The sequence below is a fragment of the Haliotis rubra genome, unplaced genomic scaffold, assembly GCF_003918875.1.
Source record: "Haliotis rubra isolate DU_JTF1 unplaced genomic scaffold, ASM391887v1 Scf150, whole genome shotgun sequence".
NCBI classification, from domain to species: Eukaryota; Metazoa; Mollusca; class Gastropoda; order Lepetellida; family Haliotidae; genus Haliotis; species Haliotis rubra.
Window position 1 is genome coordinate 1,368,916 of NW_025765448.1, and position 109,341 is coordinate 1,478,256.

The following is a 109,341-nucleotide window of genomic DNA, read 5'->3' on the forward strand; positions in this document are numbered from 1 at the left end:
AGGGAGAAAACAAAGGGAGATTACCCTTGTAGAAAGGTGGACAGAGTTTCGAGACTGGGTTCGGAGACAGCGGGGCAAGAACAGGGTGGTGTCAATATCTATCAAACCAAATGACAAGTCACGTGTCATAAGTAAGTTTTTCTCGTCTTGGCATCATATGTTAAAGTGAGTGAGTTATTAAGATAGTATTTAATTTAACATCGGCAACATTTCAGACAGCCGAAAGAACTTGATGGTTTAGTAACAAAAATGTCAGCAAAGGAAACTGAGATCGTTATATACCTCTATGAAAAAAACTAATCATATGAGCATCACCATGATGTTTTGCACCAGAACTGTGTCACTAATATTGTGAGCAGGATACATACCAGAAAACCCTTTTGGCACCTCTAACGACCTAAATGGGTTCCTGGGGATATATTGTAGTTTAAGTAGTAGTAGTAGTAGTAGTAGTAGTAGTAGTAGTAGTAGCCCATTTCTGGTGTCCCCCGCCGTGAGTAGTGCTGGAATAGCTAGTAGTAGTAGTAGTCAGTAGTAGTAGTAGTAGTAGTAGTAGTAGTGGTGTTGTGGTGTGTTGTGGTGGTGGTAGTGGTAGTAGTAGTAGTTGTGGTTGTCGTGATGGTGGTAGGAATAATAATAATAATAACATACCTATCTTGGAATGCAATTTCGAGACAAGTTCCAGAATGCCCAAATTCAAGACAAACAACGGGCCGAGTATAAATCTCGCTTAAAGAAAATCTGGAGTTCAGAGCTCAATGCTCGAAACAAGGTCAAAGCCACCAATACTTTTTCTGTGCCAGTCCTTTCCTATTCATTTGGAGTAGTTGATTGGAGAAAACAAGAAATACAGAGTCTTGACCGCCTGGCCAGAAGGATCATGTCTGATAACAGAGCTCACCAGCATCATTCCTCTCTTAATCGTTTATATATGCCAATCGATTCTTGAGGTCAGGGTTTGATTAATGTGGGGGCTCTTCATGATAGAATTTTATTGTGTACTTTTGCACATATTTATTTATCGGATGATCCTCTGGTGATGCATGTCAAGACTCATGAGAAAGCAAGGAATTCCACAGCTATTTTAAGCGTGCCAAGGTTGTTTGACAGAATCTGAAATTTGAAGTTGATTTTGTTGATGGCGATGTCCTGCTGGACGGTACATCCATGGGAGTAAACCAGGTGAAGTTATTCACCAAGTCTGCTCAGAGTCGGTCATTTGTGAAAAAGCTTTCTGAGAAACCATTGCATCGTGTGTACATGCAGTGCGTGGAACAGAATAGCAGTCTGACCGACTTCTTTGCCTGGATGAAGTCGGCTGGTCTTAAATGTGAAACTGAGGGCTTTCTTTTTGCTGCTCAGGACCAGTCACTTCCCACTCGTAATCGCCAAAATGTGATTCTTAAAGAAAATATTAACATGAAATGCCGACTGTGTAATAAAATTAAAGAGACTGTCCAACACATTGTCACTGGCTGCCCTTCCTTGGCACAAACAGCATATCTGAAACGACATGATGGCATGGCTCGCTGCTTCACTATCGTCTTCGCCATTCCTGTGACTTTGACTCCGAGGTCCATCCATGGTACGATCCTGAACATGTCCAGGGCGTCATGGAAAATGATGCTTTCAAACTTCTGTGGAATAGGCCCATATACAGCCTCAGAAGAATTCCAGCCAACAAACCTGATCTTGTCCTTTTGATAAAGCCAATGAATTTATTTATATCATTGAATTTTCTGTCCCTTTTGACAGCAACGTGATTGGCAAGATTCAGGAAAAGCATGATAAATACCTCGCCTTTGAAATGTCTCGCTTGCATCCCAAATACACTGTCGTCAGGCTCCCCATTGTTCTCGGTGCCCTTGGTTGGTACCTCCTGATCTCTTGACGCAGATCAGGAGAGTGCCCGGGTTCTCCACCGGGAGCACAGCCCTTCTGACACTCTGGATAATGCAGAAGGCTGCAGTGTTGGGGAGCCTTCATATTCTCCTGAAAGTTCTTGGCGGGTTCCACTAGGCGGTGTTTTCGCTGTCTGGGCTGCGTGTAGAGGGGGCGAGGGCCTTGAGCTGATGATGAGCCTTACCAGCCTGACTGTGCCAGGATCACCCGAACCCTCTCTGCTGCATTCATAATCTGTAAAACATAATAGTAGTAGTAGTAGTAGTAGTAGAAGCAGCAGCAATAGTATAAGAAGCAGTTGTTATAGCAGTACCAGTGGTAGAAGAAATAGTAGAAGATGTAGTAGCAGTTTAGTAAAATGTAGTAGCAGTAGTAGTAGTAGTAGTAGTAGTAGTAGTAGTACTAATCTCGCGCGACCATTTAAAAGGACAGTTTTGAAACAATAAAATATCTTTAATATTTGTACAAGTACCCCTCATTATAAATAAGAATGGCAGAATAGGAAACAGCATAATTATTATCATCATATAGTTATGAAATTATGTAGAGAAAATTAAATCCGAACTACGAAAACAATGAAGGCTGCTAGCGTTTTGTTCGGCAAATTCGTATTGTCAAATCCAGTCTTCAAGTGTATACCCCCTTTCGCCCAACAGTATATAGCTGTAGTATTGCTAACATGAACATTAAGCCTATCTATAACTCACACACCACATTTGGTACTATTTGCATATAGCTTCAGAACTAAATATGAGTTCTCCTTGAATGCAGATCGCATCGTTGTGGCAGATGAAACCATGGAAGAAATCAAGGTGGTTGAGACAGATATATCCATTGAGAATGACAACTCGAGGCACAAGGTGCCCCGACCAAGGGCAGCCAAAGGCAAGCGTACACCACACGTACCCAATGCCCAGTCTCACACAGAGGAACAAAAGGACATTGCTAATCTGTCCTCAGAAGACGTCACTGCAAAGAAGAGGATCAGACCAAAAGCAGCTAAAGGACCGAGGACAAGGCCGCAGGAGATCCTCCCCGGAGTTGTTACTGAGGACGACGACTCCGTTGCTGAATGCAGCGTCATCAAGCACAAGACCACCATTGACAATGATGTTCCTCCTTCCAAAAGCCTCTTCAGAAGGATTCGCCCAAAGGCTGCAAAGGGCAAGCGCAAAGTTGGATCGCGTGATGAGAAAAGGCGGAACACTTGAGGCACAGCGCTCAACCCAGGAGTGCCTGGATGCGTGGATGAAGAGGAAGCTGTGTGAGGAGGGAGTGGAGTAGAGGACTCGGGGATGATCGGGAGTGGGATGGAATGGATCAGGTAGAGATTCAGGATGAAGGAAACAAAGGCGCAAGAAAACTCCAACCCCTGATGTATGTCTACCGGCATTATGATCCTGTTCCCCGTCAATAATAACTGATTCCGACCCTGTCCGACTCACTTGGAATGATGTGCTGTACATGGATGTGGTCACAGATGTATATTCACACAATGGAGGTGTTCTAGATAGAGACTAGAAGTGTGCTTCGCCACAGATGTATATTGACACAATGGAGGTGTTCTAGATAGAGACTAGAAGTGTGCTTCGCCACAGATGTATATTGACACAATGGAGGTGTTCTAGATAGAGACTAGAAGTGTGCTTCTGCCACAGATGTATATTCACACAGTGAAGGTGCTCTAGATAGAGACTAGAAGTGTTCTTCGTCACAGATAGATACTGACACCATGGAGGTGTTCTACATGGAGACTAGAAGTGTTCTTCACCAGAGATAGATATTGACACAATGGAGGTGTTCCAGATAGAGACTAGAACTGTTCTTCACCAGAGATATGATATTAACACAATGAAGGTGTTCTAGATAGAGACTAGAAGTGTTCTTCTCAACAAAGTGATGTTGACACAATGATTGAAGGTGTTCTAGATATAGACTAGAAGTGTTCTTCGTCACAGATAGATACTGACACCATGGAGGTGTTCTACATGGAGACTAGAAGTGTTCTTCACTAGAGATTGATATTGACACAATGGAGGTGTTCTAGATAGAGACTAGAAGTGTTCTTAGCCACTTATTGATATTGGCACAATAAAGGTGTTCTAGATAGAGACTAGAAGTGTTCTTCGTCACAGATAGATACTGACACCATGGAGGTGTTCTAGATGGAGACTAGAATTGTTCTTCGCAACAAAGTGATATTGACCCAATGGAGGTGTTCTAGATAGAGACTAGAAGTGTTCTTCGCAACAAAGTGATGTAGACACAATGTACACAGATAGATACTGACACCATGGAGGTGTTCTAGATAGAGACTAGAAGTGTTCTTCGCAACAAAGTGATGTAGACACAATGTACACAGATAGATACTGACACCATGGAGGTGTTGTAGATAGAGATTAAAAGTGTTCTTCGCAACAAAGTGATGTAGACACAATGTGCACAGATAGATACTGACACCATGGAGGTGTTCTAGATAGAGACTAGAAGTGTTCTTCGCAACAAAGTGATGTAGACACAATGTACACAGATAGATACTCACACCATGGAGATGTTCTACATGGAGACTAGAAGTGTTCTTCTCACCAGAGATAGATATTGACACAATGGAGGTGTTCTAGATAGAGACTAGAAGTGTTCTTCGCCACAGATAGATATTGACACAATGGAGGTGTTCTAGATAGAGACTAGAAGTGTTCTTCGCCACAGATAGATGTTGACACAATGGAGGTGTTCTAGATAGAGACTAGAAGTGTTCTTCACTACAGATAGATATTGACACAATGGAGGTGTTCTAGATAGAGACTAGAAGTGTTCTTAGCCACTTATTGATATTGGCACAATAGAGGTGTTTTGGATAGAGACTATTGGTGTTCTTCAACACAGCTGGAGATGAACCTTGACACAGTAAGAGTGTTCGAGACAAAGACTCTGAGTTTGTCTATAGATTCAGTGTTAAGGCGCCATTTCATTCAGCGTTGACTTTGGGGATTTTCTGATTTGATAGATACATTTATCTGAGCATTAATGTAAACACCCGAGTTTAGCATGCTATGTACAGAGTGTTTTTATCTAAATACCTGAATATATTTCAGGAAATGATGTTAAAATATTTTTTGCGTTCAATTTAATTCATTAATTGTATTGTTATGAAAATACCCAAAAAGTTAGGAAAAATGCTAAAACAGTATTATTATATTCATTTGTTTTTGTTAATTGTATTGTTATATGAATAAAATTGCAAAATACTTCATGTTCGATCAATTATGTTTCGTTATCACATCGGCGATACATACAAACATACGGTAGGCGAGGTTTCCGTATATATGCCGGGTTTCCCTTTAAGTAAGTAGACAGATCACAGCATGGTTTCCAGGTTGTGTGTAACACTAAAGGCTTTGTCACACCACGACGATTTAGCAGCGTATGGCGACGTATGAAAAAATGGCGAATACGTTGGCGTACGTCGAATGAGTTATGGGTAATTTTCTATACGTTAAACGCACGCAGAAGCCCGCTGGCATACGTCGTATTGCGAGGCCGTCGGAGATTTTTGTGCATTCACAAAATGTTTGACATATGCCAACGTATGGCCCATACGTCCTAGGCATTTGTGGGGTATAAGTTGTTGGCAGGTTATGCGATCGTTAACACACGTTCACACACGTTAACACACACGTTCACACAACACGTTAACACACGTTCACATACACGTTCACTTGTAAGTTGCTCATGAGTCGAAATAATGTCTAGCGTACCAAAAATTTATTTCTAACCTATGAGTAACGTGCTTTGAACGTGTGTGTTACTTTTATCGACTTATCTCCAACGCACATTGACGTATGTAAACGTATATGACGTGTTCCGACGACCACAGAACGTACTGAACGTGTTTCTAACTTACAGCTACCGTATGATGGCGCATTGGCAGCGTACTTCGAAGGTTTCTTCGGAATGATGTTGATGTTGATAGGGTGATGTGGATACTGTGACAGTGATGTTGATACTGCAATTTCTAGTGCGGTTATGACTTGAATCGTAGAGCGGCAGTCTCCTTATAGGCGACGACACGTTATCGTCGGCGATACGCTGCCGCGCGCTGTTCGACTATTGTTGGGCGTAAGTTGTGAACGCCGGCAACACGTTAAGCATTCGTTGGTATAAGTTATCTGTAAGTTACTAATACGTTATGTATACGTCCAACTCGTTATGAATAAGCTATGTATACGTCCAACTCGTTATGAATAAGCTATGTATACGCCCAACATTGAAAAAAACCATCGATAGTTCAGTGTGTACCAGCGTTTTAGACAGATTTTGATACGTCGACATTCACTGGCTAAGTCGTCAAGGTGTGAAAGACCTATAAGAGTATTCCCCAAAACAGGAGTTAAATGCTGGAACACGACAGTAAATTGGATCTCTGGAGGGTTCTCAGTTGAGTTGTCAGACAGTATGTGGACAAAACATGCTCCACGTCTTTAAATGATCCAATTTTTGGACAAGAACATAACTTCCTTTTATCATCATCAGCGAGTGAGTGAGTGAGTGGGTTCTGACTTTGCTTTGAACAATATTCCAGTTATTTCATCAGCGGTGAGTGAGTGAGAAATATTTTAAGCCCTTTCAAAATAGCAGTGGATAATCGAGCCGGGCTCTGGACGTGACGAGCTAGGGCTCCTTTCACGAAGCAACCTTTACTAAGGTTAACCTTAACTCCCGTTCTTCAAAATTGCACTAACGTTACCTTAGTGACTTACGATCAACTTAGTGCTTTGTGAAAGGAAGCCCTGGTAGACAGTGCTTTCCCTGGAGAGTGCAAGGTCGGGGCGCTGGGTCAAGATATTAAGTCGGGAAACTGAGGAATTTAAGCTCATGTCGACTAGTACCAATAAAACCTACTCTTCATTAGTCTTCAAGCATGTAAACGTTAAGAAGCGTGTGTTGCTTTGAGGCGAACCCAGATTATACAGTTATTTATTTCAGGGGCCCATTTATGTTCGCTATGTCGGTTCTAGGACTTACAATGAAAATGTCAGCGAGCGAGGAAACGCAATCCAGTATTGTCGCTCCGTGCTACAGTCAGTCTTGTGTGGGGGTGGAGTGAGGGATCCAGTTGGGTTTACGCTGCTTTTCGAAATAGTTTAACAGTATCAGTGCGGGGGGACACCAGAAATGGACTTAACACATTCTACTCGGGCAGGGAATCGAATCTGGGTATTCGGCGTGGAAGATGGTTGTGGGGCGGGAGTTGACAATTCCTACCAAGACAATAATCAATAATATCAAAAGATATAATGTTTCATGAAAATATGCACAATACTAGTATAAAATGTCAAAATTATAAAGCCTAAAATGAATTTAGTGAATTATTCTAATAACTGAATAGTCCAAGATGACTCCGCAGACAGGTCACATCCGCCTATGCAGTTGTAGGTAGACGGGTGTGTAGTGGGCGTGGCTAAAATGGGACTCAGAATGATGTCAGCATATGTAACATTATTGTGACGTCATCAATGGCGTGACGTCATAATCACCGGGTTATTGAAAGCGCAAGGCGTGTTTTTCATCGCTAGATTCTTTCACCCTATGGATAACGTTTAAAGATTACTTAATGGGCTGTAGCCAGTCCCTCCTCACGAAGACCCCCAGGAGGGGAGGGGGAGGGGGAGGGAGAAAAACAAAGGGAGATGACCCTTGTAGAAAGATGGACAGAGTTTCGAGACTGGGTTCGGAGACAGCGGGGCAAGAACAGGGTGGTGTCAATATCTATCAAACCAAATGACAAGTCACGTGTCATAAGTAAGTCTTTCTCATCTTGGCATCATATGTTAAAGTGAGTAAGTTGTTAAGTTAATGTGTAATTTAATATCGGCAACATTTCAGACAGCCGAAAGAATTTGATTGTTCAGTAACAAAAATGTCAACAAAGGAAACTGAGATCGTTATATACATGTACCTCTATAAAAAACTAATCATACGAACATCTTATCATAGAGGTCTGTACCAGAACTGTGTCACTAATATTGTGAGCAGGATACATACCAGCTGCAGACAACCCTTTTGTCATCACTAACGAGCAAAATGGGTTCCTGGGGATATACTGTAGTATAACTAGTAGTAGTAGTAGTAGTATTAGTAGTAGTAGTAGACGTAGTAGCAGCAGCAGCAGCAGCAGCAGCAGTAGTAGTAGTAGTAGTAGTAGTAGTAGTAGTAGTAGTAGTAGTAGTAGTTGTTGTTGTTGTTGGTGGTAGGAATAGTAGTACGTAGTGGCAGTAGTAGTAGTAGTAGTAGCGGCAGCAATAGTATAAGAAGTAGTTGTTATAGCAGTACAAGTGATAAAAAGACATAGTAGTAGTAGAAGATGTAGCGGCAACAGTAGAAGTAGCTGTAATAACAGCATCAGTGCTAGTAGACGTAGTAGTTGACGTAGTAGTAGACATAGTAGACGTAGTAGTAGTAGTAGTAGTAGTAGTAGTAGTAGTAGTAGTAGTGGTGATACTAAACTTGCGCGACCATTTAAAGGCAAGTTTTTTTAACCATAAAATATATTTCATATTATTACAAGTACCCCTCATTATACATAAGAATGACAGAATAGGAAACAATATAATTATTATTATCATCATATAGTTATGAAATTAGGTAGAGAGAAAATGAAATCCGGACTACGAAAATCAATGAAGCCTTCTAGTTTTGTTATCAAATTCGTATTGTCAAATCCAGTCTTCAAGTGTATACTCACTTTCGCCCGACAGTATATAGCTGCAATATTGCTAACAGGAACATTAATTAAAGCCTATCTATAACTCACACACCACATTTGGTACTATTTGCATATCGCTTCAGAAATAAATATGAGTTCTCATTGAATGCAGATCGCATCGTTGTGGCAGGTGAAACCGTTGAAGAAATCCAAGCGTGGTTGAGACAAATATATTCATTGAGAATGACAACTCAAGACACAAGATGCCCCGACCCAGGGCAGCCAAAGGCAAGCGTACGCCACACGTACCCAATGCTCAATCTAAGACAGAGGAACAAAAGGACATTGCTAATCTGTCCTCAGAAGACGTCACTGCAAAGAAGAGGATCAGACCAAAAGCAGCTAAAGGACCGAGGACAAGGCCACAGGAGATCCTCCCCGGAGTTGTAGCTGAAGACGACGACTCTGTTGCTGAATGCAGCGTCATCAAGCACAAAACCACCATCGAAAACGATGTTCCTCCTTCTAAAAGCCTCTTCAGAAGGATTCGCCCAAATGCTGCAAAGGGCAAGCGCAAAGTTGGATCCCGTGACGAGAAGAGCGGGTCACTTGAGGCACAGAGCTCAACCCAGGAGTGCCTGGATGCGTGGATGAAGAGGAAGCTGTGTGAGGAGGGGAGTGAGTAGAGGACGCGGGGGATGATCGGGAGAAGGTAGGGATGGATTAGGTGGTGATTCAGGGTGAATGAGACAAAGGCGCAAGAAAACTCCAACCGCCTGATGTATGTCTACCGGCATAATGATCCTGTCCCACTGTACAGCTAACTGATCCCGACCCACGTGGAATGGTGTGTTGTACCCCAAGACTATGCTGATGATCACATGGAAGTGTCCACAGATAGATATTGGCACAATGGAGGTGTTCTAGATAGAGACTAGAAGTGTTCTTCGCCACAGATAGATATTGACACAATGGAGGTGTTCTAGATAGGGACTAGAAGTGTTCTTCGCCACAGATAGATGTTGATACAATGGAGGTGTTCTAGATAGAGACTAGAAGTGTTCTTCGCCACAGATGTATATTGACACAATGGAGGTTTCTAGATAGAGACACTTCAACAGATGTATATTGACACAATGGAGGTGTTCTAGATAGAGACAAGAAGTGTTCTTCGCCACAGATAGATATTGACACAATGGAGGTGTTCTAGATAGGGACTAGAAGTGTTCTTCGCCACAGATAGATGTTGATACAATGGAGGTGTTCTAGATAGGGACTAGAAGTGTTCTTCGCCACAGATGTATATTGGCACAATGGAGGTGTTCTAGATAGAGACTAGAAGTGTTCTTCGCCACAGATGTATATTGACACAATGGAGGTGTTCTAGATAGAGACTAGAAGTGTTCTTCATACAGATGTATATTCACAGATGTATATTGGCACAATGGAGAGGTAGAGACTAGTGAGTGTTCTTCGCCACAGATGTCTAGAGATAGAGACTAGAAGTGTTCTTCGCCACAGATGTATATTGACACAACATGTATATTCACACAATTGAGGTGTTCTAGATAGAGACTAGAAGTGTTCTTCGCCACAGATGTATATTGACACAGAAGTGTGCTTCATGGAGGTGTTCTAGATAGAGACTAGAAGTGTTCTTCGCCACAGATAGATATTGATACAATGGAGGTGTTCTAGATAGAGACTAGAAGTGTTCTTCGCCACAGATGTAGACACAATGGATTTCTAGATAGAGACACACAGATGTATATTGAGGAGGTGTTCTAGATAGAGACTAGAAGTGTTCTTCGCCACAGATAGATATTACAATGGAGGTGTTCTAGATAGAGACTCGACGTTTTCTTCGCCATAGATTGATATCAACAAAATGGAGGTGTTCTAGATAGAGACCAGAAGTGCTCCTAATTATAAATTTTTGTTGTTCACACGGTGGAGATGTTCGAGATGGAGACTAGTGTATATTAAGACACAGTAAGAGTCTTCGAGACAAAGACTCTGAGTGTGTCTATAGATTCAGTGTTAAAGGCGCCATTTCAGTCAGTGTTGACCTTGGGGATTTTCTGATTGGATAGATATATTTATCTTGCTATGTATACAGTGTTATGATGTAAATACCTAAAAATGTTTGAGGAAATGGTGTTAAAAATAGTTTTGTATTCAATTTAATTCGTTAATTGTATTGTTATGAAAATGCCAAAAAAGTTAGGAAAATGCTAAAACAATACTTTTATGTTCATGTTTTTGTTAATTGTATTGTTATGTGAATAAAATTCCAAATATTTCATGTTTGATTAATTATGTTTCGTTATCACAGCGGCCAAAGATACAGCTCCGGTAGGCGAGGTTTCCGTATTAAAGCGTATATAGAGTTCCTCTGTAGTGAATCGACAGATCACAAAATATTTTCCAGGTTTTGTTCAAAACTTTTGGAGCATTTCAGCTTACAAAACAAGAGTGAGTGAGTTTTGTTTTACACCTCACTCAGCAATATTCCAGCTATATGTCGGCTGTCTGTAAATCATCGAGTCTGGACCAGACAATCCAGTTATCAACAACACGAGCATCGATCGATCTACGTAATTGGGATACGATGACATGTGTCAACCAAGTCAGCGAGCCTGACCACCCAATCCCGTTAGCCGCCTCTTACGACAAGCATGGGACACTGAAGATCAATTCTAACCCGGATCTTCACGGGTCTTATAAAACACGAGTTATCATAGGTTTGTGTAGGTGGAGTGAGTGAGGGGGTCGAGTTTTACGTTGCTGTTGGAAATAGTTTAGCAGTATCAGGGACAGGGAAACATATTACAGAAAATGAAATCCGATCGACTGAAGCCAGTGAAGTTGATTGTAGATCAACTAAAACATTAAAAACTATATAGCAGCACCATATTTGCCTATTTTGTTACAAGAAATCTAGAATCGAAATCATCCCCGTAAATTATTTGGACCCGAAACGGTGAAAAGGGAAATAGTTAATCAGTTGCCAAAATATATTTCTCAAATTCGGCCTCGAACCTGCATTGACAGAACACCCTGAAAGTTTATGAGAAACCTTTATTCCGTTGTTGTACAGTCAGTCACAAGTGCTCTCCCTTAGATAACGAACTCGCTCTCACCTTGTCCATCCGTATTTCAATATGTTTGTTATCTCCAACCTAAAGCCCCAGTCGAGGAGGACGGTCGAAAATTATAAGTAGAAGTGGAAAAACAAAATTCAAGTGCTTATTTCACGTGTAGTGTAACTTATTTTATAAAATTATGATCCAGACCTTAAACCTAACAGGCCGTGGGCACATAGCTAGAATATTTTCAAGTTGATCTGAACTTTCACCAGGTGAAAATGGAACCTTGATCGGGTCACAGCAGGGAATAAACGTCTCATTGGACAAGAATGAAATATTTTCGAACTGATCAGTGTCAATGACAGAGAGCGTGAGTGAGTGAATGAGATTAGTTTCTGTTAGGACTATTCCAGAAATATCATGGCGGGGGACGCCAGAAATGGGCTTCACATATTGCACCCATGTGGGGAATCGGTGTGACGAGCGAACGCTTTAACCATTATTCTACCCTACCGATTCTGTGTGGGTGGAAGTTGGTTATGGGACGGAAGTTGACAATAACTACTAGGATTCCCCACGATGGTGATGTATGACAAAGAGACAAGAATCGGGAATATCAACAGATTATATATTTCATGAAAATATGCTCAATATTATATGAAGATGTCAAACAATTCAGCCTAAAACTCGGTTAATTCATTATTCTAATAACCCACCATCATCTACGACCTCGGTCAGCTACACAACGACTCCACCGACAAGTCGCGTCCGCCGATGCAGTTGAAAGTAGGCAGGTGTGTAGTGACAAGTCATCTGTCATAAGTAAGTCTTTCTCGTCTTGGCATCAAAAGTTACAGTGAGTGAGTTATTAAGTTAATATTTAATTTAACATAGACGTCAGAAATAGATTTTTCAATGACAAAAATGTCAACATAGGAAAGTGAGATCGTTATAGAAAAACTAATCATATGAACATCAATGAGATGTAAGATATATTGTAGTATACTATACATGTACTAGGTATAATCGTAGGTGTAGAAGTAGTGGTGGTGGTGGTGGTAGCAGCAATAGCAGAAGAAGTAGTTGGTAGAAGAAATGTTATTATTAATAGTGGTAGCAGCATCAGCATCAGCAGTAGTAGTAGTAGTTGTTGTAGTAGCAGCAGTAGTAGTAGTAGTAGTAGTAGTAGTAGTAGTTGTAGTAGTAGAAGCAGTAGTAGTAGTAGTAGTAGTTGTAGTAGCAGTAGTAGTAGTAGTAGTGATACCAGTGGTAGTGATAGTTTCTTTAACCATAAAATGCCTTTCATATTTGTGTGAGTACCCCTCATTATAAATACGAATGACAGAATAGGAAACACTATGTATACTATTCACACTTTGAGAAGGATCAAATCATGGATTCAGCAGAAAACTATGATGTGGGGTCAAATTTGGTTGAAATATCTAAGCTTGCTGTAAGCATGGATCCTAGGTTTCAGTATGTCATTTCATCTTGTGTATGCCAAACCTGCTACTGATAGGTGTTGTGTACTTGTCAATGCCTCGTTCGATGATTTGCAAAATGGATGAATGGTGCCATGAAAACCATTACAATACAATTTCAAATTATAAATCTACGTTTAAGTAAAGTTGTGAAGTTTTGTGATCTTTTAGCAAAGAGTGAGTAGTATATATTTTCGTTGTTGAAGTATACAGACGAAAAGCAACGAGGCCTGCTAACTGTTTGTCACCTCCAGTCTTCACGGTATGCTCTTTTCCCGACAGTATAGCTGCAATCTTGCTAACAGGCCTATTTACAGCTCACACACCACATTTGGTACTATTTGCATATCACTTCAGAACTAAATATGAGTTCTCCTTGAATGCAGATCGCATCGTTGTGGCAGATGAAACCATGGAAGAAATCAAGGTGGTTGAGACAGATATATCCATTGAGAATGACAACTCGAGGCACAAGGTGCCCCGACCAAGGGCAGCCAAAGGCAAGCGTACACCACACGTACCCAATGCCCAGTCTCACACAGAGGAACAAAAGGACATTGCTAATCTGTCCTCAGAAGACGGCACTGCAAAGAAGAGGATCAGACCAAAAGCAGCTAAAGGACCAAGGACAAGGACACAGGAGATCCTCCCCGGAGTTGTAGCTGAGGACGACGACTCTGTAGCTGAATGCAGCGTCATCAAACACAAGACCACCATTGACAACGATGTTCCTCCTTCTAAAAGCTCTTCAGAAGGATTCGCCCAAAAGGCTGCAAAGGGCAAGCGAAAAAAAGTTGGATCACGTGACAAGAAGAGCGGGTCACTTGAGGCACAGCGCTCAACCAAGGAGTGCCTGGATGCGTGGATGAAGAGGAAGCTGTGTGAAGTGGGAGAGTAGAGGGCGGGGGTGATCGGCGGGGAGATAGAGGGATCAGGTGGAGATTGAGGATGAAGGAGATAAGGGCGTAAGATAACTCCAATCTCCTTATGTATCTGATCCCGACACAGGTGGAATGGTGTTTTGTACACCAGCACTATTTTGATGATCACATGGATTGATATTGACACAGTGGAGGTGTTCCACACACAATGGAGGTGTTCTAGATAGAGACTAGAAGTGGTTTTCGCCACAAATATATATTGACACAATGGAGGTGTTCGAGATAGAGACTATAAGTGTTCTTCGCCACACATGGCTATTGACACAATGGAGGTGTTCTAGATAGAGACTATAAGTGTTCTTCGCCACAGATTGATATTGACACAATGAAGGTGTTTACACACAATGGAGGTGTTCTAGATAGAGACTATAAGTGTTCTTCGCCACAGATTGATATTGACACAATGGAGGTGTTCTACACACAATGAAGGTGTTCTACACACAATGGAGGTGTTCTAGATAGATAAAGGGCCTTGGGAATTTTCTGATTTGTAAGACGTATTATTGTAAGCCCCCTGTTATAAACATCCGAGTTTAGCATGCTATGTACACAGTGTTACGATCTAAATGTCTAAAAATATTTGAGGAAATAATGTTAAAAATAGTTTTGTATTCAGTCGTTTTCGTTATTTAGATTGTGATTAAAATACATAAAAAGTCAGGAAATAATACTAAAACATGTTTCACTTTCTTGTTTTCTTTCGTTAATTGTATTACTGTGTAAATAAAATTCCAAACATTTTATGTCCGATCAATTGTCTTTCGTTCTCACGTCGGCGAAAGATAAAGTGCCGGTAGGTGAGTGAGTCGACAGATGCATTGTTTCCAGGTTGTGTACAAAGCAGTATTTTTTTAATGAGTTAAGCTGTGGAATACGAAAGCCAAGTTGATCTTTAGAGGTTTCTGTTTGCTGATATTGAAAGCTGAATTGTCAGACAAAACATGGACTATACTTGCTCCACGTCTTCCAATAACACATCTTTGTATAAGAGCCGGGCACTCGACGTGACGAGCTAGTAGACAGTGACTTTCCCTGGAGAGCGCCAGGTCGGGTGTTGGGCACGTCGTGGGAAGACGTAATACCTTGCCTGACGCATTGAGGGGATGAATTAAACATGGATGGTTTGCGTGGCGTCAGTGTAACAAGACAGGTGTCTTTGGGGAAACTGCAGCATGGTATCTCAGTGGACAATATTAAGATTCTGAAGCATTTGTTTACAAACATGTATAAATTCGCTTATCCTGAACGTGACTTTTCACCTCTGCGTGATGACCATTAGCTTTGACCACCATGTCAGACAATCCCATGAATATCCGTATTTTATTCGTGGTTTACTTGGGTTGTTAAGAGGTGTTTCTTGTTTTACGCCGCACTCCGATAGTCCAGTTATATAACACAGTGGCCTTTTAATAGTATTCCCAGAAATTATTGAGAAAGTTGTTTCGGCAAATATCTAATACATGTATATAAAATATAGAAGTTTTACTTAAATGATCATTTTGAGATATGATTCTCTTACAGTCTAAGTGTCTTGTCAGTACCTTGTGATACCTCCTTGTTCTGCAGTACACGACATAATGCGCCTAGGTACACTGCCGATAAAAGTTTGTAGGAAATGACAGCGTATCCCAATATTCGACCACTTCTTTCTTCATAGCCTCAAGTCCTTTTTATTTATCATGCTCGTATCTTCATACAGTGTTCAGGCCGTAGGAAGGAAGTGCCCATTTAAGATGTCAACATATCATTCCTTCGCCACATTTCCAGTGAAAACACACAACAGCGTCACTGTAAGTGATGATATCCCACCCCACATCGTGACATGTGAAATTTCGGTCTATGTTTTGGGCGTTGGTAGATAGGTTTCACGGTATATTTTGTCCAAATTTTCACACAGTTCGAAAAGCCAAACAATTTTCATCAGAAAAGAAAACATTATCCAAATTTTGGTTTTCGCGAGCCCTACACCAGTTTTAAAAACGTCTTTCTTTCTGTGCATCTTTCGTCAATGGTGAGGGAATTCAGCGCTTTTCACCCAGTCTTTGTAATTGTTGTCTAAGGGTTTCATTACATACCTGAGGGACTTCCTCTACTAACCGTCTCATTTCTGATATCCTCAACGCTTTTCATTTTTCCCCTACTCACAATCTGACCAAGTCGCCAGCGATCAGTAGAACTGAACTTCCTTGGCCTCCCTGCCCTGTTTTGTGCTCAGTCCCAACTCCTGACTTAATATTCTTCAATGTTCTGTATACTGTAGACAGAGGAATGCCATGTCTACCAGGTAACTCTTTTGCATTAGTCACACCCCTTTCAAAATCATCTAGAACCAGCTTTCTTTTCTCTTCTGCTGTCAAATCTGCCATGTCAACAAAGGAAGCCGTCTCACCAGGGAGATAACTCTTGGTGTAGGAAAGTTCATGCTTAAGCCACAAGAGTTGCCTCCCATATTGAGTACCTTACAACATAATGTACAAAGTAACACCTATTTAAAAATTCTATTATCAGTTTTAGGTAACAACGATTTTTTCAATAATTTCTGGAGAAAACTGTATGTCGGTTCGCTGGGCGTGAGTGGAGTGAGTCAGGGGGCTGGTTTTTTACATTGCTAATGAAAACATGGAGCGATATAAGATCGAGGGAAGACTACAAATCGGTTTCACACCTTGTACTCGTGTGGGGAATCGAACCTGGGACCAGCAAGCGCTTTAACCACAAGGCTACTTCAGCGCTTCTGTGTGAGTGGGACCCATGAGGATGACGTTTGACAACAGACAAGAATCAGGAATGTCAAAAGACATACATTTCATGAAACTGTGCGTAGCACTTCTTCTAAATATTAAACATTTTAAGCTATTCGAATAACCCGCCACCATTTCCAAATTTGATAAGCTCCAAAATGACTCCGCCGATGCAGTTATAGATACATCAGCGTGTAGTGGGCGTGGCTTAACTGGACTCAGATGTCAGCATATGTAACAATATGGTGACGTCATCAATGGCGTGACGTCATAATCACCGGGTTATTGAAAGCGCAATACGTGTTATAGATCGCTAGATACTTTCACCCTATGGATAACGTTTAAAGATTACTTAATGGGCTGTAACCAGTCCCTCCTCACGAAAACCCCCAGGAGGGGAGGGGGAGGGAGAAAACAAAGGGAGATGACCCTTGTAGAAAGATGGACAGAGTTTCGAGACTGGGTTCGGAGACAGCGGGGCAAGAACAGGGTGGTGTCAATATCTATCAAACCAAATGACAAGTCACGTGTCATAAGTAAGTCTTTCTCATTTTGGTATCATATGTTACAGTAAGTGGTTTATGAAGTCAACATTTGATTTAACATCGGCAACTTTTAAAAAAATGTCAACAAAGGAAGGTGAAATAATTATATACCGCAAAGAAAAAGCTAATCATATGAACATCAATCTCAACACTAAGATCTGTTTTGTTTCTTTGTTACTTTATGCTCCACTTTGTAATATCCCAGCTACACTCTTTGTGAAGGAAGTTTGACAATAGTTGTGCACCAGAATATCGAGTGATTGATCATGATACGGTGCCAGGAATTCCTTTTTGTAACCTCTTACGACCAACATGGGTACCTGAGGATATACTGTATATAGTGGCAGCAGCAGTAGTAGCAGTAGTACAAGTAGTAGAAGTAGCAGCACTATCAGTGGCAGTAAGTACGTGCGTTTATGGACCATTAAAGGGAATTCAGAAAAAAAACTTTCACATTTTTACACGGATTCTTCTTTATAGGTAGGCTCGAAAGAGAAACAGTATAGGAAACAGTATAGTAGTAGAAGATGTTGTAGGAATAATAGTAGTAGTAGTAGTAGTAGTAGTAGTAGTAGTAGTACCATTTAAAGGCCAGTTCTTAAAACCATAAAATATATTTAATATTTTTACAAGTAGCTGTAGAAGACTTATTAAAAACTGAACACGGCAGAAAATCTGAAACAATATATTTATTATCATCATCGTTAGGGAAATATATTACAAAAAATTAAATCCGATCGACTGAAAGCAGTGAAGTTGATTTGAGGTCAAGTAAAACATTAAAGACTACATAGCACCATATTTGCCAGTGTTTTCGAAGAAATCGTGGCGACCCCACCGTCCCCAGTAAGAAAGAAAGTATTTCCGTCATCAAGTGTGATTTCCCAGTAGTGATGCCATATGTTCTGACAAATTACACAGAAATATCGTATGTGTACTAGTATATTGAAAAACATCCAATAATCACGTTTACCCAATATAGACAAGGAGTATCCAAGGCCAGGTAGTCATGATGTTTGTCAAATCGATTCCCCAATTACTTCAGTAATTAAATCGTTGCAAAAGAAGTTAATGTGATTATTTAACTAAAGTGTTTCTCAACGCCTCTGACGATGTCATCCTAAAAGATGTCATTGCATAAATTATATAAAAACATTAAATCGTTGGGACTTTGACCCTCAAATGCCCATCACAGCCTTTTGGTACAGTTCCATAACTTCATGTGCTTGTAAGCTATTAATCCTGGACAGGATAAGACCCCAGTCACCCATGCATGTCGGAATTTACAAGTGTTTGTTATTTTACGCCGCACTCATTCATTTTATAAACCGCCAGCTTCCCTGATTCAGACTCGTTTATTTTCTGATAATAGTTGCGCCTTAAAACAACATTCATTCACTTACATCCATCGCGACGTTTTATGGGCGTTGGGATAGCCCCGTGGTTAATGCATTGATTCGAATCTCTTACTGGTACAATGGGTGATTGCCAGTTTCCCCGACATGAATAAACTGACGAGCGAAATAAAGTATGCAGTTTTCTGGTGGTTATACTAATACAAACAGGATGGTAATTAGATACCGGTATCAATGTTGTGTATTGGACTCATTTGGTATCATTCACATTTCGCTTTAGAATTTAATAGGAATTTTACAAATTATTGTTTCAATTTCAGACCAGCAAACATTAAATATGGAACAAATCGGCTCCGTATCCTCGTCGGATACAGATGCCATCGTTGTGGTAGATGAAACCGTTGAAGAAATCAAGGTGGTTGAGACAAATATCTCCATTGAGAATGACAACTCAAGACACAAGATGCCCCTAACCAGGGCAGCCAAAGGCAAGCGTACGCCACACGTACCCAATGCTCAATCTCAGACAGAGGAACAAAAGGACATTGCTAATCTGTCCTCAGAAGACGTCACTGCAAAGAAGAGGATCAGACCAAAAGCAGCTAAAGGACCGAGGACGAGGCCACAGGAGATCCTCCCCGGAGTTGTAGCTGAAGACGACGACTCTGTTGCTGAATGCAGCGTCATCAAGCACAAAACCACCATCGAAAACGATGTTCCTCCTTCTAAAAGCCTCTTCAGAAGGATTCGCCCAAATGCTGCAAAGGGCAAGCGCAAAGTTGGATCCCGTGACGAGAAGAGCGGGTCACTTGAGGCACAGCGCTCGACCCACGAGTGCCTGGATGCGTGGATGAAGAGGAAGCTGTATGAGGAGAGGAGAGAGTAGAGGACGCTGGGGATGATCGGGAGGGGGCTGGGATGAATGAGGTGGAGATTCAGGAGAAAGGACTATTCTGATGATAACATGGAAGTTTCTAGATAAAGAGTTCACAGCATATAGGTATTGGCACAATGGGGGTGTTCTACGCACAATGGAGGTGTTCTAGACAGAGACTAGAAGTGTGCTTCACCACAGATAGATGTTGACACAGTGCAGGTGCTCTAGATAGAGACTAGAAGTGTTCTTCGCCACAGATGTATATTGACACAATGGAGGTGTTCTAGATAAGACTAGAAGTGTGCTTCACCACAGATTGATGTTGAAACCATAGAAGTGTTTTAGATAGAGACTAGAAGTGTTTTTCGCCACAGATAGATATTGACACAATGGAGGTGTTCTAGATAGAGACTAGAAGTGTTCTTCGCCACGGATGTCTATTTCACACCGTAGAGGTGTTCTAGATAGAGAATAGAAGTGTTCATCACTAAAGGTTCTATTTCGGTCAGTGTTGACCTTGGACGTTTTTGAAGATGTTGTATTATAAGCTTCCTGTAATAAGTATCCGAGCTAAGCATTCTGTATACGGTGTTATGATATAAATACCTAAATATGTTTGAAGAATGTTAAGAAATATTGTTTAATCGTATTGTCATGTAAAAAGAATTATAAATACTTCATGTTCGATCAATTATATTTCGTTATCACATTGATGATCTCCATGCAAAAAACTATTTGTGCAAATAATGTTAAAAACATCTTTTGAATCCAATTCTGTTTCGTTAATTTTATCGTTATTTGAATAAACTTCCAAACTACAGTTCACTGAATTGTTTTCCTTATCACGTCGGGGATATAGAAGCGGGTGCCTCAGCAGTAAAAGACGAAAGATCACAATATGGTTTCAAAGTTGTGTTCAAAATTTTGGGGAACGTTTTCAACACTAAGGCATTTAATCCATCAAAATAGAGTTAAAACTCTGAAATATGAGAATGAATTTGACCTTTCGAATTGCCATCCATACTGAAAGATGAATTGTCAGATACAGTTACGTTGAGTAATTCACGAACAAAACAGGCACCACGTCTTCACATTACCAGTATTTGGACAGGAGTGTAACTTCCATACATCTTTGAACAGTGTTCCAGTTATTTCACCACCAGTGAGTAGGGGCGCGGTGGGCGAGCTGGCTAAGGCGACAGGCTAGTGATCCAGCGAGGTTGAGGTGCCGGGATCGAACTCACCTGTGACCGGGTGTAAAAACCTTGGAGTCAACTTTGTGTGCAGACTCTTTCAGTGCTGTCGCAACCCCTAGTGTACAGTACACAACCCTGTGCACTTAAAAGAACCTACGAATCCGTTGGTATATGGTCAGATTGTAGCCACATGAATACGTGCAAACACCTAGTTGCGGGTACAGCAATGTGCAGTGAACTTGGACAAAGTACTGTGACTATGTGTCCCAGTCCACCCAGCTGTAAATGGGTACCTCGAAAGGATGGGAAAGTCACATTAACTCGGTGCGTCTAGTGCAAGAGTTGTATGCTCTCCCAGGGAGTTGAGATTGATAATACGATGTGCCGTTGAGACTGGGGAAAACAAAGCGCCTGTGAACAGCCTAGCTGGAACTCGGCGCTGTATAAATAGATTATATTAATAATAATAATAATAAATGAACATGTTTGTGGAACAGAATAGCAATCCCACCGACTCCTTCGTCTGGATGAAGTCGGCTGGTCTCAAATGTGAAACTGAGGGCTTCCTTTTTGCTGCTCAGGACCAGTCACTTCCCACTCGCAATCGCCTAAATGTGATTCTTAAAGAGAATATTAACATGAAATGTCGACTTTGCAATGAATTCACAGAGACTGTCAAACACCTTCTCAGTGGATGCCCTTCCTTGGCACAAACAGCATATCTTAAGAGACATGATGGCATGGCTCGTTGCTTTTACTACCGTCTTCGCCATTCCTGTGGCTTCGACTCCCAGGTCCATCCATGGTACGACCCTGAACATGTCCAGGGCGTCATGGAAAATAATGCTTTCAAACTTCTGTGGAACGGGCCCATATACAGCCTCAGAAGAATTCCTGCCAACAAACCTGATCTTGTCCTTTTTGATAAAGCCAATGAATTTATTTATATCATTGAATTTTCTGTCCCTTTTGACAGCAATGTGATTGACAAGATTCAGGAAAAGCATGATAAATATGCGGACCTCGCCTTTGAAATGTCTCGCTTGCATCCCAAGTACACTGTCGTCAGGCTCCCCATTGTCTCGGTGCCCTTGGTTTGGTACCTCCTGATTTCTTGGCGCAGATCAGGAGAGTGCCCGGGTTCTCCACCGGGAGCACAAGCCCTTCTGACACTCTGCGTAATGCAGAAGGCTGCAGTGTTTAGGAGCCTTCATATTCTCCGGAAAGTTCTTGGTGGGTACGACTAGGCAGAGTTTCCTGGGAGAAGTCCCATTCGGGCTGCGTGTAGAGGGGGCTAGGGCCCTAAGCTGATGATGAACTTTACAGGCCTGACTGTGCAAGGATCACCCGAACCCTCTCTGCTGCATTTTCATCTTTAATCTGTAAAACATAAATGAACATTATGTTACGCCGTGTGAACACTGTACTACTCAAACAACAGTGGCTGGCATCAAACACTGCCTTGTTACACCAGCGGATGATCGAGTCTGGCTCTTAAACGTGTAAGATTGAGCCTCTCCTGGAGACCCCTTTAGCCTACAAGCAGAAACACACACATGCATGTCATTGTAAAAGTTCAATTATTTTGAACGCAACCTTACCCCCTTTTCACGGCATCACCTCGGCGTGATGGGCATCAGCCTTGACCACAATCAGATGTTCGCATCTTAACCACGGGTTAACTGGTTTGTTGAGAGTTTGACCTTTTACGTCCACCTCCAGTAATCCTGTCATATGATGCATTAAAGGCACAATGTCACACATTTTCGACAATATTTTGGCCTATATTTTATATATTGGGGCATATGTACTTTTGCTTCCTATTGACGCAATGAAAGACTCATTATCCCTTACGACTTGCCTGAAAGCGATAATTGAAACTTCGAGACGAACAGCTTCCACAGAACACTTGCCATATAAGGAATGTAAACAGTTGCTCCGTACATCGAAAACTGTCGCACGCGGAGTTGTCAGTGTATGCCGAACTTGTTCCAATCACAAGTTGCATTATAGGATGTTCGTACAGAGCGCTCCAAGGGACATAACATCTTACCTCGCACATAAATGTCGCTTTCTGATTGGCTGAGCGCTCTTCTATTATTTTCAATGTACCCCGCTTACAAGCCAGTAACATTTCAATGTACCCCGCTGTCAATGGCAACTCATTTGGTACTTCGTGGTAGTAATTCTTTAACTCGAATTACATTGAATCACGTATGATGTACGGAAATTACCGATGTTTTGCGAATGCAAATAGATGGAAGGGAGATAACTCTAAATCTGTTTTTCTTGTCAGCAAAATCTAGCCATGGCTACAAAACGATTTGTACCCGTGCTTCAAACAAAATTCAAAATTAACATAAAAGTGTTCGGTAAGATGAATATGTTGTTCACTGGTCCCTCGGGGCCCATGGGTTGATGTACCCTTCGTGCTCAGGGAACATAAACAAACATCGTGGGTACATCAACCCATGTCCCCCTCGTGACCAGTGAACAACTTATAATGGAGTTCGCTTGAAATAATGTTCGGTCGGTAGAGGGCGCGAGTGTCGATTTAAAACAACGTTGCATGAATTCATTGGAACTTTTTAATTTAATATTGTAATCATTATACGTAATTTTGCATTGGAATAAATTATATGGTAGCTTACCAGAGGGCTGATAATTGGTATCATTGAGAGAAATGCATTATGTGGTGTGACATTGTGCCTTTAAAATTCGAATGTGGGCAGGACAAAACTGTTACTGACATTATGCGTCATGACTCATACTGTTGCGGTTCTATGAAAAGCAATCAAAAAGTCAACGAGCTTAGCCACTCGTTCCACCATTGTCTCTCCGTGCTACAATCATAACTTTGTGCGGGTGGTAGGGGGTTGCAATTCTTACCAGGAATCCCAAGGGGTATTGAAAAATCAAACGGGAATCAGGAATATCAAAAGATATTTATTTCATGAAAGACTGAACAGCAGTAATAGGGGACAGGAGTGCTGTCGACATCACAAGGTAAAGAAAGCTAGACCGCTGACTCAGCACTAATTATTTCGCCAAGCAGATCACTGAATCTTTACTTTCATACGTGGTGTTTCATGTTGAATTGAGTTCCGAGCGAGTTTTCTTTCACCGTATGAAAGTAACGATACGTATACATTACACAAAAGAATTTACGAAAGTTATACTAAGAAACATTCGGATGCTTCGTAACTTCTTTTCTATACGTATATGTCCCGTCAGATTCCTCGTTTGCCACATGATCTTGCGCACTGCGCTTATCTCGAACTACGGATGACTCGTCAGACTGCGGCTAGTACCTAGATGACTTCGATTTAACGACGTTCACTGTATGACCATCTTGACTTTCAACATCAGCAAAAAACAAAGAAATAGACCATCTTCACAAATAGGTAGGAGCGGGATGGGGATTGGGTTTCAAACACGTACACAAGCGCAAAGGGCACCGGGTGGCATCGCAGTTAAAGCATTTACTTGACGAGCGAACGCTTTAACCACAGGGCTACCCCACTGCTCCGCGAAGACCAGTAGATCCTGGCTCAGGGGCGTCATTCTGGCCACTTACACCATAAGGTCAGCTATCCCGGTCAGTAACGTAAATAATATAAATGACTTCATCCGGGAAGGTCGTGTTATATCTCATCTGACCTCCAGGGTCGGAGTTCAAGGGATCGGGTTACACTGATTCCAACATGTTATAAGTTCTGTTTTAACAACAACATTTTAAAATACGTACAACTATGAAAATACAGCGGCCAGTACGGATCCAGTTTGGATCAGAATAAGGCAGTTCAAGGACGGAAATACCACCAGAATAGTAAGACAATATCACAGGATGTTCTTGAAACATCGAAAACCTTAACTGTTAATACACTTCGTGAGCGCCTCCGTATATACTGACCAACATAAGTCACGCAACGAAGCATCATTTGGACGTATCGGAACTTCATGGAGGGAACCAACTTAATCATAATTATTTGAAAAGTTATTATTCCCTGTAACAGCATTTACATCGATGTTCGAGTCTGATTAGAAGCGAGGCGATAAAGGGCCAATAATCGAGGAGGGGAGGCGTCTTAAACCAAATACTCCGGTCCCCCAAAGCCTGGGGAGAATCTTTCGTTTTCATGCTTTGAAAGAAACAACACTTTACACACAGAGACAATTTCGGAATGATTGGGCAACGATCCTCAAAATACCAGTGCAGTGCACGGGACGTTAAGAGGAGATTAGGCTTCGCTGAATGTTTACTAGTATGTCATACACATAAGACATAATCATTGATTATGTCAGTCATACAAGGTCTTAAACATGGCATTGTGTATTCATAGACATACAATGTCATAACACTATCTTTTAGTCATAAGAACTATCTCTTAGAAAATAACTTCAGCTCATTAAATTGATCTCTGTACGCAGGAGAATACTAATTACATATTGCAACGTATTTGACTCCGTTATAATATATACAATGAATAATCACCTATACATCGTAACACCCGTCAGCGTATATACAGCGATATATACTGCAAAATAACGGTATGTTTGACAGGCGCTATAACAAACCGTAATAAGGGCCTGTAAGTCTCGCGAGGCGCTACTTGAGGGACTAAGCTGGTTTCCCGACCCCTTTGAGAGCGCCAATTGCAACTTGCGATAAGCGAAACAGCACCCAGCTTACTTCCGGTGACAAGCGTATATTCTTAACCAGTTTTGGTTCCAAATTGCGCAACCGCCAAATATGACTTTACTAGACCGGACCAAGTGTACAACCATGCTTGGCTGTCACAGTTGTTGACAGTCGTAATAATTGGCTAATTATGGGGATGGTTAGAACGGAAATTTGTTATTCCTGCTAGGAGCCAATATGTGCCACAGTTCCTTACTGTCAACTGACAACCATGAGACCATTCGAAAAATTATAAAACGTTGTTTGTCACCGGAAGTACTAAGGTCTCGCGAAGTACCGTGACCTACTTACGGGCTCTATTCTGAAATAAGCGACACATGTATTCCACAGTTATGATATTTACAGCATTAACACGTGATGGTTATGGAACACTTAAATTACCACGACACCTCTAAACGTAACTTTACAGAAGTATGGTGAACGTTGGTTCTTACAAATATTCACACGCAGTATATTGAAAATGGGGAAACTTGACAGGAAATCTCCCGGAGCAGACTCTCAATCAGATTAACATCATTGCACGAATTTGTCTGCATAGCTGTACTATACATATGTAAGTAAATAAATGGGTAAAGTTCAAACCCATGCTTATAAGTATATACAGGAATACACAGGTAAATATTTTATCAAAAGAATGTACATATTTGGTGTTAGATATTACTACAGAAAGAATTGGTCTTCTACAACCCATGCTTGTTGTATAAGGCGATAAACTGGAACGGCTGGTTATGCATGTCATCGTATCCCAACTGCGTAGATCGATGCTCATGATATCAATCACTGGATTGTCTGGTCCAGACATTATTAGTTACAGACCGCCGTCATTTAGCTGGAAAATGGTTGAGTAGGGCGTAACAAATAAACAAACATACATACAAACAGACAGAACCGAACATGATGACTCGTCATCTTTGTCATACTACGTTGTACGACAATCAAAACACAAAGCGTTAGTGTAAAGTGTTTCTTTCGTAGCACGTCAACAGTAGACAGGGTAAACGGCACTTAGCATTTAAGACACGGGGATATTAGCAACAGAAAGAAGGTAAAACAAACCTAAAGATAATGTTCAATGTGTTCATGAAAATAAAATTATATATAGAGGAGGATACCAGAAAGAAACTCGCCTGCAAAAATGTCTTTAGAAAAAATATAATTATTCAAATTCTCTTTTCAGAGAACAAATTGTGTCCCAGGCAGATATTACAACAGTCTGTCTCTTGTAACTAACATCCCGAGTTCATTCTCCACATCGCACCACTACCAGCATATAAAACGTTACGTTCCCAGCTGTGTGACATCAGCGGTGCTTGTCCAAAACAAATTCTTAAAGAGTTGCTAGTACACTGAATTGCACTTGGGCTGGTGAACTGTTGCAAAGAATTCATCACATTCATGTCAGTCGTCATGATGTGTTAACATTATGCTATTCTAACACGGTGAATTAACATTTCGACGTTCACCAATACTAACGTTTAGGAATATGTGTTGATAAAAATATACTGTCAAGATATTATAAGTTCCCCTGAAACGGTTGTAAACTAATAACTATGCACTGGACGTTTAGTCCCCAGCGTTGGCAAATTGTTAACACCGTTAAACTGAATTCAGTAAAACCCCTCTAATACGGACACCCATTTTCCGGCTGATTACCTTAGGTAGGTTTACAGATATATCACTCTCTAACAAAGGGGCGAAGGGTTAGCATAGTAGTTCAAGCGTTCGCTCGCGATGCTTAAGGTGAGGGTTCGATTCCCCACCTGGATCCAAAATTAAGGCAGTGTTTCGTATCTCGGTTATGATATAAATGGAATATTTATATTTTTATAAAAGTCCTCCTCTATCACTCACGCTAACAAACACTCGTTATTCCGTACATTTGTTAAAGAGAAACGTAACCGAAAATGGTATTGTCCGAATTAAAAGAGGTTCACTGTATGATATAATGCTTTCTGTACCAAGTTGTCATTTTAAAAAATGCTGACAAAAAATGTCCCCATTTTAAGTATAAAATGCTGAATATTGTATTAGGACTGTTAAATATCTCAGGTTATATAAAATAGTTTTCTGGCAAGAATTGATTGTAAACAACAAGAATAGTGAACTCTTACAGTCTCTACTTTGGTTGCAGGAATACATTTACAGCTGTCATCTATATAAATAGTCGGTAACTATGGCAACGGGCTTAGAAAACCAACCAACACAAACTTTTATATTAGAACCTACAACTTCACGACTTCAACACAAAGACGCCAATTCTTTACACATAAACCAACACTCACATTCTCTGACCATTCTCAGATAACAGATACTATAACATACATATTTGTCTACGACTTATTACCATATTTTCCATCACTAGCACTGAGACCACCAATTTGTGGCAACAACCATATACTACGGGGTCTGTTTTAGCAAAAACTGAATCCACCCCGGGTATCAACTATATAGAGTTATATATTTGTAGATTATATACACGTATGTAGCTGTATAAGGGTCTGGCATTAAGAGGACAACTTTGCCATATACATGCCATAGAGGCCCCTACACGCTATAACACGTACGTGTATAAGGAAGTGACAAGATAGTGATGATTTGTCTCCTTTGGTTGTACTGACTATTACGTTGCTCCTTAAAACAGTCGTTTAAAACAATTTTATTTTTTAAAATTTAGAAAATATAGTTCAGTAGCCCTTATATCTTGAAATACTTAAAAGGTAGCTTTTGTGAAAAAATAGGCAGTTCATATCTGTATAAACTCTTGTCATTTCCATATCACACATACAGGAGAAGAGTACATTTAACTATCCATAATGAGGGCCCTAAGACCGATCGTTGCCCTTATCATGGATGATTATCTGACAACAATATGTCTGTACACAATACTGAGTCAAAGTATGTACAGGTATCACAGTGGAGAGCAAAAAGTTGCGATGGAAACAAAGGGTCAAAGTTCATCTAGAATGTCAAGGACGCTGTAGTTTTGACGTCCATTCAGAGAAGTGTCGGAGGTCAGTCCTCCTTCTTGGGAATGGTGTTCTTCTTCCCGAGGATTCCCATCAGTTCCTTGCTCATGTAGTAGGGCTTGTCTGCCGAGCCGTCGTGACGTTCGAGATCTTCCACTAGAATAATGATAAAAATAATAATGATAATGCACTATGATGATGCTGATGTTGATATAATAATGATAGTATTCCTATGATCTAGATGATGATGATGATGATGATGATGATGATGATGACGATCATGATGATATGTATTTTTCTGTTTATAAAAATGGTGATAATAATGATAGTATTCCTATGATCTAGATGATGATGATGATGATGACGACGATCATGATATGTATAGATGGTGATAATAATGATAGTATTCCTATGATCTAGATGATGATGATGACGACGATCATGATGATATGTATAGATGGTGATAATAATGATAGTATTCCTATGATCTAGATGATGATGATGACGACGATCATGATGATATGTATAGATGGTGATAATAATGATAGTATTCCTATGTGATCTAGATGATGATGATGACGACGATCATGATATAGATCCTATGATCTAGATGATGATGATGATGATGATGATGACGATCATGATATGATGATGTATTCCTATGATCTATGATCTAGATGATGATGATGATGACGATGATGATGACGATCATGGTATAGATGGTGATAATAATGATAGTATTCCTATGATCTGATGATGATGATTCATGATCTGTTTCCTATAGTATTACTATAAATTTCATGATGATGATGATACGACGACGACGGTGATGAGTGAGTGATTCATAATGATATTAATTTGGTAGGAAAGCTCCAAGTAATGCAGGTCTTGGGCGATGACTGACGTTACAATACACAGATGATGATGATGATGATGATGACGATCATGATGGTATGGATGGTGATAATAATGATAGTATTCTGATCTAGATGATGATGATGATGGTGATGATACGATCATGATGTATTATGTATTTTCTGTTTTAAAGATGGTGATAATAATGATGGTATTACTGTAAATTTCATGATGATGATGATGATGATGATGACGACGACGACGGTGATGTGAGTGATTCATGTTTAATGTCACTTTTAACAGCATTGCAGGTATGTTCGCCATGTGTCATATTAATTTGGTAGGAAAGCTCCAAGTAATGCAGGTCTTGGGCGTACTGACGTTACAATACACAGATCCACCATTGAACTGGCTTGTTTATTCTTAAGTTTAGAATCACACACATCCTTGACGTTCTATTCAACCATAAAGACGGACTATATTTTCTTGAAAAATATCTTGTAACTATTAGTTCAAAAGATTTATGGAAATGTTTGACAAAACTTGTAATGTACATGATTTTAATGTTAATTCGTATAGATACACCCAAATTAGCTGCGTTTTGTAGTTCCTGTGTGACTGAACTAGAAGATGAATTCCATATTACATTAGTATGACCTCTTTACAATGAGTATCGAGTCAGATATATAGTATTTACCCGAATACTGTCGTAATGACCCTAATGTTCAAATATTTATTGAATTGATGAGAACAAGTGATAAGAATAGACTTTCTTGCATCTTTCTTAAAAAAGTGTTTGTACTTCGTCGATCGAAACGAAGAATCTCTGTGAACACATATAATGGTATCGATTGACGTAATAAGATCATTATTTTTAGTGTGGCACATGTTTTTGTCTAATTGTTTTACACATGTTGTACTGTTGGCCTCATGGCCATCTAAACGTAAACAATGGCGATGAATCACGAAAACGGCAACATATGGCGAGGTAGAACTGACATATCGATATGACTCACGGAAACACAGGAAGAGTGTGTCCACGGCCATGCCGTAAACGCTGAAGAAGCAGGAGGCGATGACGTAGCTGCCAATGATGACGACCTGCGAAGAAAGAGTGTCAGCATTGTAACATACGTAAAGGGAGAATGAGGTTTCAGCAAGAATCCAGGCACACATTAAAAACATCAATGTAGACACCATGCAGTTTATTGAGTAACCGTAGCCCTAGATACAAAAAGACGGAATGGTGAAATATAATCATCTATGACTAACACATCGGACATAACAAAGTCAGATATCACCAGTAATCGGATATAAACACGTCAGATATCACCAGTAATCGGATATAAACAAGTCAGTTATCACCAGTAATTGGATATAAACAAGTCAGATATCACCAGTAATCGGATATAAACAAGTCAGATATCACCAGTAATCAGATATAAACAATCATATATCACCAGTAATCGGATATACACAAGTCAGATATCAACAGTATTCAGATATAAACAAATCAGATATCACCAGTAATCGGATATAAACAAGTCAGATATCACCAGTAATATGATATAAACAGGTCACATATCACCAGTAATATGATTTATCCAGTCAGATATCACCAGTAATCAGATACAAACACGTCAGATATCACCAGTAATTGGATACAAACAAGTCAGATATCACCAGTAATTGGATACAAACAAGTCAGATATCACCAGTAATTGGATATAAACAAGTAATCAGATATGAACAAGTCAGGTTCAATGGCAATCCGATAAAAACAAGTCAGATATCACCAGTAATAAGATATAACCAAGTCAGATATCAACTAATAATCGGATATAAAGAAGTCGAATATTTGCAGTAATCGGATATAAACAAGTTAGATATAACGGTAATTGGATACAAATTAGTTAGCTATCACCCAATAATCGGATATAAAGAAGTCGGATATCACCAGTAATCGGATATAAAAAGTCAGGTATAACAGTAATCGGATATATTTAAGTCAAATATCACCAGTAATTGGATATTAACCAGGTCAGATATCCCCAGTAATCGGATACAAACAAGTCAGATATCACCAGTAATTGGATATAAACAAGTAATCGGATATAAACAAGTCAGATATCACCATTAATATGATATAACCAGTCAGATATCACCAGTACTAGGATTTAAACAATCAGATATCACCAGTAATAGGATTTAAACAGTCATATATCACCAGTAATAGGATATAAACAGGTCAGATATCACCAGTAATAGGATATACACAGGTCATATATCACCAGTAATAGGATATTAACAAGTCAGATATCACAATTAATAGGATATAAACAAGTCAGATATCACCAGTAATGGGATATTAACAAGTCAGATATCACCTGTAATAGGATATAACCAAGTCATATATTACCTGTAATAGGATATAAACAAGTCAGATATCACCAGTAATAGGATATTAACAAGTCAGATATCACCTGTAATAGGATATAACCAAGTCAGATATCACCTGTAGTCCAATGTAACCAGTAACCAAGATGTTACAAAATATGAACGATCGGAAGTTGTCGAACGTATCAAATATCACCTGCGCGTAAAACAACATTCAGTGACTAAGGTGATAGAACCATAAAAGGACTCACCACAATAGGAACAACATAAAAGTTGAGGTTAGGCGTGTACTTGGCTAAGTACGGTATCCTCCCGTCGAAGAAAAAGAACGACCCAGCTCCTGCAGAACAACATGTTACATGTATTGATGTATCGCCCCTCCCCCACGTAAGTACAACAGAGATCCTATACGGTATCACTGTATCAATTCTAGCAACAGCTTGTTGCTGAAATATACAGCGCTCTAAGGAATACACACAGACTACCGCACACAAAATCATTACAAACCGCCAAGTGAACTGGAATTAATTCGTGGATGTTGAAAAAATTAATCCTGTCACAGAAATATACCAATTAAGTTGTTGTATAGTTGTTTACAGATCTGAAGAAAAAAAGTGTTCCATATGTTTGTTGTATTGTTAAAACTGTTTTGATGAAATGGGTTTTTTCAGGCTGTCTGTATTCATTCTGCTTCCCATTTCCCACCCTGAATTTTCATTCCGACGTGAAATAAAAATAGTTTTCTTTTTCAATTTATGCCCTGATTTGAAAAATAAAATCTTATCCTTTCACACTCATAAAAAGCAGGTCAGTATATATGTCTGAATGTATTTGAAAATGTTTCCGAAGCAAAGCGACTTGACGTAAATAATGAATAAGTTTAAATACTATTATTGATCTAAATAGAAATACTGTTATAGCTTTTACAATTATTATAAAACATGTTACATAATAGTAAAAAAGTTGGGTTTTCTTCTTTTATCCTCGCCCACGCTCCCGTGTTGAGATTGGAGATGAGAAACACATAATATTTAAAAATGGCCTCAAAGTATTCCTACTTTCTTTGTACTCACCCACAAGTCCCACGATTACCAGTTTCCCGATAAATAGCAGGAAATCCGTCACCTTGTCTATAACGACAACCCTGAAAAGGAGAACAATTTTCAATAAGGACACGTAACACTGGTCGCCTTTCCAGCATTTTTGGGGGAACGTCTTAATCGTGAAAATACACAAAGGGACATAACTCCCACCAATGATCCGAACGACTGGGAAACTGTGCTGACTTCACTGGGTTTAACGTTCTTCATTATGTCATTTGATCCCAAAGAACGCAAACAGAATTGCCAAAAGAATCGATGAAGGTATCGGAGTGATTTTCTGTACTAGAAGCGTCGACTGCTAAAACACATTTTCTGAGGAAAGGCCACAGTGGGTCGTCAACCGCTATGGTGAACAACGAGTATGGTGCAGTACAGGAACCATTATCAGGGCAGTCATAGGATTCTGGCACACGAAAGGGACGCAACTCCTTACAGGGGACTGTAGATTCTTAAGCAACAGTCAGAATACTGTACCTGTTTGGGTATCCATGTAAGTAAGGCATGGCATATCAGTGGGCCTAGCACTATAAAAACGGCTTTAGTACTAGTACAAACAGCCACGCCCAAACGTAAACAAACAACTAAACAAACACACACATACACGCGCGCATACATGCATACACACAAACGCGGTATCTAAGGGCAATAATTTTACAAGCGACGTGAATGCACATTTGCTACCGTTTTAAATCACGCATTCACCTGGGTTAGAGAAACAAATCCCTTACCTGACGACGTTTCGAAGGATGAGGAAAAACGCGTCTTTTGCTGCCATGCAGAAATTCTTGCCATAGATGGCGGTCTGAAACAGGGAAAACATACGTAAACACTGCCCGGGGCCTTTGTCATCTCTTGCACACATGACATGTCTGTACATCCTATCACAGTCCCCAGTACACATGTACGTACACTGTAAGTGAATACTCGTTCACCTAAACCTGCCCCCCGTTGTACCCCACGTTGCTGTTCTTCCTTAACCTGATTCCCTTAAGGCCGCACATCTTTACATTATGCCCACTACTGATCCTAGCCAAACTGTACATGTATATTTCATTTCATCACCTGGTGCCCGCCAAGCCTTCATGTTTCCGATAGTATTTCCTATACCGATCTGTTTAAACAATAAAACATGTTTGTCTTGTTCACGTGTATATTGATAGGCTATTAATCCTGCAAAGTATTAATTAACAAATTACCACATTTAACAAAACCTTGTCATATTTAATTTGGTTGAAATCTAAAAACAATCAAACACGGTTGTGTCGAAGTTACGGTTGTCTCATGTCGAAGTTGTCCCTGTGTATTCCCAGTTAAGTTTAAACAAATTCGGTTGTGTCGAACATCTGATAACTCGAAATATTTGCGTAGGTTCCTTCAACTTTGACACAGCTGTGTTTGAGTTTTCGAAAATCGACAAATCCGAGATGCGCTTGATCATATTCATTTACATATGTAAAACGAAGACAACAAAAGCAGTTATTTTAATTTCCCCCGTCAAAGAAGTATTTGCTACGTCACACACAAGTTCCAGCGGATACACAACTGATTATGTATCACAAAGTCTTACGATGATGTAGGCATTCTTGTTGATGAATTTGATGAACTTCTCCAGACACCAGAAGCAGCACTTCAGACATCTGTAGGCAAACAGACAGTATTAATCAGCGGGGATGAGAATGTATTAATGAGATACTATCTAATCTGATACTTTATAAATCAGCAACTATAAGACACCTGAAGAAAACAGACCTTATTACTAAGTAACTATCAGATTTCTTTACATAACAGACACTATTACTCATGAGCTGCAAGACATCTGCAGACAGAAGACAGCATAACTACGTCATTATCATATATATACTCATGGAGACGAAAAAGGGAACACATGAAAGTACAAGTTTTCCTTTATTTCCAGAATTTCACTCACAGTGCAATACATACCTTGTGAAGAAACATGGAAAAGAATAAAGGAACACTCGTACTTTCACGTGTTCCCTTTTTCGTTTTCATGAGTATATGCAGACAGCAGACAGTATAATTACGTCACTTTCACGTGTTCCCTTTTTCGTTTTCATGAGTATATGCAGACAGCAGACAGTATAATTACGTCACTTTCAGATATCTGTAGACAACAGAGACTTTTGTTCAAGAGGTATCAGATGTCCTAAACTCACGTCAAGAAGAATTTGGCCACAGGGTTCTCACTGCCCTTGAGCTTGTGGTCCAGATACTCCAGGAACACCCGGATCATCTGGACGATCGCGATGATCAGGGCGCCGAACGCCAGGGTGCCCAGGTGATACCTGGAAGTCGACAAGGGTTTATAGATATCATACATCAACGTTATAGGTTTATACTTTTGTTGTTCTTATTTAACCCTACAACCAGCACAGTTCCATTTATGAGGATCGGGTCTGGACGAGACAATCCAGTGATTGAAATCATGAAAATGGATCTACGCAATTGGGGTGCGATTTCGTGCTTCAGCGTGCGTGTCCACCCGATCCTATTAGTCGCCTCTTATGACAAGCATGGTTGGTGAAGACAAATTCTAGCTCGGATCTTCATGGGTGTCCTAGAGGTTGAAACGTATAGGCAGCTGGAGACAAATTCTTCAAGGGTTTGTATATAATCGAGTCTGGACCAGACAATCCGGTGAACGATATCATGAGCAACGATCTAGGCAATTGGTATACGATGACACGTGTCAAGCCAGCGAGCCTGACCACCCGATCCCGTTAGTCGCCTCTTATAATTACGACAAGCATGGGTTACTGAAGACCAATCCTAACCCGGGGCTCAAGTACAACATCGCCGAGGTTCACGGTCTAAAACACCATTTAATTTAACATGAAACCTCTTTTGTAATTAATTATTTGCTTCTTAATATATTATATAACCCGCCCAGAAACTGTCAGGAGAACCTATAAAGAAATATACATGTATGCCCCACAACGACAGGAAAGGAAATCAGCATTAAAATTTTGAGCGATCGAATAAAACATCTGTTTCATTTTGGAACTTTTCCTTAATCAAGATGGGTTTTGAAAAGAACAGCACTGGTCCAAGCACTTACGCAGACGCGCCGGACTTTAAACTCAGTATGTCCCTTTGTTATTCACACCTGTACATCCTCAGTGTACCTACCTGAAGCAACGCCAGAAGGAGCTGACCAATGGGAAGGTCGGAATGTCCTTGCTCTTGTCCCACGCCCAGTAGTACGAGGCGAACGCTCCGGCCAGCGTCATCTGACCCAGGGCCACCGCGAAGTTGACCATCCAAAACAGCATGAAGATGTTGTAGATTTGGAGGTAGATAGTGAAGCTGAAGTACGACATGACGCTTTTTATTGTCATAGATGAATGTTGATGTACGCCGCTTTCAGAAATATTAGGGTAAAACATCATGACGTATGACACAAAGAGGTTAGGATCTTATGGTTGTATGGGGAATCGAACCTGTAACGAGTGAATGTGTTGACCACAAGGATACCAAACATACTATGTGCCCGAGTATTGTTTTACGCCGCTTTCAACACATTTAATCTCATCAAGGCACAAAAAGAGCTTCATACATTGTACCATGAAGAGAGTCGAACCCGTGTCTTCTGCATGACGGGCAGACATTTTGCCACTGGCTTACCAAATCTCCCTGTCACCACTTTGTCACCACCACAGACCGCCGCCATATAGCTGGAATATTGCTGAGTGAGTGAGTGAGTGAGTTTAGTTTTACGCCGCACTCAGCAATATGGCGGCGGTCTGTAAACAATAGAGTCTGGACCAGACAATTCAGTGATCAACAGCATGAGCATCGATCTGCGCAATTAGGAACCGATGACATGTGTCAACCAAGTCAGCGAGCCTGACCACCCGATCCCGTTAGTCGCCTCTTACGACAAGCATGGTCGCCTCTTACGACAAGCATGGTCGCCTCTTACGACAAGCATGGTCGCCTCTTACGACAAGCATGGTCGCCTCTTACGACAAGCATGGTCGCCTCTTACGACAAGCATGGTCGCCTCTTACGACAAGCATGGTCGCCTCTTACGACAAGCATGGTCGCCTCTTACGACAAGCATGGTCGCCTCTTACGACAAGCATGGTAGCCTCTTACGACAAGCATGGTCGCCTCTTACGACAAGCATGGTCGCCTCTTACGACAAGCATGGTCGCCTCTTACGACAAGCATGGTCGCCTCTTACGACAAGCATGGTCGCCTCTTACGACAAGCATGGTCGCCTCTTACCAATTCTAACCTCTTACGACAAGCATAGTCGCCTCTTACGACAAGCATAGGTTACTGGAGATCAATTCTAACCTGGATCTTCATGAGTCAGCAGTTTTAGTGAATGGTTGACAATGCGAGTGGTTGACAATGTAAATAAATGTTTGAGTGACTTACTCTCCACGGCCATACTTCAAGTAACCACACACGTTCCCAAGAGTCGTGTCGTTCGTCTGAAATATGAAAATTCACGTCAATGACTATCATCGGTTTATTGTGTGGGTAGGTTGCTAAAAGTAAAACTCGAAGAAAACCCCCACAATGCATCACGCCGCTTTGTACCGTATTCAACTTAGATAAGGCGTATCAGTTTACTCCGGGGGACTGGCCGAATTGTTGTTGGTCTGAAACGTTAACCACTATGGTGAGTGAGTGAGTTTAGTTTTACGAGCTTCATACATTGTAGCCGTATGGGACGTCGAACACGGTTTACCACTTTGGTGAAACCCGCAAGGACGTGTATGGTGCTGACCAACCAAGAAAAATAATATCGCCGCTTTTAACAAGATTCCAGCTGTCACACAGCGGTGGACACCAGAGATTGTACTCATGTGGGGAATCAAACTGTAGTGCTTTAACCACTAGGCTATCCCACAACCCCTACAAGAATAATGGGGTTCATCAGGAACCAATGAAGACTAAGATCTGCGTTAGATCATTACATTCTGTTAATGTTACTTACACAAACATTTCAGCTACATCAGGATAGGTTGTGATAAGAATGGGGAATCGAATCCGGACTTCGTGACGAATCGTTTCTTTAACAGTTCTCTTCTATCCCTAAAGTTGTAATTCAACTGACGTCGTTCATAGCACACGGATAGATAGCGACATTACAAACAACTTAAACAAAACGTATTGAAACTTGTTTGTTCTTGGTTTTTTTCGTGTTTGTTGTTGATTTTTATTCCTGTAAAGATGTTACATGTGACATACACGATGTATAGGCACTGTACAGGACATGAGAAATATAATGATAAATAAAAAATATATGAATAAATAAGTAACTAAATAGCTAAAAAAGTACAAAAAATATAATTTATTCTTTCACACATTCATACCAATACATACATACCCAATAAGTGATTAAATCATTTTTTAAAATTAATCTTAATGTTTCGATACATGGAGCAATCAAGTATTCCATAGTATTCACCACTAAACCCTTGATATTTTCATTTTTTCCAATAAGAGCTGATAATATTTCTGCACATAGTAAGAAAACATATGGCGAGAAAGGGTCTCCTTGTCTACAGCCACGGGGGATGGGTATCAACGGATACATTTTTCCATTTATAGCCAGAGTTGACTTAATATCTTCATAAAGTACAGAAATCCATTTAAAAATGCCATCACCAAATCCAAAAAATGTCAATGTTTTAAAAATAAAAAACCAGGAGACTGAATGGAAAGCCTTTTCAAAATCTACAAGTAGCAGCATACCTCGTATTTGCTTGAATTCTGTATGTAGAAGAAGGTCATAAATCATACGAATATTATCTCCAATATATCTATCAGATATATATCCTGTTTGATCTTCAGTAATGATATTGCGAGGACTGTTATAATCTATGTGCAATGACTGAGGATAGAAGGTTGTATGTTGAGTTTAACAGGGTAATTGGAAGAAATTGTTTTGGTTTATCTCCTTTTGGGATACATATTATTATTCCTTGTTTCTGAATTATGGACAGATGACCAATTTCAAGACTGTTAAAGATCTAAATAGAAGGTCATCAAGGTCAAGCCAGAAAAATTTAAAGAATTCATAAAAAAAACCATCTGAGTCCGGACTCTTGTTATTTTTAGATATTTTTAAATGCCGTTAAAAGTTCATCCTTAGTAATACGTCCATCAATGCTGTTTGGATTCTCAAACTTACATACATCGTGGTCACTAAGTAAATTATTAAGGTCTATATATTTCACAAGGTGCTCTCTGGGTGAGTACACGTCTTCATAGATATTTGTAGCTTCATTTATGATTTCATCTTTAGCATTCAATACTTTACCATTAGCTGTTTCTATTTCTTTCATATTGTACTTACATAATTTCTTGTCTCTAAATTACAGACTTATTTACTGATACATTCCCCTTCATCAATCCATTTGGTTAAAGATCTTACCAGTATTCCATCTAATTTTCTTTGTCGTGTAGTTCTTGTTTTCTAGTTTCTAATTCTTCTACAATAGTTTGTTCAAAATTGAAACTTAAAAGGTTAACGCACGTGAATCAGTCTCGATTGTTTGCTGAAACCGATGTGCGTGAAAGGCGAGATATTGAAAAAAATGTGTTTCTTAACATCAGTTCACACAATTTACTGAAATGAATGCATCATTGAAATCAGCTATGACTCGGGGTGTTCGCCATAAAGATACACATTCAACTGTTATGAAATACTACTCATTAAAACACACGGTCAAGATCAGTACAAAAGTGCAATCAGCCCCGATCATGGATACTTACATCAGTGTCACATGGTATCTGCTGGAACAGGCTTTTAGTGGTCTCCTTGACGAGGTCCTCGTTCACAGTCCCGTTAGCATACGTGATGTTGTTCTGACCTAGTTGCTGGTTCCGCCCAATGGACGCCAGGTACCTTGAGCTGGTTAAGGTTTATACTGTATATACTAACGCCATATGTATGTGTTTCTCGTTAAGGTTTATACTGTATATACTAACGCCATCTGTATGTGTTTCTCGTTAAGGTTTATACTGTATATACTAACGCCATCTGTATGTGTTTCTCGTTAAGGTTTATACTGCCTGTATCTGTATGTATGTTTCTCGTTAAGGTTTATACTGTATATACTAACGCCATCTGTATGTGTTTCTCATTAAGGTTTATACTGTATATACTAACGCCATCTGTATGTGTTTCTCGTTAAGGTTTATACTGTATATACTAAACGCCATCTGTATGTGTTTCTCGTTAAGGTTTATACTGTATATACTAACGCCATCTGTATGTGTTTCTCGTTAAGGTTTATACTGTATATACTAACGCCATCTGTATGTGTTTCTCGTTAAGGTTTATACTGTATATACTAACGCCATCCGTATGTGTTTCTCGTTAAGGTTTATACTGTATATACTAAAGCCATCTGTATGTGTTTCTCGTTAAGGTTTATACTGTATATACTAACGCCATCCGTATGTGTTTCTCGTTAAGGTTTATACTGTATATACTAACGCCATCCGTATGTGTTTCTCGTTAAGGTTTATACTGTATATACTAACGCCATCTGTATGTATGTTTCTCGTTAAGGTTTATACTGTATATACTAACGCCATCTGTATGTGTTTCTCGTTAAGGTTTATACTGTATATACTAACGCCATCCGTATGTGTTTCTCGTTAAGGTTTATACTGTATATACTAACGCCATCTGTATGTGTTTCTCGTTAAGGTTTATACTGTATATACTAACGCTCCGTAACGCCATCCATGTATGTGTTTCTCGTTAAAGGTTTATACTGTATATACTAACGCCATCCGTATGTGTTTCTCGTTAAGGTTTATACTGTATATACGCCATCCGTATGTGTTTCTCGTGTTTCTCGTTAAGCCATCTGTATGTATGTGTTTCTCGTTAAGGTTTATACTGTATATACTAACGCCATCTGTATGTGTTTCTCGTTAAGGTTTATACTGTATATACTAACGCCATCTGTATGTGTTTCTCGTTAAGGTTTATACTGTATATACTAACGCCATCCGTATGTGTTTCTCATTAAGGTTTATACTGTATATACTAACGCCATCTGTATGTGTTTCTCGTTAAAGTTTATACTGTATATACTAACGCCATCCGTATGTATTTCTCATTAAGGTTTATACTGTATACACTAACGCCATCCGTCATGACGTAGGTTGAGTTGTTTTGCTTCGGAAACGTTTTAATAAATGTAGATTGAGAAAAACCAACCCAGGGCGTGCAAGAGTAAGAAGACTTTTTCATCACCATGGTATGTTTCGACAACGTGGGGAAATTTTGAGAAAAGAAGACTTTTGATTATTTCGTGACTGAATGCAAAATCCGTGCGGGCCTTTACATATAAAACGAATACGCGTTTGACGAACTTCGGTTATAACGAACGGAATCTAGTTTTCCCTTTGAGTTCGTTATAACCGTAGATTACAATATGTATTCGAACGGCACTGACCTGAAACAACAGCTGTGTGTATTATCTAAATTCTGCATTGTAACACGAATGTATTAGATCTATGCTGTGGCCGTGGTAATATATTGTGATTCACACATAGTTATTTTTTCTGTTTTTCCCATTTTCGAACCAGTGTACCAGAAATATTTCCATAGTAGTCATAGTATTGACATTAATAATGTTACAGGCACGAATCACGTTTAGAGATTATGAGAATAACATATCTAACACTTAATTAACATCCGTCTATTTATTTACGATGTCCTCTGCTAGATTAGTTTAGTATTTTGAGATTAGCGAGCTTTAACAACGGAATAAAAGGATCATGCATATATATTTACTATAAGTTGAGGGACTTGTATTTGGTGGGTTATCAGGTACGGAAATACAAACAAGTGGTCGATATACTGAGCATTGATCCACGCGTCTGTTAAACATTAGATTATTTGACTAGGAAACTACAGAAAAGTAATATGGGGCAAGTTAAACAAAATACAAAAAAAAACACCTGTAAATTCAATATACAACCAGCTGTCACTATTGAGTATAGTTCAGCAATATAGAATTCAATATTTTGTCAAACCATTATTAACCATGTGACACACAGTAATTACAATGCCACAGCGTTATATTAAAAACACTTGTTAATCTGGAAACCTCGACAACAGGACAATTACCGTCAGTATACACCTGTGAAATAATATTCAGTTTTTTAACCAAAGTTGATTGCAATGGAGGAGATGCCGGATTATTTGTGGCCTCTTCACAAGGGTGTGACTATATGGTTGTCATGGTAACAAGGATACACAGCAACGGCCAGCTGAACCCCTACGACGACCAGCTGCATGAGGAAGGGGAAGATAGGCCAGAGGAGCGTGAACATCATGTTCCCAACAGCCCTGAAACCAAAGCCGAAACATATAGTACACATGATGCTTATTTGGTGATTGTTGGTTTACGTAACATTCTGCAATATTCCAACTGTGTGACGTCGGCCTGTAAATAATCGAGTTTGGACCAGACAATCCAGTGACTGACAACATGAACAAGATCCACGCCGCCAGGGTACAACCCAATCAACTGAGTCTCAAGTCCTTTGACACAATCCATTAGAAGATCCGGGTAAGAATTGATCTTCAGCAACCCATGCTTGTCGTAAGAGGCGACTAACGGGATCGGGTAGGCAGGCTCGTTGACTTGGTTGACACATGGCATCGTATCCCAATTGCGTAGAACGATGCTCATGATGTTGATCACGGAATTGTCTGGTCCAGACTGGATTATTTACAGACTGCCGCCACATAGCTGGAATAATGCTGAGTGCGGCGTTAAACAACAAACCAAAATAAGCCCAAACAACCCCATCCATTCAGATGCAACTTAAACCCAGCAGGGGTTGGTCCGCTATCCATGGACTATTCACGAAGCTGGCTTAACAAAGACACTATCTTAGCGGATAACGACTAACATAATACAACTGAAGTGTCTTCAGTGTTATCTGATTGTGTTATCTTGTTATCTTAACTGAGACAGTCAGCTCGGAGTTGCAACGGAGATATAAATTAAGCTGAGGGTTTACCAATGACTTCATCGATTATTCAAGAGGGTATTAGAGCGTGAGTGTCATATATGACACTAAGTTTTTATCTGGTTCAACACTTGTAAATGACGATATAAGAGAAAAACCCATCTAAAACGTTGGCTTCTCAGCCAGTGAATCTGATCAGACACTTTGGGGGATTGAGTGAGTATGTGAGCGAATTATGAAGTGTTAGCAGTGAGTTTTTGGAGACCTTTAACGAATCTTAGAAATTGTCTTCGTTAACCCATGCTTTTCGGAAGAGGCGACTAACGGGATCGGATGATCAGGCTCGCGTACTTGGTTGACACATGTCATCGTGTCACAATTATGTAGATGTGTGCTCATGATGTTGATCACTGGATTGTCTGGTCCATACTCGATTACTTACCAACCAGGTGTCATGAAATACACGCGAGGACATAATGGCGGCAAAAACGTCGCCTACAGCAGCTATAAAGTACATTCTACTTTATCACATACCTGCTTCCCTCCTTGATGAGGGCCACGGCGATGCGGATCCTGGAGATGAGGAAGAGCAGGATGAGCACGACGATGAGGAAGATGACTCCCGCTGTTATGCCTGCAAGTACCATGGATGTGATCAGATCCGAACAGTCCCGTGACGGAGTGAGTGAGTGAGATTAAGTTTACGTTGCTTTTAGCAATACTCCAGCTATATCACGGCGGGGGACACCAGATATGGGCCTCACACATTGTACCCATGTCGGGAATCGAACTCGTGACGAGCGAACGTTAAAACCACTAGACCCACCAACCACCCCCACACCTACCCCTTCGTGAAGGAAGCATCCTCCATATGCAATCTCGGCGTTTAGTGATTATTATTAACATCACCGTGCTTATATTACAGCGAACCCACTTGGTATCAAAGTATGTTACATTAGGGATTGCACTTTCACAATAAAATACATATTCTAGTACTGTTGGTGGCGCTATCCGGGATTCGAACCCACTCTTTCAAAAATCAGGCAATTAATCGCAATCACACAAAGTCAACGATCGTACTACTCTGTCGCAATATTGTTCTCTTATCAATCTAAGGCTAAACAAAGTTTGCAATCTAAGATTGTAATGAGTTTGGATAAATATCATAATTATGGTCTTTAATTCCAAACTGATGCAAGTCTTTAATAACCTGTTTCCAATTTCGGGCACAAGATTTGACAATACATTTTATTATTCTACAATTAACAATGCAACCTACCCAGCATACTAAAGCGCCAGAGCCGTTGGATTATCTCAATAGGTTTCACGTTGCAACGAAAGTTTGCAATCACACCTTGGTCAGAAACAACAGAAATATAACAAGCTATCACTCTAATCGGCTATTCAGTATGGCGTTGGGCTACTACATGTATTTACGACAGTAGTTGCGTCACTTACCGCATCCGAGAAATAGCTTTTCCTTCTGAAAGGTGAAGGTCAAACCTCCCATGTAGATGGTGTAGGATTCTTGAGATCCTCGGGAGTGGTACCATTCGTAGAAACAGTAGCCAGAACCTAGATGTAATATAGAGAAACAGAAACCAATAAAAACACGAGTTGGTCACGAATTGAACCTGTGTCTTCATGGCTCAAGCTTACACATGCAGCTGAAACACCTCGACCTACGCCCACAGCGACACAGAATACTACATAAAACTTAAATTAAACTAACTTTTAAAGCATATGTCCTGACCTGCGCCGAAGATGCCGATGAATGTTAACCAATCTGGGCAATGGAACCTGTTTCTTGAGGGCTCAATGTAACACATACACGTGCAGTTGAAACATCATTGCCCCTCCCACCACTTCCGGTCATTTCCCCCTCACCGACAGAATGCTAAATATAACTTAAATTAAACTAAATTTAAAAGTATATATTCTGACCTGCGCCGAAGATGCCGACGAAGGCGACGAGACTGAAGAACACCATGAAGCCGGCGATCCACCTCATGATGACGATGTATATAAGGGAGACGATCATCGTCAGCACCAATAACCTGCAAATATAATGCGCTCTCACAATTACAAAATGCTCGAATTTTTAGATTTTTTCGAATACTACGGTAACTGACGACAATATATATCACTGAGACAGCCATCGTCAGCACCAGTGCCTACAAGCATAATGCCCTCTTACAATTAAATCGAATTTTTAGAATACTACGATAATTGGAGGCAATGAAACCAGCTGAGAAACGTTGTTACGTACGTTCTCAATTATGACGAATATTAACACAAGAGATAGTCACCTCTAAAGTTGCTGTTTTGTTGACCGTAATTCATTTACAGTTATAAAACGTTGGAAAAATCAAGGTTGACGTGAATACATGATCGCATTCGAACGCGACTACGTCAAGTGAGCGAGTGAGTGAGTTTAGTTTTACGCCGCTTTTAGCAATATTCCAGCAATATCACGTGACATTCACGACGGGGGACACCAGAAATGGGCTTCACACAATGTACCCATGTGGGGAATCGAACCCGGGTCTTCAGCGTGACTAGACTGCGTCAAGGACCAGTGTAATAAGTGACACTTCAAAGAAAATGAGCGTTTGCGAAAATATTTTTTTCACTCACATGACGAAACTTAATCCGGATGATACTCTTTCGTGTGTTTCCGGATAAACAAATGTCCGCATTAATTATACATACTGAATTCACATAGGTCTGCAAACAGACCTTTGAAGGCAGACGGACTTGTAATAGTCAGGGGTTAACGTCGTGAGTGAGTGAGTTGGGTTCTATACCGCTTTTAGCAATATTCGAGCAAACTCGGCGGGGGGCACCAGAAAGAGGCTTCACAAAAAGTATCCAGTGAGGAATCGAACTAAGGCCTTCAGTGTGACGAGCGAACGCTTTAACCACAGTGCTACCCCACCGCCCCTTATTCTCTACAGGTATGGCCTCCTTGTGTTGTAATCTCCAAAATCGGCACAGACTAACGGTACTTACACGAGAATCAAGTACCATGTCTCCACAATATCCGAGATAATCTTCTCTCCATATTCCTTGGCTTTGAGAAACGCCTGGAATACCCTGCAAGAGAAGATGATATTCGTTATTAAGAGCATTGTATGCACTCGGCACAAATCGGCAGTGCCCGTAAAATGCCATTCGGTTTTGGCCGGCGTGTAATAACATCTCAAGTCCTGCCTAATGGTTTTTAAAACATATCAAGAAATGTGACTTCTTGACCTTATTTTCTACACAGGGATCTAATGTTTAAACTGACATGATGTTTACGTATAACTACCGATTGCATAAGTTGTTTTGTTGAAATCGACACGAAATATATGTGGGAGAGTGGAATGACATTTTGAGTGAGTGAGTGAGTTTGGTTTTACGCTGCTTTTAGCATTATTCCGGAATCATCACGGCGGGCGAAATGGGTTTCCTACAAGACAATCTGAGAGATCTACACTTCATTCCTAAACAAATAAATAAGGAGGAATCATGATGATTTTTATGAAATTGTGAGGTCAGATTAAATAAATATTTTTCCCAAACCATTCATACAACTAACATAATTTTGTTCAGTAAACAAACAGAGGTGATTGATAGTCGAAATGGCATATATTTTCATATTTATCAGAAATTCATGTTTGTGATTTTTATGTATAGAATGCCATAACAGAGTCAACAGACGGCGAGCTGTGAATGTTGTGGACGAATGTCATACACCGTGAAAACAGTGAAACAATCTCGGGAAACTTATCGAATGTTTGATCTAATCGACTTCACGGCGCCTACGGATATTTTTATAGGAAACATTATTGTTCTCTTTAAATAATGATTTCTCTAGATTCACTGGCATTTATTATCAGAAAAGTTTATATATTGTGACACCGTTTCAATCATATTGTCCAAATGAAAGTAAAATTATGCGTCCTAGAATATACACGCGTACATACACAGAGTGCAACTTTAACTAACTTACATGCAAAAAAGAGTGAGTGAGTGTGTTTAGTTTTACGCCGCTTTTAGCAATATTCCAACAACATCACGGCGGGGAAAAATAGAAATGGGCTTCATTGTACCCATGTGGGGAATTGAACCCCGGTCTTCGGCGTGACGAACGAACGCTTTAACCACTAGGCTACCCCACCGCCCCCTTAACAAGAAACTACGATATCGTATATACATATACATCAAACAAGTTGGTTCTTTAGAACATAATAAAGCAAGAACACATATTACAAAATATAGTTTTCATGAAATATCAGATTGATTCATGTGCAAGCATGCTCCTTCACCACGTGTAACCAGATAATTTAAAATTAGCATATTCAAATTCATAAAATAGAACGCGTAAAACCAAGAATATTATACGATAAGGACGTTCGTAGTATATATTTAATATACGTATTAATTGTGAACTTAATATCCTTAACCTTGAAAAGGTATATACGATCATCTGACCAACTATTTAATCTAACTGTTTCTGGAGTTATCAATGGATGCTAGTGACACCTGCAAGTTGCCATTCCACCACGTAAACACATTTGTTAGGAAAATATGTGAATATTTATAAAAGCATACTTTAGGTAATGTAGGTCAGGTTCATAATAAGCCTAGCTGTTGAATTAATATATTTTGTGTTGAATATTCCTTTTGTTGTTAAACAGAGAAGTTCCAAGCCACGATCGTTTTGTTTGTTTTGGCTGCCGAGTACACTGCATACGCCCAAACGACCTGTGTTTTTGTGAATACGTTTGTTACAGTATGAGTTTCTTTACTTTTTCCACTTATCTAATAAATTATTTTAAAATGCCAATTTACCGCTGACTCGAAATCCCCTCAACAGGGCTTGTTTCACGAAACGAGCTCAGCCGTTAGTCTCGTATTCCCCGCAACGCAGTGAGTGAGTGAGTTTAGGTTTACGCCGCACTCAGCAATATTCCAGCTATATGGCGGCGGTCGGTAAATAATCGAGTCTGGACCAGACAATCCAGTGATCAACAGCATGAGCTTCGATCTAAGCAATCGGGAACCGATGACAGGTGTCAACCAAGTCGGCGCCCCGCAACGGGCACAGGTTCCCAAAGCGATCTCAGTCAAGTTAATTGGTCTCGCTTAACCAAGTCATTTGAGCAATGTCGCGCTCGAATATTACAAAATATCTCCATTTCAATTTCAATAAGTTTCCAATAATGGGCGTCAAGCACACGTGCATATTGTGTAATATATTTTATGAATACACGTAGGTTACAATGACATCAGGTTTTTTTTATTAGCAAGTCAGGGTTTTAAAATATACGTCATTGTGTAACGAATATATAACTAACTGTAAATGAGATGTCCATTGTGAAGAGCAATAGTACGACGACTATAAATCAATATAAACAACAATACTGTTGTGTTTATGGAAGCTTTCATAGAAGTATTGAGCGTTTTTGGTTTCCAGTACCAAGGCCACCTAGAGCACTTTATTAACACAGTTAATGTCTATATATTGAATCAACTCCGAAATATGAGACAATACAAATCAATTAGCAATATCCGAATGGTACAATTTAACCAACATAAGGCAATATCCTATATCAGATTAACATTCTCCCGACAGTGCAAGTACAGCATGCATAGAACTGAACACTGAAACCAAGAGAAGATGCAAGCAGTATTCTTGGCATGCATTGAAATATATTTCACGACGAGATATAATAAGAATTATTATTAATACATACTGAAATGCAATAGAAAAGTAACTGTATGCGATGTTTATTGATGGGGATTTATCGCATACCAACTCAAAGTCTGGAAAACATGTTACCAAAATACCTTCCTATATCTTGGCGTATATAACTACCTGTATTTGGCTTTTTACATCTGGAAGGAATAATACTATTCTGAGCTTCAGAAGGGCGATCGATTGTCGATTTATGCCTTTAGCAATATTCCAGCAGTATCATGGAAGTTGACACTGAAAATGGGCTTCAGACATTGTACCAACGCGGGGGAATCGAACCCGGGTTTTCGGCGTGACAAGCAAAAGCTTCAACCACTTGGCTACCCCACATCTTCAAAAGAACATGATAGCAGGCTCAGTTTGAGCTCTCCTAGTTATGTCGAGAGTCGAAATATTTCCAAAAGTTTGTTGCATGTGTCTTGTTTAATGCCGCTCTCGGCAATATATTGTATAAAAGTGTGTGACTATGGTTTTACGCCGCTTTCAGCAATATTCCAGCAATATCACCGCGGGGGACACCAGAAATGGGCTTCACACACTGTACCTATATGGGGATTCGAACCCGGGTCCTCGGCGAAACGAGGAAACGCTTTAACCAGAGGCTACCCCACCGCCCCAGTCAAATAACAATCAACAGCATCGTGGCACACAATCACCAGATTCCACCCTCACGATCCTCATTTTAATCCAACGTTTTCGATCAGAATAAGAAACTTTGGGACCTACATATGGACGCAACAAGTTGTCGCGAGTTCCAGGGAATTATACGAAGCATATGGAATAGTTAGGATTATACAGTATCGGTGTCATATAGCAATACACATTCATTGCTCATACGCCAGGTGCAGCTGTATGTGAGGAAATATAGAGCCATGCTTCGTGAAACTGGTTACTCTCCACCGATACGACATTCAGTTGTTCAGAAAGACAGACGTTGATGTATCTAAAGCATGAAACATCAGTGACAGTTTTCTAGAAATGAGAACATCCAGTCTTGTGTAAGAAGACAACAGGCCTTTTTCCGCTCCTATAAAGGATGAATCACATCTACATCATTAACCCATTTCCTTGCCGTGCAGGACAGTTCTTTATAGGTCACGCAGCACGAACGACCAGGCCAATACACGACCTCTGACATCATCACCATGTCGCCATGTTTTCTGTTTCAGTTAAACAGGTTTATAAACTGCTAATGTCTTAGAAGGTTCATAAAATATCTCTTTTAAGGTCGGCACAAGTAAAGTCTATCACAAAGGCCCTTTGAAGACAACAAACGTTGGATCGTGCCCGTTAAAAACGGTTTCAGTTCTATTTTCAAGAACTTTTAACAAGATATCTTTCATTGTCTACACGCGTTTCCGTGGTTTTAGAGAATTTTTGTTTTTCATTTAAAACAGTTTTTTGACAGTTTACTTTTTAGTAATATAATAGACGTGATCTAAAAATGCTACAAAAATAGACAAAAGAATGTTAATTTTTAAAAATTGTTTGCAAAGATTTCAGTATTTGATGGTAGGAGCGTCTCTGTGTGATGGGTATGGTCACGTGGTGCTGCATGACACTGTCAATGGGGGCGTTATAACCTGACACTGGCCTCCAGGTCGCTTGGTGTTATATTGTAGTCTTGGTGAAGCCTGAAATTCAGATAATGATTACACATCTACCAAGATGGTAGCGTCAGGTCTTAGGCTTTTGGACATTCCTAATTAGACTTGGTAATAACATATGATATGGGACAGAGTAAGTGAGTTTAGTTCTACGCCACACTCAGCAATATTCCAGCTATATGGCGGTCGTCTGTAAATAATCGAGTCTGGACCAGACAATCCAGGGATCAACAGCATGAATATCGATCTACGCAATTAGGATACAATGACATGTGTCAACCAAGTCAGTGAGCCTGACCACCAGATCCCGTTAGTCGCCTCTTACGACAAGCATGGGTTACTGAAGATCAATATTCTAACCCGGATCTTCACGGGTCGATATAGGACAGAACTAGGTGTGGTACTTGTCACAATTGTAGAAACAAAGATCTAAAATTCGACGTATATATCGAGTTCCCTCACTTTCTGAGGTCCGTACGAGACCACCAAACACTTGGAAAACTTCGGAGAAGATTCTATCGGTCTTTTTTTCCGAGAAAGTAGTTGTGCTTCTTCTAAAAGCATTGTCGTCGTTTCCCGAGAGTTTGGTCGTCGTTGTTCCAACTGCTTGATCGTCGTTCTTCCGACGGTTTGGTCATCTCTTAATAGACACTTCAGTTTTGTGTGAAAATAATTTCTTTGGTGATTATTGTGTTTTCAACCCTGACATTTGATATATAATCGTGTAATTTTGGCCCATTGTAAAATTTTAAATCCTTCAATTAAAAAATGTTAAATGCGGTGAAAAAATGTTTGTTAAATGCAGATAAGTTAATGTAGCATTTACCCTGCCTGTGCGTGAGAAATTAATGTCAAATATAGTAAACAATATATATATAGCTATTACTTGTCATATGTTTGGTGAGGTGAGGTGAGGTGAAATTGGGTTTAACGACGTGCTTGAGAATATTTCGCTCATATGACGACGTGCATGCGTGTGTATGTGTAGGTTCGGCTGCTTGTACTAGCCCAGACTGAAGCTGGTTATATAGTGCTAACCCACTGAGATACCATGCCGCAGTGAAGCATGAATACCCCACTCAGACACATTATACTGACTCCGAGCCGACCAGTCCTTGTTGTACCCATTAATGCCGAGCGCCAGGCAGGGACCAACAAGTACCATATTTTAAAGTCTTTTGGTATGACGCGGCCTGGGATAGAACCCGCGACCTTCCGCTCTCCAGGCGGACGCTCTAACCACTACACCACGGAGGCGGTCTCATATGTTTGGACGCCTGTATAGCTATATTCCAGCATGTATGGACGGGGGTCTGAAAACATTGAGTCTGAACGACCCAGGGGTTGATATCATGAGCACCGATAAAAGGATGACATGTATAGTCGAGGCCACTGAGCCTGGATAACAGATCCATCTGATCTCTTCTTACGAAACGCATACGTTGCAGGGGATATATTTTTACCCGGAATTAATGCTGGTGCCATATTTTCTGACAATAAATTTGGTCAAACGCTACAGAATCTGGAACCATTTCATTAAGCCGATGAAAGTCTTCTTGCATGTAGGGCAAATATAAGGGGAGACAACTCTAATTTACTTACTCCTCTGCCACCTTGATGGCCTCCCCTGTTACCGTGTTGTTGCTGCCATCTGTGATGGGGATATTGCTTCCGGCGTTGGTCGTCACTTCAGCAACGGTCTTACCCAGACTGATGAACTGACTTATATCTGGCAGACATCTGTTTACAACTGCAATGATATATTTGGATGTGCATTCAGACATCAGTGAATTACTGAGTGAGTGAGTGAGTGAGGTACGTTTTACGCCGCACTCAGCAATATTCCAGCTATGTGGCGGTGGTCACTAGATAATCGGATCTAGCGACGTTTTTTGCCGCCATTATGTCCACGCGCGTATTTCATGACAGCTGGTTGGTAAATAATCGAGTATGGACCAGACAATCCAGCGATCAACATCATGAGCACACATCTACATAATTGTGACACGATGACATGTGTCAACCAAGTCAGCGAACCTGACCACGCGATCCGTTGGTCGCCTCTTACGACAAGCATGGGTTACTGAAGATCAATTTTAACCCGGATCTTCACGGGTCTCGTCACGTCAGAGTTCGAGGTCTTACATGGTTATAATGAGAGACCTGTAAGGAGGATACAGATGTATTCACATATTTGCTTACAACTGCAAGGATATATTCGGAGTGGCACCAAGGCGCCAGTTTACTCCTGCAATGGTGTGTTATCACACACAACTATATACTATGACACAAAATCATTCACATCAATCAGAACAATAAACCACCCAAAGTAGTTCAGTAGTAGGCTTGGCCTAATTTGTTCAGGTTTAAGGCAACATTAACTTAAAAAAAACATCCCTTTGTCAGCCATGAGTGAGTGAGTTTGTTTCAGTTTTACGCCGCTTTTAGCAATATTCCCGCAATATCACGGAGGGGACACAAGAAATGGTCTTCACACATTGTACCCATGTGAGGAATCGAACTCGGGTATTCAGCGTCACGAGCGAACGCTTTAACCACTAGGCTACACAACCGCCCCTTTTCAGTCATGGAATCACTTGCTTTAAACATGCATAAATATTTCATTCAGCCCACGTTATGTGGCATGGCACCCAGTTTTTCACAGCACTGAAACCTTGTTTCCACCTTGGCAATCACTGGATAGAACCTTTGACAATTGCCAAAATGTTTAACGAATGAATGTCGTCAAATTTGCCTGCCTGATCACTGTCCACCATTGCTTACGCCGAGCATGTGATATTTGGGACCTATTATTACCTGGAATCCCGTGGAGTGAGTGAGTATGGTTTTACGTCGCTTTTAGCAATATTCCAGCAATATCACGGCGGGGGACACCAGAAATTAGCTTCACACATTGTTCCCATGTGGGGAATCGAACCCGGGTCTTCAGCGTGATGAGCGGACGCTTTAACCACTAGGCTACCCCACTGCCCCTGGAATCCTGTGGAGAAATAGGCCATATTTCTTACCTGGGGTGCTCTTGAGGTAGAACGGGGCACAAGCCTTTGAAAATACTAAGTCCTTCACCATCTGCAAGGAGAAGGTAAAATGGTTAATTGTTTACTGGAAATTATGTACCAAGCTTGTTTAAAATGGTTAAAATATAAAATCACTGCAAACTAGAAGTCCTAAATGTACCTATGAAATCAGTATGAAAATACCATCGAATAACCACCGAATAACCATTCGTTATTTGTTTCATTTATAGCCACGTTCAAACATTGGGGAATACCCTATTTTGTACGGCACTGTATTTATGAATATTTCGTATCCCACGAATAGTCATTTTACACGAATACCTACAAGCCCCACAAAAAAATGCTTGTTTCTCGTCATTTTAAAGTAAGAAGACATACGTAAGTCGGAATTTTTTTTCTTTAATTGGATGCAATAAGCCAAGTTTATGTGTCTTTTTCGAGAATAATATAATTATTCTCAAAGTATTCATTACAATGCATCTTTTACTTGACGACCGGGGCGTCCGGACGGGAATATATAAAAACAGGAATGGAGAACAACTAAACAATGCGGAATCGGAACAGAATTTAGAGTGCAAAAACGTTTTGGGGCCGGACTGGTCCTACAAGCAGGAGTATTTCTTACCTGTGTTTTGTCGGCTCCGTCAACGCATATCAAATCCGTCGCGGCATTTCCGGTTTTGAGGAAGTCTGTGGCGGCCACGTAGTTGACATCTGGACAGCTCGACACACACACCTAGAGAACAGGGCAACCTTTTTAACCCGGACACCGCTCTTCTGGACACTAGGCGTAATGACTGAGTGAGTTTAGTTTTACGCCGCTTTTAGCAATATTCCAGCAATATCACGGTGGGGACACCAGAAATGGGCTTCACACATTGTACCCATGTGGGGAATCGAACCCGGGTCTTCGGCGTGACGAGCGAACGCTTTAACCGCTAGGCCCCTTCGGCGTAATGAGTGATTTAACATTTAAGGCCGCGTCGGTATATTTCAGCCATATAAGTCATAATTAATGATATTGAAGCATATCATGAATCGGACAAAAGGCATATTTCATCATAATACATAATCTATGCAAAGTTGCATTTCCATACTGGTTTTATTAAAAATTCAGAATGGTTTGTCACAGAATAATCCATCCACGTCCTGGTGGCTTCTACATATCTGACTTTGTGAAAATGTAACTAGTGATCGATTGCATGAACACCGATCCACACATGACGACACAGTTAAGCAAACATCGTTAACCGATCGACATTTCTTCTCTTTTGACCAGCATATTGTCCTAACCTGATCCCTTATCCCCACTGGTTTGAGATCCGGGTTAGAATTGGTCTTCAATAACACATGCTTGTCGTAAGAGGCGACTAACGGGATCGGGTGGTCAGGCTCGCTGACTCGCTGACACATGTCATCGTGCCCCAATTACGTAGATCGATGCTCATGTTGTTGATCACCGGATTGTCTGGTCTAGACTCGATTATTTACAGACCTCCGCCACATAGCTGGAATATTGCTGAGTGTGGCGTTAAACCACAGCCCAACCAACCCACTGGTTTGACTGAAGGTATCACCCTACCTGGGGGGTGGGGCAACCGTTGATGAACACGCCAGGACCCATCCGGCCGCACTCCGTCAGGTCGAAAAAGAACAAGTTGTTTCTCCCCCTGTAACCAATGGGCCGTATGTTATCCGCTGATCTTTATGGGGTTTTCAATAAAATCTATGCATTTCTAAAATAAATAATACAAATAAGATTTCTGAAACTAGAATATTTCTCTGCAGAAGTTTTCTAAAGAAACACAAAATTAGCCTATTATCTACAAGAACAAATTTCAAATTTGTGGATAGAAATGCATTTCCTCATACAAGCTTCTAAAGCAATATTGTTCAATGCTGGATATATACTAGCCACATAAAGAAACTGTGCATTGTCAAAATATTATTCCAGCTGATAAGTACGATAACAATGTCAAAGGTACATATAAACTTTAATGGAGGGATCATGAGACCATAACAAGTCGGGAGAATTTCAATTGAAAAGTCAATCACAATGACGTCACGAATCCACAAGCGGGACAGGGGTCAAACGACCATCTCGTCCCAAACATGCTCTATCGGGGAGATCCGGTGAATTTGCAGGCCAAGGCAGTAAGTCAACGTTGTGGTGTTGCAAGAAATCCATAGCAACCCTTGCCGTATGAGGACGGGCATTGTCCTGTTGGAATGTTAACCCAGGGCCATGACGTTGCAGAAAAATTACCACAGGTCGAAGAATCTGATCCCTGTTGCCGACACCAGTAAAGTTGCCCTGAACAATCACCAAAGGAGTTCTTTGGCGTGCTGTTAATCCACCCCAAATCATCACGGAACCACCACCAAAGCGATTCCTCTCCAAGACACATGCCTGTGCATAACGTTCTCTCACGCGTCTATAGGCACGTTGACGTCCATCACTATGGGAAATGTTAAACCTGGACTCATCTGTAAAAACATTTCTCCACCAAAACAAGGGTCTGCGGACATGATTTCGGCACCACATTCGGCGAGCTTGTCGATGACGTTGTGTCAATATAGACCGTATGGCGGGACGTCGTGGTCTGATCCCGTGATGACGTAAACGTTGTCGAACTGTGTTTGGGTGGATACGGCGAAGTCCTGGGATGGTTCGGGCAGTCATCACTGCAGTCTGAAACCTGTGGCGAAGATGGGTCACCCTTATCCATCTGTCCTGTCTTGGCGTTGTTACACGTGGACATCCAGAACGTGGCCGATCGATGACGTCATTTGTGTTCTGGTAGCGTCTCACCAGCGCAGAAAATGTGTTCCGGTGGCAATGGAAATGTGCAGCCACTTGTCGTTGAGACATTCCCCCACGGACCATCCCAATGGCCTCATGACGTTGTGCAGACGTGAGCCTTGGCATGCTATGCGTTTCAATAGCCGTTTAATTTTTTGAACGATCGCAAGGGCAGGGGTTGAGCTTTCCAAAGTGACAGTATTGTGTGGCATTCATTTGCTCTGTTTCTCTTTCCCGGAATGCACGTGCACCAACGTATTGCACGTCTCAAGGACGAACCCACTGACGTCACGGAACGTGGCACGTGCATGCATTTTGGATACATGTCACTAATCTCTGAGTTTAAATCCTTATGTGTCTACACAGATTTGATAAATTTAGATTTAAAATTTTTGTATGCACAGTTTCTTTATGTGCCTAGTATAAGTTTATTCAAGTTGCATGATTCCCTCTGCAGGGTCATAATCTGGCTGGTGCTCATTCCTAGTTTGATCCCTCGTGCTTTCTTACGCCCTCTCACTATAAACAACGATGTCATGGTAGCTGTTGTCGTCACCATGATTTCTTTCTGGTGCCGAAATTGGCAACACAGAGTTGTTTCCCTTTTCCATACGATGATGGAATAATCCACAAGAGAAATAATGCTATAATCACAAATACACTCGAGAAGTGATCATTACAATATATATATGTAAGTAATTGAACTCACCGCATTGTACCAATGCCGCACAGGTTACCCTGAGAATCCTGGGGGTAGAGCAGGAGGGTGGGGTCTCCATAGGCATAGGCTGTGGGGGAAGTAAGAGTCATGTTACTATGACGTTGTGGTAAGGTGGGTGAGTTGCTGCTTAGTTTTAGCCGTCATAGCTGCACATCTTACATAGGGTGCTGTTCAAATGTTCGAATCCCAAAAAATTTCTTCATATTGTTTTAACGTTGTCTGTTGGTTCCATTGATATGTAGGTTGCCATTTAACGTGGTTTACCGTGTCATTTGTGTGGCTATCTTTTCTTTATTCCACACTTTGGTACTGTACTTTCAGTGAGTGATTATCCTGGTTTTGTACCCCGATGGTTTTACCCCGATGGCCTGCAATATCACGGCGGGGGACACCACAAATGTCTCACACATTGTACCCATGTGAGGATTCGAACACGGGTCTCAGGCGTGAAGAGCGAACGCTTTAACCACTAGGCTACCCCATCGCCCTTCCTGAGATGAAGCTTTGCATGCGGTTAGGTACAGTTCAGTGAAAGAACACTGCACTACTGAGGAACACTGATATATTTGACAAGTCGGTGTCTCCGAGCTGTAAGAGCTGAGAATGGAATTGTGATGATGGTGATGATGATTGTGATGATGGTGATGATGATGGTGATATTAAATGTGTGTGAGGTGTGTGAGTGTCACAAGTGACTCACCATAAAAGCCCACTACCACCTGTCCCCCCACGAACGCCAGGAACAGGATACAGCAGATGATGTCCGTACATGATCTGTGGATATATATATGTTATAATATATTATATATAAATTATCATTTATATATTATAACATAATGTATATAATGTGTGCTATAATGTGTTATATATTGTGATATGTCATAATGTGTTATATATTATGGTATAACGCGATATGTGTTATAATGTGTTATACATTATGTTATATATTATATCGCTTTAAATATTATGCTACAGCGTGTTACATAGCATGACATATGCTATTACGTGTTATGTATCACGATACATATGACATACAGTGTATCATAATCTGTTAATCGACACAAGCTTTGATCTGTGGAGATACATGCTATAACGTGATACATGAGATACGCTTGGATAGTTGGGGATACAAAGATATATGATATAACTTGTTATATATGAGACACAAGTTAACATATATGTACTAAACATATATTACGAGATATATATTAAAAAAAGGCTTACATCATCTACCATATACTTGATATCCAATCTCTATATATGCATTATGTATATCATATAGCAAGCTATACTCGAAACAACATAATGTTCAGATATATCTCGTAACTAGTTACATCAGACAAACGTCATGGTAATATATTACGATATGATATGACGTCGATACGCTGATTTGTAGATACCAACGATAGATGCTATTACAAGTTTCTATCAAACAGATGCTATAATCTGCGGATATATGTTGTGTATATAAACTATAACGTGATATATACTATAAGTGCACGGATATACAAGGCATGGATATCTGTATAGGGGATATGCATCGTGATATACACGTGACAGTCGTATATATTTCTCTTCCTATTACATGACGTAGGAAACGATTACGAGCTATAAATCTGGAATCTGTCAAGATGTATGTTCCGCGAAATGGATTTGAACAGTAAACTTTATGATAAAAATAATGTCCCAGCTGCTCATTTAAAACACAGTATGTTAGTCGTGTTAAATTATTTAATAAATGTTCCATTTCGGCTATTGTGATGCTAATTTGTAACAGCATCTGTGATAAGATATAATGTTCCGTATTCTTTACATTTCAAATATAAAACTTGAGAAATGTGTTGTTCTGTCTCATCCATCTGGTTTGTCACATAATGGATTCCCTTGCAACCTGATGGATTACACTGAAGCTCAGATATATATTGATATAAATAATCACTTTGGGTCTTGTAACGTTCAATACACAAACCATAAATCTGGAACGTGTGTAGCAAAATTGATTTTAAAATTTGAAAAGCTTGAAAAAGCCTACCTCTTTTTGATTGGTCCTTTGAAAGATGGGTCGTAAACCAATGGTTTCCCTGAAAAAGAAATACAACCCATAAAAATATTTATTTTGTAATAAATTGATGTTAACTACGCAGAACGTAGGCGACTGGACATATGGTTAATATAATTTGTTTTCTGGAAAAAGGGCATTTGGAATCAATGTACCAAACTTTCGTGGTGAACACGCCCTGTCGTCAGTATTTGATGATTCAAATCCACTGTCGGAATCATACAAAGGATTCTTCTTTCAGTCGAGATTTCTCACGATTATTACCACATACGACTGTTTTAGTTATGAGGCAAGAAAGGTTATTTATAGAATTGGTCATCAGTAACCCAAGCTTGTCGTAAGAGGCGAATAACGGGATCGGGTGGTCAGGCTCGCTGACTTAGCTGACACATGTCATCATATCTCAATGACGTAGATCGATGCTCATGCTGTTGATCCCTGGATTGTCTGGTCCAGACTGGAGTATTTACAGACCGCTCCCCATATAACTGGAATATTGCTGAGTGCGGGGTAATACTAAACTCACTCACTTACTCCGACTATGAGTGACTGAGTCAGTTTAGTTTTACGCCGCTTTTAGCAATATTCCAGCAATATCCGGGGGACACCAGAAATGGGCTTCACACATTGTACCCATGTGGGGAATGGCACCAGGGTCTTCTGCGTGACGGGCGAACGTTTTAACCATTAGGTTACCCCACCGCTTCAATTCGACTATGAATGTTCAAGATACATACGACTGGTTTAAGAATACTGACCACATGTCCAGACTGACCTGTAGTAGCTCACAGAGATTGCAGGAAAGGAGACAATTAAACGACAGTCGGAAATTAACGCCAACAGTTACATCATGCATTCGATTTGGTCTTTAGTTTTTCAGCATGACAAAGTCCGTTTGTACACAAGAAAAGAAGTTAGGCTACACATAAACACATAGTGTTTGATAGAAATGCGCTTGTTACATACAAACATATGGATACCTAGTGGTTAAAGCGTTCGCTCGTCACGCCGAAGGCCCGGGTTCGATTCTCCACATGGATACAATGTGTGTAGCCCATTTCTGGTGTTTAGTTTTCCAGCATGACAAAGTTCGTTAGGCTACACATAAGCCCCGGGTTCGATTCTCCACATGGATACAATGTGTGTAGCCCATTTCTGGTGTCCCCCGCCGTGAAATTGCTGGAATATTGCGGCGTAAAACTAAACTCATTCACTCCGAATGTGGATCGGATGTCCAATCTGGCTTATTGAATGTCATGATATCAACCAGCGGCTGCGTTGTAACAGACCAAAACGACGTGGCCATCGAGGCCATATTTATAAAGGCAACACTATTTTGACAGTTAAAATACAAGCGGTTTTGATAGTCTGTCTCACTGCACCTGAACTATCTCTTCTATCCAGTCCTTTCTGATATAGCGCGGTGGGAAAGCCTAATGGTCAAAGTGTTCGCTCGGAAGACCCGTGTTCGAGTCCCCACATGGGTACAATATGTGAAGCTTTTTTCTTGCGTCCCCCGTCGTGATATTGCTGGTATTTTGCTTAATTTAGTCTGTCTCACATTCCCTGAACCACATTATTTTCCCCAATGCCTAGCCCTCCCTGCAAATGCTAAAGCCCTAAATGAAGCAAGTCTACATTTCATCAGGTTCAGGCTTGAATCTCCCATCTCACTGGGGCTCCTTTTCAATTTAAATGGGTTAATTTGTTACTATCAAAATTAGATATATTCAGGGACTAAGCGTTAGTCCATGCTCAATGCGGCGTAAAACCAGACTCATTCTTTCACGCTTAATACCTGGTTGGAAAGCAAGAAGTTGTAATACAAAATCTCTAAATAAAGCAAGTCTAGATTTGCCTCAGATTCAGGTCACTTGGGTCGCCTTCAAATATCTCCCCTGTCACTTGGGTCGTTTTCCATATCAATAGGTATGTGTTATATATATATATGTACATATACATCCATAACACTAAACGATTTATTTCTATATCACTTGTCTGCCTCTTGTTGTAATATATATATATATATAACTATAATCCGTTATATTTATATGTTATATATTTTCAGAGGCTAATCGTTACTTTAAGTCAATGTGAGATCTATAAGTTCTAGCGTTCATGTTTTGCCTGCTGCTAAGTCTGACGCGCAACATGTTACCAGCTGATACAGACTCGCGCCAGTAACAGCGTCAGCTCCATTGTAACCGCCCTACATGCTGTCACCTAGCAGTAGTTCCATGTGTCAAGTTACTGTAACACTTACATTCAATGAATACACTGAATTATTTATATTTCCGAACTGTCGACGATGTTTGTTAGCACGATATGATTGTGGAAACTATTCTTAATTTACTGTTTTGTGAAAACATTCCTTCTGTTTAATTTTACTTTGGTTTAAACAAGGCGTGTGAGGTAACGGTGGATGTGACGACTAGCTGAGTTTAGTTTTACGCCGCTTTTATTTTATCCATGTGGGGAATCGAACCCGGGTTTTCGGCGTGACGAGCGAACGCTTTAACCGCTAGGCTACCCAACCGCCCCTTGGTGTGACGAAGTGATCAAGCTGATAGACGTTTACGACTTGGGGAACCATTGATTATGGTTTTTAAAAGTTTAGAATATAATCAGGCACATCTGGGATTCAAACCCAGTATCGGCGGATCCGCTCTACGAATTTCGCAGTCAGAGACCATTGAGCCACCCGTGACCCCAATACCTTTGATACAGCCTGTTATTCCTTGAATTACGAAGTTCCATCAGAACGACTTTACGCAAGAAAGGTTACATAAGTATTACATTCACCTGGGCCCTTATTCTCGAAACGACCGTAGCCCTAATCATTTTTTAACTTTGATCACAGCCAATGTGTTAAGATTGGGCGCTACGAACGTTTCGAGAAAAGCTAGCCTGTATTGTTAATTCAGTTTGGTTTATTGTAGCATTTCTAATCGGAACTTCCTATACAATAACCGTTTGTAACGAACGCGCTAACCAACCAACTGACGAACAAACTGTGTTATATTTTTCTTCTTTGTCCTGGTTACTTTCGGTACATATTAGTCGCAATGCTTATAACGAACTGCCGTTATAACGAACTAAAATTGTGGTCTTTTTCAGTTTGTTATAACGGTAGTTCACCGTATTTGGATGGCGATTTACTCGTCACTTTGAAGGCTCAGGTTCAATGTGTGAAGTTCATGAGCAACGTCCTGTACCGTGATGTTGCTAGGATGGTGCCGAACGCGGTGTAGCTGAAGCAGACCCTAACTGCTATAACTGATGTCACAGCATGTAAGTGCATGTGCGTTGGCTTTATGTTTGTTCTGTCACCAATTAATAATAATAATAATTGCCATTTGTTATGCGCTATAATCCGCCCACTAGTGCATGGTAAAAGCGCAGGGGGATGAGGGAGAGAGTCAGTTATATACAGAGGAGAAACGATAAGTCTTCAGTCATGATCAAGTCAGTGAGGTAGGGTGGGACTTGGTTGTGGGGCAGTTGTAGACGGTGCAGAACTTTAAAGTTGATACGTTCAATTGGAAGCCAATAAAGTGGTTTGACGACTGGAGTAATGTGACATGAGTTTGACTGTGACGAAATGATACAGGTAGCCGTAGTCTGTATTTTCTGCAGTCTTTTAAACTGAACCCTGTTAAGAACGCTGCAATAATCTAGTCTGGAGGAAATTAAACATCTGACTAGAATCTTCGCACTTTCTTTTGGGATGTATTTCCGGATGTTCCCAATCCTGCACAAATGGAAGTAGCAGGTTTTCCACAGTCTGTCGATATGTACATCCATGGAGAGATCATACGCCAAGATCCTTCATCAACTGAGAAAAAGCAACCTGCGAGGAACCTATTGTTATGTTTTTACTTGTGATATTCTTCAATTGTTGTGATTTGCCAAAGGTAATACTTCGGGTTTTTATCATTCAGACTAAGTTTTAAAACTCTACTTGTCATCCATGTTTATATCTGGGTTGTGCAGTTTTCAGTGTTCTTGAAAGTAGCTGCCGATGTATCTGGAGTAAAGGTATTGACAAGCTGAGTATCATCAGCATAGATTCATATACAGGAGAAAGAGGACAGGTCCCATAACAGAGCCTTGAGGGACACCGCAAGATAGAGTGGGCTTCTTGGAGAGAACACTGCCTGGCTTCTCTCTGTCAGGTAAGAGGAAAACCATGACAGGGCAGTACCACCTATTCCAACATGATGTTCCAGGGTAGATGCTTCTTATGATCGAGTGTATCGAATGCTGCACTTAAGTTCAAAAGCACCAGTGTAGCCATATTTTCAGCATCCACGATACATCTAAGATGGTTGACCACTCTCAGCAGTGAGGTCTCTGTGGTATGATGCTGCCGGTAGGCAAATTGAAAAGAGTCCAATATGTTGTTGATTGTGGCAGCTCTCTCGATCAAAATGGACAAGAAGGAGAGGTTAGCATCTGGCCTGTAGCTTTCCATAACATCCGAATCCAGTTTCTCGTTCTTGATGAAAGGCTTAACAACAGCATCTTTCAACAATTTTGGAAATATTACAAGTATGACTTGTCGTAAGAGGAGACTAAGTGGATCGGGTGGTCAGGCTCGGTGACTCCGTAGATGACAGCGACACCGACAGTGTGCATCGTGGTTCACTGTGTCATTCACAGGCTTGTCTGATCCAAAGGCCGCTGTCATACAGATGAAATACTGCTGAATGCGGCTTTAACAAACAAACGTACAAGAACAGACATGTGTTTGGCGTTTAACGCCGCACTCAGCAATATTCCAGCTATATGGCGGAGGTCTGTAAATAATCGAGTCTTGACCAGACAATCCAGTGATCAACAGCTTGAGCATCAATATACGCAATTGGGATATGATGACATGTGTCAACCAAGTCAGCGAACCTGAACACCCGATCCCGTTAGTCGCCTCTTACGACAAGTGTGGGTTACTGAAGACCAATTCTAACCCGAATCTTCACGGGTGGTGTGTGAGGTTGATATTTTGTTTCATTCTCTCTTTAGTCACACAATACCCCAGGATGTGGACAAAACCGTTAAACTGTGTCCGTTAATCTAAAACATCATGGAGTAACAAAATATAGTAATAAAAATATTAATAACAACAACTAAATCGTTAAACAATAGAAAATCTTAGCATCATGACATATTCCTAATGGTTGCTTCCAAGCAATTGTGGCAATGAGAGCAAGAAACAAATTCGATAAATATCATCGACTTATGCTTGGAGTGATTTCAAGGATTGCAAGGAACTGGCTACACCAACTGTCATGCTGCTTTAGTCGACAGCCGGCGCCCAGCTCAAGTAGAATACAATCACCGGGTCGATCGGAAAGTGATAGGCTACTTTGATGTTAAACATGAAAGTCTTCACAAATATGACCGACAGGTGGTTTAATTGCTGTTGGGAGCATTTGTCCAACGAATCCTGAAGGTAATAAATCGCGGATGACGTTGTCTGTCTCACCTGTAATGCAGGGGGAGGTGTGGCGTTATTTGGGTCACTGAGCGATTGCACTGTAACAGTGGCCGCCATTGTTACTGAATATATCGTAATTCCATGGCAGCTTGTTCTCAATAACATACTAGTATGTGAATAGCGACAGTATTCACAGTTGAAACCGTCCGATAATGCCGTCGGTTTCGGATAAAATAGATGCAAATTTATGTAAATAGTTTGGCTTTTTTGTTTGTTGTTAAAGGTCACATGCAACCAAAAAATCAAACATAATTAAAACACAATTATCACTTATTCATGACATATAATATACATTGCTGCTTACGAAAAAATATATAAACAAAATTATAAGCGTACAATCGCAAATCGAAAGTGCAAAATTGTGTACTTCGGTTTACTTCCCAAGAAGGTGTCCTCCCATTACGCAGACAGCCAGTTCGCAGACACCTTAAAACAACAACATTTACGGTTCAGTGAACAGCTTATCTACTACCTGTTACCTACACATTATAATGGAATAGTCCAAATAAAAACACAGGAACAAACTGAAGCTATATTATTTATTTGGAAAGATGGTCGAAAAGACAGTAATTTGAATTTTCATTGCTGCAATATAAAAAACAGTTTATTTATTAACAGGTTGTTTATTTTCATAAACATTTCGGTTTAACCTTCTAGTCTAACGGGAGTCGGTATCATCATATTGAAAACATTAGCTTAGCTATTAGAAATTGCGACACTGTTGTATCGTATAAATCAAATATAGATAAATGTGAACCTAAATATTATTCATTTGGGATAAAGAAGTTATATGTTTTGCACACAATATTAAGATATATGACGACTGCACTTAGTTACGATTTATTTAGAATAAATATTTAAAATATGACGCATCATGTCAATGTGGCCATGGATGTGAGAATGTTTTTCATTACCTCCTTGAATGTCCATTGTATACTACTCAAAGACATAAAGTGTTACAATCTTTAGAAAGTATTGTTTAAATTAGAACACTGATTGGTATTAATCGTATCTTACATGACAAAGCAGGTGTCTCATTTACTGCAAATAAGAATGTTTTCAAATATGTACATATCTATATCTCTCCAACAAAACGTTTTCTCAGTTAACTTCTGTTGTACATATGCTATTATTGGGAGGGGACGTTTCTATCAATAAACACAATCAAACCTCTCAGTGACAAACCTGTTTTTATATTCGATAGTAATTGATAGTAAAATCAATTTTGAGACGAGAAATCATTTAATCACAACAAAGTTCTATTTACCCACAATCAAACTTGTCAGTAACGAACCTGTTTCAGGCTCACCCTGCTCTACTCACTAGACAGTGGACTGTTCCATTATACCCGTAGGTGTTACCCTAATTAACCTTCTAGTTCAGTGTCTGTCAATTGGGTGTCTGTCAAATGGGTGTCTGTCAAATGGGAGATAACCCCCAAGAAACGAAGCAGCCGGGATACCGAACCCAGTCAGAGCGGGTGGGTGTGCACTCAAGTGTAACGGCTGGTTCATTTGCAGATGCCTTCACGGCTAATTGTGTGTATATATAGAGAGAGAGATGCTGGGTTTTGTTAATACATGCTCATTTTTTGTGTATAACATTTTGCAAACAACAGACATCATAACATGTCATGTGTTCAAGTATCACACCTGCCTGTCTGTGTAATTACATAATGTGAGAGAGACCGAACTCGGGCCATAAATCAATGCATTTTGTTTATGGTGTATAGCCTGATTGGTGTTAAGTTCAAATTGCATGTGGTCAGTGATCGCAGTTGTGTATTGAATATTGTCATTAGCAGACAGGCAGGCAGACACACAGGTGTCAATAAAACAAGACATTGAGTTTTGTCTGTGACAACGACATATCTATATCACAGTTAGAAATTCTGTCAACGCTAAATAATGACTGAGAAAGTGTCTCGGTAAGAAGAACGTGTGATGAAATAGACAAATGAAATTATATAAACAGTTAATTTACCGTCATAACATATAAAAAGCTCGCGCCTGTGAGATATCAAAACAGAACAAAACATTAGAAAAATAGCTCACACCAAAGCCTTCACCGAGTATTCACCCGTCAACCCGCTTCCAAGCTGCGCGAACCTATTTACTTGCGCACGTGCTATGAGCGCAGCCCAGCTGTTGAAACCCGTTTTCCCCAGAAAAGTCTGGGGAAAATTAGTGAAACGTTTGAACTCCGATTTCGCGCGTTTTTTTTCATCGCGTTATTTTTCAACTTTATAAGTTGAATTTGCATTTTTGACGATTTGTTTCGGTATGTCCGTACCGAAAGGTATCAGAATCTGCAAAGTTGTGTTTTACGTTGCATGTGACCTTTAAACGTTGCGGTCTGAAAATATCCGAGTTTGCACCAGACAATCCAGTGATCAACAGCATGAATATCGATCTTAAGCAATTGGGATACGATGACATGTGTCAACCAAGTCAGCGAGCCTGACCACCAAATCCCGTTAGTCGCCTCTTACGATAAGCATGGGTTACTGAAGATCAATTCTAACCCGGTTCTTCACGGGTTATGTATAACAGAAAATAACTATAACAGAAGATAAGCAAAGGTTAAAAGAGTCCATGTTAAACACAACCTGCCTCTAATAAAACTACAGGGTCTTAAGCAATCCGTTTAAAACATAATCATTTTACAGTTAAAACTTTATAAATGTCCTTTATAAAGACGAGTCTTTATTTCTGTGACAGACTATACGTATTTGTATTGTCCCAGAGGCTGGCAAACCGAAACTGTACGTCTCAGATGGTTTGGTGCTATGTTTGACTTTCAATAGAAAATATCTTAAGTTAGCGATACTGTCTTTAGTGTTTAGTGTTTAAAATATAAACTGTTTAGTGCTTTTAGTCAGCACACCCTGTTTAATTGTTCCACATGGTTGTATTTTTGTTAATGTAATTTGATTTAATACTTTGTAAAATAAATTGTAAAATACACATCTGATGATGGGTGTCGTAAACATATGGTCTTTGATTTCAGGAAGTTTGATGTTGGCGGCACAAATGTACACATAAACAAAATGGTACGTGTGATGGTTGCAGATTCCCTTGTCGGCATTGGACCCATATAGTCACAGAATTGACTAGCCACTGACTACTTCCAATTACAATAAGATCAATTATATTTAAACAAACTCAGTCCATGGACTTGTGCCCAGTGTACATGACCCTAGACCAGCTCTCCTCCCTGGCTGGAAATGCTATGTATACGTACTGACATTTGTTTATTCAGACGTCCGGATTAACGGGGTTACACTGTAGCATAATTCAGCGTCACGCTTTGTGATACTTAATGAGTGAGTGAGTGTGGTTTTTATACCGCTTTAAGCAATATTCCAGCAATATCATGGCGGGGGACACCAGAAATGGGCTTCACACATTGTATACTGTGCGAACGCTTTAACCACTAGGCAACAAGGGCTGATTAGGTTTGTTGATTGTATCAATATTCCATTAAGTGCAACTGGGGCGGTGGGGTAGCCTACTGGTTCAAGCGTCCGCTCGTCACGCCCAAGACCCAGGTTCGCCACTGATACTTAGTTGAAGCTGCTGAAGCTCTTAAGAAAATCAACGACGTTTTCATCGCATTTTACTTCTTGAATACTACTCATGCAGATTCAGTAAGTGCGACTCTTCAAATGAGTCAGTTTGAGGGAAACTATATACACTTCGGCGCTTTGTGGTGATGTGAATAGGTGAATTACTTACAATCATGTCTGCTTGTATACTGAGGGGTGTCAGTACTAATAGCTTTTATACATTATTCTACTTTTCGAACAGTTTTATTGTCTGATTCGGTCGAGTAGTGTGCCTGTATTTACTCTCCCTTTGGCAACACTTAGGTCATAAATACTCTGAATTTTACCATTATGCATTTGATTAAATCTCTTAAATACGGCCGGTACTAGGTAACAGCGTCCGGAATATGTAATTTTTACAGTGACGAATCATTTCAACAATTTCAGTTTGTATACGAAAGAGTGAGTGAGTGAGTTTAGTTTTACTCTGCTTTCAGCAATATTCCAGGAATATCACGGCGGGGGACACCAGAAATGGGCTTCACACATTGTTCCCAAGGGGTGGGAATCGAACCCCGGTCTCCGGCGTGACGAGAGATATAACATGAACGATGACAAACGTTGAAATGGAAGGGTAACGCTCGAAATTACCCAGGGCAGTTACACGAGAGTGAGGACATGTTGAAATTCGTCGAACCTGGGTCTTCGGCGTGACGAGCGAACGCTTGAACCACTAGGCTACCCCACCGCCCCGCATACGAAAAAAGAACACTGATACAATCAACCAGCCTCATCAGCCCTTGTTAGGGATGTGTCGAGTGGTCAGTACGACAATTGATCTAGCTATGATAATTCATACAGATGCAACAAGTGAGGCACAATGCTTTCAAATGATGGCAATATGGTAGAGATAGGCAACACCGTACGCTGAGTCACACCTTGAATGCAGTGTCTGTTTTCAAAAATATACGTTGATGCAAATCCTTCGCCAAAATGGCGAGTCAACGCGTCTTACCTTCGTCAACTGTCAACAAAGATGTCTCCGACGTCATGGCTATTGCTCTGTAACATTCGTTGTCAAAGTCGGCAGTCACGTGCAATCATCAGAACGCTGATTATCACTTCGCAAAGATAACGTTTATCACCTGCAGCAATTTCTCGCCAAAATAAACGTGTCGTCTGCTCACTCCATGTCAATTCATAAGCACTGAAGGACCCCGGGGTATTTGCTAAACGATGTCCGATGAAAAACTCTTCACGGAATAAATGAAGATTTTCTTCTTCAAAAGGGAAAGGTTTTTGATTTCAAATGTCGTCTGCCCAACCCACGTCTGCTCGCCGTTGCATCAACCACGTCTGCATAAGTCTCTAAATGTGTGACACAACCTGGCAAACTCTAATGTCCACTGTTTAACTATCTCCACACATTCTAAACGATCCTCACACAACGGTTCCAAGAAGACCACTGAAGGACGACGCTGTTTTCAACACTGACTTCTTAAGTCAAATAAATCTAAGGTCGCTCCCATTATGAAGATGACTTGAAAAATATATACATTGCATCCTAAGCAGAGCGTTAGAATCGTCCATGATGCCATTGATTGGAAGGAATAATAACTATATCCCACAGCTGTTCCCACAGAACGTGTCGTCTGCCGGTCTCTATCGATTCATGTGCATATAGATAGCAAAGTATTCGAGTATGTTATGCTAAAGCTTGTATGTACGTATAGATCATTAATATTTGTTCGTGAATCTGTTGATATGTTAATACTATAAAATGAGTAGAGTGAAGGATGCCTTAATTGTAGGTGGTTTTTTCTGTCAACGTGTCAACATTTAAAGGATAAATGAACAGGTAGTTCTATTCAACCTGGATAATTAACTGTTGTTCTGTGACTGTTGTTCTGGTTCTTATCAATGTCAGCATTGGTCCTTATACGCCACTCAACGTCATCAACCCGTTACAACACAATAATGTTCAATAATCAGTTCACTAGGTCTTAAGCGATGCTCAAAGTACGATTGAATATCAAATATAGAGTATAGTGAGTGAGTGAGTATGGTTTTACGCCGCATTTATCAATATTCCAGCAATATCACAGCGGTGGACACCAGAAATGGGCTTCACACATTGCACCCATGTGGGGAATCGAACCTGGGTCTTCGGCGTGACAAGCGAACGCTTTAACCACTAGGCTACCCCACCGTCCCCTTAACAACTTCAGAATGACGATGGTAACAACTTCAGAATGATTCGATGGTAAAATTAAATACTGGATTATATTCTGTTCAATATATCTCTGAGCTTTTCAGGAAAAATGAATGCAGTCATGTCAAATTCAATCGGAGACGAAAATCGACTGAATGCATAATACATATTTCAGAGTGAGTGAGTATGGTTTGAAGCCGCTTTTAGTAATATGCAAGCAATATCACGGCGGGTGGCACCAGACATGGGCTTCCAACCAATATTTTAGAAATGGGTTTTGAAAAATATACCGACATAGCACGAAAAACAAATAAATTACAGAACATAAAACCCGTTTATTCAATTAACTATACATTTTCATTAATATATAACTAATAATCTACGCTCGACTTTGACCGCCATGGTATTGTAATAGTAATCACCCCATGGTATACAGAAGAAATACGTATGCGATGAAAACTTTGGTTTTGTTCTCCATTAACGCACTGAATATCTAGACAGATGTGACGTACAAAAATAAACAAATAGCAATTCACGGGAAGCAGCGGCAAACGGCGTTTTGTTGAACCAGATATCACCATCATCATCATCATTATTATTTCTCGAAACCCCATCAACGGTGGTACATGAGACAAGTAGGAGCTTATGAAAACTATTCTAATATATTTTGCTAAGTTACGTAAAATGTTGGTTCTATTCGATTTGAGAAGGTTCGCCATCTTTAAGTGATTCGGCCATTGTTCATAAGGTAAGGGAGGTAACTGTTGTAAAGAACTTAATGTTATATAACCGCATTGATCTGTCGTGTTGAACAGACCCAACCACCGGTACATTGTTTACTTTCAGAGAGTGGACATGTTCCCTGACCTTTGTTTATTACCATGGTTGATATCGTATGACATAAATTAAAAACAGGAAACTATCAATTTTCTCCTCGGTTATTACATGGAGAATTACGTGTGTATAATGAGTACATGGAATGTGTGGCTTTACTAATGGCTTTCCCGCTTCGGTCAACTGGTTCAACCAGTATATTAGTCTACCACTGACGCTGAGTCACGAAAACAATATAACAACTGTCAAACACCGTTGTGTCGAAGTTAAAGGTACCTACATGGACACTTCGAGTTATCCAATGTTCGACATAAACGAGTGGTGACAGTGAAGCTTATACTTTGAGACAAACGTCAGTTCGACTCATTAAAGTTCGACACAACGGTGTTTGCATTGACAGTGATTTGGATTTTACGCCGCTTTTAGCAATATTCTAGAAATATCACGGCGGAGGACACCAGAAATGGGCTCCACACATTGTACCCATGTGGGGAATCGAACCAGGGTCTTCGATGTGACGAGCGAACGCTTTAACCACTAGGCTACCCCACCGCCCCTGTTTGCATTGAAGTTGAAAGGAAGACCCATTCTACCCTGCTACATTCAGGGCTTTTGCATTACAGAAAGCTCTGGTCGGAAGGAATGACAATTTAAGTCAGGGACTGTGAGACAAACCAACTCCTGCAATATGAAACCTTGGCGTTACACTCTGGCCATGCTTGTTTCGAGCTCGGGTAAGCTCGGTATATTTCGTGCCGCATTGGGTAATGCATTCAGCTGTTCACATAAATTAATATATTTTTAATACGCTAAGTATCTTTCACATGAAAGTTATTTCGTACGCAAATGACAGTCGTTTTTCACTTCATGTGGCAATGTTTATCATTGTAGTTAGAAACATGCGCGTTATATCGGGGTTCATGTTGTCGGTGTGTAATCGGACATCCCGTTACAAAGCGGAGAGAGAACGTACACACACAATCATGTGATAACGTAATGTTAGGCCTGAGTATGCTGGTGTAGGGCTGGGGTAGACAATATGTGTCAGGTTGGGTAACAGGAGTGGATAGTGAACAGATGTAAATCACAGCAGACATAGGTGAGTGAGTGAGTGAGTGAGTGAGTGAGTGAGTGAGTGAGTGAGTGAGTGAGTGAGTGAGTGAGTGAGTGAGTGAGTGAGTGAGTGAGTGAGTGAGTGAGTGAGTGAGTGAGTGAGTGAGTGAGTGAGTGAGTGAGTGAGTGAGTGAGTGAGTGAGTGAGTGAGTGAGTGAGTGTGAGTGAGTGAGTGAGTGAGTGAGTGAGTGAGTGAGTGAGTGAGTGAGTGAGTGTGAGTGAGTGAGTGAGTGAGTGAGTGAGACTACCTCTGAGAGAAAGCTCCATTTAAATCGATAAGAAGGGGATAGGAGATTCCGAAATGTCCATATTGCTGTCTAGAGTAAAATGTAAACATAAGATGTGCTACTTAATGCCTTAGACAATGAAAAAAGTTGGGAATGTGCAGATTTTGTTATTTTGATTCCATCAAGGTATGGTAATTTAGGATTCAATAACCTCTTTCAGGGTGTCAACACCTTGGCGAAGGAGTTTAGGGCGTGTGGGGAATGTGGGCCTGAGTACTTACTGGCTCATTAAGCTATTTTTATACGATACTAAACTTTCGAACTTCTCCGTCGAAATGCCCCATGTTATACACGTTTTGGGTTGAGGCCAGCACGCTCTTCCCTATGTTTAAGGATGGGTCACTGAATGAAGGTTAACCGCTGGGATATATGTGCTTCCATGAATAGTAGTTATTATATTCTTCATATGTTATTCATTCGACGTTTTATACATCGGAGGTTCCCGGCTAATAGATTTATCCATTATATGTAGACTAACAAGGAGATTTGTCAATAATTCCCTGGAACAGCCCTGCTAACTATTGTACCTGCTTTTAAAGATGAATAACATTAGCGGCAGATGTTGGAAATCAATAATACGAGGGACCTACAAACTGACGGACTCATCTGTTGCCTGCGGAGTGCTGTATTTACACTTGAACAACTGTTTGACTGGTGTGAGGGGACAATACTCAGCAGTATGTCAGAGTGTGAGTGAGTTCAGTATGACGCCACTTTTAGCAATATTACAGCACTATCACGGCAGGGTACACCAGAAATGGGCTTCACACATTGTACCCATGTTGAGAATCGAACCAGGGTCTTTGGCGAGGCGAGCAAACGCTTTAACCAACCGCCCCCATTATGATAGGAGAACCACGGTGTCCTGAGCTGGTAAACTAGTGGTTGACAGTATGAGTGACTAGCTGGAGAAGACATTCCGCCTGGAAATACATCACGGGACAACAGAGGATTACCGCTTCTCAACCCTACACAACCACAACCGACCCGCCACCACTCGACCAAACAAGCCCACTCCCGCACCAGCACACACAAACACCCCTCCCCGCACCACCACCACACGAACACACCCACCACCCCCCCTCTCTCTCTCTCTCTCTCTCTCTCTCTCTCTCTCTCTCTCTCTCTCTCTCTCTCTCTCTCTCTCTCTCTCTCTCTCCACACGACCCTCCAAACCCGCACCGTCACTCGACCCAACAACCGACACACACACCACCACCCGACTCCACCTCCCCACACCCCAGGCATCAGGGTCTGGGGGAAAGATGCCGCCCGCTCGCAGAGGTCTGTCCTATCTGTGTCCATATCATCCGGGCCTGATTCGTCATACAGGTATCAAATGTCTGCGCCAGGTGCCAACATGCTTCTACAAAGTGTGTCAGTCAACAATTTCGCCATGCTAAGAAAACTGCCACATCTGCTTCACTGAAGGAAAATAATTTATTGATGTTCTGTTTCAGCGACTTTTACCCTGGTTCTTATCAATGTCAGCATTGGTCCTTATACGCCACTCAACGTCATCAACCCGTTACAACACAATAATGTTCAATAATCAGTTCACTAGGTCTTAAGTGATGCTCAAAGTACGATTGAATATTAAATATAGAGTATAGTGAGTGAGTATGGTTTTACGCCGCATTTAGCAATATTCCAGCAATATCACAGCGGTGGACACCAGGAATGGGCTTCACATATTGTACCCACGTGTCAATCGAAACCGGGTCTTCTGCGTGACGAACGAACACTTTAACCATTAACCCCACCGCCCCTTTACTCAGTTTCAAATGACTTTCAATTTATGAGCGTTTGTCATATGTTGTTTCATAAGTATCGGGGGCGGTGGGGTAGCGTAGTGGTTAAAGCGTTCGTTCATCACGATGAAGACCCGGGTTCGATTCCCCACATGGGTACAATATGTGAAGCCCATTTCTGGTGTCTCCCGCCGTGATATAGCTGGAATATTGCTAAAAGCGGCGTAAAAATAAACTCACTCACTCACTCATAAGTACCGATGCAAAATCGAGACTCGTTTCCATGGCCGACAGAATACAAATTCGGGCTTACTTGGCGAAATACATAACCGACAAGTGACTATATTTTACTATATATTTTTTAACAGCATTCATTTTTACAAAATTTGTTGTTTATGTTAAAAATGGACATTTGGCATTCTTTCGGTGCCCTATGTTTCTCGCTTTGTTTATGGGCACTGCATATCGAATATCAGAACGAGAAAGTTTTTATTCATACTGCGGACAGTGATGGTCGTTTAAACTATAAAACATAATGAAACTGTAGAGTTATGAGTTATGAGTTATGCTATTTATATGGACCGAACCAGCCCAAGACGTATTTACTTTCTAAGCGTTTTTTATCTTTTTGTGGTGAAATCAAATTTCAAGCTCATTTAAAAATCATGAACTCAGTATTTTATTCCACTCTTTTTTACATGTTTACCAAAGTTTCAGCATCCAAATCCGAAATCTTCTTCCCCCTTCCATGTTTAACGTTTGTGTAAGGGGGCGTATAACGATGGCCAAGTAACGGCCAGTGGATCATAACGGTTCATTTTGTTCCTGCAAAAGTCATTTTACTACATCATCAATAGAAATTGATCAGAATTATCTCCCTTCATACGGATTCCGTTCCAGTTGGTGATTTTACCACAAACATTATCGTAATTCGCATACTTCAATAAAAACTTGACAATTTAAGCCATAGGATACCTTGAGGAAACGAAACTTTCGTGAATATCGTCGTTTAAGTGTCTTGTATTTTGTTCCTATAAAGTCTTAAACCTATGTTTGCAAAAAACACCTTTTCAGTTACGTTATTATTTCATTAGAATCTGTGTTTCTGTAAATACAAAGAACATATTTTATTAGACTAACAACTGGTCTCTGATATGAACATATTTTACAGAAAAAAGCTCATTGTAAAAACAAAATAAGATATAATGAAAAGGAGCCCTGAGCCTGGCCACATATTCTAGACTTGCGTGGGCTTTCTTGGATATATTTGCTTCAGGGTCTGTATGACAGACTATTGTTTTATAAAACCCAGGCACAACTCATGTCACGTCTCCAATTTTACTTTCAAATGAAATATTGTTTTCACTATTATAAAAAACTGTTGGACAGCATTCGTCACCACTCGGAAATGTTCGCTCGTCATGCCGAAGACCCGGGTTCGATTCCCCACATGGGTGCAATTAGACTAACAACTAGTCTCTGAAATGAACATATTTAACTGAAAAAAGTTCATAGTAAAAAATATATATATAATGAAAAGGAGCCCTGAGACTTTCTTCATTTTCAGAAGCTGAGGAAATCTAGACTTGCCACATTTTCTAGACTTGCGTGGGCTTTCTTGGATATATTTGCTTCAGGGTCTGTATGACAGACTAGGGTACAATGTGTGAAGCCCATTTCTGGTGTCCCCCGCCGTGATATTGCTGGAATATTGCTAAAAGCGGCGTGAAACAAAACTTACTCACTCACTCGTCATCACTCGGCCCGAACAGGCTTGTCCCGGATTAACACGAATTGGTCTCGAATGTCTGCTTGGCGCTACTCGGTTTGTCCCGGAACAATGGACGTGTTGGTCTCGAAAGCCTGCAAAACGCTCTGGAATAATACGAGGGGCAAGGCGCTTCTCGGCTTGCCCTAGAACAACACGTGTTGGTCACGAATGCCTGCAAGACGCTATTCGGTTTGCTCGTGAATAACTCGAGTTGTCACGAATGCATGCAAGGCGCTACTGGGCTTGCCCTAGGACAACACATGTTGTCTCGAATGCCTGCAAGGCGATATTCTGGTTGCCCTGGAATAACAGGAGTTGTTCAAGAATGCCTGCAAGACGCTATTCGGCTTGCTCGTGAATAACACGAGTTGTCACGAATGCCTGCAGGGTGCTCTGGAATAAACGAGTTGTCTCGAATGCCTGCAAGGCGCTCTGGAATAACACGAGATGCAGTGTACCCAGAATACAGGTGAGATTCTTCACGTAACAATGAGACACCCTGTAGCAGTTAAAGCCCTCGCACCTGTCATGGTTAATCTACCCAGAATACAGAGTTTCTTCCATGACAATGAGACAATCTGTAGCAGTGAAACACCTCGCAAAGTCATGGTTAACAAAGTATGTGAGCGACCAGGAAGAGTGATAACAGTTTCTTATCTGGGTACTTAATAATCGTCCACGGGGAACAAGCTATACAAGAATATTTATGTTTGTACTGTTGCAGCGTGAATGATCCGAGTGTTACTGGTGACCTTTGAGTAATCTTGTAAAAGCCTTAACGTGAACAGTTAAAGAAAAATGTATACCTTGTGAAAGTCAATCGTCTCTTTATTATGACTCTGCATGCGTTGCATTTACAGGCATGCCTTAAAGCCTATCACGCGATTTCGGGTTGTTGGGGTGTTGGGGTGTTACGTCAGTTGAGAGAAAGTGAGTGGGGAGGGTTCGGAGTGAATGAGTGAGTTGGGTTTTACGCCGCTTTTACCAATATTCCTGCAATATCACGGCAGGGGACACCAGAAATGGGCTTCACACAACACAGAGAGAGAGAGAGAGAGAGAGAGAGAGAGAGAGAGAGAGAGAGAGAGAGAGAGAGAGAGAGAGAGAGAGAGAGAGAGAGAGAGAGAGAGAGAGAGAGAGAGAGAGAGAGAGAGAGAGAGAGAGAGAGAGAGAGAGAGAGAGAGAGAGAGAGAGAGAGAGAGAGAGAGAGAGAGAGAGAGAGAGAGAGAGTAGAGATGAGAGAGAGAGAGGAGATGTCGTTTTGTAGTACTTGCCCACTTCATACCGAAATCAGGGGTAAATGTAGAGAGAGGGGGTGGCGTTTACCAGAGCAAGTAGGGCAAGGGTGTGTGGGGTGGGGGAGGAGTAACATCTAGAGAAGCTGAGGGTGACTGACCCTTATATCATAAGTATTCACCTGGATTAAGGGTGTAACAACGTAAATCAATACTGCACATGTCAGTACTGCACGATGACCAAGGGTCCACGTCCTGTGCAGACCCCAGCTGTACATCACAGTATAACTCCCTTCAGTAGCCCTGCCTATTGACGCCATTGTTGGTCTTGTTAATTGCAAAGCATACAGTTTACTGCGTTGCCAGGCGAGACAGTGACGCGCTTCGATTGATTTTAATGCATGATCATCTGTTTTGTTTTTGTGGATATTCAGCTGATTGAAGCTGATCTGATCGACCTGTTTCCAGCGTGCAGTATTTGGTTTGATGTATGGGGTAGGAGATATCATTCATGCTAAACAAATGGAGGTCATTAACTTTGTTTATCACAGAATGGCTTGTGTGGAAACCAATCATATTAACTGGATCTGGATCCGATAGATATGCCAGGTAGAACTACTTTTTTCAAGCTTTCACTCGTCAATGCAATGCCTTCTTTCTCAATAAACTAAAGAGTGAACTTTCAAATATGTGTTATCAAGCTGTTTCAGATTTGGAAGTATGTCATCATTCTTCCTGTATCAAAGTCTATTGTGGATCTTTCCGAGGTCAGAGTGTCCCCTCGCCTATATCAAAGTCTATTGTGGATCTTCCCGAGGTCAGAGAGTCCACTCGCCTATATCAAAGTCTATTGTGGATCTTCCCGAGGCAAGAGAGTCAACTCGCCTATATCAAGGTCTATTGTGGATCTTCCCGAGGTCAGAGTATCCACTCGCCTATATCAAAGTCTAGTGTGGATCTTCCCGAGGTCAGAGAGTCCACTCGCCTATATCAAAGTCTATTGTGGATCTTCCCGAGGTCAGAGAGTCCACTCGCCTATATCAAAGTCTATTGTGGATCTTCCCGAGGTCAGAGTGTCCACTCGCCTATATCAAAGTCTAGTGTGGATCTTCCCGAGGTCAGAGAGTCAACTCGCCAATATCAAAGTCTATTGTGGATCTTCCCGAGGTCAGAGTGTCCACTCGCCTATATCAAAGTCTATTGTGGATCTTCCCGAGGTCAGAGTGTCCACTCACCTATATCAAAGTCTATTGTGGATCTTCCCGAGGTCAGAGAGTCCACTCGCCTATATCAAAGTCTATTGTGGATCTTCCCTAGGTCAGAGAGTCCACTCGCCTATATCAAAGCTATTGTGGATCTTCCTGAGGTCAGAGTCCACACGCCTATATCAAAGTCTATTGTGGATCTTCCCGAGGTCAGAGTGTCCACTCACCTATATCAAAGTCTATTGTGGATCTTCCCTAGGTCAGAGCGTCCCTCGCCTATATCAAAGCAAATTGTGGATCTTCCCGAGGTCAGAGTGTCCACTCGCCTATATCAAAGTCTATTGTGGATCTTCCCGAGGTCAGAGAGTCCACACGCCTATATCAAAGTCTATTGTGGATCTTCTCTAGGTCAGAGAGTCCACTCGCCTGTATCAAAGTCTAGTGTGGATCTTCCCGAGGCAAGAGTGTCCACTCGCCTGTATCAAAGCAAATTGTGGATCTTCCCGAGGTCAGAGCGTCCACTCGCCTATATCAAAGTCTAGTGTGGATCTTCCCGAGGCAAGAGTGTCAACTCGCCTATATCAAAGTCTATTGTGGATCTTCCCGAGGTCAGAGAGTCCACTCGCCTATATCAAAGTCTATTGTGGATCTTCCCTAGGTCAGAGTGTCCACACGCCTATATCAAAGTCTATTGTGGATCTTCCCGAGGTCAGAGTGTCCACTCGCCTATATCAAAGTCTATTGTGGATCTTCCCTAGGTCAGAGAGTCCCTCGCCTATATCAAAGCAAATTGTGGATCTTCCCGAGGTCAGAGAGTCCACTCGCCTATATCAAAGTCTATTGTGGATCTTCCCGAGGTCAGAGAGTCCACTCGCCTATATCAAAGTCTATTGTGGATCTTCTCGAGGTCAGAGAGTCCACTCGCCTGTATCAAAGTCTAGTGTGGATCTTCCCGAGGTCAGAGTGTCCACTCGCCTGTATCAAAGCAGATTGTAGATCTTCCCGAGGTCAGAGCGTCCACTCGCCTATATCAAAGTCTAGTGTGGATCTTCCCGAGGCAAGAGTGTCCACTTGCCTATATCAAAGTCTATTGTGGATCTTCCCTAGGTCAGAGAGTCCACTCGCCTATATCAAAGTCTATTGTGGATCTTCCCGAGGTCAGAGTGTCCACTCGCCTATATCAAAGTCTATTGTGGATCTTCCCGAGGTCAGAGAGTCCACTCGCCTATATCAAAGGTCTATTATCAAAGTGGATCTTCCCTAGGTCAGAGAGTCCACACGCCTATATCAAAGTCTATTGTGGATCTTCCTGAGGTCAGAGTCACTGCCTATATCAAAGTCTATTGTGGATCTTCCTAGGTCAGAGAGTCCACTGCCTATATCAAAGTCTATTGTGGATCTTCCCGAGGTCAGAGAGTCCACACGCCTATATCAAAGTCTATTGTGGGATCTTCCCGAGTCAGAGTGTCCACTCGCCTATATCAAAGTCTATTGTGGATCTTCCCGAGGTCAGAGAGTCCCCTCGCCTATATCAAAGTCTATTGTGGATCTTCCCGAGGTCAGAGAGTCCACTCGCCTATATCAAAGTCTATTGTGGATCTTCCCGAGGTCAGAGAGTCCACTCGCCTGTATCAAAGTCTATTGTGGATCTTCCCAGGTCAGAGAGTCCACTCGCCTGTATCAAAGTCTATTGTGGATCTTCCTGAGGTCAGAGTGTCCACTCGCCTGTATCAAAGTCTATTGTGGATCTTCCCGAGGTCAGAGAGTGTCCACTCCTGAGGCAAGAGTGTCCTATATCAAAGTCTATTGTGGATCTTCCCTAGGTCAGAGAGTCCACTCGCCTATATCAAAGTCTATTGTGGATCTTCCCTAGGTCAGAGAGTCCACACGCCTATATCAAAGTCTATTGTGGATCTTCCCGAGGTCAGAGTGTCCACTGCCTGTATCAAAGCAAATTGAGGATCTTCCTGAGGTCAGAGTGTCCACTCGCCTATATCAAAGTCTATTGTGGATCTTCCCTGAGGTCAGAGAGTCCACACGCCTATATCAAAGTCTATTGTGGATCTTCCTAGGTCAGAGAGTCCACTCGCCTATATCAAAGTCTATTGTGGATCTTCCTGAGGTCAGAGAGTCCACTGCCTGTATCAAAGTCTATTGTGGATCTTCCTGAGGTCAGAGAGTCCACTCGCCTATATCAAAGTCTAGTGTGGATCTTCCTGAGGCAAGAGTCCAAAGTCTATTTTGGATCCCTAGGTCAGAGAGTCCATCGCCTATAAGTCTATTGTGGATCTTCCTGAGGTCAGAGAGTCCACTCGCCTATATCAAAGTCTATTGTGGATCTTCCCTGAGGTCAGAGAGTCCACTCGCCTGTATCAAAGTCTATTGTGGATCTTCCCGAGGTCAGAGTGTCCACACGCCTATATCAAAGTCTATTGTGGATCTTCCCGAGGTCAGAGAGTCCACTGCCTGTATCAAAGTCTATTGTGGATCTTCCCGAGGTCAGAGAGTCCACTGCCTATATCAAAGTCTATTGTGGATCTTCCCTAGGTCAGAGAGTCCACTGCCTGTATCAAAGAGAGTCCACCCGAGGTCAGAGTGTCCACACGCCTATATCAAAGTCTATTGTGGATCTTCCCGAGGCAAGAGTGTCCACTCGCCTATATCAAAGTCTATTGTGGATCTTCCCTAGGTCAGAGAGTCCACTCGCCTATATCAAAGTCTATTGTGGATCTTCCCTAGGTCAGAGAGTCCACACGCCTGTATCAAAGCAAATTGTGGATCTTCCCGAGGTCAGAGTGTCCACTCGCCTATATCAAAGTCTATTGTGGATCTTCCCTAGGTCAGAGAGTCCACTCGCCTATATCAAAGTCTATTGTGGATCTTCCCGAGGCAAGAGTGTCCACTCGCCTATATCAAAGTCTATTGTGGATCTTCCCGAGGTCAGAGAGTCCACTCGCCTATATCAAAGTCTATTGTGGATCTTCCCGAGGTCAGAGAGTCCACTCGCCTATATCAAAGACTATTGTGGATCTTCCCGAGGTCAGAGAGTCCCCTCGCCTATATCAAAGCAAATTGTGGATCTTCCCTAGGTCAGAGAGTCCACACGCCTATATCAAAGTCTATTGTGGATCTTCCCGAGGCAAGAGTGTCAACTCGCCTATATCAAAGTCTATTGTGGATCTTCCCGAGGTCAGAGTGTCCACTCGCCTATATCAAAGTCTATTGTGGATCTTCCCTAGGTCAGAGAGTCCACTCGCCTATATCAAAGTCTATTGTGGATCTTCCCGAGGTCAGAGAGTCCACTCGCCTGTATCAAAGTCTATTGTGGATCTTCCCGAGGTCAGAGAGTCAACTCGCCTATATCAAAGTCTATTGTGGATCTTCCCGAGGTCAGAGTGTCAACTCGCCTATATCAAAGTCTATTGTGGATCTTCCCGAGGTCAGAGTGTCCACTCGCCTATATCAAAGTCTATTGTGGATCTTCCCTAGGTCAGAGTGTCCACTCGCCTATATCAAACTCTATTGTGGATCTTCCCTAGGTCAGAGAGTCCACTCGCCTGTATCAAAGTCTATTGTGGATCTTCCCGAGGTCAGAGAGTCCACTCGCCTATAATATCAAAGTCTATTGTGGATCTTCCCGAGGTCAGAGAGTCCACTCGCCTATATCATAGTCTATTGTGGATCTTCCCGAGGCAAACGCGTCCACAGCAATATGCCAAAGGAGGGAAAGGTATAGTTTCCATACATTTAATTCTATGACAGGGGAAGGTCAAAATACATCACTGATTACATCAGATGGTAGAAGTCACAGTTTAAGTCACTGATGCTAGTTCATCATCATCATCATCATCATCATCATCATCATCAAATTCTTTATTACGTATGAAGGCCACAGGCCCATACAAGTCAAAACATTGGTTACACAACAGTCTCGTTTCCTGTTGACTAGGTCCCGTCCTATAGCGCAACTTAGTACAATAACCAGTCCAGAAGTTTGAGACCAATTCATTTAACTGGATACATAATTATTAATCAATATTATTTGATACATCTAACCACTTGTATATTGCAACACTACGCTCCTTCTAATCCTTGCAAACAAATCGTGCAGCGGGCTCTGTAGTACAGCGAGCTCTGACAAACGGAAACCTGGAAATCGTGGCAATCTCAAAACGAGACTCTCCCGCTAGAAAAGTTTGGCGGTGTGGTACGGACTTGATATTATATCAATCACATTGTGCGTTACAGTACTACATTGAAATAAGCTTCCAAAACACATCACAGGTGTAACCAGTGAGCCAGATGCATTGTGAATCATTTTACGACCTCATCAACCAGGGGCAGTCTGTGACGTCTTAGTTAAGGGTCATGCTGCCTACACCTCGCCATAAAATATAGTCATACGATTTTATTAAAGTTTAAAATTACAATTCATTGTAAATACCATTTTCTTATGAAACAAGGAATTGGAATTCAGTGTAACCATAGTTGTTAGTTGTCTATTTTCACTTTCACACGAGAAAATTCGGATCGGCTGAAAAGTAGGTCATTGTCTGAATAGGTTAATGAGACTCATGTTTCGGTTTGACATATTAATATACATATTCGAAACAGGTATGAAAACAGGAAACAATTTCTTTAAAAGATTTAGCATTTACCTGTCTACCTGAGTAGATTTTCTTACACCCCAAGTCAAAAATTTCAGTAACATATACCGGTATATGTACATGTATAGCTGTAATGGATTTTGTTTAATAATTTTAATACCTATTTCTATTTTTCTAACTTTTCTCTTATTTTGTATGCATAATAGATAAAACGAACTAGATTATTTATGTCTTCAGTTTTGTTTTGTTTAAGGATATTTCTAAATGATACCATATTTACTTGCAAATTCTTAGGCAAAAATCTATCCCGAAGATCTTTATAAGCTGGACATTTCAACAAAAAGTGATATTCATCTTCTAAATCTACTTTACATGCAGGACAATTTCTTTGAGATACATCAATATTCTGCCACCTACCTACGTTATTCTTTAAACATAATACACCAGCTCTGAATTTGACCAATACTTTACGGAATTTATATTCCAAATTTGAAGACAGATACCCCTTAGGCTCAAGAAGACTCTTATATTTTGCATATAACGTATAACGTGAATTGTTTGCAAGAGTAGATGTCCAATTCTGGTAAAACATATTGATCAAGCGTTCTTTAAAAATGTGAATAAAAAGCGCACGGATCACCAACAGCTGGTGAAAACCAGACAAATCCAAAGCCGTGTGAGCAAAGTATATGGCGGATCTCAGACGCCCATGTGTGGTACCCAGCAGTATCTAGGTAGTATAACATATTATATGCCTTTTTCGGAATTCGTCCATCATGCATTGTCATTAACTTAAGCCAATATTTCATCGTTCGAACGTAGGAATTAATATAAACTGGAAACCGTCCACATTCTCCATATACTATTGCATTTGGTGTCTGTGGACCGACATTTAAAAATATTTTACATGCTTGTAAGTGAACATTTTTCAATGTTATCGTATGTTTTGAGTTCTTGTGAATACTGAAATGGCTGACAGCCCAAAAGACAAAAGAACAAACGTTTTCAGAGAAACGTTTGATTTCATTCCATTTAGAGTCGTCGAATATGTAAACAAAGTAAAAGTAAATTATTAGTCGTTTTTCGTTTTTAATTTACACAACATACTTTCACAACAACCATCCTTAATGGACATACTAAAATCACTACAAAAGACACAATTCTCCACGTGGGGTCGTTATAATAGCTGGGTAGCATTGACCACGAACGAAAAACACGTCAATCAACTATCAACAGTGGTGAAATTGACATAGGGTGAATGGTGTCATGGGCGTGACAATATTTCCTTTGATATTCCTGATGTGTTGTTCCAAAATAAGCGAGAAAGTCAGCAATCGATTACTATTCACCTTGACTGTAGTCACAGGCTTCTATGGTTAATCTCTGTCGACCGCTGTATTGTCGTGTGGAAAGTATATATATAGTTGTGGTCAGTATTTATATTGTTGACCATGTTACCGGGGCGACCGATGCATGGCTAAAGGTACATCTCACGGTGCGTTGCCTTCTAGAGTTAAGCCAGTGTCTATACAACAGATGGGAACGAGATGTAAACAGAGACAGGTTAATAGTACTTTGGATAAACATTGCTACCAATAATCACTTCCATTATCTGCTCCCGAGGTTTAATTCGAGAATAATATGGAGGAAGGTTGCCATGGTGATTGTGTGAGCATGTGGAAGTGACTGTTGTTTAGCGCCGCAAATGTCATGGCTATAACACGGCCTGTATAGGTGGGTTTAGTTTTACACCGTTTTACACAATATTCCAGCTATATGGCGGCGGTCTGTAAATAATCGCGTCTTCAGTAACCAATGCTTGTCGTAAGAGATCGTATTGTCCACATTAAAAAAATCATTAGTTTTATTGATGATTGATTGATTGATAATACTTTATTGTCCCAAAAGAAATTTGTTTTACATCATTAGAGGTACAACCCGTGAATTTCCTGGTTAGAATTGGTCTTCAGCAACCCATGTTTGTCGGAAGAGGCGACAGGCGTAAAGCTAAACTCACTCACTCACTCACTCACTTCAGCAAACCATGCTTGACGTAAGAGGCGACTACCGGGATCGGGTGGTCAGACTCGCTGACTTGGTTGAAACATGTCATCGTATCCCAATTGCGTAGATCGATGCTCATGATGTTGATCACTGGATTGTCTGGTCCAGACTCCATTATTTACAGACCACCGCCATATAGCTGGAATATTGCTGAGTGTGGCTTAAAGTGAGTGAGTGAATTCAGTTTTACGCCGCACTCAGCAAAATTCCACCTATATGGCGGCGGTCTGTAAATAATCGAGTCTGGACCAGACAATCCAGTTATCAACAGCATGAGCATCGATCTGCGCAATTGGGAACCGATGACATGTGTCAACCAAGTCAGCGAGCCTGACCACCCGATCCCGTTAGTCGCCTCTTACGACAAGCATAGTCGCCTTTTACGACAAGCATGGGTTACTGAAGACCAATTCTAACCCGGGACCTTCACGGGTGAGTGTGGCTTAAAAGTAAACTCACTCACTTAAAACTACCGACGATGCTCTGACCAATACCATACATATATATCCGGGTACTTCAAATATGTGTGGTTTTACATATAGAAATAGTAAACATTCTCGTCACGTTTTACAAAAATGCAGAAGGAAAGAAAAGAACAAATTTGGAATAATACCTTCTTCCATCATACACATCGTATATTTTACTTCATTTGAAAAAGAAATATTGAAGGTAATCGCGATTGTTTGTTTGTATTTCGACCACCAAATCCATATTTCGATAAATTATCCGTAAACTAATTGTTTGATCGGCATTCTAGAAGTTGGTGAGTCAACAATAAAGTATATGGGTAACAGCTTCTTGTTTATTGCACAGAGCGACGTTTCGGTGTAGATTCTTACCCCGTTTTCAAGTTATCCGTAAACTAATATAAACAGAAAGAGTGAGTGAGTTGGGTTTTACGCCGCTTTTAGCAACATTCCAGCAATAGCTACAGGCTTCACACTTTGTACCCATGTGGGGAATCGAACCCGGTCTTCGGCGTGACGAGAGAAGGCTTTAACCACTAGGCTACCCCACCGCCCCATAAACAGAAAGGTATAATATGTTTGTGTAATTGCTGTTGAACGTCACACTCAGCCACACTTCACTTAAGTGACGGCTGCGTGTAAATATGAGCCTGACAATTCAGCTATCACGAGCATCGATATGCTTAACTGTAATACGTACGCTGACATGTGTCACCCAAGTCAGCGAGCCTGGCGACCCGATCCCGTTAGTCGCTTCTTACCACACGCATGGGTTGCTGAAGATCAATTCAATCCCGGATCTTCAGGGCTCTCAGACACAGAAAGCAAAGAAAAGGTGACAGAGCTTCAGGAAGCCACACATATGCACGCGCGCATGCATGCACCGACTCGCTCATAGTTTCAGAGCATGTTCTGCAAGTCTGTCTGGTTTATAAAGGAACACTGTTTGAATAATAAAACCACCTGTGTCATCGTTAAACCATTTATGCATATCACTATTTGTATACCGTAACTATTGGCGACCATTTGCGAATACAAACAAATTCATTTGAACAGAATTAAGGCCGGGAGATTAAGTCGGGTCTGAAAGAAACCTGTGCGCGATTGTCACGACTTCTAAGGCCCCGTGCATTCGGCTATGTTATATTATATATGGATCATACTGAATAAGAGGTCGCTCTACAGCAACACGACGATCATCGGGTAAACTAGTTGGACGAATATCACATAATTGCTCTGATTCCCCTGAATATGAAGATGGTCTTGCCAACACTGACGTCACATAGCTTAAAACGTACTTTATAACACAAATTGTTAATCTGGATGAGTCAGCATGATTCTCTGTATTATGGAAGATTGTATATTTTCTTTAGATGGATTAGTGATATATTAATAAACTGCTTTGTTCTTTTGTTTGTTGTCGTAAAACGCCACTGTCAGCAATGTTCTTATATACGACGACTTTAAAATAATCGTGTCTGGATCAAGCCAACTGATGGTTGATATTGTGAGCGACGATTTACACCCCTCACTCAAATAGTCCCACCCTTGACACTGTAGTAGTTACCAACGTCAAACTCGAGTATCTTGACTTTAACAATACCCCTTTCAGATGTTTAGAAGATTGATCCCACAATTTCCGCCGCGACTTGAAACACAAACTCTGCATTCTCCGTGAGAGGTTTTTGATGATTAATCATTGCAGTTTGAGTGAGTGAGTGAGTTTACTTTAACGCCGCTTTTAGCAATATTCTAGCAATATCACGGCGGGGGACACCAGAAATGGACTTCACACATTGTAGCCATCTTGGAATCGGCGTGACGAGCGAACGCTTTAACAACTAGGCTACCCCACCGCCCCGATGGCAGTTTGAAATTGGAGACTTGTTTACTTCGGGGTTTTTTGTTTGTTGTTTAACACCGTAATATACCTGCGGTCTGTAAATAATCGAATCTGGACCAGACAAACCAGTGCTTGGCATCATGAACATGGATCTATGCAATTGAGATGATACAATGGGATCGGATGGTCAGTTTCGCTGGTAGACACAAATGAGTAGAACGAGGCTCATACTACCAATCACTGGATTGTCTGGTCCAAACTCCAGAATTTATAGACCGTCTTCATATCGCTGAGTGTGGCGTTAAACAACAAACAAAACCACTGTAAAGGAATGGTAATTATAATGGAAGTCTAAAATGTACAATTCAGAAATTAGAGACCTGCAGAAAAAACCCTGATTAAACTGCAAGATTTAAACTGCAAGATTTATTTTTCTTTTTTTCGCTTTGATATATATTTGTCACCAGAAACAGAGATATTATCGTTCACATCGTTCGTGTCTATAATGACAAAATAAAGTATTTATGGGCAAAAAGTTTTGTTACATAAAAAAATACTTTGGACAATGGTTCTGCGCGGTAGTCGATGATCGTCGCCTTCAATGAATAATTCAGATAAACCCTACGTGACAAACTCCTCGAACATTTATGTTTAGGGACACAGACAGGGAATCTGCAGTTCAAATTCACAAGATAATTGCAGTTGTTCCCAGTCACAGTTTAACGTTTAAAACGACCAATAAGCTTGGAAAATTTCTATTGATAATTTATCCCCTAAAAGCCTCAGACAGAACGAAGGACATTGTAATGAGCAAATCAGAATTGAGCTCTTCCAATAACGCACTTTTATATCAAACGCTTGCTTGATGTAATGACTTCTTAAACTGATCGTACTATCGATCTCAAGGATACCTGAGTTGTTACCGTACAACAATCTACATTTACACTGATGATAGATCGATATATCACCAGGGGTGTACATTGATCACAGATCGATATCTACCAGGGGGGATTTAGGCTAATGCCTTCTCAAACAAAACAAGCTGGTATGCATGGTGTAGTGATTGATCTGCCGGAATCACATTTATTTCTATCTCACATGAAGACGTTCCGTTATAATCGTCATGAGTGAGTGAGTACTTTTTTACGCCGCTATTGTTTTTAGCAATATTACGGCAGAGGAAACAGGAAAATGGGTTTTCACACACTGTACCCACCAGGGTAATCAACCCCTGCCTTTGACGTGACAAGCGAGCGCTTTAACCGTTGGGCTATCCTGCCTTACCCTTAATTCTTAGGCGGTTTTGAGAGAAGGCTTGAACAGTAGGTGGGTGAGTGAGTCGGGCTCTACTCCAGGAGATAATCCCCAAGTGATACGGATCCCAGGCAGTTTACATCCTTGGTGAATCCCATCAGCATGATTCACAGACTGCCGTTACATAGCTGGAATATTGCTGAGTGTGACGGTAAATGTTTGCTTGTTTGTTTGTTCGTTTGTCTGTTTGTTGTGTAACCCGTCACTCAGCAATATTCCAGTTATATGGCGGCGGTCTCAAAATAATCGAGTCTGGACCAGACAATCCAGTGATCAACAGCATGAACACAGATCTACGCATTTGGGGTACGATGACATGTTTCAACGAAGTCAGCGAGCCTGACCACCCGATCCCGTTAGTCGCCTCTTACGACATACGTGGATTACTGAAGACAAATTCTAACCCGGCGTTAAACAGCAAACCAATCCCTCAGTGACTAATTAATCTTTCAAAGGCAATATATATAGTAACAAAACGATTTATTAATCAGTGCCACTGCGAGAAAACGATTTTCAAAGTAGATTGCTGGCAGGGAGCCATGCATGCCTGTTTCGGCTGACTGAATGTACTACACACGGGTATATGTATGAATCACGGTGTTTGTAACATGACCCCCCAATACATGGCTCTGGCGTGACCTGCGTGGGGTAGACTGCGGCGTCATCGTCGAGAGTCAACAACATGTACATGAACGTACGTCATGACAGCCTTCAAATGTCGTCAACAAATACAATTGTATAGCTTGCTCATATGTCTTGATAAGGTTGATAAAGGTGTTTACTCAATGGTCGTGGTGTCGTCATCGCCAGCAGATAAGACGGGTGACAACCGATTCCGCTACAATACAGCAGGCTTTGAATCAATGAATGCTTGTTGTTTTACGAGGTTCTTGAGACGCATATAGAAGTTGGTATTCAAGTATAAGACAAACTGTATGAATGTCAGCTTCTTCTTTATTGCATACACAACGTTTCTGGGCTTTTCCTTGCCCCTTCGTCAGGTGAATCACGAAGGGGCAAGAAAAGCCACAGAAACATTGTGTTTACAATAAAGAAGACGTTGACATCCATAGGTAAGTAAGTGAGTATGGTTTTACGCCGCTTTTAGCAATATTGCTCAATATCACGGCGGGGAACACCAGAAATGGACTTTACACATTGTACCCATGTGGGGAATCGAACCCGGGCCTTCGGCGTGACGACCGAACGCTTTAACAACTAGGCTACCCCACCGCCCCCTGATATCCATGTATTTTGTCTTATACTTGTTGTTTTAGTTAAAGTTAAAATCATTTATCAGAGGATCGTCACGGTATTTTAATGATTGTTGTATATTTCACAGGGTCTTGTAATACAAAAAACGGGCATCAAGGTCCTTTCATATACTGCTAACACCCCGTCAGTGGCAGTATAATACTTGATGCCCGGTTTTTTTTGCGTGACCGTGCTCCTGTGGTATATATATATTTCAGTTTGTTTAAATGAATTAAAAATAAGAATTTTTAATATCAGTTAGTAGTCAGATTATCAGTTCCTGTGATCAAAGTGGAAATAAGGCGTCATTATGTCATGAGGGACACATGCCAGTTTTAAAGGCAAAACTAAATCAGAAAAATCATAATAATTCTGTTTTTATCACAAAAAAACTATTCACGATGTAAGACTGCAGTAACTAACAGGTGCGAGTGAAATACAAAAAGTACGGTTATAACGAACTCAGAGTTCGTTATTCGTTATCCGTTAGCTCGTAATAAAAGTGTTCGTTATAAACGAAGTTTACAGCAAGTGTCTAGGGCCGAGAAAACGAGTTCGTCCTATCCGTCAGCTCGTAATAAAAGTGTTCGTTATGAACGAAGTTTACTGCAAATGTCTAGGGCCGAGAAAACGAGTTCGTCCTACTGTCAGCTCGTAATAAAAGTGTTCGTTATAAACGAACAGCAAGTGTCTAGGGCCGAGAAAACCAGTTCGTCCTACCGTCAGCTCGTAATAAAAGTGTTCGTTATAAACGAACAGCAAGTGTCTAGGGCCGAGAAAACGAGTTCGTCCTACCGTCAGCTCGTAATAAAAGTGTTCATTATAAACGTACTTTACTGTATATGTATATACTCAAGCTATGTGACATACACCTACATCTTTATTGCAAGGTATATATATATATATTTTTACCGTGACTTACAGCGAGTCTGAGTGACGGTGTTGCCGGGACTTATTAACCTTTAAGCTCAAGACTACATTAAATGCTTTCAAGGAAGGGAAGGCGAAATTAACTTGAAGGAGGAAACCTGATGCGATCAGGTCAGTGTGTGAGATAGGGTGATCTCTGTGTTGTGGTTACAGCACGTAGTGAAAGTCGATAGTAGATCCTAGTACACGTAGATATAGCGGAACGCGGGCTGACGGTGTGTCTCGACACAGGGTTGGGGGAGCGAAGGGGGAGAAAACCATGTAATAGGGGCGAGGCCAGGGTAAGTCTCGTCAACGGTTGTGCTACTGAAAACATATGTGTATATGTAACATTATTACGGTTTTTTTGTCGTTGTGGTCAATACATTTGGCTTTGTTCGGTCAAAAATGAAGGAATTGTCCTTGATTAAACAGTTATCTTTTCCTAAACAGGCGAGGATAAGCTCCAAAATGTTTCCAGTCAATGTGTGCGTTATTGAAAACATGGATGCATTTGAAAAATACAAAATAAAAAAAATTGTGAAGGCGTTTAATAAATTTGGTTTTGTCCGGTCAAAACTATTTTAACTTCAGATCTGCAATTGATGAAAATGTTGGGAATTACACAGATGGCCTCCCCTACAGTTTAAAGCACAGGCTTAGATGAGATATAATACTTTTCTCTTCAGCGTCATTGAATACATATATACATATATATAGACACACACACAACGTTCGTCTTCAGGGTGATGGAATGTTTTTAACATTTACCTCATAAATGATGTGATGGTCTTAGAGAAACTATTGTTATCTATCTCAAGACTTCAGTCTAAGTAAACTTAGGCCCAGTATTATTCGTGACACCGCTATACAGCAATAATTTATGGCGGCGGGGATATGATGATGGGGGCACCCATTTTATTCTGGGGAGCTAGGGAGGCAGCAATTTTGTACATTATTTAAGTTTAAAATTTATGCTTAGATATTATGGGAAGGGAGGGGGGCATTGGTATGACATGACATGTCGGGGGTCACGTTTTTGTACATACATTTGAGGGGGTTTATTCACATTGTACATGCTTCTCTATAAAAACCATCATCACCCCCACTAGCCATAAATTATAAATGGTCCCTAAGCTTACATATATCTCCTCTTTTATAATAATATTTGTTTAAGAATTAAAGTTTCGTTGTACTGGTGAAAACGAGAAGCAAGCGGCATATAAAAGATTTTGATCAAGGTAACCACAGAAACAGCTTCAGGTCATACAAGAAGGAGATGCCCCCCTAACGCCGTACATCACAACTCACTCACTCTTCAATACATAGTAACATATGAAGTATTACTAGGTGTATTCTGTGACGTTGTTGACAGCCAAACCCGGTCAGGAGCATGCATTATTTAATACCTGACAGATTACATCGAAACATGAGAGAAAGCGCGTGTTGAGGAATTCGTCACGCATCTTGCGATACTATGTCACCCATAACAGGTTCAGCCATCTTGGATTTCTCATAGTGGAAGGAAACAGAGGAAGACTTCTGAGATATTGGAGTTATGATACAGTGTTAGAACCCGTGTCACGGGTCGGGAGTAAACAAGCCATACCACAACCGTACTTGTAAGCAATCCAATCGGTTTGTTTGTTGTTAAACGCCGCACATAGCAATATTCCAGCTGTATGACCGCGGTTTGTAAATAATCGAGTCTGGACCAGACAATCCAGTGATCAACATCATTGGCATCAATCTACGCAACTGGGATACGATGATATGTGTCAACCAAGTCAACGAGCCTGATCAAAATGGACGCCTCTTACAACAAGCATAGCCTGCTGAAGATCAATTCTAACCCGGATCTTCAAGGGTCAATCCGATCGGTACCAGGCTTTAAGGTTTTAAGCTCAAAGTTAAACTGTGAATCGGGTTTCCCAGCTCGGTAACTTAGACGAGAGTGGGTCATTTTGCTTCGACTGAGAAGGACGTTGTTGATCATATCAATCACTGGCTTGTCTGGTCCAGACTCGAATATTTAAATCCCGCCAATACCTGGAAGATTATTGAATGAGGCGCAGAACAACTCTTACAACAAACACAATCTTGAAACATGTATTCGCATCAATCAATTTAACTACCACGCTAAATAATCTAAACATCATACACTTAGACTCACGTCGTGTGAGTGAGTGAGTTTAGTTTAACGCTGCTTCAGACGTATGTTCATAATGATTACTGCTTGTCTGTTCGCAGAGAGAGAAGTGAGTGAGTGAGTGAATGTGGTTTTACGCCACTTACAGCAATATTCCCACAACATCACGGTGGGGAGACACCAAAAATGGGCTTCACACATTGTACCCATATAGGGAATCGAACCCGGGTCTTCGTCGTGAAGAGCGAACACTTTAACCACTAGGTTACCCCACCGCCCTTTACTTTAATGCACCCAACCAGCTTTGGTCTGACGAACGACGATATACTGGGTGTTTGCAAAATTCCTCATGAAATATACTCATGGTCATATTTGGATCAGGGGGGGGTGGGGGTGGGGGGGGGGGTTAGCCTAATGGTTAAAGCGTTCGCTTGTCACACCGAAATCCCGGGTTCGATTCGTGTGCCTGCGTCAGTACTGCGGTACATAGGGTGACCATGCTTGTCTAAAAAACATGAAAACACATTCTACAACGACATGTCATTGCTAACTAATCGCTCGTTTTCGAAACCTGGTCGTGATAAGAGTGGTATAGATTCGTACAGTAACTAAACGCTACACTTTAATAACTAACTCAATGCTCCCAATGTCAAAGTACGCGCCGGCTGTATTTCCAGATAGCTGTTTCAAGTTTAATCCGATTTTACGTAACCGTGGATCTTAAGTGGTTTAGTAACTTGCTGTGAAAATAAATACATCATGTATTTAAAATCTGTTTTTGTAGACATACAACCGTCACTGGTGTGTGATTCTGTTTGAGGCATATGTGATATGTGATGGTCGGTACTTTTAATATATTGTAAAGTGCAGTATATGCATTTTCAGATCGAAAACCATTTTCAGACAAGATGCGTTTCCTAATTCGAATCTGACAAGCTATTACCAATGTCATCAAAACATCATATATATAATACATGGCAGTTGTCGTACTTTGCTACTCATATTTGAATACATTGTCAAATATTTATAATATACTGTCTATAAAATATTGCCACTGCTGTACTCTCAATAGTACTCTCAACTGTTCTCTTGAATCCTTGTCTCTCAAAGGTAAATAATTTATGATCAGGACAATAAACAACTGCGGATGTGCCGATGTCATTTTATAGGCCCTTGGCATCCATTAATCTTATTGAAACATCGTTGTTTCACATGGGCAAATACACGTGTACCCGATAAACATTAGTTTTATTTAATTATGTCAGTTCAATACATTTCAGCGTTTGTCTTAATGTAAGAATGCGCCATTGATTTAACCATTGATTTAAACATTTACACTGTCAGTAAGCTGTATTTTCGTGTTATCTCTGAAAACATTTCTTATGTATACGCGATGATAATGTATATGTACACAACCGTCACATTACACAGCAAAGCAGTGTTTGTAAACCTGTGAATGTCGAGCATACAAGATCTCAATACAGGTAAACATTGAGACATGGGTCAATGATACTCTTTTGTTGTGAGCGCTGATGCTGTTGTGAAAGACAGCGAACATTATCGATCAAGCAACATCGATCACCTGGACCAGGCGGGTATATACACCTGAACTGACGAGCGATCGAACAGATGCTTTCATAAATATGTCACAAACTCACCTCCAGGACTTGGCTTGTCATCGGGGGCTACCTTCGACATGTTGTTAACGTTTTAGTATATCCCACTGGTGTCAAAATGAACCACACAACGACATTTCTACCAGTAGAGTAGGAGGCGTCGTTGTCAAAGACGCTTCCCGGATTCACAGTGCTGAGGTCACGTGCTTGACCCCTCATATTTGAATAGCGCGTGGTCATGCCTTCACGGAAAGTGATGACGTAGGGCTCCGTATAAATATTCATGTTCAGTTAACGGAATTCGATTGAAGGGCTTCACACTTCAGTGAGTAATATATTCATTCAATGGACGGGTGCGGGTAGTCAGTTCTTGGAACTGATTGAAAGGCGGTATATTACTTTGATAATCGAAGTGTTATTAAGTTCGCGTATTAACTTCGCGTTTTTGCGTCAGTGCTCGGCCGTTGTGTTTGTTTTCGTTGTTTAGACCGCACTCAACAATATTACAGCTATATGACGGCGGAGTGTCAGAAATGGAATTTGTACAAAACAATTGCACCGCAGCCCGGTAAACTATTCATGCAAGTCTACAATGCAACCTAAAGATTTATTTACTAGGGCAATGCATGCATCGTGTTCGAGCGTCCTCAGTCAACGCCTTGAACGGTCAAACAAGATGTAACACGTGTGAGTGAAATTAGTTTATGCAGCTTTCAGCAATATTCAAGCAATATCACAGCGGGGAAAACCGGAAATAGGCTTCACATATAATGATTGTACCCACGTTGGGAATCGAACCCGGGTCTTCAGCGTGATGAGCGAACGCTTTAACCACAAGGCCACCCCTAGGTTTACACATGTCCTCGAATAGATTAAACTGATGATCATAATGTCAATCAGTGGATTGTCTGGTCCAGACCCGATTAATTACAGACCACCGTCACATGGAGCTGGAACACAGCTGAGGCAACAACACAGAAACACAAGGGCTTAGCTGTTAAAAATAGCTGATATTTAAGCTTTCAAAGGCAAAATAACATTGGTTGCGACTCGAGCGATCCATTAGACCATAGCCTCTTACCATCAACATAGGTCGCTCTGTTTTACCCGGGCGTTCCATCAGAACTAATACATATGGGTTTTTTGTTTGTTTAAACGTCGTACGCAGCAATATTCCAGCTTTACCATTGAGAACTTAAATGAATCATATTTGAACCAGACAACAGAGTGATTGACATCAAGAGCATGAATCTACTGGGTTACGATGACCTGTGTCAACCACCCGATCCCGTTAGTCTCCCTTCACGACCAGCAAGGGTTGCTAAAGACCAATCGTAGCCCGGAGTGAGTGAGTTACAATCTAACGTCACGTCGGCATCGTTTCTGCCAAAGAGCGTTGACACATCTTCTTCACATGGGTCTTCATCAGTGGTCTTGAAGATGGAGCGCCGGATGTGGCTGAACACTGTTCAACTGATGCACTCGGGGAGAGGAAGACGCATTTACTTCCTGCTAAATAATCTGTGTAGAAAATAGGGAACCAGAAGCGTCAAACAATGGTCCCAAATACAAAACAATGCACTTGTATGCATGGGAAAAAAATGTAAATCCTGCTCACATCAATTTCCGGTACTATCTCAGAAACGTGTCAGTTGATTTATCGGAATCCCACGAGAAACTAGCTTCACACATTGTCACTACATGTAGTTGGGGAATCAAACCCATATGTTGGGCGAGACGAGCGAACACGGTATCCGCTTGGCTATTCGCTCGTAAGGGGACTTAATTCCTTATCAACTATGCTGGACAAGTTAAGTTAGGGATATTGGTATTTTTATGATTGATATTTTATCAGTGTGTCAATGAATAAATAGATCATTATTCATAATTTCAAAAATTACATATATCCCTAACTATTTTTGTCTAGTATATATAGATTAAAGACACAGAGAGACCGCCTCTTATTCGTCAGGTCACCGCGTCCACGTACAAGGTGTGACCAACGAGGGAATCTTTCCTGTGGGAAAGTACCGTTTCAACCCATGCTTGTCGTACGAGGTGACTAACAGGATCGGGGGGTTAGGCTCGCTAACTTGGTTGACACATTCTATTATATACCAGTTCTCTTGGTGTCATGTAATTTTCTCCGAGGATACTTTTTACCTTCTTGTCGCCAGCTGCAAATGTCAAAATTAAGAACAAACAGGGCCCGTAGGTCTTGTTATACCAGCCAGCTTCCGTGCACTTAATCACTGCGATATGTAATTGTGCCTTAAAGGTTCTTAATCTGCACTTACGTGAATGTCCTGTTCATCTGGCCCCTGTTGGTACAGTGCTACGTTTGAATGACTAAGCGTGTCTGTGATTGGTTCTATGATCTTGTATGTATCTACACCAGTAATACCTGTATTCCAGTTTACGTTTTGCATGTAACATATCATACGTATGGTTTAGTTGTAGTTTGGTGGTGGTCTGTAAATAATAGAGTGTGGAACAGACAATCCAGTTATCAATCACCATCATGAGCATCGATCTGCGCAAATAGGGATAAGGTGACATGTGTCAACCAAGTCAGCGAGTCTGACCACCAGATCCCGTTAGTTGCTTCTTACGACAAGCATGGGTTGCTGAAATGAGTGAGTGAGTTTAGATTTACACCACTCGCCTCTTCCGACAAACATGGGTTGCTGGAGACCAATTCTAACCTGGATATTCACGGATTGTACCTCTTATGATGTAGAACAAATTTGCCTCGGGACAATAAAGTATAATCAATCAATCAAACAAAAGTAATGAGTTTGTAATATATCATGGATATTTTGTTACGGTTAATAATTTGCCGTGACAAAAGGTTTAAAAGTCCCCTTTGAACCAGCAAAATAGAACACAAACAAGTCTAAAATGAAATAAAATAATCAATAATATATTGAACAAACAATGAGCAAACTACAATGAATGACAATACAGATGTCTAGTACAATGCAATTGAGTCACACATCTAAAATATTGGGTCACAAATATTAGCTAGGTATTAACTCACCAGAGTCTTGACATTTTCAGTGAGAGCAGATATACTGATTGAAGGTTGTTTACAATGACAACAGTTGAATATAGACGGTCAGTCTTGAAATGTAGGTCAGCTAGACAATGGCAGACAGATCAGTGTCAGCGACCAGGGAAGAGAAAATCCAAAAAGTCCCGCCGAACCCTAAAAAGTAGTCGTTGTCTGAAATCCGTTCGTTAAATCCGTTCGGCCGTCTCGCGTTTGATTGGATGGTCATAGGTCGCTCAAAGGTTAGCTGACGCGACCTTCCACAAGGTTTGTTAGACTCAGTATAGCAGTGTAACGAATAATACTGAGTCTAAGTTCACTTAGACTGATGATGCGAGATGCGAGCCACAACCCACACTCAAAACTTTAAACATTGTGACCCATCATAATTATCACTTAATCAATGATATTACAATTATAAAAAACACACTCTCATAACAATTTTTCCATCTCAGGCAGTTGACAAGTTTGATACATGGCCAATACGATCAGTCGATACACCTCAAGTACGCACTACACGTAGCTTCCCAGAGTTAAGAACCTTGATTTATGATCGGCGTTACACGTTCGGGAGTTAACTGACTTTGTGAATCTCATTAAACACAAATCCTAGCACTGAGGGTTTGTTAAAATGAGATTTCAGTTATTGCGTTGTTCAGATGTACCAGTGTAACACAGACACTGGTTCTTATCAGTAAGAGACATCGGGAAGTGCAAAGTTGAGGGGAGGGGAGGGGAGGTAAATGTGGGTTTAACGTAACGCGTCTCGTTTCAGTAGTTTAATAGCGATGTATGTGTGGCTACTTGCAGTTTTATATTGGTGGATTTTATATTGATGGATCCGACTTGTAGAGACCGGGTTAAAATTGGTCTGCAGCATCCTATGCTTGTCGTAAGAGGCGATTAAGGCAGGGGCATAGGAACGGTTTTCAGAGCCGGGAGGGTTAATTTGTGAAAAGTATTGAAAATCAAAATCAAATTGTAGTTATGGTAAGTTAGATATGGTTTCGTCGTGAAGGTGTGTGTGTGTGTGTGTGTGTGTGTGTGTGTGTGTGTGTGTGTGCGTGTGTGTGTGTGTGTGCGTGTGTGTGTGTGAAACCCCCGACCCCCCTGTTCCTACGCCCCTGTAATGGGATCGGGTGGTCAGGGTGGCTGGTCGATGTGTGTCTTCGTAGATCGGACCGACACCATATAGCTGGAATCTTGCAGAGTGCAAACTAAACTCACTCACTCATTCATCGTAAATCGATGCCCATGATGTAATCACTGAATTACCTGGTCCAGAATCGATTATTTACAGACCGCCGTCATATAGCTTCAATATTGCTGGGTGCGGCGTAAAACAAGAAATATAAAAATACCATGCGCATGCCCATGTCCATGCGCATTTCAACCAGACACGTTAAAATCCCTTAATGTCGAGCGCCAGGCAGGGCTACAAAAAGTGTACGTTTCAATGTCTTTGGGCATGACGTATAGAGCTCAGGTCACAAATCAGTTGAAGTTAAGCAACGTTGGGCGCGGAGAGTGCTTGGGTGGGTGACCGTGTTTGGCAGATTGACTCCTGAAAGTTTGTAGGACTTCAGTCCTTTCCCACAACGAATCACACGTGGTAAATGTGGTCTCACCTTAGGCAAGTGGGTTTGTTCACCCAGCAGAAAAAGGGTACCCGGTGGGATAAGTCATGTGACTATAACCTTCTAGCGCCTCACAGGTTGGGTTATCCGAGGTAATTATGAACTGTCTGCGCTATGAGGATGCTCGGTGTGAATATAGCGCAATATAAAGGTCACCATAGCAGTTAAAACCTGATCCTAAACCTAGACAAAAATACCGCTTGACATCCAGCCTACACTGGCACAAGCATGTCGAACGATAAATCATTGAAACTATACCCGTCGTTGTTTATTTGCATAGGGTTCAGTCCTTTCACTTAACCAGGGCTGTGTAAATCATAAACACCGCTATTGGTGCTGACTGGTATGAGTGTGTATTTTTAAATGTAACCTTCCTTAGAGTATAAATTAGGGCGATTACATCGTGTCTCGGGCGGTGGGGTTGTCTAGTGGTTAAAACGTTCGCTCGTCACGCCGAAAACCCGGGTTCGATTCCCCACATGGGTACAATGAGTGAAGCACATTGATAAGTTCAATGTAGGAGACATGTTGAATTCTGACCATTTTCCATTGGAGTTAACATGTAAATTTGCTGACTCGATAGTGAGTGACACAGGTAATCTGTTTGATGAAAAGATCATTTGGAATGATTCTCTTTCTGAAATATATGTTCATAATTTACAGGAACGGTTGTTGGCCTATGGTGAGAGTTTAAGCGAGACAATCGAAGTGAACGTGAATCATGCTATTGATGACTTTGTAAAGATTATAATAAACTCCGCGGATTGTATGAAAAAAAGGTTTTATTTAAATAGAACTAACAGGAAACGTCAGTCAACAAATCCACAATGCATAAATGCAAAACGAGCAGCGCGCAGAGCCCTAAGGCAGTTTAGAACTAAGCACACTGATTATCACCGCGCAATTTATTGTAGACAGAGGAATGCATATAAGACTTGTTGTAGAAAATATAAATCTGACCTCGCTAAAGTACGACTAGATAATCTTTGTAAATCTTCAAAATCTCCTTCAAAATTTTGGAAACAAATACGATCGCTACAGAATCGGGAAAAGATAACTTCTCCTATTTCTAAATCTGAATGGCTCGGACACTTCAAAAATATATTTGCAAATACTGATATATTCAACAACAATGCCACTACAATTGAAGATGATACCATATACTCCGATTACGATGATAGCGTTGATGAACAAGTTTTAGATTCTCCAATAACAGAAACGGAAATAAGGGACTGAATGACTGAGTTTGGTTTTACGCCGCTTTTAGCAATATTCCAGCAACATCACGGCGGGGGACACCAGAAATGGGCTTAACACAGTGTGCCCATGTGGGGAATCGAACCCGGGTCTTTGGCGTGACGAGCCAACGCTTTAACCATTAGGCTACCCCACCGCCCCGGAAATAAGGGAAGCTATAAGACATTTAAAGAGGGGGAAAGCAGCTGGGCCTGATAATGTTATTATAGAAATGTTAAAATGTTCGCAAAATGAAACTATGCCTTTTCTTATAAAATGCTTCATTTACCTTTTTAACAGCGGTACTTTTCCCGCTAGCTGGTCACGTTCTATCATTATTCCACTGCATAAAAAGGGAGGCTCTAGTAATCCAGATAATTACAGGGGAATATCTCTAATGAGTTTATTAGGGAAGATACTTACAACAATATTGAACAATAGGATATCCCAATGGGCAAATATGCGCGATAAAATTCCAGAAACACAAGCAGGGTTTAGAAAAAACTACTCCACGACTGATCATATCTTCACTTTATATGCAATTATTCAAAAATGTCTATCACGTAGAAAACATAAATTATATGCTGCATTTGTAGACTTCAAAAATGCATTTGATACAGTTGATAGGTTCTAACTTTTGGAACTGCTTAAGAGATACTGGTCTCAGGGGCAAAATGTATTCCATGCTGAAGGATATGTACTCAAACATAAAGTCCTGTGTCCGTTGTGAGACGGGTACAACAGACTATTTTGATTGTCCAATAGGTTTGCGACAAGGTTGCATCCTCAGTCCCATCCTATTTTCATTTTTTATCAGTAAATTATATAATGATATTGTTTCTTATGGAAAACATGGTATTCAACTGTTCCCAGATTACCTGGAAATTTTAATGCTTCTCTTCGCAGATGATGTGATTTTACTATAAAATACGGTGGTGGGATTACAACGACAACTTAACATTCTAGATAATTACACTAAGGAATGGAAACTCTCAGTAAATCTTGACAAAACCAATGTAGTTATTTTTCGGAAGGGTGGTCACATTTCTCAGAAAGATAAATGGTTTCTTGGTAATCAATTATAACTTGTGAAAACAGTTGATTGTTACACGTACCTCGGTGTTCGTTTTTATCATACCTTCAATATGAAAAAAAGTGTTTATGATCTCTCCCTACGTGCTAAGAAAGCTCTTTTCCAGTTAATACCGGTTATTAACAAGACTGGAATGTTAACACCAGGTCTATTTTTCAAACTTTTTGATGCCCAAATACAACCAATTTTATTATATGGTTCAGAAATATGGGGATTTCAACGTTTCGATTGTTTAGAAAAAATACATTTATTAGCATGTAAAAGATTTTTGGGAGTTGGATCGTCAATACCAAATATTATGGTGTATGGGGAGTGCGGGAGATACCCACTTTACATAAATTCACAGATAAGATGTTTAAAATACTGGTTTAAAATTCTTAAAATGCCAAACCATCGTATTCCAAAACTGTCCTATAATATGTTAGTTCATTTAGATAGTATTGGCAAAGTAACGTGGGCATCAAGTTTAAGATATTTATTATTTTCTCATGGTTATGGGAATGTCTGGTTAAACCAAAATGTTGGTCATATCGATGTTTTTATTAATGATTTTCGCAATCGAGCTATTAATATGTATCACCAGGAATGGCAATCACGTTTGAATAATAGCACACGCTATGATTGTTATAGGACATTTAAAACTTTACTACAACCAGAAAAATATTTATCTGTACTTAGATGCAACGATTTAAGGTATACGTTTATAAAATTCAGACTAGGTCTTCTAAATTTAATGGTAAATGAAGGAAGAAAAATGTCCATCGAGAGGAATCAAAGAATCTGTCCATTATGCAAAGAAGCAGTAGAAAACGAAATTCACTTCACCTTTATCTGTAAATCTTATGCTGACATTAGAAAGAAATATATACCGGAGTATTACCTTTCAAAACCCCCCGATGTAGCTTTTAAATCACTATTATGTTCTTGCAATGAACAAAATATTAGAAATCTGTCATTGTTTATAAAACACTCCAGTAAGTTAAGAGATGAATTGTTGAAACATTAGTTACAATATTTATGTACAACTCTGTAAACTGTATATGGGCCGGAGGCCTTGAATACAATAAAATTCTTGTCTTGTCTTGTCTTGAGTGAAGCCCATTTCTGGTGCCCCCTTCCTTGATGTTGCTGGAATATTGCTAAAAACGGCGTAGAACTAAACTCACACACATATATCGTGTTTTTACTTGAATACTTCAATGACATCGCCAGGTTTCGAGTTACACAACTGAAATGTAGCTCGGAACAGCCATGTGTTTGTCACATAAGTATATCATCATGTTTGTCACATAAGTATATCATCATGTTTGTCACATAAGTATATCATCATGTTTGTCACACAAGTATATCATCATGTTTGTCACACAAGTATATCATCATGTTTGTCACATAAGTATATCATCATGTTTGTCACACAAGTATATCATCATGTTTGTCACACAAGTATATCATCATGTTTGTCACACAAGTATATCATCATGTTTGTCACATAAGTATATCATCATGTTTGTCACATAAGTATATCATCATGTTTTTAAAGAATGTCTGCAAGATCGCAAAGGGTGAAATTATATACTATTCAAACTGCTCATAACGTATAGGGTTATTACGAACTAAAATTAGTGGTCTCTGTGAGTTCGGTAACCGTTGTGTCAGGCTATATACTAGGCAAACAACGTAAAATAGTTACGAAACACCAGATTCTAATATCACTAAACTAAAAATACCAGATTCTAATATTACTAAACTAAAAATAACATGGCAGATAGTAACATGTTAGAATCGGGTCTGTAATGTCTTTTGGGTAGTGGCTTCTTAATGCCAAATCAAAGTCTGCGACCGAAGCGATGCAGATCTTGCATGTTCACCATTTCGCTTAAACCAAAGAGCACATTCAGTACAGTTCACTACATATGTGTAGGGACATATCCATTATTTATCGAAACTGCAGAATGAACACTATATATTGCTAAAATAGTTGTATTTCCAGCGTCAACTTTCAATGCATCATTGAGCAACTCCGTGCAGTGGGTGTGCGTTTGAAACGCCAAGTCAGGAGATTACGCTGCCTCAATGAGATGGTCCTTGGCGTTAACACGGGAAGAGTACTCTCCCTTGATAGTGCGTGCTCTCGATCAGCTGCAGGGGTCGCAGTTCTCAGCAATGTTAAAAGCAGCCGGGTTGTTACGACGTAAATTGTAATAAAAACGCAAATTGTAATACTTGCAGCAAATTGTAATAAGCTTGACGTAAACTGTAATAAAAATTGACGTAAATTGTAATAACAGTTTTAATCACTCGTAAACGCGTGTGTTTGTTTTTCGTTGCATTTCATACATCATATAAGCTTGTTAGGGCGATAAGTCAAGAAAGAAATGATGGATTTTGTTCAAATTTGGTACCAAGGTATATTGGCGAGATTCACCGACACAAGTGAAATTGAGTGACCTTGAGATAATTTGCAAGGTCACAGCAAAAATCTGAGGGTTTTGCCAATATAAAGATTGTTAGCGCGATAACCCAAGAAAGAAGTGACAAATCTAGCTAAATGACGAAAATGATATTCGTCCTGATATACAATCGATATAAAATTTCTATATGTCCTCTGTATCATGTCTTTTCGCAAATATCTGTTGAGGTTTTTATATGCATACATATAAAGTGGGTATATCTAACACACTTACATGCATGTGGAGTCGGAGGGGTGGGTGGGTGTTCTAACGGGTATATCTACGAGGGACGTTCAAAAAGTAGTCAGCCTCACCTAGAATATGATACAAATGCAGCTGTTTTTATGTTTCATTTTTCTACATATTATCTGTCAGCCTCAAGCAAATTGGTTTTGCTATGTTGCAGCCCCACGATCCCCATTTTGTGTGACTTAGTATCTTGGCTTGGTACTCCCAAAAAACCCCGTAAAATCTGCAATAAAATACATCTCAAACTTCAGGAAACAAAATGTGCTATGTTTGAGATTGGTACAAGTCCGCTAGAATCAAACTTGGATATTAAACTGCACAAAAAAGCAATTTGAAACTACAATCGCTTTTTCAAATGACTCCCCCTTCTGTTTACTGAAAGAACTCGAGAAAGAAATGATGGATTTTGTTCAAATTTGGTACCAAGGTTTATTGACGAGATTTACCGACACCACTTGAATTTAGTGACCTTGAGCTCATTTTAAAGGTCACAGCGAACGGTCGTAACACGGGTGTCCGTTCATTCAGGTGAGGCGTCATACCCTTAGACATTGGGCGAAAAGAAAACATTTATTGTCTTAAGATATTTGTGGCGGGTGTTACCGGCTAAGAAGGACATTTTTGTTAAGACTTTTCTAAAATACAATAGTGTACATGTGGGAGACTGGACATACATTTTCAACCCGAAAAAGGTCCTTGCCACGAAATCCGATGATTGTTCGAAGATATTCACCTGAAATCACGGTTTGACCTAAGAAATACCTTGTTGCTAGGCAACGCTCGGACAATGGCACAATGTAAACATATCATATTGCCCCGCCCACCTGTGGCTGGTACGGGAGCTTGTATGTGAGGTGTTTATACCTCAGCTGGTCACTCGGTACACGGGAATGTATGTGGTTACTGTAGATGCATGCATGTACATTGCATAGCCATTTCAACTTCGCATCGTCTGTTCTTTATGTTGACATCTATCAATGTATATTTGAGGTAATAGATATATCTAATAGTTAGTATCACTCATGTTTAGATATTTGAAGAAAATGTTGATTTGATTTCTTCCCTCGTTCAAAAGCATTACATGAGTGTGACTCCAATCCTTGCCCAATAGGGAGGTGGGGTAGCCTAGTGGTTAAAGCGTTAGCTCGTCACGCCGAAGACCCGGGTTCGATTCCCCACATGGGCAAAATGTGTGAAGCCCATTTCTGGTGTCCCCCGCCGTGATATTGCTGGAATATTGCTAAAAGCGGCGTAAAATCAAACTCACTCACTCACCTTGCCCAATAACATGTCAAGTCGCATATGATTACAGCGAATATAAACCAGACAGGAATATATCTACTTTTTTGATATTACAACATCTGGAAATAAATACAAGAAGATTAAATGGACGCAGAAATTACATAAAAAAGTCAATAGAATCCACGACAGTCTATAGGTAGGAATATCACAGAGAAAATACATATACAGTACATTAAACTACGGTTAAAACGAACACGAAGGGACCATTGGTTTTAGTTCGTTATAACCGTAGTTTCTTATACGTACTTTACGTAGGCTAAATAGTAAGTGACCAGTACCAAAACGACCAATTCGTTATATCCGTCAGTTCGTTAAATTATAAGCTGTTCGTTTTAAACGAAACTTGCTGGATAAGATTAATCCATGTACTACCAGAAAACTACGTGCGCGACACAAGGGGAATAAGATCCCCAGCGCTTAATGTGCCCTCATGAAGGGAATCCATGCAATGTCATGCCCGGTGAGTCCAAATTAAGTGTATGACATAATTTCAGATCAGATCAAATGCATAATTACAATGGGTGTTTTCTTTGTGTCGACAAAATAATATGAGTGGATTTTATACGCAATGTAAGAAAGACGGCATACAGTTACCTACAACATTAAGTCAACAACTGATTTTTATAAGACAGTTAAATGTGATGCTTTCTGTTGCCTAATGGAAATAGACTATCGGACGTTTCTCATGCATAGTCTTCGACAAGGGAAATGCATTGAGAGGGAGAAATTAATGAGAGGAACTCACCACAAACAGCTGTCATCACTAACACTCACAGGAAACAATGGCTGGCTGTACACACGAACTGGTTTACAATTGGCTTGCGACGCCTAGCCTTGCTGAAAGCTGGTGGTGTGATATTACCAGGTGAATATTTTGAAATGATTATGACCTATTTTATGCTTATACTGAAACATCGACGATGAACGTTTAAATCTTGGCGTGCATGTACATGTATGACGTCACTGCACGTAAATTGCCTGCTCGAGTGCTTGTTCAAATCGTGCGGTGACGACTGACCGACTTGACTGCTTGACCAACCTGGAGAAAGCGATCGCAGTGCCCACAATTAAACGAAGTGGGTGAGTGAGTGAGTGGCGGGGACACCATAAATGAGCTTCACACATTGTAACTATGTGGGGAATCGAACCCGGGTCTTCAGCGTGACGACGTACCCCACCACCCCAATGTAACCATGAACCACTGTTTTCACGATGTAGTTACCACAATATTACATTACTGTAACTATTACGATTTGACTGATTGACCAACTACCCGTGAAGATCCGGGTTAGAATATTGATCTTCAGTAACCCATGCTTGTCGTAAGAGGCGACTAACGGGATCGGGTGGTCAGGCTCGCTGACTTGGTTGACACATGTCATCGGTTCCCAATTGCGCAGATCGATGCTCATGCTGTTGATCACAGGATTGTCTGGTCCAGACTCGATTATTTACAGACCGCCGCCATATAGCTAGAATATTGCTGAGTGCGGCTTAAACTAAACTCACCCACTCACTCACGCTTGACCAACCTGGAGAAAGCGATCGCAGTGTCCACAATTAAACGAAGAGTGAGTGAGTGAGTATTTATTTCAACCATATCGTGACTTCTTTAAGAAGAGTCATATATTGATAATAAATAAATTTCGATTTTAAAATATGTCAACAAGGCACAGTAAAACAACTAAAATATCACAGTGAAAGAAAACTAGCGTGTAACTTTAAAATGTACCACTATTTATGACAATATAATAAGTACACAAACAACAGGTAATTTTAGTACTGAGGTTGTTTTTGTTGAAAATGGTCAAAATTATTTTTTCATTTACCAGTAATTTCTGTATACCAAGGCACTAAGAGACGTTGCTCATGGAGCTGAGTCATGTTGTTATACGCCGCACGTATCACCTCGGAGTTTGCTGATACCAGACCATACAAACCCAATACCCAGAATGACTACCATTTCCTAAAACCATTTTTGGAATCGAAACCCTTTGGCCTTTAACAATTATTTGTAACTTGAATTCGTGATATGTCGGTGCATACAGTTAGATAATCACATGGAAACTACTGCAACTCGCCCCAAGCGATCCATGTTCCAGGTGCATGTCTTGATTGAATGTTGTTTTATGCAGCTTCCGGAATAGGCAAAATTATTTAACACATTTAGTGTAATGGCATCATCGCTAACACGAAAACTGATAACATTCATTCCTTAAGATGTGAACCACAAAGACAAAGCTATGGAAACATATCTTTCAGCGCGAAAATGTATAATGTATATTCAGCTATGTCATTGTATCCCAACTGCGTAGATCGATGCTCTTGTTGTTGATCACAGGGTTATCTGGTCCAAACTCGATTATTTACAGACCTCAGCAATACAGCTGGAAACATATTACTGATTGTGGCGTTAAACAAAAAACAAACTTTTAGCCATGCATCCTTGTAGAAAACAGCAGCAAGTCTAGCATCGCGCCACAGTCTGTACGGAGTCTGTGATGTTCTCCTGGCAGGAGCATGTCCGGTTGGGAACAGTAATGTTCCCCATGTGTCCCTCAACACGTTGAAGTCATATGTTTCTTGTTTCAATTTAAGCTATTGTTTTAAATCTACACATGTAGAGACACACATTTCGTCTTTGCATTCTACATACGAATACTCATAGATTTTACGTCAGGCGCGTTGGAGTGACCTTCTGGTGGAGCGTTCGTTCGTCACACCGGATTCCGGGTTCAGTTCCCCGCCTGGGTGTAATATGTGAAGCCCTTGTCTGGTGTCCCCCGTAGTAATATTGCTGGAATTTTGTTAATAGCTGCGTAAACCATACTCATTCACTGGGAGGACTCGACTATTTTCGACAATTTGATCATATTCCTGCTGGCATATTACATTCAAAAAAGGTCTCAGCCAGTTACGTTTATTCCCTTGTTATCGACATACAAGGGTACCAGGACACCACCTGACTTCCTTGATGCCATCGGACATTTGATTAAGCTCGGTTGAGACTCTTCTTATGTGAAATCTATGTGCTGAGTTGAATCAGTGGTTTAGAAATAAATGATAAAAGACATCGAAGAATGATGAATTTCATATACATGGATTTGCAAACAAATGCATATAAAATGCAATAAAATGATATGTAGTGCTAATCAATTGTGTTGCGTTCTCTTTCTATGTCTGTAACGAGCATGGACTATCCCATTCTTCACTAATAGGTGATAGGTGTGTGCAGTGGTCTGTGACCTTATGTGTATTGGGGTGTGTAACAACTGGCATGTGTAACAAAATGGGAGGATACCGTTTTTTTGTTGGGAGACGACACGACAATAAAAATTACACGGGGTACCTCCCAATTAAAAAGTCTCTTAACACACGGATGGCACGTGAAGGTTATGGTTAGGTCGGAAAACTCACCACAGGCTGATGAGGGTGTTTATAATTCAATTACTGTCATTTCAAAGTAATGGACCTTTCACCGGCACACGTACCACAGGTCATGTAAAAATGCAGCTGCCTGGCGGTACACCCATCAGAGTGGCATTCCAGCATGACATGACATTCCAGCATGACACGATGACATTCCAGCATGACACAATGACATTCCAGCACGACACAATGACATAACAGCATGACATGATGACATTACAGCATGACATGATGACATTCCTGCACGAGACAATGACATTACAGCATAACATGACCTTTCAGCATGACGCAATGACATTACAGCATGACATGATGACATTCCTGCATGAGACAATGACATTATACAATTATAGACTCTTTTAGAGGTCGATATCGGTTTTTATTGACCTGAGTAAAACAATATCGAC

General features: G+C 40.7%; 1 protein-coding gene across 4 annotated transcripts; it reads right to left on the reverse strand.

Moving 5' to 3' along the window:
• Positions 1-27,573: 27,573 nt before the first annotated feature.
• Positions 27,574-94,685, reverse strand: LOC124270269 (choline transporter-like protein 4). Of its 4 annotated transcripts, none has more exons than XM_046705304.1 (25): positions 94,529-94,685; positions 58,785-58,833; positions 57,453-57,526; positions 56,741-56,819; positions 54,811-54,898; positions 53,854-53,964; positions 53,220-53,280; positions 51,793-51,940; positions 50,167-50,217; positions 45,850-45,933; positions 44,782-44,894; positions 44,296-44,412; positions 43,372-43,471; positions 42,116-42,208; positions 39,610-39,742; positions 38,587-38,604; positions 37,261-37,316; positions 36,004-36,180; positions 35,031-35,159; positions 34,424-34,493; positions 33,585-33,658; positions 32,827-32,897; positions 32,005-32,093; positions 30,373-30,457; positions 27,574-28,657 (listed from the first exon to the last, which is right to left on the reverse strand). In XM_046705304.1, exons 1-25 carry the CDS (start codon positions 94,566-94,568, stop codon positions 28,548-28,550), a joined length of 2,220 nt encoding a protein of 739 aa, XP_046561260.1. In that variant the 5' UTR covers positions 94,569-94,685; the 3' UTR covers positions 27,574-28,547. The 4 variants fall into 4 exon arrangements, with proteins under 4 accessions (XP_046561260.1, XP_046561261.1, XP_046561263.1 ...); XM_046705305.1 differs by lacking the exon at positions 94,529-94,685 and adding an exon at positions 68,871-69,499; XM_046705307.1 differs by lacking the exon at positions 50,167-50,217.
• Between the last annotated feature and the right edge of the window lie 14,656 nt (positions 94,686-109,341).

Bases quoted from the DNA above. Each gene is read 5' to 3' on its own strand.
- LOC124270269 (XM_046705304.1), bottom strand. From the start codon at position 94,568: ATGTCGAAGGTAGCCCCCGATGACAAGCCAAGTCCTGGAG. The intron at 50,218-51,792 runs GTAAGTAAATTA...TCTGAATTTCAG, and splicing joins GCCATCAAGGTGGCAGAGGA to GCTTCACCAAGACTACAATA. The intron at 33,659-34,423 runs GTAAGACTTTGT...TCCCTGTTTCAG, and splicing joins ACAAGAATGCCTACATCATC to ACCGCCATCTATGGCAAGAA.